Source organism: Nyctereutes procyonoides, unplaced genomic scaffold (genome assembly GCF_905146905.1).
Source record: "Nyctereutes procyonoides isolate TBG_1078 unplaced genomic scaffold, NYPRO_anot_genome, whole genome shotgun sequence".
Classification (NCBI taxonomy): domain Eukaryota; kingdom Metazoa; phylum Chordata; class Mammalia; order Carnivora; family Canidae; genus Nyctereutes; species Nyctereutes procyonoides.
The window spans coordinates 41,680,001-41,817,530 of NW_026575120.1; the positions used below are offsets into that span (position 1 = coordinate 41,680,001).

The following is a 137,530-nucleotide window of genomic DNA, read 5'->3' on the forward strand; positions in this document are numbered from 1 at the left end:
GGGAGGCGACACCACTAAGACAGGGTTTTTGTGGGTGCTCCTTATCAAGCTGATGGAGTCCGCCTCTGTCCTAGTCGGACGCGAGTTTGTGTCATGAACACGGTTGGGTTCTGTCCAACGCCTTCTCCGCTTCTATTGATATGTTCACGCGATTTTGTACTTAGCTTGTGACAGTGGTGGATTAGCTTCGCGGATTCTGAGTGGCAGTGGATTTTTAAGACATTTTGGCTGCAATCTGAAGACTGGAGAGGAGTGGGAGTGAGGAAACGAGAGTGGAGGTGGGGAGCTCAGCCTAAAATGCCTGGAGGAATTCTAGGGGGATGACGAAGGCCGTGGACACCAGGAACGCTGCAGGTGTTCTCACAGCCTTGCTGGGTTTCTGTGGGCAGGTTACGAGGGGAGAGAGAGGCAGGAGAGGAGGCACGGCGGTCCCACGTCAGGCTCTGCGCCCGGGCCGACAGCACCTCTGGGAGGGCACCGAGGGGCAGGTGCACATGGATCAATCTGCCCTGGGCCCGAGGACATGATGTCCTGGGACTCAGGAGCAGGTACTGAGGGCGCGGGTGTACGGCACGTGCTGCGGATGACAAAGTGGGTGCTGACACCCTCCTCGATTCTTTCATCTTTGGGTGTGAAGGACCTTAAGGATTTAGGGCGGCAGGAAAATCTGTGGTTTCTGGGAAGACTTGTGATAAAGCCACCAAGTCCAGGGTGGGCTTGAACTCTGGTGGGATGTTGTAGGAGAGAAGGAACGTTCACGACAGGCCTCACGAGGACGTTATTCCAGCAAGCAGCCCCTCCTTCTCCCGCACCAAAGTGTTTTAAAGAACTTGACTTCTTAGAGCACTTCCAGGTTCTCAGCAAAATGGAGGGGAAGGTGCAGAGACCTCACAAACACCGCCTGCCCCGCCAGGCCTCCATCGCCCACATGCCAGGTACCACAGGGTAGCTTTGCTACAACAGCAGCCCACGCTGACCCAGCGGCATCCCGAGTCCACAGGGAGCCCCGCCGGGGTTCACCCTTGGTGTCGCACCTTCTGGGGGTCCGGACGAGAGGCTGCTTGCCTGGACTGTCCAGCCCCCTGAGCTCTGAAGCCCTGCTCCGCTGTTTAGGGGATGCCTAGGAGGCCGGCGTGTCTGGCGAGCCTGTCCAAGGTCACGCGGGGTCCCCGGGAGGAGCCTCTGGGGGCCTCCCGCCTGCGCTCCGGGACTCCGGGACTCCGGGACTCCGGGACTCCGGGACTCCGGGACTCCGGGACTCCATCCCTCCGGACGCGCACTGCTCGCCCGTCTCCTCGAGGCACTTGGTCACGGAGGTGGGGGTTTTCGCTGGTCACTGGGTTGCCATGACCCGGGGCATCGCGCCCCTCGGCCTCCCTGGCCCTGCGGGCGCCCCAAGGGCCATCGCCTCCCCCGTGCCGAGCGCTCCCTGCCCGGCGTCTGCGCGGCCTCGGGCCCGGCCCGGGGGACCTCCCTGCGCACCCCTGACCCCCCCCCGCACCCCCTCCGGTCGCCCGTCCTCGGACTTCACGGCCCCGCCTGGTAGACAGACTCTGGGCCCCGCGAGGCAAAGACAGCTTCCCCGAGGCACCTCAAGAGAGGCACGGACGGGTAAGTCGAGGCCCACGGAGGGCGCGGTGGCGCTGGGCGGGGCGCGCGTAGGGGAGGCGGGCGGGGAGGGGAACAGGGCTGGTCGGCAGCTCTCGGTCCTTCGGGCACGGGGGCACGGCGGGCACGGCGGGCGCTGCACCTGCGGGGGGCCACGGGGCTCCCGCTGGTGCCAGGGCGGTCACCCAGCCGCACACCTGCGCAGTGCCCCCCGCCCCGTGCGGCTCCCTCCTCCGTCCCCCTCCCCGCGCCCCCCCCACCCCGCCCCGTGCGGCTCCCTGCCCTGCCCTGCCCTGCCCTCCCCTGCCCTGCCCTCCCCCCGTCCTGGGGCCGCCTCCTCAGACCCGGTCCGGAGGACGCAGTCACTGATTGGCCGCAGCCAGAGCGCGCCTGGCCCGGATTGGGCGCGCCGGCCCGGGGGGCGGGCCTCGGAAAGCGGAACCGGAAGTGCCGCCGCGGGCCGCCGCGGGCCGCCCGGGCGTCGGGGGTCGTGGCCGGGGAGGGACGCGGTCGTGGGCCCGCCCGGACGCCTCAGCAGGCCCGCGGCCGGGTCGCGCTCTCCTCCGCCGGGAGGACTCGGGCCCCGCCCTGCCCGCTGCGCTCGGGAGCCCGGACGCAGCCCGCCCGCCCCGGACCGCCGCCCGCGGGCTTCAGCTGGGGGGGCTGCTGGTCGCTCGCCCCGCCCCTGGGAGGGGGAGGGGGAGGGGGAGGGGGAAGGGGACGGGACCGGGGCGCCGGGGTGGGCACGAGCGCCCGCGGCGGGGCCAGCTCCTGCACGACTGAGGCCCCCGCCCGCTTCCCCGCCCCGCGCCCCTGAGCCGAGGAGGGACGGACGCGGGACCCTAGGCCTGAGGGCGACGTCACTTAAGATCGAGGCTGACGGGGACGCCCCCGGGTGCCGCTGCGGAGGGGAGCCGCGGTCAAGGCCTTGGGGCTCTGCCCGCCGGGAGGGAGGACGCGGGAATCCGAGAGCCCAGGGCAGGCCTCCGCCTCCGCCTCCGCCTCCGCCTCCGCCTCCGCCTCCGCCTCCGCCTCCGCCTCCGCGCCTCGGAACGCTCCAGGGTCCTGGGGCCCAACACCCGGGCCGCGACCTTGACGTGCCCTCTGCTGCTGCAGCCAGCGCCGTGCGCCTGCGCCAGCTCCCACGGCCCACGGCACCCGCGTCCCGGCCCGCGGCTTCCTTGCCTTCCCCGCGCCGCCCCAGGGCCGCCCCAGGGACCCACCAGCCCCCGCGGTCACCGGGGTCGCCGCCCCAGGGACCCACCAGCTCCCCCGGTCACCGGGGTCACCGCCCCAGGGACCCACCAGCTCCCCCGGTCTCGGGGTCGCCGCCCCAGGGACCCACCAGCTCCCCCGGTCTCGGGGTCACCGCCCCAGGGACCCACCAGCCCCCGCGGTCACCGGGGTCACCGCCCCAGGGACCCACCAGCCCCTGCGGTCACCAGGGTCGCCGCCCCAGGGACCCACCAGCCCCCGCGGTCACCGGGGTCGCCGCCCCAGGGACCCACCAGCTCCCCCGGTCACCGGGGTCGCCGCCCCAGGGACCCACCAGCCCCCGCGGTCACCGGGGTCACCGCCCCAGGGACCCACCAGCCCCTGCGGTCACCAGGGTCGCCGCCCCAGGGACCCACCAGCCCCCGCGGTCACCGGGGTCGCCGCCCCAGGGACCCACCAGCTCCCCCGGTCACCAGGGTCGCCGCCCCAGGGACCCACCAGCCCCCGCGGTCACCGGGGTCACCGCCCCAGGGACCCACCAGCTCCCGCGGTCACCGGGTCGCCGCCCCAGGGACCCACCAGCTCCCCCGGTCACCGGGGTCGCCGCCCCAGGGACCCACCAGCTCCCCCGGTCACCGGGGTCGCCGCCCCAGGGACCCACCAGCTCCCCCGGTCACGGGGTCGCCGCCCCAGGGACCCACCAGCCCCCCGGTCACCGGGGTCACCGCCCCAGGGACCCACCAGCCCCCGCGGTCACCGGGGTCACCGCCCCAGGGACCCACCAGCCCCCCGCCGGTCACCGAGGGTCACCGCCCCAGGGACCCACCAGCCCCCGCGGTCACCGGGGTCACCGCCCCAGGGACCCACCAGCTCCCCCGCGGTCACCGGGGTCGCACCGCCCCAGGGACCCACCAGCTCCCCCGGTCACCGGGGTCACCGCCCCAGGGACCCACCAGCTCCTCCGGTCACCGCCCCAGGGACCCACCAGCTCCCCCGGTCACGGGGTCACCGCCCCAGGGACCCACCAGCCCCCGCGGTCACCGGGGTCGCCGCCCCAGGGACCCACCAGCTCCCCCGGTCACCGGGGTCACCGCCCCAGGGACCCACCAGCCCCTGCGGTCACCAGGGTCGCCGCCCCAGGGACCCACCAGCTCCCCCGGTCACCGGGGTCGCCGCCCCAGGGACCCACCAGCTCCCCCGGTCACGGGGTCACCGCCCCAGGGACCCACCAGCTCCCCCGGTCACGGGGTCACCGCCCCAGGGACCCACCAGCCCCCGCGGTCACCGGGGTCACCGCCCCAGGGACCCACCAGCCCCCGCGGTCACCGGGGTCACCGCCCCAGGGACCCACCAGCTCCCTCGCGGTCCACCAGGGTCAGCCGCCCCAGGGACCCACCAGCCCCCGCGGTCACCGGGGTCACCGCCCCAGGGACCCACCAGCCCCCCGGTCACCGGGGTCACCGCCCCAGGGACCCACCAGCCCCCGCGGTCACCGGGGTCACCGCCCCAGGGACCCACCAGCTCCCCCGGTCACGGGGTCACCGCCCCAGGGACCCACCAGCTCCCCCGGTCACCAGGGTCACCGCCCCAGGGACCCACCAGCTCCCCCGGTCTCGGGGTCACCGCCCCAGGGACCCACCAGCCCCCGCGGTCACCAGGGTCGCCACCCCAGGGACCCACCAGCTCCCCCGGTCACGGGGTCACCGCCCCAGGGACCCACCAGCCCCCGCGGTCACCGGGGTCACCGCCCCAGGGACCCACCAGCTCCCCCGGTCACGGGGTCACCGCCCCAGGGACCCACCAGCCCCCGCGGTCACCGGGGTCACAGGTCACCGGGATCACCACCAGGCGCTGCTTCTGGGTCACGACCCCTGTCACTAGGAACGCACATTCCCATGTGTCTGACCCTTTTCAGTTGGCATAATGTTTGCAGATTTATCAGTATTTTCCATTTCTATTACTGAGTAGCAGCCCATTGTATGAACAGAACAGGATTCATGTGTCCACAGGCGGCTGTGTTGTCTCCAGCTGCGACTCCTCCAAAGAAAGCGGCCAAGCTAATTCTCCTACAAGACTTCAGTGGACACACATTTTTATTTAGTTGGGGTGAACGCCTGGGAGTGGAAACGCTGAGCCAGATGCTCAGTGTCGGCTCAAGGTATGAGACACTGCAGACTGTTCCAGATAAGACCCCCGTAGGGGCTTATCTGCTGAGGGCTCAGTAGTGAGCCTCTGCCTCTGGCTCGGGTCGTGATCCCGGGATCGAGTCCCACATCAGGCTCCCTGCGTGGAGCCTGCTTCCTTCTCCCTCTGCCTGCGTCTCTGCCTCTCTCTGGGTCTCTCATGAGTAAATAAAATCTTTGAGAAAAAACCAAACTCATAGGCACTCCCATAACCAAGGCATGAAGATTCTACTTTCTCCACAGACTTGTCAACTCCCGGTATTGCAGGCTTCAGTACATCTTCATTCTAGGGAGTAAACACCTCATCCTACAGTATTTTTTAATGATTTATTTATTTAAAGAATCTCTACACCTCATGTGGGGCTTGAACTCACAACCCGAGATCAACAGTTGCCTGCTTTACCGACTGAGCCGGGCAGGCGCCCCCACCTCATTTAACTAAGTTAACAGTAGGGCTGGAGGGTCCCAAACAGAAGGAAGAGAGCCATACAGGGACATACCGAGTCCTGGAAGTCACTGGGGGAAAGGAGGGCAAGTGCTCCTCGGGTGCAGAGGTCCCTCTGGTGGACACAGAAGTCCTGGGCATCCGCAGGGCCCGCTGCCCCGCAGGTGGAGGACGGGTCCAGGACCTGGAGCTCCCTGGAGCAGGAGGGATGAGGGGCACCAGGGGCGAGAGAACACCCTTTGGATGGCAGCTCAGGTGCAACATCTGTTGGGACTGTTTGGCCTCATTTCATCAACTGCTGGCCTTTCTGCTCTGTAATGATCCGCATCCTAGAAGTCTTTTACAGGCAAGCTTTAGGATTGCTCCAGTACTTAAACTGTAGTGTGATCGGCTGCCACAGCCAAGTTTGCCTTGGTCTCCACAGCCTGCAGATAAAAGCTGGAGACAGAGTAGCAGCCACAGGCTCGGCCCTGCTCCTCCCGTGACCTCGTACGCCCACGGGCAGAGCCCCGGCCTAGATTCCACGGCAGGCCGGCGGGAGACGCGTGGGGTTCTGAGGGTCGGGCCGGCCCACCCCCGCTCCTCACACGGCCTCACCACTGGCTACACCGGCCTGGAGCACACATTTAGGAAGGAAACCGCCCCGTGAGCCAGGGGGCTGGCACTCGAGGAAGCGTCGCACGATGCAGGAGAGGGCCTGGGTAGTGGAGGGCAGATCCCAGGAAGCATTCAGCAGAGCAGCACTCGGCCAAGGCCAAGGGGGAAGCAGTTTCAAGCAGAAAGGAGGAGACCAGTCCCACCCAGGCCCGTGGGCCAGAGCCCCGGCCTCCACGGGTCCTCTGCGGGATGCTGCCTCGGAGAGACGTACCAGGAGCAAACGCTTCCTACTCCCAGCACCTCTGACACCAACTGTGCAGATTCCCTGCACCGGCCAATCTCTGGGGGGCAGCTGGGAGTCCCACTGTGTGGGGGGCAAATGCCACAGCCCCACAGGCGCCGCCCACATGCCAGCCGCACATCCAGCCCCTGTGCTGCTGACCTGGTGGCTGTAAGTTGGGGCTCCCACCACCCCCTCCTAGGGTTCAGTGACTTGCTCTAGAGGCTCACGGGAAACCCTCACACATACCAGTTCATGCCATGATGCAGGTTATGAGACAGGATACAGATGAACAGCTGGATGAAGATGCACATGGGGTGAGGTCTGGGGGGACCCCGTGGAGTTGGAGCTCCCCGAGCCCCGACTGCTGGGAACTCTATAGGGGCTTCCTCACGTAGGCACGATGCATCACTAACTCCATCTCCAGCCCCTCCCGCCTCCCGGAGGATGTGGGGTAGGGCTGGAGGTTCCAAGCTTCTGCTGACCACCCCGCAGCCTGAAGCAATGCCCAGTCATCTCATTCCAACCAACATCCTCTTACCACTCTAGAGATTTCAAGGGATTTTGGGGTCCCGTGTTGGGAATTGGGAGCAGACAAATGAATGTTTTTTATTATATCACAAATGTGTGACAAAAACCATGCTTCAGTAGGTGGAGGAGTGGACAGGGCAGTTGGGAATTAGAAAACGTGAGCGCGCAGCATTCCCTGGGAGGGTCCCCAGGACAGAGGAGAAGCCCCACCTGCCCTCTCTGTGTGAGTGTCTGCCAGTTTGAGTCTGGGGGGTCAGCAGGATTGGCCTGTTTGATGCACCGAGATAAAGGTGTGTAAGAAGCCTGAATTCTGGGGAAGAAAGTTGCCAAGATGGGGTTGAGCAGCAGCAGGGGTGCCCTGTCCCGGATAAGAGCCGAGGCCTGCTGGTCCTTCTGCTTGCGGATAGGAAGGGGCCAGGGGTAGGTCACCCCCAGCCTCAGGATTTCTAGATAAGATGAGAGGGGAGGGGAGCTGTGTGTGGAGGTTGGAATCACCGTGGAGAGTGGGGTGGGGGGAGGTTGTGTGGTCCCTGCGGGAGCGTGCAGGCCTCCCAGGGGCCCTCAGGAGCCAGGCCCACCCTGCCCCTCCCCCTGCACTCATGCTGCCGCTGTTTGGTCGTGGAGCGGCTGGCTCCCCTGACAGCTCTCCCCCTCCGCGTCTCCTTCCACTGGACACACAGCAGAGCAAGAAAACAGCTTAGTCCTTGTTGCGAGGGCTCTGGGAACAAAAAAGCCCCTGTTGCCCGCCTGGAACAATGCTTCCTTCTCCCCAAAAGATTCTGGTGATCTGTCTGAAACAGAGGGGCAGTGTGAGCCCCTGATCGTCACCAGGCCCCCCCCTCTACTGGGCTCCGGACTTTCATCTCCCCCACCCTCGCTGCAGCGCTCATCCACTTGGCCTGCCAATCCGCCGAGGGGACGTGGGCGGGCGGGGTGGGGGGACGCAGTGACCAGGCCACGAGGGCACAGGGAGAGAGTGGCCTCTGCACTTAAGGTGCCCACGTGCTGGTTCCCCTCTCCCTGCCCTCCTGCATCACTTCCGGGCCCAACACGCCTTTCCAGTTCAGCGGGCAGGATCCTGGGCTGGGGTTGCGCCTCCATGGACACACTTCCGTGGTCAGTTATGTCCTGTTGTCCATCGGGGGCAGTTAGCAGGTCAGGGCCAGGGACGCTTGACGTCCTACGGCTCATGGGGTGGCTGCACCATCCTGGAGGCCAGTTTCGTCCACACCCCACACTGCCGACCAGAGCTCTGCTGGGCTGTCATAAATTTATATCTGACTCTGAAACCCAACTCTGCCCAACATGTGGGCACTGGAGTTCCCTGGAGTACAGCCCCGAGAATCAAGGCCGGATGGGCAGCCTCCGGTGAAGCCCGGGCAGCCGCGGTGCGGGACTGTCAGGAACTCTAGCAGCATCACAGCCCAGGCCGCTCCCGCTTTCCCCAATTCATTTCTCTCCCTTTTCTTTTTCTTTTCTTTTTTTTTTTTTTTTAAGATTTTATTTATTTATTCATGAGACACACACACACACACACACAGAGGCAGAGACCCAGGCAGAGGGAGAAGCAGGTTCCATGCAGGGAGCCCGATGTGGGACTCGATCCCAGGACCCCAGGGTCACGCCCTGGGCCGAAGGCAGACGCTCAACCCTGAGCTGCCCAGGCGTCCCTCCCTGATTCATTTCTAACAGCTCTGTGGCTGTATACCTGCCCTACGACACACGGGGTGTGATCAAAGTCGTGACTCAGTGGGGTTGGACGTCTGCGCACACATGTGAAGCCATCACCCAAGTCATCTCCACCCAGGACCCCCTGCCCAACCAGAGCCAGGCCTGATTGATTCTGGAATGGCGTCCGTGGTAACATAGTTGCTTTTGTTTTACTGTAGAACTTTATAGAGACACAAGCTGATGAGTTGATAGGACATGAGGTCACAGCAGGAAGTGAACCGCGCCCCACCTCAATGTGTGTCTTTGGCTCTGTCCTCAGGGAGCGGGACACACTTCCCCAGGAGTGGCGGCCCCAAGGCCATCTGCAGCCCCTTCTTATCAGCGGGTCTGTCCCCTGGTGGCCCATGGCAACTGGCCCGTCCCCTAGTAGGTCGTCTGTACCCACCGTGTGCCAGGCACATCAGCAAGGGTCTGAGGGTGTGTGGGGGCTGGCACAGAAACACAGTGGGGACTGTCCCTGGATCAGGGCTTCCAGGGTCAAGGCTGGCACAGGAGGAGCCGGGGTTATGGCGAACTTGCTGGAGGAGATGGGAAGAGATGGGACTGTGGTTGGGGCAGAACGTGAGACAGGCCATTGTTGTGGTAGTTCCACCACCTGAACTCGTGACGTGTGTCTGGCCCTATATTTGGTGTTGGGAGGCCCAGATGAAGCTTGAGGACCCTTGGCTCAGAGCCTGCTATGGAAGAGCCAGGCACACAAGAGCCCCGGTGGGCCAAGACCTCAGAGCAGTCTAAGCACAGCTGGAGGCATCGGAGGGACTTTCCTCGAGCCAACAGTGTGGCGTCCATGTCTGCTGTCCATCTGAGACCCTGGCACTGCCCCAGTGACCGCCCTCGCTTCACTGGGGTGCTTGATATGAGAGGCACCGGCTGTGATCCTCCCTGTTTGACTCCTCTCCCATCACACCATGTACGCTGTCCCTTGACCACTGACACCACCTTTAGCACACACTCAAATTTTCAGCTCTGGGCAGAGTGCCAGGCAGGTGCGTGCCCACGGCCACATTTAATCTCCTCCCCAAGGGCATTCTGAGCTGAGGGTTGTAGCTAAGCCTGTCTACATAGAAGAATAACAGGGCCTAGTGAAGGGTCATGGCGTGTCCAAGGTCACCCAGCGGGGAGGTAGCAGAGACCTGGCCCTGGGGAGTTTGGCTCAAAAGCCCGTTCTGTCCTCTTACCCAGAACAGTACTCGCCAACCTCAGTTGAGTTCCCACCCCCAGGAGCCAGTGCTCTATCCCTGTAGGCCGCTCACCTCTCTTCTAGTGACAAGTTTCTGTGAGTAGGTCTATTGGCAGGGTCAGCTGGTGAAACGGGGCTACTAGGGGAGATGTTAAGAGGCCCATTGCAGGTGGGATTTCAGGGACAGCTGGGGGTCAGATATCCCCAGGGTGGGCTGTGAGGCAGCTGACTGGGGCTCAGGCATGAGCTGAGCCTCTGCTTCTGCAGAGGTGTCTCTTGAGTTCTCTGTCTCCGGAGAACCTTGGCTGTATAATCGTTCCTGCTGCTCAACATCCTCATTAACGCTTCCTATGGTCAGTCTAATTTTAGCCATTCTTGTATGAGTGCGATGATATCTCCTTGTGGTTTTCGATATTCCTGAATATTATACTGCTGAGCACCATTGCCTGTTCTTATTGGCCATCAGTAAATCTTTTGTGAAGTATTTTTTTAAATACACTATCTTTTCTCATTGATCTGTAGTAATTCTTTGTTAGCAAGTCCTTTGTCAGTATGTGTATTGCATATCTTTACTCTCAGTGTGTGCCTTGCTTTTCATTTTCTTAATCATCACAAGATAAGCAGGAATGTCACATTTCATTGAAGTCCAATTCAATCCTTTTAAATCTTAGTGCATTTTGTGTCCTACCCCAAAACTGGTATTTTCTACATTTTTTTCCCAGAAACTTTATAGTTTAAGGCTATGATCTATCTCAAATTTCTAAATTCCATTTTTAATTCTAATTATTTGTAGATTATTTTAGATTTCTTATGTACACAATCCTAGTATCTGTGATTAGTCACATTTCCCCCCCCCCTCACTCCTCATGCTTTCTGTTTTTCTTATAACATTGGTTATATTTTCTAATATAATGTGAATAGAATAGTGATGTTTGAAGATTTTAACACAGCCCTCTCAGTATCCATTAGAAAAAGTAGACAAAACTGGTAATAAGTACGACTGAATTGACATATATAGAACATGACATAATAAGTGCAAATTCATTCTTTTCAAGTGCTCATAGAACATTTACCAAAGTAGACTATATGTTGGGCCACGAAGCAAGTCTATAAATTTGCAAAGCCTGAAATTATATAGATTATATTCTTAGAGCAAAGGAGAATTGAGCAAGTCATAATGGAAAGAAACCCAAAAAGTCTTTCAATGTTTAAAAATTAAACCTAACTTTACTAAATATTCTAAGGGTCAAAGGAGGAATCACAATGGAAATTCTCAACCTTTCCCATATCAGGGCTCACAGAAAACGGCACTGTATCTGTGAAAAGCAGTGTCATGAGTTGAGCCTGAAATCATATTTCCACCTGCCCTGGCTGCACGGGGCAGCCTTGGTCTGTGCCACCCCCCCAGCTACCCTGTCTGGTGGCCTTCAGTTACGGGGGTCAACATTGCCAGATGGGAAGGGAAATCTCCAATCTGTACTTCTAGTTCTGATGGTGCTCCTATATTGTCCTCATAGGTCTAAAACCACAATTTCTGAGTGAAACATGACATTATTTCTGTGTCCTATTTCACTTTGTGATTGTCCTTAAGTTTTTGAAAACAAGCTTGTGAGCCATCTATTAGAAGTGTTGATTCAACCTGTGTTCACACTTCTGGGAAAACAAATAGAGCCAAATATTTATTAGGATTTACTACTGAGCACCTGCTTTTGCTGGACATCACGCTGGCTCTTTGTGGAGTTCTCCGTTCTGTGATACGGATATTATTAGCCACATTTTTATATGGTTGGAGACTGTGTAAGTTACATGGGATTAGATCAGTGTCAGAAACCAAAGTGGGATCCCCAAATGGATTCCACATCCCTTGTTTATACACAGTACTACTCCCTTCTGAACTCTGGTCTACTTGATCTGGAAACATAACAAGTATTAGGATTTTCTTGTTATGTTGCAAACTAAAGGATATCAGCTGGCCTTTTTACCTTTGTGCACCATGACCATTTAATTATCTGGGTAGAAGACCGTTGAGGAAGGTACTCAGAAGCCTAGGAATAGAGACATAATATTTTTTTCTTTTTTAAAAAGATTTATTTATTTACTTATTTATTCATGAGAGAGAGAGAGAGAGAGAGAGAGAGAGAGAGAGAGAGAGAGAGAGAAGAGAGAGAGGCAGAGACACAGGCAGAGGGAGAAGCTGACTCCCTGCAGGGACCCTGATGTGGGACTAGATCTCAGAACTCTGGGATCGCACCCTGAGCCACCCAGGTGCCCCTGTTTTTCTGATATTGAAGTCACGAAAGGAAATATGCTTTGTCATTGATTCAGGCGCCAGTATCTTCACAGCCAGCAGCAATACAGGTCTGATAGAGTATGCTCAGCCTGTTCCACACAATGAGCAAATGCTAATAATAAAAATTGCTAAAATATTCCATTCCCTACTATTGCTTGCTTCCCAAACATGGTAGTGTTTGTGCGTTATGACTGTGGTTTACATCAGTCACAACTGGCAGGACTTAAATAGAGCATCAGAGCTTCAGGGACAGGTAAGGTAATGTTTAATTAATTGTGACAATCAGCTACTTGGCTTTATTCTAGAAGCCGAGTGAGTGGGGCCAGAGATCTCTAAGATGTCTGGCAGCTAGTCCGACAATTCTGACTTTAAATTACTTCTGTGAGTCAGAGCTTGGGTGGGAGAAGGGGAGGCCGGCTCTGGGAGCACCTCTGTTCCTGTAACCAGGTAACATTCTGTAGGTGTCATTGTGGTTTCTTTATACTCCTGTTATTAAAGCTTTTGTGCCACGTTCCTCCCTTCGGAAGTCATTATAACAAAAACCCGTCTTTTTATTTTTTTTTTAATTTTTTATTTATTTATGATAGTCACACAGAGAGAGAGAGAGAGAGAGGGGCAGAGACACAGGCAGAGGGAGAAGCAGGCTCCATGCACCGGGAGCCCGACGTGGGATTCGATCCCGGGTCTCCAGGATCGTGCCCTGGGCCAAAGGCAGGCGCCAAACCGCTGCGCCACCCAGGGATCCCAAAAACCCGTCTTTTTAAATTATAAATGCTGCCTGTTAACCCCGCCAACAGCACAGAGGGGCGTTGTCCACTGGACGCGGGTGGGGATCTGAGCCTGTGATGCGTCCTCGCCACAAACAGACCCGGAGGCCATGGTGCTTCGGGGCTCCCGGCGGCACCAGCCACTCGGGGTGAGCCCGCAGGTGAGGCTCTCGGTCCCAGAGCACTACTCTTTGGCTCCCCAAATTGCCTGGGAAATGTGTGAAATGACTGCATCTCCTAGAGGCCAAGCCTGGGCGCGTCTGGGAGCAGCTGACCTGCGGAGCCAGGACCGCCCTGCTGGCAGGACCGGTTCACCAGGGAGGGGCGGTGCTCTGGGGGTGGCCTGCAGCCCGCGGGGTCCTGACCCCGACCCCACCCGCCAGCGTGTCGGGGGTCCTGCCCACGACCCCCCACGCGTGCACAGCTCCAAGGTCGCGAGAAGGTCCCCCTGTCTGGGCGGGGGGGGGGGCGTCCTGCCCACGACCCCCCACGCGTGCAAGCCCGAGGGTCCGCGGGGACCGGCCTGGGGTCGGGGGGGGGGCGTCCTGCTCACTGCGCAGCCCACGCGGGCAAGCCCGAGGGTCCGCGGGGGGGCCGGGCGTGGGGAGGACTCTGCCCCGGGCCCCCCCACGCCTGCGCAGCCAGGCGGGGCGTTGGGCTCCGGAGGGGCCGCAGGCGGCCACGTGGCCCCGCAGGAATGCGCGGGCGTGGGGGCGGAGCGCGGCCGGGGACGGGCAGGCGCGCGGTCCAATGGGCTCGTGGCGGCGTCGGGCCCGGCCAATCAGCGCGCGGGGGCGGGCCGGCCGGCCTGTGGGCGGGGCCGGGGCGCATCCCTGGAAGGCGGCGGCGGCGGGGCAGGGCGCGGGGCGCTCGGAGGGACGGCGGGCGGGTCCCGGCGGGTGAGTGCGGGCCGCGGGCGGGGCGCCCAGGGGCTCCGGGGGGGCTCGGGCGGGAGCCGGGAGCCGGGAGCCGGGAGCCGGGAGCCGGGTGGGGGCGGGGGCGGGCGCGGGCGTACGCGGGGCCCCGACGAGTGCTGCTGCTCCTCCCAAAGTCCCTTCGCCCGTGACTCCCGAACTCGCTGAACCCCAGGGCCCGGTGGCTTCTGGGCTGCCCGCCCCGACGAGCGCGGGATGGGGCGCAGGCCGCCCGGGTGCCCCTGGTGCCCCAGGAGGAGCGCAGGGCACGGCCCCCGGCGGCCCCCCGCGGCAGCGGGTGCCCGTCCTCCCCGCAGCGGACTGGGCAGGCAGCAGGCCCGAGCGGCCGCGCAGGACCGCGCGGGTGAGGCCCGAGCGGCGCCCACCCCGGCACTGCGCGCCCCCGGTGATGAGCAGGGGCTGTGGGCTGTGCGGGAGGCCCCCCAGGTGGGGGTCTGGGCGCAGCCACACGGCCGGTCGCGAGCTGAGCTGCCGGTAGGAAGCCTGACTTCTCTCCTGCGAAGACAGGCTCGGGTCTGCTTCAGGAGGAAGGCAGTTACCGCTTACAAGCAAGTGTTTGCCCTTCTCCCAGAGCATCACTGCTCCAGAAACCGAAGCAGGCGTGCAGGCAGGCCACAGGTCAGGAGGTGGGTCACGCCACCCGAGGACACTCCCCTCTGGACCCTAAATTCTCGACATAAACACCCGATTCCGCTCGTCACAGGGAATCAACAATCAGAAAAAAACAGATGTATTTGGCTCAGTGTGCTATTCGTGTCCGTGACTCACTTTTGCTGGAGGTAAAACTTCTCATTAACCCAAGACCTCATGGGCTTTTTGTCTTTTCTCTAGTTGAGCCGCAGAGTAAAAAGTAGCTGCCGGTGTTCTGGGTTTGGTGCAAGGGTTACATAGTTTCCCTGCAGGTGGAACATGGCAGGGGATAACTTTTTCACCGTTCATTTATTGCTTACAAAATACATTCTGGAGGGATCCCCGGGTGGCGCAGCGGTTTGGCGCCTGCCTTTGGCCCAGGGCGCGATCCTGGAGACCCGGGATCGAATCCCGCGTCGGGCTCCCGGTGCATGGAGCCTGCTTCTCCCTCTGCCTGTGTCTCTGCCTCTCTCTCTCTCTCTCCCTGTGTGACTATCATAAATAAATAAAAATTAAAAAAACAAAAAAAAAAAAAAACAAAATACATTTTGGACATTGTTGCATAGGAAATAAGTATCAGAAAGCAAAGATGAGATTTACTGTTTCTGTTTTTAAAATCTAATTCGCAGCATTTCTCTGGCCCTCAGGTAGGATTTGGTGGCCAACATCTGGGGTCAGCTGTACGGTAACTTTCTGTCATCAGATACAGACTTTGGTGATGTCGTTTGAGATGCTTTTTCCTAATTCATTGGTCTTTCCATTAAACAAGTGACAACTAGGGAAGAGGGAAAATTCAAAATTATTCAAGATGGCTTCCTACCTTTTAAAAGTTGAACTTGGCTTTCTAGTTGGACTAAATGCATGCTCTTGATATTTTGAGGTGCCCTGTTTTCTCGGTAGTTTCTTTAGTGTTGAAGTCAGAAGGAGAGTCTTTGGGAATTCTGGATAGAGGTGTGCTGGTGGATCAAAGGGCTTGGGGTCAGGAGCCCTGGTTGAGTTCAGGAACTGCTTGCCTGACCCTGGGTGAGTCAGGGTATCCTACAGAGCTTCTGTTTACTCTTTATGAAATTGCTGGAAGGGAATGTCTGTGGAAAGGCTTTTTTTTTTTTTTTTTAAGATTTGCTTTATTTATCCATGAGAGACACAGAGAGAGAGGCAGAGACCCAGGCAGAGGGAGAAGCAGGCTCCATGCAGGGAACCTGACGTGGGACTCGATCCCGGGACCCTGGGGTTACACCCAGGGCGGAAAGCAGTGCTAAACCACTGAGCCACCCAGGGATCCCCTCCTGGTCGTCTTACAATCACCCAAGTGAATCTTACCTGCTGGTGGGAGGGGCTATCTCTGGGTTTTAATTTCCTATTTTAATTAAGCGATGGGAAAACGAGTTTTTGAGATATTATAAAAACCTTTTTGAGTGTTAATATTTTTCTCTCCCAGGGACCACCTTGTGATATTAGAAATTACTTTTTATTTATTTACTTTTATTTTTTTAAAGAATTATTTATTTATTTATTCATGAGAAACACAGAGAGAGAGGGAGAGGGAGAGGGAGAGGGAGAGGGAGAGGGAGAGGGAGAGAGAGAGAGAGAGAGGCAGAGACACAGGCAGAGGGAGAAGCAGGCTCCATGCAAGGAGCCCGATGTGGGACTCGATCCTGGGTCTCCAGGATCACACCCTGGGCTGCAGGCGGCGCTAAACCGCTGCGCCACTGGGGCTGCCCAGATATTACTTTTAAAGTAGAACACAGCCTCCGAGCTGCCATGGGGTGCGGTAGGTGTGTGTTGGAGCTCGAGGAGTAGCACATCGTGGTCGCCAAGGAAATCAGCCCCTTTAGCTTTCCTGAGAGGCTGCTGCCCTGCTGGCCCCTCCTAGGCTCTGGAAGCTTCACCCGGTGAGTCCCTTGCCGCTTGACTGAGCAAGTGATGAAGGGAAGAGAAGAAATGGTGAAGGGTGTCTGCGTCCCTGTACTCGGACAGCTGCACGTGGCAGGGGAACTCCGCCGCCGTGAGGCGAGTGGTGATCCCTGGGCTTTGCTTCGGGGGCTGAGGTCATGTCTTCATTCTCCTTGGCCGGAGCCTGACCCTTACCCGAGGGTGTTACTATTTTTAAGGAAGAACTAGGACACTTGCTCTGAGATGGGAATACCAAGTGGAAGGCTGCAGAGTCCGATGGAGGCGTGATGATTGACCTTCGGCCTCGCTGGCGTGGCTCCTGTAGCTGCCTGCGTGGGGAGGCCCCGGAGCCACTGTGGATCACAGCTTGCTGTGCGCAGGGAGCCTTTGCTTCTCTTCTTCGCCCTGTTTCTCGGAAGGGGAAGTGGCGGGGTGCTGTGAGCTTGCTTTCACGCGCGGAGAGCGTGGTGGTCACGCTGACGCCAAGGTTTGAGGCAGGTGTTGGGGACCACCTGGCCCGAGGCTCCGGCACGTCAGTCCCTCGCTGCTCTGCCGTCGAGCCGGGTTCTGCCTTTCTGAACAGCCGCTGGAGGGGCGAGGGGCCCAGAGGCTAAGGGCGTTGGCTGAGCTGTCCGTCCGAAGGGGTACGTGTGGGGCCGGTGGGACGAGCCCAGGGGATTCCAGGGCTACGAGGACAGCATTTCTGAGGCTGTAAGAACATGCACGGGCGGAAAGAACTCGCTGGCTCTTTTCCCTTCCTGGGTGAGCGGGTCTGGGCCTGGCGGGGCCAGTTGATCAGAGACCGGAGCTTGCGGGCTGTTGCTTGCTGCCTCCCATGGACGGGACCCCCCCCCCCCCCCCCACCTCGCTGCACAAGTGGTAAGAAGGTTGCTTCGTGTTTGGTTCTGGAGAGCCCGGCTCGGCAGGGTGGTGGGGAGTGGCCTCCTCCTCGGAGGCCTGCTCGCGGTGTACCCTGCGTGGGCCTGCGACTTCTGCCAGCACGCTGGCCGCTGCAGTTCCCTCTGCGCGGAGCAGGCCACGTTTCCCTTGGAGCTGAAATTTCCGCTCCTGCCCGTGGGTTCCGAGGATCACACAGGGCCGGGTCTCCAGGGTCTAGTTCAGGTCTCGTTCCGCGTGGGCCTGCCGTGGGAGGGTGGGTGAGCGGCCCGCTGGCACTGCTGCACGCTTCTTCCTGAATTATCTGCGGACAGAGCCTGACTTGCGGTGACTTAGCGGAAAAGGGGGACAGGTGCACCTCTCCGCGTGCCCCCAGGAGGATGCGGGGCAGCAATCCCCGTGGCTGGAGCGGGCGGGAGAGGAGTGCGCTTCCCGGGACCTTGGCTGGACGGAGATCTGGATGCTGGGATGCCTCTCAGCTCAGGTTTCTCGGGTGTGGACGGCAGGCAAGGAGAGGAAGTGTAATCGAGGCAGGTGTCTGGTTTCATGTGTAGGTGGATTCCTTGTATGGCTCATTTTCCTGGGGGGGTCAGGATACAGAGGGCCGACCTGCTTGTCCCGGGCAAGCCTGCTCTCAGGCATCCTGGCTGGGGCACCTTTCCCGCCAGGGCTCAAGTCCGTGCTTAAGCCATGCGTTTAGGCCTCAGTGTCTCCTCTGCCAAGATGGCATGGAGACCGATAACTGCTGTACAAATAGCAAGAGACAGGGCTGCTGAAGGTGAGGGGGTTGTAGTGCTTGTTCTTCACACAGGTCAGGTAGGACTTCATGGGAAGGTGATTCTTGAGTCGAGATCTAAAGAAGGTGAGTGATAGTGCAACAGGAGCATCCTAAACGGCAGGACAAGCATGTGCAAAGGCCCTGGGGCTGGAGCATACGAGATATGTCCAGGAGCAGCAAGAAGGAGACAGTGGTAGGACATGAGCTCAGGAATGTGACAGAGGATGATAGCCATTGCAGGGCTGAGACCACGTGGGCCCTGTTTAACTGGGCCATCTTGGCTGTAGTGTTGAGAAGAAATGACAGAGGGTTGAGGATGGGCGAAGCAGGTTGCTAATGGAGCTTTTACAGGAACTCAGGTAAGAGATGGGATGCAGTGTGGACCAGATGGGTGGTGGTAGGGCTCAGGAGAGGGGAGAGGAGGGATCGGGGACCCCCAGCTGTGGTTGCTTTGTCCTGAGCGAGGGGAAGGGGTTTCTGGTGGCAGGAGGTAGTGAGTGTGGGACATGCCGAGTAAAGTGGCTTTCACACTGGCTCTGCTGATGTTCTGTTTGGGAGAACATCGAACATCTGCTCCCGTAGTGGCTTTCACATACCCGTACCCCCACTGTTGGAAAGTCCATGGCGAGCCCCGTGGCTCCTGTGAAAGATCTATGCCGTCCCCTGGTTTCCCTAACTGGAAGGAATCCGAACAGGACTGCCCTCCTCAGAAACAGTGGCCAAGGGATCCCTGGGTGGCGCAGTGGTTTAGCGCCTGCCTTTGGCCCGGGGCGCGATCCTGGAGACCCGGGATCGAATCCCCACATCGGGCTCCCAGTGCATGGAGCCTGCTTCTCCCCCTGCCTGTGTCTCTGCCTCTCTCTCTCTCTCTCTCTCTCTCTCTCTCTCTCTGTGACTATCATAAATAAATAAATAAAAATTAAAAAAAAAAAAAAACAGTGGCCAAGTGGAAATCGCGTCGGGGTGTTCTGCAGTGCGCCAGCCCGGGGGGGGGGGTGGCACCCTCCAACTCCTCCCTGGGAGCCGTGCTCGGCCTCTGGCGCAGAGCTTTGCCGCGTGTCCCCAGCCTCCGCTGTGTTTTAGCTCCATTCGTTTTGGGCTCCTCTTAGCAAGTTGCATCCTGAGGCCTGAGGGAGGCCAACGAGAAGTGATCTTGGGGTCACTGATTCTCCCGCACGAATGAATGGGAATTCCTGTTCGGCTTACACCATTTCTGCTATGAAAGGTTTCCAAGGAACACGGCACTTTCGGATATTAGGGGAACCTGCTGTCATCCCACAGGGTTAGCTTGAGTCTTGTGCTGCACAGAACATTCCATGACTTGTGTCTCATACCCGTGGAATTTCGGCTCTCTCACACCCTTCCCTCCTTGCCCAGCCGCCACCCCGGCCCCTGGCACTGCCAATCTGTTCTTTATACGAATGAGCCCATTTTCATTCCACGTAAGATGAGATCGTATGGTACTTGCCTTTCTCTGTTTGTCGGTCACATTCAGGTCGCTGTCAGGTCTCTCCATGTTGCTGCAAATACCAGAATTGCTCTTTTTACAGCAGAATAATATTCCACTGCGCTTGTATTATACTGTATTGTCTTTTTCCATGGATCCATCAGCGGCCCCTTTGGTTGTTCGCCGCCGTTGGCTATCATGAATAATGCTGCAGCGACCATGGGGGTGCAGATTGTCTTTTTAAGGTAGTGTTTCGTGTTTTAAGATAAATACCCAAAAGGGGGATTGTTGAATCACGGTAGTTTTGGTTTTTGTTTTTTGAGGAACCTCCGTGGTGTTTTCCCCCAGTGGCTGCAGCAGTCTGCATTCCCCCCAACAGAGCAAGAGGGCTCCTCTTTCTCCGCATCCTTGCCGACACCTGTTACCCGTATCGTTTTGACACCCGCCATTTCAATAGGTGGGAGGTGATTTCTCACTGTGGTTTGGATTTGCCTTTCCCTGATGGCCAGTGATGCTGACCATCTTTTCATGTACCTGTTGGCCACCTGTATGTTTTCTTCAGAAAGATGTCTATTCAGATCCTCTGCCCATTTTTAAATTTGTGTTTTGGTTGCTGTGGTATGAATTCTCTATGTATTTTGCATATTAACCCTTTATGAGATACATGATTTGCAAATACTTTCTTCAATTTGGTATGTTGCCCTTTTGTTGATAGTTTCTTTAGCTCTGAGGACGCTTTTTAGTTTGAAATAGTCCTACTTGTTTTTTTATTTTATTTATTTATTTATTTTTTTTTGCTGTTGTTGCCTTTGCTTTTGGTGTCAGATTCAAAAAGTCATCACCAAGACTGACGTCAGGGAGCTTACTGTTTTCTTCTAGGTGTTTATAGTTTCAGAGCTTATGTTAATGTCTTTAATCCATTTCTTTTTTTTTTCTTCTTTAATCCATTTCAGGTTAATTTTTGTGTATGTTGTGATGTAATGGTTCACTTTGATTCTTCTGCACGTAACTGTTTAGTGTTCCCAGTACCATTCGTTGAGAGCACTGTCCTGTCTGCATCCTTTGTCGTAAGTGAAGTGAATGTGTGTGAGTTTATTTCTGAGCTCTTCGTTCTGTCCTGTGTCTGTCTTTGTGCTACCACCAAACCATCTTACTGATTTCCATAGCTTTGCAATGTAGTTTGATGTCAGGAAGTGTGAGCCTCTAGCTTTGTTCTTCTTTCTCAAGGTTGCTTCAGCTATTTGGGGTCTTTGTGGATTTATACAAATTTTAGGATTGTTCTATTGTTGTGAAAACGCCATTGGAATTTTGATGGGGATTGCGTTGAATCTGTACATTGCTCTGAAGTCAGTGGACATTTTAACAATGTTCTTTCAATCCATGAACATAGAATATCTTTTTCTTTATTCATATCTTTTTCAAGTTCTTTCATCTGTATCTTAGAGATTTCATTGTATAGGTTTTTAGTTACATTGGTTAAGTGATTCCTAGACTTTTTTTTTGGATGTGGTTATAAATAGAGTATTTTCTTAATTTTTCTGATAATTTATATAGAAATGCAACAGATTTTTGCACATTGATTTTGTGTCCTATAACTTTACTGAATTAGTTTTAACCTTTTTTTTTTTTTTTTGCTGGAGTCTTTAGGGTTTTCTTTTTTTTTTTTTTTTGTTTAAAGATTTTATTTATTTATTCATAGAGACACAGCTAGAGAGAGGCAGAGACACAGGCAGAGGGAGAAGCAGGCTCCATGCAGGGAGCCCGACGTGGGACTCGATCCCGGGTCTCCAGGATCACACCCTGGGCTGCAGGCGGTGCTAAACCGCTGCGCCACTGGGTCTGCCCTCTTTAGGGTTTTCTATATATATAGTGTCATATTGTCTGCATATAATGACGGTTTTGCTTCTTTCTTTTTTTTTAATTTTTATTTATTTATTTATGATAGTCACAGAGAGAGAGAGAGAGGCAGAGACACAGGCAGAGGGAGAAGCAGGCTCCATGCACCGGGAGCCCGATGTGGGATTCGATCCCGGGTCTCCAGGATCGCACCCTGGGCCAAAGGCAGGCGCCAAACCGCTGCGCCACCCAGGGATCCCCGGTTTTGCTTCTTTCTTACCAATTAGATGCCTTTTATATCTTTTCTTGCCTAATTGCTGAGGCTAGGGCTTCCAGTACTATGTTGAATAGAAGTGGCCAGAGGACATTTTTGTCTTGTTCCTCATCTTAGGGGAGAAGCTTTCAGCCTTTCATTGTGGGCTTATCATGTAGGGCCTTTATTATGTTGAAGTAAGTTTCCTCTAGATCCACTTGTTGAGAGCTTTTTTAAATCATAAATGGATATTGAATTTTGTCAAATGGTTTTCCTGCATTGATCATAATCCTATGATTTTTATCCTTTTTTTTTTTTTTTTTTAGTGTGGTGCATCTCATTGGCTGGTTTGCAGATGTCGAGCCATCCTTGCATCCCTGGAATAAATTTCATTTGCTCATGGTGTTTGATCCTTTTAATGTGCTCATTTTGGTTTGCTACTGTTTGGTTGAGGATTTTTAAATCTTTGATTATCAGGGCTGTTGGCCTGTGATTTTCCTTAATTGTATTGTCTTTGTCTTGTTTTAGTACCAGGGTAATGCTGGTCTCCTAAAATGCATTTGGAAGTGTTTCCTGTTCTTCTGTTTTTCTTGAAGAGTTTGAGGAGAATTGGTATTCTGATTTTAGTGTTTGGTAGACCTCATCAATGAAGCCATCTGACCTTGGATATTTGTTTGTTGGGAGGTTTTTGATTATCGATTCAGTCTTCTTACTAGTAATTGGTCTGTTTAGACTTTCTGTTTCTTCATGATTCACTCTTTGAAGGTTGTTTATAAGAATTCTCCATTTTTCCTAGTTTGTACAATTTATTGGCTTATAATTGTTCATGTTAGTTTCTTGTGATCCTTGGTATTTCTGTGGTGTCCTTGGTAATGGCTCATCTTTTACTTCTGGTTATTTGAGTCCTCTCTCTTTTTTCCTAGTAGGTCTAGTGAAAGGCTTTTCAGTTTCATCTTTTCAAAAAACTGGCTCTTCATTTTATTGATGTTTTCTATTGTCTTTATTTCTCCTACCTCATCTTTGTTAATTCTGTGCTTCTGCTAACTTTGGGCTTAGTTTGTTCTTTATTTTCTAGTTCTTCAAGTATAGAGTTGGATTGTTCATTTGATATTTTTCTTGTTTCTTAACATTTTTAGCATTTATTGCTACAGATTTCCTTTTCAGAGCTGATTTGCCTGCATCCCATAGGATTTGGAGTGTTGTGTTTCCATTTTCCTTTGTCTCAAAGTATTCTTTAAAATTTTCTTTTGATTTCTTCTTTGACTCATTGTTTAATCAGTAGGATATTGTTTAATCTCCACATATTTATGTTTTTCCTCATTTTTTGGGGGATTGATTTCTAGTTTCATACCATTGGGGTTGGAAGAGGTGCTTGACAGGATTTCAGTCTTCTTAAATTTATTGAAACTTGTTTTGTTACCTAACATGCACTCTCCTGGAGAATGTCCCATGTGTACTTGCGAAGAAGGTGTATTCTGCTTTTGAAATGAATGTCCTGTGTATGTTGAGCCCATCTTGTCTAATGTGCCTCTTCAGGCTGATGTTTCCTTGTTGATTTTCTGTCTGGACCATCTGTCACACCTACTCTACCTTAAGATTTGGTGGGGTTCAAGGAGAAGATGCCCACCACTTTGGAGGGCTGCAGGTTAAGGAGTCTTTAGTCTTCTAATCATCATCATCTTCATGGTCATGAGCCTCTGCTCTTGCCTTGTGGCCTCCCGAGTCTTGCCCTCCATCGCCTTGGCCCTCTGCCCCAGTGCCCCATCACCCTGATTCCAGAATAACCTTTTCAAAAGGCAGCTCTGATCTCATCAGTCCCCTGACCGAACCCCGCTGTGGATCCCCTCTGAGCCAAGGATGAAGCCCTGTCCTGAATGGGGGCTGCCGGTCCAATGGCAGGTGAGCTGTCTCTCCTTCTGTAATGGGGCCTTCCTCCCTTCCTGCTCCCCTGCTCTCAGTCTTCCTCTGGGAAGTACTCTCTTCTCCCCAGCTCTGGGCTCCTTCTGTCCTAGCAGAGTCTTAGCCAGCTCTATTTCTGCCTCCCTGCTACAGGACTGCTGTGTGGGCAAAGTGACAGTGCCATCTGGATACCCTCTTCTTCCTCTTCCCGGGGTCCACAGTGTGGCTTCAGCCAGTGTTGGGCGGGTGGGCAGCCCTGACATCTCGGGATGGGGGGGGGTCGTGTCTTGGAGGGAGGGAGCAGGTGGGGCTGAGCCACCCCCCAGCAGGCTCCCCTGCTGCCCCTTGGTGTGTGAGGAGAGAGGCTCACTGTGCTCTGGGGTGACGGTACTTATTCTGGATCTGACTGATGTAATAACACATTTGCACGGTGCCCATTCTTCTCTTTGGGAGCCTCATCAGGATGACGCTTCCTGTGGTAACACCCTCCCTGCAGGACTGGGAGTCTGGGGCCAGCCCCTCAGTGTTAGGCTTGCCCCCTGAGCTCAGTGGTTGCCCTGCGGGGAGAGCGGGCACAGACTTAGGCCCCGGGGGCTTCCCAGGGGACTACCATTGGAGGCCTGACATCCCTGTCAGAGAGGATGATTTTTTTTTTAAATTTTTATTTACTTAGGATAGTCACAGAGAGAGAGAGAGAGAGGCAGAGACACAGGCAGAGGGAGAAGCAGGCTCCATGCACCGGGAGCCCGATGTGGGATTCGCCCTGGGCCAAAGGCAGGCGCCAAACCGCTGCGTCACCCAGGGATCCCTAGGCATGTGGGTCTTAGTGGAGGGACTTGGGGTTTCCGTCTGGGTCACGTCCTGAGCTGACCCTTTCCTGGGATGCTCTGTAGCTGTGCTTGGAGCAGGCACAGGGTGATGTGGGGGATCACAGGGAGCCTGACGAGCTGAGGAGGGGGATCAGCCCCAGAATTAGAGAAAGGGACGCTTGTCGGACTGTGGGGGTTGGGGGGCACAGAATGTTTTCAGTAGAAGCAGAGACAAGTGTAGCGTTTCTTTCCTTGCAGGAGTAACTTTCTGTTCTTTTGTTTTATGAACGTAATATTAATGAAAACATTTCTCAAATACATTGTCTGTTAAAGACAAAAATATTCCTCCATGCATTTGTCCGGGTGACTTTGAGGTTTAGAGAAAACTGGATTGTTCCAACTCGGATGACCCACGTTTGTGCATTCACCGTGGGCAGGCCTCTAGGAGCTTTCCGGGGGATGTGCTCTCTGGTGGTGAAGCATTTGCCCTCTGTCAGTCTCCTCTTGGTAAATTGATCCTCGGAGGGTAGGAGGATCGCAGCCTTGCTGCTCCTGGCAGAGCCGTGTGGACCCCACGCAGGGCAGGCCCCCATCCATCCTGTATCCCAGACTCCGCCAGTCAGCAAGCAGCCCATCCAGTTCTGTGGTTTGGGTATTTAAGAGACAGAAGAAGAGGCCAGTGGGAGTGAGCGGCAGGGGGAGGAGGCATTGTGTACCCTGGAGAGGTGAGGGCAGGAGGGGCAGCAGAGCAAGGTACAGGTCCTCAGTGTTCACAGTCCTGCGACCTCCCCACCTGCGTCTCTCACTGCCCACACTGACCAGCCAGGAGCTCCTGCTGCACCCAGCTGCTGACCGCTGCCGCTTCCTCCCCTTCCCTCCTTCCTCCCCTCACCCCTTCTCTGCTTCTTCCTTCCTGGCTCCTCCGTCTTCATAGTTTTGTTGACAGTGAACTACATTCTGGATTTTGTTCCGGTAGTAGGCCCTAAATAATAACTAGGCGTATGTTTTTCCAACTCCATAAGTGTGCAGGGTATGGCTCGGGCATTAGCTAGAGGTTACGGGCTTTCCTTCTTTAGAAACCGGCGTGTAGCGGCTGGCAGCTTTTATAGTGAGCCCCTGTGGACAGGCTCCGTGGTGGTGTCTGTCCTGAGCCATACTCCCCTGGGTGGGCTCAGTGGGGGAGGGCTCCTTCACTTGCCTTTCTTTCTCTCTCTAGAAAAAAGTGATGGTGCTCTTATCCTGACTCTGGGTTAGGAGGAGTGTAGAGACTAGAACAATAAACAAGAAGGTGGACATAGAGAAGAATTCATCTCAGCAGGTGTGGAGGGGGAGGTGGGAGGCAGGGGTGCAGAGGTCCCGGGGGTGGGGGGGAGGAGGCAGGGGTGCAGAGGTCCTGGGGGTGGGGGGGGAGGAGGCAGGGGTGCGGAGGCCCCTGGGGGTGGGGGGAGGAGGCAGGGGTGAGGAGGCCCCTGGGGGTGGGGGGAGGAGGCAGGGGTGCAGAGGTCCTGGGGGTGGGGGGGGAGGAGGCAGGGGTGCGGAGGTCCCTGGGGGTGGGGGGAGGAGGCAGGGGTGAGGAGGCCCCTGGGGGTGGGGGGAGGAGGCAGGGGTGCAGAGGTCCTGGGGGTCGGGGGGAGGAGGCAGGGGTGCGGAGGTCCTGGGGGTAGGGGGGAGGAGGCAGGGGTGAGGAGGCCCCTGGGGGCGGGGGGAGGAGGCAGGGGTGCGGAGGTCCCTGGGGGTGGGGGGAGGAGGCAGGGGTGCAGAGGCCCTGGGGGTCAGGGGGAGGAGGCAGGGGTGCAGAGGCCCCTGGGGGCGGGGAGAGGAGGCAGGGGTGCGGAGGCCCCTGGGGGTGGGGGGAGGAGGCAGGGATGCAGAGGCCCTGGGGGTCGGGGGGAGGAGGCAGGGGTGCAGAGGTCCTGGGGGTCGGGGGGAGGAGGCAGGGGTGTGGAGGTCCTGGGGGTGGGGGGGAGGAGGCAGGGGTGAGGAGGCCCCTGGGGGCGGGGGGAGGAGGCAGGGGTGCAGAGGGTCCTGGGGGTGGGGGGGAGGAGGCAGGGGTGCAGAGGCCCCTGGAGGTGGGGAGAGGAGGCAGGGGTGAGGAGGCCCCTGGGGGTGGGGGGAGGAGGCAGGGGTGCAGAGGCCCTGGGGGTCAGGGGGAGGAGGCAGGGGTGTGGAGGCCCTGCAGGGGGACATGTGTGCTGAGCTACAGGGGCCAGGCAGCGGGGCGGGGCAGGAGGGCCTGGAGGATGGGCAGGGCCTGAGAGCGCAGGTGTGGGAAGCGCCTGGGCCAGGTGGTACCCGTGGCTTCCCTGTCCTGTGAGCTGGGCTCCATTTCTGAGGCTTTGAGGCAGGCCCGTCCCTGCTGGATGGCCTCTGCTCTACCCCGGCAGCCTAGGGGCCTCACCAGGTCATTGCCTGACGCCCCAGGGCTCTGTTCGGGGTGGTATTTTGTTTCCTGGAGGCTGGATATCGTCATGCTCCACAGCCACTTGCTTCCTGGGAAGAGATGTGTCCTTTCCCTGTGGCTGGGAGGAAGCAGGGCACTTGGGAGAGTGGGTTTATGCAGATCTGCAGCCAGCGTGGCAATGGCAGGACCACGAGCTGGGGACAGCCCATGGGATGCCCTGTCCCAGCTTCTGGCTGGAGGAGCACACCCTCTGGGTTGAGGGGCGGCGGGGGCGGGGGTGGGGGGTTCTCACACGGATTCCCTGGACCCTGGCTGTTTGGGAAAGAGCTGGTTGACAGCTGGTGGCCAGAGGTTTCCTAATGGCCCTTGACACAGAGTGAATGTGCTTCTCTTTTAATTTTTTTTTTTCTTCTCGGGCCTGGGTGAAGGAGAGGATGAGATCTGGGCATCGGCGTCGGTCTGACATGAGCACATTGCTTATAGTCAGACGTGGACACCAGACGCCCCCATGTAGCCCTAGTGACATGATGCCTCGCCACGGCACCGGCAGTAAAATCCGGTGACCACAGGGTAGAAGTCCCAGATGGCTAAGTTCCCTGCACGCATCCAGGAAGGTTCTCTTTCCTTCCTTCCTTGCTTTTGTGAGCACTGCCTAAATCTCTGAAAATGTTCAGTGCAGGGGGTCCGCCGTGGAACTGGATTAAACTTAGACGGTGCCGTCCCAGCAAGGTGTGAGCCCTGAGGCCTGGTGTGCTTTCCCTTTCATGGTCTCTGGATGGCGAGCCTTGCTGATGTGGTGTTGATCTAGAGGCTCTTGCTTTTAGGTAGGCCCAGACTCGTGCACCTGCTGTGGGTCCTCGGGAGCTCCTGGCTCACACTGACTGCTCAGCATCCAGCTCCCTGCCCCCTCGACCCCAGGCTCTGTCCTTGGCATCATCCCCCCTTAGGCATGACGACTGGGGCCCTGAGGCTCCTTGCTCTAGCAAGTGTCTGTGCTGATGCTCCAAGCCAGCCCCTTGGTCTAGGCCACAGGGTGCCGTGTGCCTCTGACATGTCTTTGCAGGTGCTCTGGTTCTGGTGCGATCCATGGTGGTGGGCTTGGGTGGATCTGGGCCGCGCACAGGCCCAGCCACCTGCCACCCAGATTGTGGGGAGTCTGGAGGGTGGATGTTAGGGAGCCATCCGGTGCATGACATGCTGTGTGCTCTGCAGAACTGAGCCTGATGTGCGGTGAGCATGTCCCCTTGGGGTGCTGGCCTGGCCTCAGGGACATGGGGTCCTCTCCCGCCCAGCAGCCCTGCAGGAGGGTTGCCAGCTGAGGACACAGAGACACGGACTGCAGGCAGAGGTTGGGAGAACAGGGTGTCCCCAGCGTCCAGGCCCCCGGCCCTTGTCAGTGGAAGGGACCTTGGTGGCGAGTGTCCTGCCTCCCTCAGAATCCAGAACTCAGAGTGCAGTGTGGTCCCAGAGAACGGGCTGTGAGAAGCACCAGTCCTCCTACGCCTCAGCAGCCGGCTGCACGCCTGCTCTGGATGTGCACCTTGCACATCTCCATGCGTGGTGCGAGAGGCAAGAAAAAAAGGCCATGAGAGTAAAGGTCAGGTCTCTCTCTGTGGTGTTGTGAAAAGCACAAAACGTGATCTGGGGTGTTCAGCGACTGCCCTGGCCTCGGAAACCGTCTTATAACAACCGGAGCCTCACAGCCTCCAGACGTGTCCCACGAAAGCGTCCTGCAGTCCTCAGCCTCTTGGCTGCTGCTCTGACTGTGTGCGTCATCTTTTTGTTTAAAACCACAATCTGGGTGCATAACGCAATCTTTCATTAGGATGCCTAAATTGGAAAGTGACAGCAGTGACACAGCGCAGACTGGAATTATGTCATGCAGCCTTGGTCGGAGGACAGTGTTGTATAAGCGAGTCTCGTCCTTTGTCCCTGGGTCATTCTCGGGCAGAGTGGGCTGCAGCCGCACGGCTCCCGGAACCCTGTGTGCTGACGCAGAGGGTACGCGGGGAGGGCGTCAGGCACCACCCGAAGATGGTGCAGAGCAGTGCGTTCTTAGCTGCGGGAAAGCGGGGTTTTTGGAGAGGCCTGAAGGGGCCAGGGGTGCAGAACACATCTGTGGTGCCCAGCGGGCTGTTGGTGGGGTGAGTCACGCCGGCCTCTGAAATCCAGGAGCGGAGTCGTGTGTGCGTGTCGGCTGCCCGGACAGGTCCCTTCTCAGGAGCACAGCTTCCTGCAGATGCCGATTTGGGGAGAAAAACGTTCACCGGGCACGCGGTCATCTGCTGGCCGCTCCTCAGGGATCCAGAGCACAGATGGTGACGCCGGGGCTGGGTTCCCCGCTCGGCCACGTGGCGAAGCAGGCCCTGGCTGGCTCGGAACCGGCCTGGCACACGCACCTGCCCCGCGGGGTCGGCCAGCAGAGTCGCAAAACCCTACACGGCTCCTTCCGTGTTGGGCCGGAGTCATCCGTGGGAAAGGGAGGCTCTGCTGGGCTGTGTTCTTATGTGTTTTAAGTCCAGACAATCAGCATTAATGAAATTTGTACCCCGTGGTCTTTAGAAAAAAGCATTGAAGGCGAGTGAACAGTGTGAGGAGAGAAGAGAAAATCGCGTCAAGGCAGGGAGAGCTGTGTGGCGGCCAGAGTCAGGCTGGTGCGCGCCCGGCTGGTCCCGGAGGAGCCCCAGGCAGAAGCGCCCCGCCTGGTCCCGACAGGAGGGACAGCGCTTCATGGCCGTGCCCCCAGCGGGCCTCACGCCCGAGCAGAAGCCGTGCTGAGACCGTACTGAGTAGAAAGCTCTGCTCTGCTCGAGAGCTGGGGACCCCGCTGGCCCTGGGCTCTGCTCTTGGGGGTGTCGTGCACGCAGCTGAGAAAATGCAGGGTGTCTGTTCCCCTGGCCTGCGGCAGGAATGTTAAGTGGCTGCAAACACTGGTCCTCACCTGTCCAATTGCTAAAAATACCAGTTTCCCTTCTTTCCTCACTTCCTCTCGCGACTGTGGTGTCCATTGTCCCGTCTTCCTGCGGATGTGTCGTGTCTTTCCTGTTCCCTGCGGTGCCTGCGGGGTCTTGACAGGCGCACCGGGAGGGGCCGGATCCGGCGTGGGGACCGGCCAGGCATTTCCCTGTGACACCGGCATCTGAGAGCAAACCCAGCATCCTCGATGTGCCCGTGTGCGTGCGACATGCCGTTGCCGGCCTGGCTCCATGTCATGTCTGCAAGCTCGTGGCCTAGGCGCATTAACGTTGGAGCCTCTTGGACTCCTGCCTTGGGAGATGACTTGGCGGCAGGAGGTGCCCCCCTCCGCTCGCCTCTGAGGCCCCGGTGATGCCCGCGGGCCTGGCGGGTGCCCTGGCCCTGGTGTCGGGCTCCGTCCCAGAAGAGGCGGACCGTCCTGCGTCCGTGCGGAGTGCAGTGTGTGCCTGCAGACTGCACGCTCGGTGCCTCCAACACGGTGGACGTGGCTGGACGTTAGCTGAACGTGTGGAGCGGTGGGCACGGTGTCGGGTGCTGAGGACCCTGCCTTGTGGCCCGGAGACGCCACGGCTGCGTCATTTCCTCCCACAGCTGCCGTTGTCCGTGTGTGTCCAGCTGTGTGCCTTGGGAATGGAACAGCGGTGTCTGGCCGTGCCCGCTGTTGACCCCACCGGGTACCATCCTGTCGAGTCTGGAGAGGGCAGGGGTGGCCCTGGTAGCACGGAGGACGGGGCGTGTGCCTGGACCAGTGCCCCCACCTTCAGGTGTGGCGCCGCTGCCGTCCCCGTGCTCCCGGTGAGGGACTTGTGCTCCGCGGCTCCTGGCGGCCTGCGGAGGGCGGGGAGCCGAGACGCAGCCCCAGTGTGGGCGCCCCTGTCTGTCCTGCGACCCTCCAGGGTGGGCTCCCGTAAGCCCTCCACGCCTCGGTCTCTATGCTGTGAAGCTAGGTGTGAGGTGACGGAGCCGGCAGGGGGGCAGCCGGGGCAGGGCTGCAGGGCAGCGCCCGTCTCCGTAGGTGGAGAGAGCTGGCAGGGCGGGTTGGCATGATGGGCTGCTGCCGGGGGACCCGGAGTGGCACCCCACCGGCTCCTGCCCGCCGTCCTGTGCACCGTGGGTGGGTGGGGGCCGGGGTGTCACCCCTGCCGCGCTGACCCTCATGGTGCCCTTGCTGCCTCGGAGCCTGGCCGTTTGAAGCCCGGCAGGGGGGTGGTGCTGCTCGCCTGGTGACTGGGATCCTCCCCCTCGGAGCCGGGGACCAACGTCCTCGCGACTGGGCCGATTTCACACCCATTCTCAGACCTTTCCTCTGAAAGCACATAGGGAAACAAAGTGCAAAGCAGAGACGAAAAGAAAAGAAAGCCAGGGGTGCAGAGACCTGGCCTGGACCCCGCAGTTCAGCACAGGAGGTGTCTGGGCCCGGGCAGGGGGTTCTCCGGCTGAAGCTGTGGCTGAGGGACGAGGCGAGGGCCGTCCTGCCGGGCGGGAGGGGTCGGCCCACGGGGACCCTGCTCCCTGTGCTCGCGGGTGTGATTTCAGGGGAGACGTAGAGGTCTTGGGGGTGGACCTCAGCCTTGCTGAGCGCCCCGTGGAGGTGAGGGCGCTGGCCTGCCCACAGTGACCGTGGTGTCTTTCCTTCCAGGGGTCCCGAGGACTGAGGCTCCCACCGCCGTGCCATGGACCAGCCAGAGCTGCCCGGCCCCGCTCCCGCAGGTAATGGGCGTCCTCGGGGAGGGCCGGGAGGGTCTGGGCAGCGCACGAGGGGTGGGGTCTGGGCCCTTTGCCTGCGCGGTGCCCCCCTCACTCTGGGGTGACCTGGCTGGGCCGCCTGCCAGGCCCAGGCGCCCTGTGAGCACTGCCCCCGCCCCCCGACCGTCGGAGGCCCGCCTGGTGACGGGCGGTTGACTCTCTCGGGACAGGCTGTGCGGGGCCCTCGGCTGCTCCCGACGCCTGCGGGGGCAGGAGGCAGTTTTCAGGTCTGCCTCCCGGCACCCTGGGCTCGTGTGCGGCAAGTGTGGACCCAGCGTCTGCCTGCCCCGTCCCCTCACCAGAGCGAAGCTGCTGCTGGGGCGACCGAGGCGGGGCATCGGGGGGCTTGGTGGGGTCACCCCCCGCTCGCAGGGCAGGGCCTTCCCACGGCCCCAGCCCAGGCTTCCTGGACAGACTGCCTGTGCCCCGCACACCTCGAGGCGTGGGGAAGCCACAGTCTGGAAGGAGCCTGTGTGGGCCAGAGACCGTCCCGTTCCTCTCTGCAGGCGTGCGCCCGGGAGACGTGGCCCCTGGCTTCACCCTGCCCGTTCGGCCCTGCACTGGTGGTGGCGCTCCGGGCCGCAGCCTTACCTCGGGACGGAGGAGGGCAGCCTGCGGGTAGGGCTGATCTAGGGCCGATCCCAAAAGGAATCTGGGCTCGGGCCAGGGGATGCATGTCCCGCCTGTGCTGGTCGCCAGGAGGGATGAGCTCCAGTGCAGAGCCGCCCGGTGACAGGGCTGTTCCCAAAAGCCGGCGAGCTGGCTCTGTGGTCACAGGCTCCCGCGTGCCTTCCCAGACGTGGCCCGAGCGGTGTGCCGGAGGGCGGCCCGGCTTCTGTGGGCACCTTGGTGTAGGCCGGCTCCCCTGCTTGGCCATGGCCGGGGGGCTGCTCGGGGGGCCTCGGCGGCTCCCTGCCACTGGCTTGGTCCGCGTGTAAGCCGGCGTTCGGGCTCTTCCAGGGCAGGCCTGACTCTGATCGTGTTGATCGAGGAGGCACTGCTGTCCCTGTTGTGCCTGCGCGCCCGGCGGGTCTGGCTCCGTGGCCTTCCCGTGGGTGGAGGCCGGCGGGGTGTGGGGCTGCCACCGTGGTGATGGCCCGGCTCCTGCCTCGGCCCCTGCTGTCTGTCCGGCTGTGCCGATGGCCTCTGTGGGGGGCAGGGCCCAGCGGTGCTCCAGGTGTGGGCGCCTGGCAGCTGTCAGAGAAAAGTCGGAAGCACACGGCCCCAGGGCCCTTTCTGCACCTCTGTTTGTAGGAACAAGGGTGACGCATGACCTACTCAAACCCTGCGGGCGACACCTGCTTTCTGCAGCCCAGGGAACCCAAACCTGTTCTTCCCCTGTTCCGTGGGTCCTGGCGTGCGGGCAGCGGGTGTCCAGAGCTGGCTGAGGCCCGTCTGGGCATGACCCGGCCTCGACAGTGACACCCTGTGGATCTGCACGCCCGCCGGATGCAGCTCTGCACTTGGTCGGGGATGGGGAGGGGCCCGGGCAAGCGGCTGGGGGTTGGGCAGGAGAGCTGGTGACCCCGGGGGAAGGCCTCGGGCCCGGGAGCCACAGCCTGAAGCCCAGGGCACCAGGGGCCGCCAGCCGGCCCTGCGAGCGTCCAGTCAGGAGGCCGTCCAGAAGGGGCGAGCAGGATGTGACGGGAAAGGGGTGGCTGTCCCCATGGAGCCTGCTGCAAGGGGAGGCCGGACGTGTCCCCAAAACAGGAGTAGAAGGGGAGGGGGATGGTGCTTCGGTGCGGGCTGCACAGCAGCAGGCCCGCCGGGGGCGGCCACATCTCAGGTCCCCCGGTGCAGTCCTCAAGGGGACACAGGACCAGGCCCGGAGCAGAGAGGCCCCAGGCAGAGCCGTGGGCACGAGCATCGCGCCTTCCCTGCATGCCCATGCCGTCCCCTCCACCCGCCTGTCCCCCTTGGCACCCCACGCGCGCCCGTTCAGAGCCGTGAGCAGGCCGACCGGCAGGCCTGGCGGTGTTGGGGCCCAGCTGTCCCTCCGGGGCATCGTCTACGGCCGGGCCCTCGCAGCTGGGAGCTGGCTCAGGGGCAGGGGCTGGACGGACCCTCCGTGGGTTCCTGGTTCCCCTGGGGGCGCGGCCTGTGCCTGCAGCGTGGACGGGGGTCCCCATTTCTGTGGGCTGATGTGTGGTGTGGCCTGTGACCGGGTGTGGATTCAGGCCAGCATAGAGAGGAGAACGGCGCGGTTCTTGCTGACACGGGCCACCGGGTCTAGGCAGTGCGCTCTCGGGTCGGGTTGGGCGCAGCGGCGGCAGCGCTTTCGGATGAGTCTGTGGTGGGTCACCTCTAACCACTGTGACGGAAGTGTCTGCTCCCAGATGCCCTGGGGCACAGGGGCGGCAAGAAGGACCAGGTCTGACCTTCCCGGCGCCACGGGGACGCGGATCCCGTCTCTCCTCTTGGCTTGTCTTGTCTGCGGGACCACAGACCCCAGATGGACGTTCCCTGCCGGGGCAGAGGCAGGCCGGTGCCGCGGGGCGAGGGGCTGACCCGCGGGTCGTGAGCAGGTGCGCGCCCCCGTCCTCGGAGCAGTTAGTGCGTGGCCTGGACCCGGCAGGTGGTGTCCATCGCGGGCACTCGGTGGACCCGGCGAGGGGCTGACGCTCCCGGGGGGCGGAGCACGGAGCCCCCAGTCCCACGCTGTCCACGTGGCCGCCACCCCGACGTCCAGAGCCGGGAGCAGGCCGGGAAGGCTGGTGGCCGTGATGGCCCCTCGGTGCCTGCTGCTTTGCAGAGCACGTTTGTTCTTCTTCTCTAGTAATGGCACAGATTACAGCGGGAGTACTCTTGTGCTCTGACACTTGTGGTCGTATCCGCCCCACGGACGGAATTGCAGCCTCCGTCTCTGAGCTTAAAAACGAGTATTCCCTGATTTCCTTTTCCTCAATGACTTCGTTTGTTCGCGGGGTGTCTGCCAACCCGGCGGTGGATGTTCAGCAGCCTCGCCAACCCCCGACCATGCTCCTCAGCCCCAGAGCCCCATCCCCCATCCCCCGAGAGGTGAGGGGCCCCAGCCTGAGCCCAGGCCGTGCGGCAGCGGTGTAGACCGATGTGTGTGTGGGGGTGGGGGTGGGGGCAGGGTGTCTCCCTCCCTCCTTCCCTCTCTCTGCTTTCCCAGCCGGGACCCCGTAGCCTGTACTGACCTAGGGTTTGTTGCAGTTCAGGGGAAACTCAGATCTTTTTCCCGAGATCCGTGGTGTGAATTCTCTTTCCTTGGAAGCGTGCCGGCCACGCGGTGTGACGCAGCCTGGCAGGCATGGCCCGCAGCTCCGCCTGCATCCCTGGGTTGTCGGGGGTGTAGACCACAGGGCCAGCCTGGCCCCTCTGCCTGGAGCGCCGGGGGGAGCCTGTGTGGTGCCGGGGGATGCGCCGATGCACAAGGGACGTCGTGTCCTCCCTCGTGGGAGACAGACCATGAGCAGGGTGCTCGGGGTCCCAGGGTCACCCAGGGCAGGCTCGGGGCTCCCCAGGGGAGTCGGAGGTGCGGCCCGAGGTCTGGAGGCGCCTGCAAAGACTGGGAGCAGGGGTACCTGGTGTGCTGTCCGTCCATGGACGCTGCAGGAGTCGGGGAAGAGAGGTCCCGGGTGCTTGAAGCAGAAGGACTTCGCTGCGGGTTGGTTGGTGGCTCTGCAGCAGGTCGGGGCCCGGGGCAATTGTCGGGTTCCTGCTGTGAGGACCTGGGCAGACCGAGTGTGCAGGGATGGGGAGGGATGGAGGCAGGGCTGAGTCGGGACGGGCCTCGTGGGAATCCACGCAGGGCTCCTCAGATGCGAGTCCAAAGCTCTGGCAGGGCGTCTGGTGTAGATGGTGGGTTTTGTGCCGATGAAAGCCCAGGCCCCGGGCAGGCCTCCTGTGTGGGGGCCGAGGCAGGGGGTCTGGCAGGGGAAGAGGAGTCGGCTCGGGCAGCCAGCCCAGTGCCAGGGACGGGGCCAGGCCTGCATGTGTCGCAGCTGGGGGGCAGGGAGCGGGGGTCCGGGTGTGGGCAGTGTGGGCTCCTCAAGGCCTCCCTCCTTGCCGTGTAGACGCCGGCTGTCCCTGCACAGACAAGCCCTCCTGGGGTCGTCCCTCTGCATGCGTGTCCTGACGCCCTCTCCTCACGAGGACACCGGTCATGCTGCATTAGGAGCTGCCCTGGGGACCACCTAACATGGCTGCATTCTGAGGGTCTGGGGCTTCGGCCTTCAGCTAGGATTTGGGGGGCACACAGTTCTGTCCCCAAGAGGGACTAGGAGCAGCAGCCAGCGAGGTAGGAGGAAGCCAGGATCGCGCAGTGTCGTTGATGCCAAGGAAGGTTGCGCTGAACGGGGTAAATGGGGCAGTGGAGGACAGCCCGGTCACTGGGGGACAGCCGGCAGTGACCCCCGGGCATTGGCTTTGGGGACATCACCCAGCATCCCGTGAAGCCGTTTGGCCGGCAGGTGGGGAGGCCCTGGCACTCCCGGGGTGCTGGGGGAGGGGCGCAAGCAGGTGGGGCTCCGAGGGTTCCCAGGGCCGTGAAGCTTCTCTGCGACCCCGTCACGGTGGACGTGCGTCATCGTACGTCCGTGCAAGCCCACAAAGTGCACGTACCTCTCGGCGCGGGTCGGTCAGGGGTCCGGAGACGAGCGTGAGCACCTCCTCCCCGTGGGGCCCCTGTGTGTGGGTCCCGCGGGGCCGGGCGTCATCAGGCCTTTTTTAAAAGCAGTGTCTGTGCCGTCACTTCCAGGGGCATCTTCCCTAATTTCAGCAATCTGCAGCGATAACGCATCACCTCCGGGAGAGGCCGGGGTCCCGGGTGCCCGCTGTGCCGAGGGGATGCGTGCCGGCGTGGTCCCCTCTGTGCCTGAGTCCGGATGGGAGCCTCCCCCTTTGTTCTCCGTCGTGTGCCTCCTTGGAGGGGGTTCTCCGTTGTCCGACTCGGGCCATCAGGAACCTGAAGCGCCGGGAAGAGTTGCGTCTGGACAACTGTGCGCCCGGGTTGGGTTTCCTGCCAGAGACCTTGCTGCCCTCGCCCACATGAATGCGTGGCTCCCGTGAGGAAGCTGCTGCCTCCACCGGCTTCCTGGCACTCGGCAGTGAGCGGCCGCCTGGCGCCCGGGGCTGGGGTTCCGTGCGCCCCAAGCCCGGCCCGTGTCTGGGGGCTTGTCCCGTGAATTCTGCTCACTTGTGGGAAACAGGAGTCGCACGTGCGTCTTTATCTAACACAAACCTTGGGAGTCGTACGCCCCACAAACGTGTGCCTACAGCAGAACGGCCGTGAAGTCGACAGGAGCGTCTGCAGACGGAGGACGGGCCGTCCCTCGGGGCAGCCCCGAGCGCCACGCGGCACGTCCGTCTCTGTGCGACGTTACTGCTACGACCGTCTCTCAGTGTCTGGTTCGGCAGCATGACGTTCGTTCACGACCTTGCTGTGCGCCCACCACACCACCCGTCTCCAGAACTTTCCATATCCCCCCGTGAGGCTCTGTCCTCCCTGAACACTCACCCCACGTGATGGGGCCACAGTGGGCCAGCCCCTTGGTGCCTGGCTCGTTGCACCGGGTGCAGTGTCTTCAGGGTCAGGCCTGGCGTAGCAGGTGCCAGGGTTTGTCCTTTTCCAGACTGGATACGTCCCGTTGTCTGTACAGAACACGTCTGATGTGTCCGTCGTCTCTCCGTGGACTCATGGGCTGTGTTGTGAATAATGCTGTTTGTAGGGTTGCACACATGTCCCCTCACACGCTTGTAGGGTTGCACACGTGCAATTGCACACTGGTAGGACTTCACACGTGTCCACTTGAACGCTTTTAGGGTTGCACGTGTCCACTTGCACGCTTGTAGGATGGCACACATGTCCACTCGCACCCTTGTAGGGTTGCACACATGTGGCTGCACACTTGTAGGGTTGCACACGTGCGGTTGCAGACTTGTGGGGTTGCATATGTACACTTGCACACTTCTACGGTTGCACACGTGCACGGGTGTGCAGGTGTCTGCTGGAGTGCCTTGGATGGCCGGGAGCTGTCTGGCATCTGGGAGCCTCCACAGCTTCCACGCTGGCTGCTCCGTGGAATGTTGCAGCAGCAGCGTGCCAGGGTTCCAGTCCCTCCCATCCTCGCCAGTATGTGTTAGTTTTTTATTTAATGAGTGTGAAAAGACCAATTAAAAACACTATTAATATGTCAGGAACCTCTTTCCAAATTATTGAATAAACTTCAACAAAATAATTTTAATGGTTTCTTTAGTATCTCATTGTATAAAACTATTATAATTTGGAAAATCTATATTCTAAGACATTTAAGTATTCTAATCTCAGATTATTTCTATAAGATAGATAATTTGTAATACAGACTCTGAGACCGAGGACATACAAAATGATAAGGCCTTGATAACTATCGGCAGCTCACCCTCCAGAAGGTCCCCAATGCACGCTCTTATCAGAACTAATGGTTTTAGAAACAGATCTTTCTGAAGCCTTTTCTTGATCCCGTTTTGGTATTTGGTAGTCTCCTACTGTGAGCAGACGTAAACTGGGGCGGAGCTGCCCAGAGTGCTGCTGGGGTCCCGCGGGTGCCGTGCACACGGGTGTGCCGGAGGCAGGGGTGTCCTGGCTGCCCCGGCAGGAGGCTCCAGCCTGACCTGTCACTCATCACCGCCAAGAACGTGCTTGCTTTGGAGGACCCGCTACGTATTCTAATTCCAAAGATTCAGGGAAAAAATAAACCCCCTGGTGTTTTGGAACCCATTTGTGTTTTTGGACCTTCAGAGGTTCGTGTGGACAGCGAGGCCCCAGCTGGACAGACGGTTTCCAGACTAACTCAGGCTGACACGTGTCTGTCCACTTCCCGCCCTAGAAGCGACCTCACCTCTAAACCCCTAATTCTGACTGTCCCACCTTCCCCCCCACCCCCGCTGCCCGCCACCACCCCGGCTCAAGAGCTGCCAGGTGCCCGCGTCCTTCGGCTGCCCTCTGCCCCTGAAGCTGGTTTGTGCTGCTTGGCTGTTGCTGACCTAACCCTTGACCCTGGATTGAGAGGCGCGGAGGGCTCTGAGCAGGGCTGGAAGGGCAGAGGTGCCCACCTGGCCTCCCCTCGCGCCTGCCCCCACCCAGGAGTGACTGTGGGCCATCCCAGGAACGCACCTGGACGCCAGCCCCCGCGGCCTCAGCAGAGTGGGTGGAGAGGGCGGGTTCCCTGCTGGCTCGGTCACCCCAGGGCGGGCCTCCCACTTGGCAGGCGCATCGGGTGGGGCCCCGGGAAGGGAGACAGCCTGGGGCCACGCGGCCTGTGTCAGCAGATCCCTCCCGGCCTCCCTAGACGGTGGTGCCAGGCCTCCCCAGAGCTGATGCCCCGAGCCCGGGAGGAGCTGCCCTGCAGGGAGGGGGGCACACTGTTTGCTTGCAAAGTGAGTGATTTTGGCTCGTGGAAACCTTCCATTCATGCCTCTCAGGAGATCATCTTGTCTTCTCCTTACTGCACATTTTTTCATAGCGAACCACCCTGGGGCCTGGGGCCCCTGTGTCCTGACAGAGGGTCCCCTGGAGTGTGGGGCACATTCTGTTCGCCGACCAGAGCTGCTCCCTGGAAGGTAGCTGGGTTTTGTCGTTTTTCTGAGCCCTGGACACCGGCTGATCTGGTGCCACTGGACAAACGTGTCCTACTGGGGAGAGTTCCATGTCCTGACTTGAGCCCCAGTGTTGGGCGCAGTGAGCAGAGGAAGCTCCTCCCTCCGGGCTGTCGCTGCACGTCCTACCCTGTCCCCTGCCCCACTCCGTAGCCTGGGTCTTGTGACCTGGGCGCTGTGACCTGTCACGGGATGACCGATGGCATCTATTCTCTGCCCCCCAGCATGTGGCGTCAGGCCTCGTCCCTGTGGACAAGTCCTAGACGGCCCTGCAGGTGTCACCCAGGGCCTCCCCGGGGGTATCCGTGAGTCCAGGCCCCCTCTGCCCTGCACGCATCCTCGCCCAGGGACGTGTGGCGGGACGGGCCTGGAGGGTGGGCCTGGCGTGGGCAGTGGCCGCGAGGTCCTGTACCCTGGTGGTGATGTCCCTGCAGGTGACGGCATGGGTGGAGCCCAGTGGTGACTGGGGATCCATGGGGCTTGAGCCACATCCGTTCGTGCTGAGGTTGAACTTCTCTGGTTTCCAGATCTTTCCTCTCCTCTCCGCCCTGTGACTCTGGCCACCCGGACGTCTGAGGCCCTGACCCTGAGCACCTCTGGGTGTTGGTCCCATGGTGTAACTTGCGTTCTCTTAACCTCTAGATGCGGAGGTGAAATGCGACCCCAACAACAACGAGGAGGACGAGGGCGAACAGTTTGACTTTGACAGCGGAGATGAGATCCCGGAAGCGGATCGAGCTGCTGTGGACGCCTCCGGGGACAGCTGGCCGGGCACAGATGCCGCCCCCGGCGCAGGTGGGTCCCCAGGGGCCCGGCACCCGCGGCCAGCTCGCTCTGCTGGGTGGGAGGAGTTGGCGTCCAGGAGCAGGACGCTGGCGACCTCCGTGACGAGAACCCAGGTGGCGACTTGGTGTTTGGCGGAGTTTCCTTGACTTGACCTTCCCTCCGTATCCTGGAGGGAGTGGCCATCGGCGCCTCAGGAGCACGGCCTCCCGCGTCACTGTGTCACGTGGTGCCTTGGCCTGTGGGTGACTTAAATCCGGGTCGGACCTTGAAGGGGGTCATCTGCTGTTCCCCGACCCTGGGGACTGGTCGGGACCAACCCTCCGTTTCTTCATCCCCAACAACCACCTCTCCCCGTAGCTACCGACCCCCCGCTTCGGGCAGCTTCTGTTGCTCGCCATGGGGGGAGGCGGCCCGGGAGTTGCGCGTGTCTCGGGTGCCCGGCGTCGCGCGGGCCCTGGGGGCACCCGGTTCCCTCTCGCCTGCAGCCGGAGGGGGGCAGGTCCGCGGGCTCCCCACCCATGCCCTGTGTGTTTGCCTCCAGGGGGTGACGTCGGGATGGGGACAGCCCCGGATGCCCTGGTGGAACCTGCGCCACCACCCCCCAGAGTCAACCCCTACTCGGTCATTGACATCACGCCCTTCCAGGAGGAGCAGCCCCCGCCCTCAGACGCCGAGGCCGAGGCCGAGAGCGCGAGCCCGCCCGTGCCCAGCGGGTACTCGGTGCCCGTGCCCTGCGGCTACGCCGTGCCCTGCAACCTGCCGCTGCTCCTGCCGGCCTACAGCAACCCCGTGGTCATCCGTGCCCCGTCCCTGGACGAGGAAGGTAGGGGTCCTCCCCGCCCCGCACCCCCGGGCGGTAAGGGCCGTTTAGCAGCTCTGTGGTCCTTGCTGCTGTCAGGGCCAGAGGACAGCGACGCGGGCGCCCGGTCACCATCCCCGGCCGAGGCCCGCGGGCACCCGCGCCCACCACTGCAGACCAGCAGCAGGGGCCCCGAGAGCAGTGTTCTCTTCGGGGTGGGCCCCGTAAAGGCTGTCCAGCTGAGTTCTCCCCCGGAAGTCGCATTCTGGACCCAGGACACGCCGGGGTCTGCCCCAGGCCCCAGGCGCAGAGGTTCTGAGGGACGGAGGCCCCTGAGGACGATGCTCTTTTATATGCAGATTTGTGATTTAGAGATTTCAGTGAACAAGTTATTTCACTTCCCAGTTAACAAGTGAGAAAAAGGATCTTAAAGAAAATCTTGAATTTATGTTTGGAAACCATATACGGTTTTCAGGGTTGGGGTTTCCCCATTTGTTTTCTTGGAATTGGCAATAATCTTGGAAATTCACCACAATCAACAATGCCGTTCATACTGTGTCGCCTAAAGAGTAAGAATTATCTAAAAATAAGGGAGTACATTATACAGTTAAAAGATTCAGGAACACATTCTTATATTAATTTGCTTATTTTCAGATAATTTGGTGATCTTTAATAATTGAACATTTACTTTTAGGTTCTGTAGCATACTTGCACAGCATTGGCTGATTTTTGTCTGTCACCCTAGAGCCATTAATAAAACACTATGATAAACGCTATTGTAAGTCCCCAAATCCGGGAACGCGTGTGGATGTTTGTCTCTTGAGTGTTTAAAGGCAAACAGGTGCACCTCCCTGTTTCCTGGGGTCACGAGGAAAGCCTGGATTTTGGTGTGAGGCTGGGCCCCGGGGCCTGGACCCACAGGGAGTGCCGGCTGCTTAACTGTTTGCAGAGTCTGGTTCTCCCGGGGTCGCGGGGTGGCCTCCTGGTCTGCGGGGCCCCCGGTCAGGGTGTGGGCCCAGCACGGGCTCCTGGCGCAGAGGCCGCCCCGCCTGGAACACGACTCTTAGAAATAGGGACAGCCGGGACCCACGCACCCTCCCACCGCCCAAAGCCAGTTCTGAGGTTCCCCTTCTGTTCATTCGTGGTCCTCCACGGGCCAGAAGCTCCTGGTGCTCTGCTTCTGGCTCAAGCTTCCAGATCTTTCCAGAACAGTAAGAGACGAGCAGATGCTCATCATCTCCTGACCTCTCCTTAGCAAAGGTCTCACGGGGGCACCTCTTTTCTTGAAACGGGGAGAGAAAGAAGGCGTTTCGGGTGGGTGGTGGAGACCAGGCCTGTGAGGCGTGCGTTCAGGGACGGGACGTGCTGCCCTTGACACAGACGCAGGGGGCTCATCACGGTGTGAAGCGTGTTTGCCGTCAGTCAGCGTCTTTGTTCACTGACTTTACTGAATGGCTTTGCCTTGTAAGAGGTTGTGTGGGTCGCCCTTTGGGACCGTGTGGTGTGGCGGGAGGAGCAGTCTGGAAGGCCTGCGGTTCAGTGGCCTTGAGCACACGGTGAGCGACTGCGGCTCCGGTCCCCGGCTGGCGAGTGCCCTCCACTGCGTGGGGCTGTGGTTGGTGTTTAGCGGGGTCGGGGCCGTGTTTGGGGGTACGACATTGGGCGCGGCTGAGCTGGACCAACTGTTGAGCTGCGTGAGTGTGTCAGACTGGTTGTGTAGCACACAGTCCGTTCCTTCTGGAAGGGTTTTGTGGACAGTGTGCCAGTGTAGCAGTTACCAGCCGGTCCTTGGTTGAGCACGTGGCCTTTTGTCCTGAGCTCATCAGCCTCTTGGTAAAGCAAACCCCAGAGGTGGAATAGCAGTCAGCTGGGACATGTGCGATGGACTCTGCGTGTGAGGGTGTGCACGTGTGTGTGTGTATGTGTGAGCGTGTTTGTGTGCACACGTGCATGAGCAAATGAAAGTCTCGTCAAATACCATGAACGTGACTCTTTCTCCTTTGAGAGTCTTTGGAGGCTGCTGTTAAGACACATTTTCAAATAAATCACAATTGTAAATTCCCATGACAAACTTTGAGAAATGAGAGAAAACAGGTTTGCTACTCTAGATTGATTTCTTTGGCTACCATTTTAATTCTATTTCAGAGGACCTTTGGATATTGCTTTTTACTGTGATCCCATGTCAAAAACATTTTATTTAAAACCCGAAGACACTATCAGTTTACCGATGTTTATGTTAAGATAAGCTTATCATTAAAAAACTGAAATCATTTTAAAGCTAAAAATGCATCTCCTAAACATTTTCTACTAAACCTAAAACTGTATTTTTTTCTTTCCTCACAGAAACACAGGAAGTAGCACAAGACAGCCAGTTTAATTCTTTAAGTTCTGAGGATCCAGCCAACAGGTATCTTTATTAATCTTGCACACGTGCTCTGAGTTCAGGACCGTCTCCTGAGAAGTGGAGTGCAGTGATCCGAGGTGCTGCCCTGGCGGCCCCCGGTGCTCGGGCCCTCCCCTCCCGGGTCCCGTGCCCTCTACGCTCTCACCCAGGGCTTCTGACGGGGGTTCTGCAGAACACAGGGAGGCCGCAAGGTGTTCTTGCTCTGCGGACAGACGGCAGGTAGACCAGGAGCACGCGGCCCTTCTCCCTTTCTGTGTAGATGAGGCTCTGTGTGCTCCAGCCCCATACAGGGTCTCAGAAACCTGTTGGGGTCCAGGGAAATTTTTCATTGTGTTCCACCCACCTTTCCTCCAGAATCCTCCAAACTGAGTTGACTGGAGATCTTTCTTTCGTGCCACTTGCCTTCAAAAATGCTGTGTCGTCTGTTTGAGAGCCCAGGGAATTCCATCCCCCGGGCAAACTCCTTCCACCTCAGAACCCTGCGCAAATGTCTCATTTTATAAACTCCCTCTTTCATTCTTCCAGAGCTGTGTGGGCACACCTGCTTTAAAACTGAGCGCTTTGTGCCCTCGCTGTTACTTCCTGTGTCCCCTTCTGCTGCTGGTCTAAGAATTCTCTAAAGACCAGGTTTTTCCAAGGCTCAGGATGGCAGTGTGCAGGGAGCATGCTGGGTGTGCCTGTGTTTTGTTACCAGGCAGTCGTGCTGATGCATCATGCACACACCTTGCCTGTTTAGAGCGTACTGTCCTGCGGGTTTCGGCACATGCACCATCCATTTAAAAATTGTGTTAGAATCTATACAACATAAATGCTGCCATTTTAACCACTTTAAGTGTAAGATGTAGTGGCAGCTCGTGCATTTACTGTGTTGTGCAACCATCACTGCCATCTCCTTTCAGAATTTTTCATCATCTCAGACAGAAACTCTCCCCGTTCCATGTAATCTATCTTTCCCTACCCCAGCCCTCGAGAACCTCTGTCCTGCGTTCCGTGTCTACGGCCTTGCCTACTCTAGGTAACTCTTACAGTCGGAATCACGGTAGTTCACTTTGCATCATGTTTGCGAGATTCCTGTGTGTTGTACGATGTATCGGGGCTGCCTTCCTTTTCGAGCCTGAACAATATTCCTTTGTGAGCACGCAGCACATTTTGTTTACCTGTTGACCTCTCGATGGACCCTTGGGTGGTTTCCTACCTCTGGCCTGTTGTGAATAGTGCTGCCGTGAGCACCCGTGAACGAGCGTCGGAGTCCTTGTGCTCACACTCACTCGACTTTTCCTTTCGGGCAGTAGTCGGTCCTCTGAAAGTACAAAAGTACGCTCCTCCAGGAATGCCTGGGATCTCTGGAGAAAGGTACACGCTCGTGAGGCCTTTCTACCTGGTTTTCGTTACATACGTTGCCAGGTAGATTCACCTAAGACCCTTCATTACAATCACGATCCGCGTAGAGTGGAAGATGGTGGGTGGCGCATTATCGCTGGTAACCTACACTTCACGATGGGAAATACATCTGCTGAAAGGATGATTTGTTAGAACAAAAAGAATGTGAAATGACATGAGAGGGTAGCCTGCGACCATTTCCCAAAGTGTGGCCTTGTTTAAACATATGGAAACACTCAGGAATAGTTTAAAATATCATCTATATACTTGCTTCAGATTTTCTCTTTTTTGCTTAACTTTTTTGTGATGTAATTTTAGACTTAAGTGTAAGAATATTTTTTTAATGTGAGAGTCCTTCAACTAAGTGCAGGGCTGATTCTGCTGATTTCCTCACGCTCATCCACGACACGGCACGTTGCATGTCCTCAGGGAGCTGATGTGTCTGTGATCTGGGTGCTTTCAAGACCTTGATCACCTGCCCTGGCCTCTAAATCTTGCAAATATTTAACTGTGCATTACAGCTTATGGCAAACAAACAAAAATGTTGATAAAAGAGACCATCTTGCAGCGACCAGTGCCATCTGTCACTTGCTGTGAAGTGTGGCATTAACTCTGTACTAAAGATTCTTTTTTCCATGCATATGGTTTCCAGAGCTTCCCATGTTGGTCTCTGGTGCTCACGTCCTCCCGGTCTCTCTCCCTTCCAGCGAGGTGCTTGGCACCGCGCTCACTTCCTTGCAGAGCGCTCCCGTAGACCTCATGCCCCTGAGATCCTAATCAGGGTTGTCCCTCTCCCTGAGGAGGCACTCCAGGTGTTGAAGGAATCTGATCTTGTTCTTCCAGATGAAGCATTCCAGTGGCTTGCCATTGCCTGCAAAATAACGTCCCCATCCCTCTGTGTGAGCGTACCAGCAGTTGTGTCATGAGCATTTTTTAAAAAATTTCTGGTGGTGCGATGTCCCTTTCCCATTAACCTGTTCCTAGAGGCCATGAAGGCCTGTCTGTCACTCTGGTGTGTCTTTACCACTGGCACAGTGTGTGAGACATGTAACAGACTCTCAAGAAGTTCTGGTGAAAAACCAGAGGATGATTCAGGTCTTCTGGAGCAGACACTTCACTTCCTCTTATTTCTATGGTGCCAGATCCTGTGCATGTGGTGGGCGTTCAAGAGCACTTCTAAATAGCTAGGAATGAAAGTTTGAACTTGGGCTCTATGTTGAGAAGCCACAGCTGGTGTATTGGATTATGAACGGGCAGACTCTGACCTGCTGAGTGCGGGGCTCCCTCCGCATCCCAGCGATGGGTCCAGGGAAGTGAAAACCCCAGGGTTGTTTTGATGGAAGGCACAGCCTGAGTCTGTGCCTTCCATCAAAACACGAAGGAAGCATGGTCACCGGCTTATTCCTTCTGCATCCCAGGCCCAGGGTGTGTGTAGAGAGAAGGGGAAGGGCGTCCCCGCACCAGTAGATACACAGCAAGGTCACCAGCACCCATGACTTACTTGATGATGGGAACAGAGGTCACTGACTTTGTGAGGACTTCACTCGAAACATTTTTTTTATAAGTAAAAAGAGCAAAGTGGGAAGGTATGGTGGGGGGGGAAGTCCTAAGCTTGAGTCCTCATATGTACGTCCAAACTGTGGGTGAGGGCAGGGTTGTCATAGTGTAAATAAAATGCGCAGATACTGTACAATGCATACTGTAAAATGTAAAAGCTCAGAGCACATTATTCTCAGCACAGAACAGCTGTAATAATATCTGGGGAAACAGAACTTACAGACATGTACCCTCTGCGGACATCCGGCCGTCTCTTGAAGGACTCACTGTTGTGGTCTTGTGGCTCCTTCCCTCTTAGTGAGGACCGCGTGCACAAGGAGGACAGCGCGCTCGCCCGGTGGGTCGCAGACCCGGCCAACACTGCGTGGATGGAGAGTAAGTACCACTGGCCGCCGGGGTCCTCGCCGGGCTCACGGAGGACGCCTCCCAGGGGGATGATGGGTTTTCGTCAGGTTCTGCTGATCATTCTCATGTCCTGGTCAGACCTAAAACTTCAGAAACGTATTCACTTGCCTAACGTACTAACTGGGGCTGTGACCGCTGTCCCTGGCCCTCTCTGAAGCCCTTCCTTTAAACCCTATCAGAACATCGCTGCTTACCCCATCCCAGCACATATTTCCTCCTGACTGCTTCTTCCTGGGACGGTTTTTGGGTTTTGTCATGACAGTCATGTACTTAGGGAACTGGTGCTTTGACCTGGGCCCACGGTCAGCAAATCCCCACTGAGACCTCAATCAGGTTATTTTTCTCGTGATTCTCACTAAGATGCTTTTTCATGCTACCATGTTGAAAAGGGGGTGGGTGGCTGGTTAAGCCAGCCCACCATCCAGATGGCATGCCAGATCTTCTGTTCCACGTGTGGAAAGCTTAGAAAGCTGAGCTATTTTTAACCAGATTTGATTTTTAATTTTCAAAGAAAAGTAAAGATGACTTTTCTAATTATCCCTTTATTATCCACAGTGGCTCGCTAATTTCTGTATAATTATGTTATTTGATTAACTTCCAAGAAAAAACCATCTTAATGGTTATCTAATTATTAAATTACCTCCTGGAATGTGTCATTCTGATTTTAATTATGACATTGTCAAACAAGGAACTTAGCATAAATAGATGATTCTGCTAGGGGGGGCTGTTAAATCGAGATCATTACAGGATGGAATCGTTATCTTATTTTCTAGCAAATTCCTTTCCAAAGTAAAATTTGTCTGACTTTCTCCTATTCCTTGTTTTATTACACAAGTGGCAGTCAATTAGAGTAACACAGAGGTTAAGGGTGATGACCCCTACCACAATAAAAGATTTGGGTGTAAGTTTTTTTAAGATTTACTTCTTAGCGCACAAGCAGTGGGAAGGGGCAGAGGGAGAAGCAGACTCCCCACTGAGCAGGGAGCCTGATGCAGGGCTCAGTCCTGGGACCCGAGATCATGACCTGAGCCAAAGGCAGCTGCTTTACTGATGGGGCCACCCAGGCTCCTTTGGGTATAACTTTTGACTCCCCCCAAGATGTAACTACTTAATAGCCTCCTGTTGACTGGAAGCCTTACTGATGACATATACAGTCAACTAACTCCTATTTTATGCACCTGTTATATATTGCATCCCTGTAATAAAGTAATCTAAAGAAAAGAAAATGTAATTAGAAAAATCATAAATCCATGAAAACACAGTTGTGGTATGTACTACAGACATCAAAAACAAATCTGCATGTCAGTGGACTCACGCAGCTCCCAGCTGTGTTTTTCAAAGGTCCACATATGAGTGTCCCTCACGTTATCTAACAGGAGTAGAAGTGCTTATCGTGAATGCAGTTAATTTTCTTGCAAGGAAACAAATGTGTCCCATATGGGGACTTGACAGCAGCAAGAGAACGAGGAGCATTCCTGAATTTGCTTCCCCCCGCCCCATGTAACAGTAGCTTGATATCAGAGGAGGAGTTTAGAGTATTCACCTCATTTTCTTGTTGTTGCTTAGTCACCAGTGAGCTCTGTGGCTTTCATTATGTAAGACTTTGTAGTGTGGATGATTTCCATGTAAGGCCCAAACTCTTACAAATGCATCTCTAGTTTCACTGCTGCTCTCGTACGTGACCCGCTCATACAGGATGCACTGAGTAGTTTGCCTGTGGAAGATCCCCACTTTTTCTTAGGAAAACTTGTTACAGCTTCAGAGGACATGAATATAGTTGGAGAGATTTTATCCTAACAGGTGTACCTTCTCACCCTCGCCTGTGCCTACTCCCCTATCCAGTGGTTCAGAATATCACAGAATGATGGGTTTATTTTAGCAGCGTCCTGTTAATATAGCCCCAGTTGAGCTGTCTCTTTACTTCTGAAACTGTGTACTGCACCTTTGTGTTTCTTTGCATACCAGAACACATTAACTTCATAAACTTAAAAATATTTATAAAGAGCCACGTAGAGATGTACAGATGAACACAAAATAATGGACTAAGTTGGCCTAGAAGCCACAAAACTCTCTGTTGGAGAGATTTCACAGCTGGTTCAGGCAGAGTGTCATCCTTCAATCCCAAGAAAACATCCTGTCCTAAAAGTAACACTTATGCTTCAGTAAGGTGTAATGCATTAGCCCTTACAAACTAACTTTTAGAATAATTTTAGCATCATAGGAGACTGTGGCCCTAAACAGTGTAAATTATACTTGGTTGGTCTTGGTCGGTTTTTAAACATTTCCCTCTTTTTATTCCAGATCCAGAAGAAGCCATTTATGATGATGTGCCAAGAGAAAATTCTGACTCTGAACCAGGTTTGAATTGCCTGTAATTGAGTTTTAGAGGATTCAGTTTTTCAGTGTCTCCATTTGTGTGTAAAAAAAAATAGCTGGTTTGTACACAGTCCCTAGATACACAGCTTAATATGTGTTTTATGTTTCGTATGTTTATAATATCAATGATATTATGGGTTAGAATATGGGTCCGTTCACATAGGTGTATGTGGTTATAGCACGTTACATAGAGTGATTGGTTAATGTAGAGAAGCAGAAAGAGTTAAAGATGTGAAAAATAGGAATGGGAAGGTAAGAAACATGAAAGCTGTTAAGTGCCAGCATATACCTAGTAAGTTATTTAAGTGAGAAAATTGAAGAAGGAAGTACTAATACTTTTGTACAATTAAAGACTGATATAAGTTCTCAGATTGTAGAAATACAAAATCAGAGTCAAGCACGAATCCATGCCTAGGCACATGCACTTAAAACTGCTGAGCACAAGTCGATGCTCTAATACCAAAACACGAGGGTTTAAAAAGAAGGAAACAAATGCAGTATTAGATAAATATTGGGGAAATTTACCACTCAGGCTCTAAAATCTATTTCACCTTGCATTTCAAGGAAAGGTGTACTGAACCCAATGAAAAAAGAATAGCGTGCAAATAATGACTTTATGAATGAATCTAAACAAGTATCGACTAAGACAGTACTAATAGTATTGTTTCATTTCACGAGTGTAGCTGCAGGATGGGACTACAAGCCCCTAGCAGTGGTACCTGTCACCTGATGGTGGCAGATCCTCAGCATCTAATATCTGCATTTTTCACAAAGAGGGTATAGATAATGCTTGTGGGTTTTTTGCTGTGATAGATTGGGTCTGCATTTAGGGGCAACCGCTAAAAGAACAGAAATAGATTATTTAACTTCCAAACCAGTAGAGAAAAACCCAATCTAGTAGAAAGCAAGAAAATGTAAAATAAGAAAGAATGGCAAATAATATGAAAAAAGATGGCAAAATTAGCCCAAATATATTGCTATTTATAGTAAATATAAATGGAGTCCAGTTGCCCATAAAAGAAATTCTCAGGTTGGATAAAATAACGAAGCTATATGAGATACAAAAGAGAGCTATATAAGGATACAAAACATTTGTAAGTAAGTGGATGGAAAAAGAAATATAAGTCCAATTCCAACCAAAATATAGCTAGTATTACTCTAATATATTGAATGCTAGGCTATAGAATCCTTCACAGGAGAGAACTATAACAGTTCTAAACTTATGTGCACCTAACAAGACCTCTCCAAATTTATCTAAAGCAAAATATGACTGAGATATAATCAGCAATAGTTAACTACATAATTGGAGTGGGAGATATTTACAAGCTCCTTCCACTGTCATGGATATTGGATGTAAGATTAGTAGATTGCAGAAGAACACAGCATACGATCAACCTGAAGAAGCTAATAGTTTCAGAATACACATTTTTTTCCCCAGACACATGGAATAATTATAAAAATTATATAGCATTTATCAAAGCAAATCTTTTTTTTTTTTTTTAAATTTTTATTTATTTATGATAGTCACACACAGAGAGAGAGAGAGGCAGAGACACAGGCAGAGGGACAAGCAGGCTCCATGCACCGGGAGCCCGACGTGGGATTCGATCCCAGGTCTCCAGGATCGCGCCCTGGGCCAAAGGCAGGCGCCAAACCGCTGCGCCACCCAGGGATCCCTATCAAAGCAAATCTTAATAAATGCCAAGGAATTGTTACTCAGGCCTCATTCCCTGATTTTAAAAAATCAATGAAAAGAAACATTTGAATATTAAGAATAACACTAGTTCTTAGCTCACAGAAAAGGCTGAAAACAGAGAAAATTAGAAACATTTTGACTTAATAGTGAAAACATTACATAAGTTCTTATGGGATGGATTTAAAATAATGAATTATAGTCACAATGGCATCTGTTAATAAAAGAAGATAGAAAAATAATGAACTCAGCATCCATCTCAGTCATTTAAAAGAATAGCAAAGGTGAGGACGGAGAAAATAGAAGGAAATGAAAATGGTGGCAGCGAAAGTGATAAACAGAAAACAAATAATAGAAAGTATTGACAGAACCAAAGAGTAGTTCTCTAAAAATAATGCAAAAATAGATGAGCCTTGGGTAGTGTTGAGAAGAAAGGATCTGATTGGGAGGAGAGAGAAGGAAGGAAAGATGGATCAGGAGCAACAAACTACAGTAGAAACTCACACCATAAAGGGACTCTAGAAACAACTTGATAGCATTCAGTTGAAACACTTGGACTGCTTTTGAAGTAGAAAATGTTAATGTACGATGATTCACGATGTAGAATTAATTGCTTAATAGTCTACCAGACTAAGATCACTAAGATCAGAGTCCTCATCTCAGAGTGGCTAACCCATCAGGGGACAGGCAGTTCCTCTGCTCTACACACAGTTCCAGTGGGCAGTAGAAGACAGGAGCAGGTAACTCACTCTAAGCTTAAACCCCCTTCACCCAAAGGGGTGATGCTGAACGTCCTAATGAAAATGTAAAGAAATAAAATCCAGCAGTATCCCAACAAGCAAAAGCCACCCTTAACCCTTTAGATTTGTCTCAGGAGCTTATGGATCAGGTAGGTGGACAGCTACAAGCCAGGCCTGATTCTTCCCAACCTGGGGGAGGGGACAGGGCTCTGGCTGTGTGCATGTTGCTTTGCGCTGTGGCCTTTATAGGGGCAGATGTTGCATCAGTTCAAACAAACAGGCCTGTTTGGTGTTTTTGATGCATTTAAAGTATCTGATAATTAAATATGTTCAGTGAAGTAGGTGCAACTAGATTTTTGAGGTTCCTTGTGAGTCTGATTGTAGAATTCGAGCTGTCTAGGATATCAGCTGCCTGGTAAACGATGGAGACACAGACACATCCGAGGGAGAGCAGAGGCCTGTGTGCTTTGTGCAACATACAGTCATTTAAGGTGAAGTTCTATCACAGTACTGGGTGGATACTGAAGAATTTCTCATGAGACATGATGGTGACCATCTGTATATTTTTAAAATTGTGGTAAAGTGCACACTGCATCAAACTGATGATTTTAACCAGTTTAGAGCGCACAGTTTAGTGGGACAAAGCACATTTGCGGGGTGATGTAGCCATCGCCACAGTAGCACTTCTTAGGCGCGTCCTGGCCTGGGGCTGGTAGCATGGTTACTGCCCAGAAGAATCTCAGCCAGGTAGACCAGCTCTCCTTCGCTGGCTTGTGGGAGAAACACCTGCCCTGTGGTGGGTTTACTTTCCAGTGTTGGAAGGCATCAATCTGTGCATCCAGGAGCTCTAGAGGGCCTCATAATTCACAAACCGTCAATCATCTGTAGTTCATGAGACACTGTAGAGAGGCCTTGAAAGTTTCAGGATGCAGGGGAGGCCCAAAGAGCCCTTTCCAGAGCACGGAGGAGCATTATTCTCACACATTCTGACCACTGAGTGGTAATGTACCTAAGTTAAAGGTCCGTTGGGCCTGCGCTTGTGATGGCTCTTACTTCCCCAAGATGGACAAGCCATCCAGCCCACCCTAGAGCAGGGTTCACCCGAGAGCAGGACCCTCCACTGTCTCCCCGGACCTGGGACCAGCTGGTGCACCTGCAGCTGGCTCCCGCAGTCTGGAGGTCTTGCTGTAGGCGTGAGCGACACCTGCAGTGCTGTGTGTGCAGACTGTTTCCTGCAGACACACTAGCCCGACGTCCAGAGGGTGAAGGGAGGAGGGCGTGCTAATCTGGCAGCTTCAAGATTTATGAACCGCACTGGGGGGACAGCGCACAGGCACATTTCTGCATGTTTGGGCACCTCATTGCTGACTGGTCCGTGGAAGGTCAGCGGGTGCCTCCACTCGTGGCCAAATGTTGCTGTCGGCATGGCTCTTGGCCCTGCCTCACACGTAGCCACTAAGCCGGAGTCTGGCCGCACCCCCACCTGCCCTGTTGCCCCAGTTGCGCAGCAGGTGGTCAGTTGCAGGTGTCCTTCAGGCACACTGAACCACACCACTGCGGCTTCTGGAAAGTGAATTCATTTTCAAATATTGGGCGGTTTTATCCAGATGACATTTACTCCATAGAGCTTTTAACCAGAAATTTGGATTTCTGTTTTATGTTGTGGAATTAATCTGAATCCAGTGGAGACATAATGCGAGGCCAGGGCAATCTGAAGTATTACAGGAATTTTCAAAGTGACAAATTCGTATCTACTTTTCATTTCCAGTGAAAACAGATGTTTTCCTTTAAATGTCCTTATATATACAAAGCTGGCTCTTGGCCCTAAAGGATCTATCCATCAGGGCTTAATTACTGAAGATTTTTAAGGCCAGGTTTTATTACAGAGGACAGTTGAGGATGCCTATGGGATAAATCTAATCAAGAAATGTGAATGTATTCTCGGGTGTGGAAATGCCGTCTTTTATCTAACTTTGTACTATCCTGCAGTGATAATTTAAGCAGAAATTACTCTTAACAAGACACTTGTACCTGAGAAACTGCAGCTGAAATAACCATTTATGCTCGTGTGTTTAATAAGTAATAGAAATCAAGACACTGATGCCTTAGAAGTTTGTAGACATTTTCCTTCCCGGAAAGTCGGCCACCAGCCACACGGCACTGCAAATAGCAGATCCATCCGTATTTTTTGTACCACTGTTTTTTTTTTTTTTTTTTGGCATTGGTCAAGGCATATCACAGTTACTTGCTGTGGATCTGTGGCCTTTGTATCTACTAGAAAGATTAATTATTTGGTGGTGAATGTCCTTGCCGTGGGAGTGCCCGTAAGGCGGCTCGGCTCGGTGAATTCACTTTTGCAGAATACAGATTACGAAGTAAACGATGGGGGAATCAAAGCCTTTGCAACTTTTCAACCCAAGCTCCCTTGTTCTTGTATTTGGTGGCATAGACATGTGTTCTTCACTGATTCTGGAATGACTGATGTGATTACGACATTTTAAAAGCAGTAATAGGTTATAAGACTTATTACACCATTATTAGCACAAAGGCAAAATTCAGTTGTTTCCCATGAGCTTCACGTGTGTTCATATTTGGTTATTTCTATCATTGATACGCCCGTCGCCTCCTTGTCTACTCTGCCTGTATTCCGTACATTTATCTTCATATGGCTGATAAGTTGTTTGGCATAATTCTGGTAGATTCTTATAGACCAGCGGCCCTCAGGAGATGCTGGGATGGGGGCTCCTGAGCACTTGGTCCAACCCTGCACATCGCCGCCCCCGACCCCCGACCCGGTGATATTTCATTTTGGCATTTTTGCCCTCAGATGAAATGATTTATGACGACGTGGAGAATGGAGAGGAAGGTGGAAACAGCTCCTTGGAATACGGATGGAGCTCGAGTGAATTCGAAAGTTACGAGGAGCAGAGTGACTCGGAGTGCAAGAATGGGGTCCCCAGGTCCTTCCTGCGCAGCAACCACAAAAAGCAAGTATGTGTTCAGTGTGTGTGAGAGACAGAGCATCTCACGTTAACACGCAAACCGGACAATAAAATTTGCGTTCCGTAATATCTAAGTGTTTTTAGGATGTCGCTGTGTGGTATGAGGAAGGCTAAGTGGTAGGGAAGGGTCCCTGATTTTACATTGTGTGTATAATCATCGCGGGGAGTTTTTATAAACAGACCCACTGAGAAGGCCCTAAGTAGCCGTCCTCTGCGTTGTGCTGCGTACACGTCCTGCTGTCTGTGCACCGTCACGGGGTCCGTGCGCCCTGAGCGGTCGGAGTCAGGCCTCTGAGACACGGATGATGGTGAAGGACAGAGCCCCGGGGGGTGTGTGCGCATGCGTGTGCCGGCCTCATGAGATGGAGGTCTGAGGAGGAACTTCAGACATCAGGAGCGTGACTCCTGGAGTTGGGCGGATGCGGGCCTGGGAGCACTTGCATTGAGGCAGATCCTCTGGCGGAGACTCGTGGTTTTCAGTGGTGAGTGGCTGTGCCTTTGCTCTCGGCTGCTGGGCTCTGGCTGTCGGTGAAAGGGGTGATCCGCACTCGTGTTCACAGATGTGTTTTCTGTGTGGGGCTGAGTGGCAGGCCACAGGCACGGAGGCTGCTGTGTGACCCTGTGGGTGCAGACTGTGACGGCATCGATGCCCGGCCTCTGTGACTGTGTGGGTGACGCCTGCACCCAGGAGGCAGCGCAGTGGGTGGGGCGGGGCCCCTGTGTGCACCCGGCTTGCATGTGGTTACAGGTCACCTAGTGTTCTCCTAGTCTGTGAAAGGGCTTCACGAGACTCAGGAAGAACCTACGGCTTTGTGTGGGTCACCCGAGCCCCTCACGTCATTGCACGCCCTCTGGCAGCGGGCAGCACAGCCCAGGCTAGTGAGGGAAGCCGCCCTGGGATTCACTCCCCGCCCCCCCCCTCCCGCCCCCCGGGAGAGCTGTGCACAGGCCCCTCGGAAGAGTGGGGAAAACACTCTTCAGTTTCCTTCCGGCGGTGGGTTGGGTGTTGGGTGTTGGGTGCCCCCTGACGAGCCAGTCACGCGCTTACTGGACAGACACTGCCCTCCTCACCCTCCGAAGGGACCCCCTTTCCTGGACAGCCCCCCTGAAATGCCGAGTGAGAGGCCGCCCCCCAGTGGGGAATGGCCCACAGGGTGGCTTGGGAGCCGGGTGATCACATGGGCATCCTCGTCGCTCCCTCGCCCCGGCCCGGCCGCCCCTGGGGCAGCTGAGAGCAGGGCCAGCAAGCCGGAAGGGCCATGGAGGGACCGGGCATGCTGGTGCAAGTCACAGTGTTGAGCCGGCTTACTGGTCGCCTGTTGACAGGTCAACTCAAGGAGAGTCCTTTTTATTTTTAATCGAAATTTGCTTAGAGTGTCTTTGCCTGGGTTGATGTGGGAAACACGCTAGAGAAGCATGAGGACTGGGTTCCCAGGTCCGAGCCGTGTGTGTCACATGGAAGGTGTTGGACCTGCATCTCCCCTCCCGTCAGTGTGACAGGTGACCGCCCGTTCCCTTGGCTTGGGGACTTGAGCCCCTGTTCCCATGGCGACTCCCTGTCTGGAGGGCGGCCTTGACCTCGGGTGTCTCCTGCCTTGGTGCCGCCACAAGAGGATACTTTCATACACATTTTATTTACCCGTTTGGTCCTTTTAACATCCTCAGAACGCGTGTGAATGACATCCCGGGTCGTTTCGTTTCTGCATTTGCCCGTCTGGCACGGAAAAGTCCCCCGTCTGGCTCATCCGAAGCTGCCTCCTTGCTCCACGTGTTTGACTTCCTCGTTTTTATCTCTCAGGAGTTGGGCCAGAACTGGGGGCTCCCCGTGATGCGCGGGGCCCCGCCGCCGCCACCGCCGCCGCGTCCTCTCAACGTCAGATTGTCGCAAAGTACTGAAAGGAGCGTCTTTGTGAAAAGATTGTGTCTCTTTATGCTGTAGCTTTCCCATGACCTAACCCGTTTCAAGGAGCACTATGAGAAAAAGATGAGAGCTTTGGTGGCAGACGTGGTGGGAGCCTCAGAGACTCAGCAGCTAAAGCAGAGGCATGAACCGAAGGTAGTGTGGTCCCTTTTCTGACCAGCACTGAAAACGCTCATTCAGACGTAGGCCGTGCTTTGGAGTGAAGCGCCAGGGCGACCAAGGCGGCCTTTACGTCTGAACGGTGGTTCTCAGTGTGCTCTTGGGCGTCCTGGTGGCACCACGGCCCACGTTGCGGGTTCCTGTGAAATCTGAGACACTGCTTCCCTGGCTCCTCCTCTTACCCGGGACGGGCCTGCTCCGGGGCCCCGCGGCGTGTGTGACGCCACAGCCCCCGGGGCGGGATCTGCTGTGTCTCGGCCCGAAGCACGTTCCACGCGTGCACGACGGCAGCACCCCTCTTGCTGTTTGGGAAACGCAGGAACTTTCCATGGATGTGCTACTTGGATAACATGGAATAGCTTCGTTATTATTTTTACATGAATATTCATAAAAGCTTGATTACCGTTTTCAGTTTTAACTCTTTATCCAGTAAATGTGGGCCAGCGAGAGCCAGATAAACAGAGCTCATGGGGCCCTTGGTATTTTTAGGAGCGTAAAGGGCTCCCGAGACCAGCACGTTCGAGAGCCGCTAGGTGTGCAGGTGGAGGCGGCCAGGCCTTGGGGGTGTGTTTTAAAAGGGCACTGTCAAGTAGTGTTCACGTCCACGAGGTTGTCTGTCCTTCCCACGTTTTGTGATTCTGTGTGTATGTGTTAAGTGGCGTCTAGCTGAAATAGATGTTCACTTAGAAAGGTCTTCGTCATAGTCACCTGCTCAAGTCCCGAGTGTTTGTGCCTCGGGCTCCCCCGGCAGGAGCGAAGCCCTGGGGTCCCGTCACTCAGGTCAGCCTCCGGCTGGTTCCTGTGCAGCGTCTAAGGCACAGGCCACACGGTCTGGGGCCTGGCGCGATTCTCCCGAGAAGCGTGAGCTCGGTCGTTGGTCATGGGGGACGTGTGACGGAGGCCAGCTCGGGGCAGGAGTTTGCAGGCAGCAGGGAGAGGCAGGGCGAGCCGCCCGCGTTGGGCCGCAGGGAGCAGCAAGATGGGGCAAGTAGCCAGGGCCAGGCCAAGCAGACCCCTCCATCCAGTAAGAAGCGGACGTTAGGAAGGGGCGGGGGCCTGGCTGTCTCCTGGCTGCGCGTGACCTGGGGTGGCACCATAGCTCCCCACACCCTGCGCCTCTGCCACTGCTCGAGGACGGGGCACGCTGCCACCCTGCAGGCTGCCTTCTGTTCACAGTCCTCTGCGTCTCACTCGAGGGACCCTGGCCGGGGCTTGGCTCAGCGGGCCGGCACGGGGTAAGGAAGGGTGGGATCTGGGAGGCTGTGTGGGTCAGGAGACGAAGCGGAGGCACCTTGCAGACGGACGAGCCCTGGGCGAGGGGACAGGGTGCAGGCCCAGCACGGCTGGGGAGATGGCGCGTCCTTGAGATGGGGAGGGAGGACACGGGGCTCGGGAGTGGGGCACGTGCAGCTGGCAGGGTCCCAGCTAGCGAGCGGGCACGGGGTTGGGGGGCAGCCGGTCGAGGCTCAGGGGAATAGAGGAGGAGCAGGAACAGCCGGGGCCGCAGTGCATGTCTGACCTCGACGCGTCCCTAGGGAGCCACTGGGCGGTGGCCCTGATGCCCCAGCCCCGAGACACAGCGGCAGGGAGGTGGAGATGAGACAGCCAGCAGGATCGAATCCGTCCTGTGTCGGGAGGACCGGGGCGGCAGGCAGCGTGGATGCCCTCTGGTGTGTCTGGAAGCCACTTGGGGTTTCTCAGAAAGAATCACTGGGGGCCTGACGGCCAGGACCTCAGACCGTAGAATTTTAAAGAACGAGGAAGGTAAGATGCCCAGGGGGTCGTTGGAGCTCTGGGCACCGACGGCCAGTGCGTGTCCCCGGGACTCTGGGCTCAGGGAGCCAGGGCCCGACGCTGCGCTCCCTCGGGAGGTGGGCTCCTTCCGTCTGTGGCCCTGGGATGGCCCCTGGCGGCGGCTCCACCTGCCCCTCCCTGCGCCCGCCCTGTGGCCTGGGCCGCCCTGTGCCCTGTGACGTGCACGTTCCCTTCCTCTGCCTCTGACGTCTACAGAGCTCTCTGTGTCTGAGCCGCCACAGCAAGATGGACACTGACGTTCACACGCAGCTGGGGACCGTCCCCCCAGGTCAAGGAAGGGATCTCGTTAAAGTTCGCTCTTCTTTCTTTCTTTATTCAACAAACAGAACGTGGCCCGAGCCACACACGTGTACACACAACAAGCGAGCAAGCTCCCCCAGACCACAGAGCCAATTTCCGGGGACGTTAAGACCAAGCTACTTGACAGTATTCTTTTAAAATAAAATAAATGCGGAAAGTGGGTTTTTATCGACGGTGCAACTTCTCACGTTTCCCTGTCTTTGTGCAGATGCAGAAGCTCATGAAGGCCGCCAAGGAGGGCACCAAGGACGGGCTAGAGAAGACCAAGGCTGCCGTCAAGAGAGGCCGCTCTCTCATTCGGACCAGGTCCTTCATGGCTGCAGGTGTGTGGCCCGGCTTGCACCCGAGCTCCCCTCTGCCTTGCAGCGTGTGGGCGGTGCCGAGTGTGGCCGCGGGTACCTCGCACGCCCCCAGCACCGTGCTTGTCGCCAGGCCGCCTGGGTCTCCCCTGCCACGTGGGGCGCGGTGTGCTCTCAGCTGAGGGCGCGCACGGGTCTGTGCAGGGGCTCGGGGCACACGCACACCAGGCACTGGAAAGTGACGGGTTCTTGTGGGTGGGAGACGTCACTCCTCTTCTGATGTCTCCCCTCGGCACGTGGGCCCTGGCGGCTGCGCTCTCTGTGCTCCCTCCCGAAATCCCATTGCGTATCCCGGGACCCCAGTCACTCTGGATTCTCAGCAAGTCTAGTCCTTAAAAAAAAAAAAAAAAAAAAAAAAGATTTTATTTATTCATTTGAGAAAGAAAGAGCACGAGCAAGGGGGGCAGGGAGACGGAGACTCCCCGACATGGGGCTTGCTCCCATGACTCCGGGATCCAGACCTGAGCTGAAGGCAGACGTGTACCCGACTGAGCCACCCAGGCGCCCTGCAAATTTATTCTTATGATGCATAACTGGTGATCCATTCAGAGTGTCCATCCTCGTATGAGTATTTCCCACAAGGACACGAGCTCAGGAGGTCTTGTTCTAAGCAGGGGGTTTAGGAACCCTTGTGCTAGTGAGGAAGGATCTGGGATGATTCCGAGAGTTTCAGGCTTTCCAAGACCCTGGCCGGGGTGCCGGGGCCCGCGCCTTCTGTCCGTCTGAGAGAGCGGTGGAGTCTGGTGTGCTCCACGTGGACAGCACGCTGCGGGCCAAGGACTGGCCGACGTCTGAGAAAATGCTGGTTACTCACATGGTGGCTGAGCCCCCTCTCCCGGGGTGGCACCCAGATGCTGCTGGATCCCCTTAAACACGACTTTATTGTTTGCATGTGTGCCTGGAAAGCACCGTGAAACGTGCCTCCCCGAGGAGCAGCCTCGTGAGACTGTGCTGTTGGCGTTAAAATGAACTAGATTCTGGTATGAATTTGCGTCCCAGTGAAGTCTTAGCGTCTCAAAACAGGACGCAGGAAGGGTGGGTGCAGCCCCAGCGGGTCACTTGGAGAGGAGACGGCTGGGCTGGGGGTTCTGACGGGGTGTGTGCCTGACGAGGTACAGAGCGCCTGCCGGGTGCCCCCAGGATCAACACCTGCAGAGCACAGGCAGGGTCCGAGAGGTGCCGAGCTTGGGATTTGGGCCGTGGTGGTCCAGGTGGTCCCGGTGGTCAGAAGGGCTGGCTGAGGCCCCGCCCCAGACAGACCCTGAACCAGGATCGGTGGGTCCGTGCCGGGCAGGATGGGCTGAGTTAGTGGTTCTGCACCTTGGCTGTCCTCGTGCATCAAGTGGGAGCTTTTAAGAAATCCCACGTGCCGAGGTCCCGCAGCCCTGGGACCAGTGAAGCCCGAGGTGGCTCTGCTTACTAGAAGGTCTGTTTCTATTTCTTTTTAAGACTTTATTATTTGAGATCAATTTTAAATTCACAGCAAAACTGCAAAAACAGTGCAGAGATTTTCCATGTATACCCTGTCCGCTGCTGTCACAACCTCCCCCCAATGCCAGCTCCCTCTCGCTGCAGCTCCCCCACCAGCCCCTGCACCATCCTCCACCAGCCTCCCCCCAGCACCCCCCCCAGCTGCCCCCCCCGCCCAACCAGTTGGTACCTTTGTTAGAACTGATGAAGCGGCATAGACGCGTCCTCATCACCCAGATTCCTGGTGTACGCGGACCCCTTAGGTGTCAGGGTGGTGCGGGCTGCAGGCTTGGGGACAAGCCCAGGGACAGGCAGTAGAGCTGCCCCCAGCGTGGCTTTATGCCCTGTGCCCCCGCCGCCGCCTGCACGGCCCACCCGCCACCACAGCCCGGCGGCCTCTCATCTCTGTGCCGTCTCTGCGGGCGTCGCCGGCCCGGACTGGTCGGGGTGGGCATCATCAGGAGCGCACACTCGTCACGCTGGCCTCTTCCCCTAGGGACGTGTGGTCCAGGCTCCCCCGTCCATTCACGGCTTGAAGGCTCTATGTCCAGCGTCTGTCCCGCGTGTGCACAGACTGTGGCTTGTGCCCATCGCCTACCGAGGGGCGCGTTGGTCACCTCAGGCTTTGGCCGCGATGGATGAATGTGGTCGCATCTGTTCAGCTTTCACGGGGCAGAAGGCAGCAGCTGATTTGGGTAAACACGAAGGAGCGTGGTCGCTGGGTCTTAGGGCAAGAGGACGTGTAGCTCTGTGCGAAAGCAGGGACCATCCTCCACGGGGCTGCCCCTTCTGCCTCGTGGGTGCCAAGCGGGGCTCCCATGGTCCCGGCCCCCGGCAGGAGGTGTGCTGGGCGCTCGGGGCCTGGGCCCGTCTCAGGGCCGTGTAGACACTGGCCGGGTTTTCAATGCTCCTCAGGGACTTTTTTGTGCAGCCGGGTTCTGGGTATTTGGATTTGGTCATCTCTGGCTCTTACTACCTAAGAATTCCTCTGCTTTCCAGTTTTCCAGCCATTTTGTGAATTCTCTATTTAGCTACAGCCCAGTTTTTGAAAGTGATTTTAGTTTGGGTCTAAATGTTTTGATTTGATGGAGGCTGTGCTTTCCCAGTGAGAAAGGCCAACGGAAAGTCAGGAAATCCACCGAGTATTTGGTGGATTACTGAGGGTGGGTCTTAGCTTCCCTTCTTTGCTTCTGAACGCAGTATTTTGGAGATTTATTTATCTGTTCTTCTAGGTTAAAAACTTAACCTTGTTTGATAGCAATCTATTTTTTTTAAAGTAACTTAGACTTCTTGTAATAGAAGAGTTCAAGCCAATAGTGAAAACTCAAAGGTAAAAAACCCACATGACCCCATGCTCGCAAGTATCGAGCCGTTCGACGTTAAGCATTGAAGTGTTTATTTCTGAACACCAGCCAGCTCTTCAGGTGGCACCTCTGCTGTACGAAATTTGACTTCAAAGTATTGAAAATTCCAAATCTAGGTGGACCCCGTGTTCCCCTAGTGGAAAGGATATTTTCTTGTGTTTGCTAAAATGGCAGTTTCATCACTGCCAGGTGGAAAGCACACGCAGAAGATTGAAGTGTCTGCCCGGAGCATTGATTTGACTGCTCTTTTTCTTTTTTTATTATCACACTGTACCATTAGGACTATATCGCGTCAAAAAAAAATGAATATATCACGTCAATGTGAAATTCATGCCTTCTGACTCTTTTTAAGACCACAGATCCTGTCTTGAAGAGGAGCAGAATTTGTTCATTGACGTTGAGTGCAAGCATCCGGAAGCCATCCTGACGCCGATGCCTGAGGGCCTGTCTCAGCAGCAGGTAGGAGGCGGCGTCTCCGGGCTCAGCCCCTGCCCCTCAGCCCAGCAGCCGCCTGAGCTCAGGGCAGGGTGGTGGCCTGCGAGGAGGGGGTCCTAGAGGCAGCCTGACCGGGATCCTGCGCTCGTGTCCGCGTCCTGGCGGCCGTCACGGCCCAGACTCCGCAGGCCCGACGGCGGTGCCCAGCGCCATGCCCGGCGCGTCCCAGGGATGCACATGCGTGTCTGTGGCCTGAGCAGCCTCACTTTGCCCACTGGCCTCTGCCTCCTGCCTGGGTCTTTGGCTAAAAGCTCTGGGCCAAAATAAATAATCAACTCTCCCACCTTTCGAGGGTGTTTTCTTGTGCGACGTCAGAATCCTGTCCTCGTCATACATGTCGCTGCTAGCGCGGAGTCGGCTGGAGCCGCATCCTTACCCTTCACCCAAACGCGAGCTGCCCCACACCTCCGCACGCTGCTGTCCTCACGGCTTTCCCTGTGAGGTTTATGGTGTTCGTCGCTGCGGCAGCGGGCTTGTACAAGCCTTGCATCTGTCACCTTAGCTAATAGGCCACTTGAAGTACCTTGGAGGCCTGCGGAGGTTCCCCCACCTGTGGTTTTGGAGACAAAGCACCAAAAGAGCCAGTTTATCAGCAGCGAGCACCGTCCCCCCGTCCCCTGCCCAGTGGCTGCAGTGTGTTTTCCGATCAACAGGTCGTGAGAAGATACATCCTGGGCTCGGTGGTCGACAGCGAGAAGAACTACGTGGATGCTCTTAAGCGGATTCTGGAGGTACGCGTGTCGCGGGGCGGACCCAGGTCGCCCTGGCCTTTCGCCTACGTGCGTGTTCCCGCACAGACCGACCGCGGACAGCCTCCCCGGAGACGCTGAGCGCCGGGTCTGTGTGTTTTCACGCGTGTCTTTATCAGCAATACGAGAAGCCGCTGTCGGAGATGGAGCCAAAGATCCTGAGCGAGAGGAAGCTAAAGATGGTGTTCTTCCGAGTGAAGGAGCTGCTGCAGTGCCACGGCATGTTCCAGATCGCGCTGGCCAGCCGCGTGGCCGAGTGGGACTCGGTGGAGACCATCGGGGACGTCTTTGTGGCTTCGGTGATTGCCGGCGCGCCCCCGCCCTGCGGAGCTTGCCTGTGCCCTGTGCCGTTTGCTGTCCTTGTGGGTGGGCGGAGGAGGTCTCCCGCCAGGCGTCCCGGTCAGCGGGCCGGGTCCGTCCGGGGCCCTCGGAGGCCACGGTGCCCTGCTCAGGGGCACGTGCTCTAGAGCACCGGAGGCACCGCCCGAGGCCGGCGGCAGGGCTGCCAGTGTCCCCGGAGCGTCCCCAGGCAGTGGAGCGGGCCTTCTGTGGCCAAGCCGGGGCCCTGCAAGCAGTGTGCCGCCCTGGCCCGTGTGCCCCCGGGGTCAGGTCTCTGCCCACGCGCGTGGGAGGGAAGCACGACTGTGTTAACCTTTCCTGGCGGGGGAGCCTCCGGCGTGCGTGGACGTGACAGGCCGCCCTGCACGGGAACGAGAACGGGAGTTCTTACTAAAGTACTTGCGTGATCCCGTTCGGGGTCCTTATGAAAAACAGAGGAGGAAGCCGTGGATGTTTCCTCTGCTGTGATGTTTCCTGGCTATTGTTATGCATTTGGTGTCTACATTTACTTTGTCTTGAAATATTTACCCTGGGGACGTTTCTTTTAAAGGAAAAAATTTTAAAAACATCAAGTTTAGGTAAAAGCATTTTTTCCGTGACAGTCACATGAGGCACCTGCTTACAGATAGGACTGTTTATCTTGAGAATGTGTGGGGTCTTAGGAGAGTGTCAGAGGGAGGCCCTTGGTGTTAGGAACCCCGGGCAGCAGGCTGACGTGGCGGGAGAGGATCGGTCTCTGGATGCCCTGGGGCCCCAGGGGAGGCTCCGTGCCCGCGGGTCAGGGTCCTGGGACACCCTCCTCTCCTCCTCAGGGTCAGGGTCCCTCTCCTGGGACACCCTCCTCTCTGGTCGTCTGTGGTCAGGGCCACTGCTTAGCTGAGGGCCAGACCGCCAGCGGCCTGAATGGCAATGCCGGCAGCGCGTCCGCGTCGAGGCCGCAGAGTTAGGTCGTGCAGCTGCGTAAACAGTGCCTAACCCATGGGCTGAAAAAAGAAAAAAAAAATCACACACGTTTGTAACGAAGTGGGTCCTGTGGAAACCTCCCAGGGGCCGAGGGGTGGTCTTTGGGGCAGTTTTCAGATCTTCTGTCGCAGCCGGGTGCAGGGAGCCCCGGGGCTCAGGCGCTGCTGATAGTTCTCCATTTGCTCCGACGTTCCAGTTTTCCAAATCCATGGTGCTGGACGCCTACAGCGAGTACGTGAATAACTTCAGCACCGCCGTGGCCATCCTCAAGAAGACGTGTGCTACCAAGCCTGCTTTTCTCGAGTTCTTAAAGGTAAGCACTTGTGTTTTCCTTCTGGGTTCCCACACCCTCCGGTGACAGGTTCCACGTCAAAACGCTTCTCAGTGAAATTCTCACCACACTCTGTCTCTAGACATGTAACGTTATTTATCATAAAGATTTTGACCAATGTTGGGTCAGTGCTAGAAATAGAGATGAGTCTGCAGCGGTGGCGTCATTTTTTGGAAATAAGCTATGTTTTGTGCATCCTTGGAAGAGTGTAGGTGGATGGACAGATGGAAAGGTAAGGTCTGGCCCCAAAGGAAGCTGCTTTGGCTTCCTGTCTGTCAGCATGACGTTAGGGGCAGCAGACAGAGTTTGGGATTGGGGTGGAGTCTTCGCCCCCTACGAGTCAGAGCAGTAAATGGGCCTCTCCCTGGGCCGGGGGCTTGGTCCCTGGGCTGGTGTCAGGTGCACAGCAAGGGGAGGTGTGTCGGACTTGGGCGATGGGGAGCGTCTGCCGAGGGCTGTTGCTGAGCTGGGGTCTTCAGCCCACGGCCCCTCACCGTGACCAGCCACCTACCTGGACCTCGTTTGCACGAGACCTCAGCTCCAATCGTGAACCTTGAGCCAAGGTTCATGCGTGTTACCTGAGCTGAATTCCCAAAGCTCCTGCTCCCTGCAGCGAGCGGACTCGGGCGGGAGTCTCGCCGGCTGTCCCTCCCCCGTTAGTCGGCCCCCGGCGGTGGGGGCCTCGGTGCTCCGCGGCCGTTCCGTGCCGCAGCAGCACGGCTCCTGGAGGAAGGCAGTGCAGGCGACTCACACGTTCACCTCTGTGGAGGAGGCTGTAACGGTCCTGTGGACGCTGACCGAACCCGAGATGTCAGCCGGGGAGCCGGCCACAGCCCCCGCTGGCAGGCGACCTCCTTCCTACCAGGAGGCCTGGGGACGGGCAAGTGTGTCGTCAGGGCCCAGCCCGGGATCGCGTCGGGAGGCTGGGCTGCCCTCGTGGTGCTGGGGCCGGTCCCTCACTCTGCCATCCGACAGCACAGCTCCCTTGGCTGGAGAGACCCGACCCTGGGTGTGCAGGTGGTCCAGCCAGGTGGGGGTCCCCGGCTCAGGGACGCGGGCCAGGGGATGAGGCTGCCCCTGGCACATGAGAGAGGGGCCCTCGGGCCGGATGTTCTCGGCCACAGCCGCTCCTGGGCCAGCTCAGACAGGCTCAGACCCAGGGACACCCCACTGCTCACCCCAAGACCCCACAGCAGAGCCGGGTGAGGTTGGCAGCGGCTGCTGCAGAGAACTTGGCGTGGGGCGTGGGGCAGGCTTCCTCTAGGGGCCCTGGCTGCTCTTGTTTGGGAGTCCGTGATCCTCTTCCTGTTTTAGTAAGTGCACTTTTCAGTCCCTAGAGGATTGCAATGGCTTCATAAAGGGCCGAACGAACCCTGCCTGGCAGTCAGAGGTGGCTCTGAAAGCCTCCAGCGAAAAACCCGGAAGATTCTGGTGCAGAGCCTGCCACGACGGGCTGCAGGCCTGGCGACTCGGGCGGGCATGTCCCGCGGTGCGGGGTGCAGGACGGGGCGGGGCTGCGGGCGGGGGTGACCCCGGCCCCGGCGGCGGAGCTGGGGCCAGCACGGGCCAAGTGCGAGTAAGCGAGCTTCTCTCCACAGCAGTGCCAGGAGTCCAGCCCCGACCGCGTCACGCTCTACAGCCTGATGATGAAGCCCATCCAGAGGTTCCCGCAGTTCATTCTGCTGCTGCAGGTAAGGACACGCCCCTGCCCGTGACTGTGGACAGCGGTGTCCCTTCTGCTTCTGTCTCCGACTTCCTGTTCTCCCCCAGCAGTTCCAGGAGGGCAGGGGGAGGGCGCCGGACCTCCACTAGCCTGTCTCCCACTAGCCAGGACCCCCCCCCACTAGCTCAGACCCCCACTAGCCTGGACCCCCACTAGTCTGTCCCCCACTAGCCGGGACCCCCCCCCAGCTGGAACCCCCCCCTGCTGGGACCCCCTCTAGCTGGACCCCTTCTAGCCGGACCCCTTCTAGCCTGGGTCCCTTCTAGCCTCGACCCCCAGTAGCCGGCACCCCCACTAGCCTGGATCCCCTCCAACCCGGCTCCCCTCTAGCAAGGATCCTCAGTAGCCGGGACCACCCCCACTAGCCGGGACCCCCTCTAGCCAGCTCGTGAGCCACCAGGTGGGGCGGGGCTTGGCTCCCCAGGGCCAGAGCGGTATCCGCCCCCTTCTGCCATGGTCAGGGCCTGGTTCTAGGATCAGGTGGAAAATGACCCACGCCCTGTGCTGCACGGGTCGGTGGGTCGGTGGGCTCGGGAGCCCGAGTTAGGACTCAGACAAAGTGTGCCCGTCGTGAGGGGGCTGCACAGACGGTGCAGGGGGCGGGGACGCCGTGGCAGGAGGCTCAATGGCCGCCCCAGCGTCGTCAAAAACTAAAGATGCGCAGAGTGGTGGGTGTTTGGCTCCCAGCGACAGCGGCTCTGAGTGCGGATGATGCGCCGTCTGCGCCCACCTGGTCCCCCTGGAGCCTGGGTCCCTGCCCATGCCTGGGACAGGTCTCCTGCGATGTCCAGCCTGCTGCTCCCGCGGCCCCAGTGTGGAGTCGCAGCGCAGATCGCGGTGCCCTCCCTGCAGACGAGGGGCGTCTCCCTCGGCATTGAGCCGCTGCTGCCAGCAGCCGAGTCTGTGGGGAACGTACCTCGTGACCCACAAAGCTCTGAGACCCTGAGAGGAAGGCGCCCACGGTTACCCGTTGGTCTCGGCTGTTTCCGAGCCGAGGCGCACAGGCTGTTTCTGGTGCCGGTTGCCTGTGTACGTGTCCCATTGGGTCCTGGTTCCCAGCGTAGGCGTTAGAGTCTCAGTAACAGAAGCTGGGTTTGTTCTGCTTTGTTTTTTTACCCCTAGAATCAAAATATCCAGAAAATGTGTTTTGCTCCAGTTGTTGGGTATTTACTGAACTCTCTGAATGTAGGAGGCTCCAGGCAGGCGGTTTGGTGAGGAAGACGGTGGGGGAGGCGATTAGACACTCTTTTCTTCGGCTACGTGGGGACGCAGGGACCAGGGGCAAAGGCCTAACCGCCTCCCGGTCCGTGCGCTGCGCGTGCAGACCCTCGCGCAGACCGTGCTTGGCGACGTGCCCGTAGGTGCCTGGCAACCCCTGGCTGCCCACGTCGCACCTAGACGCCTCGCTCCTGGTGGTTTTCTGTTCTCACTTAGCTGTAGTTGGGTGTGATTTTCAGTGTAGCTCGTCAGCTTTCGGTTAATCGTCCGTAAGTCGCAGCAAACCCTTGACCCAGGTGTTCACCGAGGTATATTCCTTAGGGCAGGAGGGCCGTGGGAAGCGGAAGGAGCCATCAGAGGTCGGGCTCTGCGCCTCGTACCTGTCGACCGCAGGGGCCTGGGCCTGGCGGCGTTTCTCGGATTTAGGCCTGAGGATGCTCCATGAGCGTTGTGGTCGCCGCCCTGCCTAGTTCCCTCAGGCTCTGTGAGGCCAGTCACTCCGTGGGTCTCCCTCCTCCTCCTGCCCCGTCCGTCTGGGCCCAGCAGACTCACCTGAGAACTCTGGGATTTGGGCGAGCGGTTCCCTGGCCAGTGAGGGGGCGGCAGAGGGTTGAGCACGTGGGGAAACGCACGGTTGGGCGCAGGGAGTAGGGAGTCCGCGGTGTGTACGTCTGAGAGGAGGGCAAGGGCCCCGCAGGGTCCCGGGCTCCCCGGAGAGGTGCTCCGAGGAGAGGTGGTCCCGGGAGCTGTCCCTGAGGTGGGGCGGGGCCCGGGGCTTGGCTGGCCCAGGGCGGGCGTCCTGCTCCGCGCATGCGGGTCGGGTGGCCGGGCACCGCCTGCTGCCTCCTCCTGTCCCGGGCCCGTCGGGTGCCCCGCTGCCCTTCTCTGCCCTGATGCCCAGCTCTCTGGGCCCCGCTGGGGCTCGGACCCCTGCAGCCCTCCCTGAGCCCCGGCGAAGCTGAGCCCCGCCTCTCGGACACGTGGTCCTCCAGGAATCTTTGTCTCACTTCCCGTGACCGTTTCCTGTCCCGTGTTGGACGCACGTGGGTCGGTGCCTGGATGCAGCAGCAGCAGACTTCCCGTCTTGCTCCGGGGTGCTCTCCCGGCATGCGGCGGCCCCAGCCCGCGGCTCCGCAGCTGCGGTGCGTGTCCTGATGGTGCCAACGGCGGCAGCCGCCAGCTGTGACCTCGGAGCCGGAATGCGCTGTCGGGTGCTTTACTCGCCTCAATAGGACTTGAAGGGACTCCGAGGGAATGCGCGTGTAGCACGGTGCACGCAACTCGCTCAGACCAGAAACGCTGCCTCGTTTCGCAGGGTTTTGTTTTCTCAGATAAGAAGCAGGTTACAAGACGAGGGTGCTGTTGGATTGCAGGCTGCTGGGGCCGGCGTAGCCGCGGGGGGATGGCGGTGGGCTGGGCTAGGTCTGAGCGGGCATGCCCCCGACCGTGTGCCCCCTTGAGCAGACGAGTGGCCGAAGGCCAGCGAGCGTCCTCTGTACGAGCGAGGGGACAGCGCTGTGACTGTCGCTTCACTGTTGCTCTTTTTTTTTTTTTCTAAACATTTTATTAGAAATGGGAGGGGGAGCGGCGGAGAGAGAGGGAGAAGCTGAGCAGGGAGCCCGATGCAGGACTCGGTCCCAGGACCCCAGCATCGTGACCTGAGCTCCCCGCCGAGCCACCAGGTGCCCCTGGATATTGCTCTGGGAAGCCTGCACCCGAGTGACGCACATGGCTCCGTTGTCTGGGTGACTGTGTTGCCGCTGCCTGCCGTGCGTCCTCCCTGCAGCCTCCTCATGCCTTTGCGCCCCTCGGTCATAGGAGGGGGAGGGGTGCACCCGGGAGCGTGGCGAAGCTGGGGTGCGGGCTCCGTGTCGGTGGGAGCAACAGGCTGGTCGTTAGGCTGGACAGAGTGCGGAGGGCAGGGCCCCTGTGAGACCTGGGGTGCAGCCCGTTCCCATTCACGGAGCCCTTTATCGGGAAGTGCTAGTTTTTTCCATTAGCAAAGCCATTTAGTGAGTTCACTTTGTTTTTGCAAAAGGAGCTGCTCCGTGTTTAGCCGAATCCTGAGTCACTTGGCTTCTTCTCTCCCCGGGGCTGGTCCATCTTCCCCCAGAAGCGGGGGCGCGGCGGCCGGCTGGGAGCGCGTGTGTGCCGCCGCCTGCACCCCCACACCGGCGGTCACATGTCCCCTCCTACTGTGTTTCTCCCAAGGACATGCTGAAGAACACCTCCAAAGGCCATCCTGACCGGCTGCCGCTTCAGATGGCGCTGACGGAGCTGGAAACGTTAGCAGAGAAGCTGAACGAGAGGAAGAGAGATGCCGACCAGCGCTGCGAAATCAAGCACGTCGCCAAAGCCATCAACGAGAGATACCTGAACAAGGTTGACCGAGGTTTCTCTGTGCTGCGATTCCGCTTGCTTCGCACTAATAAGCCGCCGTTCTTTGCGCCGCTTGCTACTAATCTTCTGGAAGCTGCAGCGAGGCCGCGGCTCAGGGCCCTGCCTCGGAAGCTGATGGAGACGTCTGGCGGGTCGGGGCGCGCGTCCCTGGGGAAGGGGCCGGGTTCACGAGACCCTTGCCCGGGCCGGGACCCCCACGGAGGTTCAGACTGGCTCCTGTCGCAGAGTCTTACGGCCACCACGCGGTGTCTCGTGTTAGATGGTCAGAATGGCACCGGAGGAGGTCACGTGCGGCTTAAGTGGTGGTTGTCACGGAAACTGAGGGAATCCCCGCAGGAAAGCAGCTCCTAGGCAGAGCCGTGTTTCCACTTTCTATCACAGGTCTTTCTTGCGACAGCGAGTGGATTTTATGTAGACCTCCCCGTATTTATTTACGGCCCTGGTCCACAGGAGGAGGGTAATCGATAGAAGTTGTTTTAGATAATCACAAATCCTATTTATCGTCGCTAAAACCATTTTCTGTCTGTAGGGTAGTCTCCTATCAGATGGTGACCCTCAGTGACCTCGCCACAAGAACTTTACCATAATACAGGCTCTCCCTGATTTCCTGAGTGATTGATGTGGGGTCTCTATGAGCTGAATCGCAGCCAGTGATGGTCATGCTGTTTAGAATCGTGCTTGCCTGTGGTCGCGGTGTTTGCACGCCCGTGAGGCACAGAGCAATGCAGGCCGACGGGGAAGTGGTGTGCGTCGCTCGCTCCCGGTTCCGTGCCCGTGCGCGCAGCCTCGTCACCCCCGTGAGCACGTCAGGAGTAGGTTGGCCAGGAGCTTGGCCGCTGCAGATTTAAAGTCAGAACGCCCCCTGAGTTTCGGATTCCCCCATGTTCTTTTGGGCCAAATAGTCACAATCAGTCTAGCTTCTCTATGATTGGTCTTGTCTTATTAACACAAAGCATCTCTGCAAAGGTTTATAAACCAAGTGTTGTGTTCAGCCCCATGAGGAGAATTATGACGTACCCCAAAAAACTAAGACGTTTTCTTAATTGGGAAAACAAAACCCCCCGAGTCGCTATCGTGCTCACGAACGTTCTCGGCTGACGTAGCGTCACACGTAAGAGAACGACTGTGCGGCCGGGCGAGGCAGTGTAAGGATGGAGTCTGTGCTCAGGCAAGTCATCCGAGGGGAGGAGGGAGAGTGACAGGTGCAAACAGAGGAGCCCCCCTTTGCTGGATCAGCGTCTCAGTTGGAGAAGGCAAGTTTACAAACAGAGGGTTAGTCTCCCTTCACTGTTGAGGATGATTCCAAACACCGTCTGTACAACGACTTACTTAAAAAAAGCCACTTTCGGGATTCTTCGTAGTGTGCACGTGGAGTGTGATGGGAAGTATGCAAATCCTCCGTAAAGGGAAAAGTCTGCCGAACCGTGACGCGTTCTGCTCCTGTGTTGTGCAAGACTTTGGCTCACGCTTTCTCTTCTTTCGGGGAACTCGGTTGCGGGAACTGTGTCAAGCGTGACTTTGAATGTTCAGCTTCTCAGCAGCGGGAACCGGTACCTCGTGCGGTCCGACGATATGATAGAAACTGTTTACAACGACAGAGGAGAAATCATTAAGACCAAGGAGCGCCGGGTCTTCATGCTCAGTGATGTGTTGATGTGCGCCACGGTCAGTGCACGGTGAGCGTGCGTGCCGCACCCCACATGAGCGGTGGTCCCCTTAGTACCCCCCGTTCAGGGTGCACCGATCTGTGTGCAGAGCTTGGTCGCCTCATCCTGTGACCAAGGGAACAGACAGTCTGGTTCCCCCTGATGCGCTCTCAGCGACGCTCCCGGAAGGTGGTGAAGGGAGGACCCGCTTTGGTCGGGCTGAAATGTGAAAAGAGCCCCTTGGTAGCCTCAGAACATCAGGAGTGGAGATTTGAGATTCAAGCAGGTTCAGTAGAAATTTGGGGCCAAGTTCCTGGGTTTCTGTTGCTAGGTGTAAAGCCCGCCTCATGCATCAAATACACAGTCTTGCACTTGTTACTCAGCATCTGAGCGTGCCTCCTGCCCCTCCCCACACGGGCTGGAAGTTGAAACGTGAGGGGCACGTCGGGTAGCTTGGGTACCAGCTGGCTCCCAACACGTCAAGTATTTCAGTTTCTTTTTTCTTTTTTTTTAAGTATTTCAGTTTCAAGTACAGTGCCCAGCATTTTGGCTATTGCTTTCTACATTTTGATTGGGGAAAAAGAAAAAAAAAACTATATCTTAAAGAAAGCAAACTGTGATGATCACTTGTAGTAAGGAGGGGTGAGGTCCCTGGGCACGCCGAGGACCTCGAGGCGCTGGGAGCCCTGATGCACTGGCCTGGTGGTGGTCTCACATGTGTCTGCTCTAGCATTTCCACGTAACCAGTTAGGTGCATGCGTGTGTGCTCCATTTTATGGGGAAAGGAGATCAATTACCTGGGATTTTTTTTTCATTGTTACGTAATAAGTATTTTGATCATGGAGCATAATGTCATGATTTAATTTTTTTTAAAGACTTTATTTATCCATGAGAAACACAGAGAGAGGCAGAGACACAGGCAGAGGGAGAAGCAGGCTCCATGCAGGGGGCCTGATGCAGGACTCGATCCCGGGTCTCCAGGATCACGCCCTGGGCTGAAGGTGGCGCTAAACTGCTGAGCTACCTGGGCTGCCCACATGATTTAATTTTATTGAAATAGTTTTACTATATCCAAGAGTAAAGAAGGAACTTTGGTAAGAAATGGTCAGAGACTGCACAGGAGGTTGTCCCTGCTAACAGTATTTGCCAGGACGCAGGAGCAGCTTTGCCCAGGGAGCCATCAGGGAGCATCGGCCTGTTCCCTTCCGCCTCTGTGGGACCCTGAGCGCTTTCTGGGACCTCGCAGTCCACGCTCTCCCGTCGCCCTGGGTCAGGCAGTGAAGTGCCTGCCCTCACCTAGTGGGAGGCCTCTTTATGGGACCAAACGGCAACTTTGCAAGCAAGTCCGAAGCATTTCGAAGCTTCCTCACTTGAATTATCTAAGGGATAGACAGTACTGTGACTCACGCAGGTGATGAATCCTAAGGAACGGTTTCTCCCTGTTTCAGCACCTCCGACAGCAGCACCATAATGTTATCGAGCCAGAGGTATTTGTTGAAGTGGAGTGTTCCTCTTGGACACGTAGAAGTGATCGAGTACGGCAGTAACGACGGTGCTGGAGAAAGCAGGTGTCCCCCCGTGCACCCGCCCGAGAGCCTGGCAGTGGTCGCCAACGCTAAGCCGAGTAAGTGACATTGCTCTGAGGTGCCTGTTCGGCTCGGGGCCGGCTCCTTGGCTGCAGCGGTGCCCGAGGGCCAGGGAGGTGGCCGGGCTGTGGGAGGCCACCTCTTGGGAGCCTGTGTTGTGTCGGCTGTGAGCCCGCTCACCCTCCTCTTGCAGCTTTCCCCTGCTGCTGTGCGTCCTCTGGGTTTAGGGGGAAGCCCTGCCGTGTGGGGATGCCTCAGTGTCCGGGTGTGGTTTCTGGTTCAGCACTTGGGGCTCTGGCCCCTGTGTCCCGACCCCGCAGGGGTCTCGGGCCTGTGGACCTGCTGTAGGCTTGGCTCTGCTGCACAGCCCCCTTGTCTCTCCCTGTGCAGGGGGGGAGCTGGGCCGTGCTCCTGTCCAGGGAGATGAGCCGGGGCTGCCCTGATACTTTGCCAGCGCGTCAACAGCTGTGTGGCACTTAGGGTTTCTGTTACCAGCAGGGCCTCTGCACTGCAGATTTTGAACTTGGCCGGTATTCAGTATTCAGGACTTCCTTCTTCCCTCTGCCTTTTTTAATGCAAATAAAGCCCCGCTGAGCTTCGCTCACTCGCTGGCCTCTGCCTCTGTTTGGAGCACACAAAACACAGTGAATGGGGACTTTCAGGGAGGGAACCTTTTCATACATGAAACGAGCCTTTGTGTTAAATATATAAATGCTATAAACATATCGGACAACCTTCCAGATTATTTTGTCTCTGACGTGCTCAGAAAAAGGTGCCTTTAAACCCTGTAACTTTTCTGGCTGCGTAGGCACGTCTGTTCGGAATCACAGGAACGTGGCCTGATGTGAGCATCAGGTCTGATTTGCTGTGGGGTCTCCTGTTGATGCCGTTTGTGTAACGTTAACGGTCGGTCATTCCGTTGGGTAACTGGCCTGGTAAGCTACGTCCCCGGGCATGTGGTGTCACAGTTCCCACACCCCCGGATCACTGAGCGCTAAGTCCTTCTTGCAGGAACTGCACAGTCTCAGCTAATAAGGAAAATAGACCGTGTCACGGGTTTTCCATGGCTGGGGGTGTCCTGAGGAGTGGTGCGGGGAGGGGAGGCGCGGGTGCTTGCTGGGCGGACGTAGGTCGGCGAGATTTCACTCAGGTTCAACTTGTGCATCTCATTTGTTAAAAGTTCTTAAAAACTGAGCTAAATCGCTAATATTGATTGCAAATCCTGCCTGGGACTTGGTTTTGTGAACAATATGACGCCTTTGCATGTTTGCAGTGGTAGCCGTGTTAAAAGGCGCCTTCCTGTGCTCAGGTCAACCAGGGCCGGCTTTGACCCACAGAATGGACGCTGTATTAAGGCCCCAGTACGTTTTCTTACTCATCTTTATATTTTACAACTTGTATTGAGCTGACGTAGAGGGAGATGTGAATGAATCAGTAATACTTAAGAGGCACATAGCAGGAAGAGTTAATTTTTAGAACACGACTGACCCTTAAACAACGTGGGGGTCGGGGCGCCGACCCTCATATGTCGAAAATCCACATATATCGTTCGACTCCAAAAATCTTAACTGCCAAAAGCTTGCCGTTGCCCCGAAGCCCTACCGGGAACGTAAAGGGTCGGCTAGCACGCGTTTTGTAGCCGAATCCCGTGCTGTGTTCTTACGATAAAGACGCGGAACAGGAAGCCTCGGTGAGGAGATCCCGGGGACACGTCTGTGGCACTGCCGTGTGTTTACCAAGGGAACGTGTGTGGAAGCCGGGCCCACGCAGTTCAAAGCCCTGTCGCTCAGGGGTTGGCCGTGCACGGAAGAAAGGACGTTGGGGCCGTGACTGAGCCCACGAGCTCCCGTCCGTGGCACAGGGGGGCACGGTTCTCATTGGCGGCGAAAAGAAGATGTGTCACTTGGGAGAGTAGTTGCTTTTTCTTCATTTTTCAATTTCAGGGGAAGTCTGTTGTTGTACCTTCAGTTCGAGAGCCTGGAAAATACTTGGAAACGGGGGTGTGGGTGTGTTTTGCAGACTTGCCTTGAGCTTTTCACTCTTGCCAGCAAAGCCCGCCCATAACCTTGGGGAGAGCACTTGTTCAGGGAGCGCGTTTTCCGCGTTGAGGTGACGCTTGCTCCGCCTCCCCAGATGCCCGCTGCCCGTCTTGGGGGCGGAACGCTCGCCCCAGGGTGACTGTGTCATCTTCACGTGCTGTTTGGTACCTGTTAGGTTTTTTGGTAACTAAATGGAAATGAGACCGCCAAGGCAAGCGAGGGTCCAAGAACAGATTTTATTGCAGGCACCCTCGGGCGAGGTTCCACGACTCACGGAGGGGAAGAGTGAGTCGGGGAAGTCGCGCCAAGACAAGGTGGCAGGGGGTTTACGTAACGTTGTAAGGCAGAACGGTTTCCTATTGGTCGGCTCATATGCAAAGGAAGGATTGCAATCCAACCAGTCAGAGTGACCCTCCCTATGCAAAGGAAGGATTGCAGTTCGGTCAGTCAAAGGTGACTTCCTCCTCTGGGGTTTGAAGGGCATTGGGTACGGTTGGGTAAGTCCAAAGGAGAGGTCTAAGGGTCTGCATCAAGCTGTCAGCAGGTCATTGGTCCATTGGCGTCCCAGGTGGAGGTGGTGACAGGAACCTCAGCCATTTGGGGTATCCGCCATCTTGAGGAGTTTCTCTTCCCGCCTGGCCCCAACAGTACCTTTCAGGGTGGTCTGTGGGGACGGTGCGGTGCCTCAGTCTGAGGAACCAGGGTGCTGCTAGCTGACGAGCGTGAGGGACCTTACGTGAGGGTAACCACTCATCGTTTCCCTCCCGGCGTCCTGACCGGGCACGCAGCAGGCGCTCAACAAGTATCTGTGGAGCAAGCGGAAAGAAAGATGGAACCGCCGACCACTGTCAAATTTTTAGCTAAACTGTGTCCTTCCACCGACCTGTTTATCGAAGGCCTTTTCTTTTTTTTTTTTTTTTTTTTTTTTTTTTTTTAATTTTTATTTATTTATGATAGTCACAGAGAGAGTGAGAGAGGCAGAGACACAGGCAGAGGGAGAAGCAGGCTCCATGCACCGGGAGCCCGACGTGGGATTCGATCCCGGGTCTCCAGGATCGTGCCCTGGGCCAAAGGCAGGCGCCAAACCGCTGCGCCACCCAGGGATCCCTCGAAGGCCTTTTCTAACCGAGCGCCACGTTCTGATAACCCCCAGATGACTGCGGTGTAGATGCTGCCTCCCGAAGCCCTGGGGCTCGGATCTGAGAACACACGTGCGGCACCATATCACACAGTCCTCAGCACAAACAAGGGCAAGACACTTTGAGAGATCAAGGGCGATAGTTTTCCCAGGGAAGATGCTTCCTAAGCTAGGTTTCAACGAGGGAGCAGGATTTTAGCAGAGAGCGAGCGAGCGAGCAGTCCTCGATCTATTGGTTCATTCATTCGTTCAGCTGGTGTTGGTCCGACATGTCGCCTGGGCACACGGGGGGAGGAGTGCGTGTGCACAGGGAGTGGCGAGTGCTTTTGTGACTAGAACCTTCCCAGCCTGTGGCGGTTGGGAAGCGTGTGTCCCTCCAGGTGCCGGGGACCCACGGCGGTCTGCTCTGGGGTCCAGCTCCGTCTGCAGGAGTACGAACGTTCTGCAAGAGGCTTCCAAGTTATGGTGGAGTCCTGGTGCTCGTCAGCCGGCCGGACTGCTGCGTCTGAGGGCAGGGCCGTCCCACCGTCCGTGGTGCCAGTGAGAGCCCGGGAGCTGCTCCAGCCTGGGGACCCTCGTTCCACCTGTGTCTGACGGTCCCTGTACCCTCGTGGCTCCAGTCATATGCGTGGTGACACACGAGGAGAGCAAAGCGTAGCATCAAGGCAGGGAAGCAAGAGCCGCTACTCAGCTGTTTCTTGGGTAGCAGAGCAGGATGGAGGTGCCTGGTCACGTGTAGGTCATGCTCGCTCCTCCAGGAGAGAGAACCGACGTGCTGTCCATCCAGGGAGGGACCCTCCATCCTCGACAGATTGTGGCCGAGAAGTGCACCAATTCTGCGTGTGTCAGAAGACTGAACTCAAGCCAGACCCCAGGGGCGTGTCAGGCTTCGGGTCAGGGAGTCGGGGGCTGCCCGGCGTCCCCGGGGTGCTGGCAGGGAACAGCGCATTTGCCACCCAGGCCAGATGCCTCAGGAGTGAGGGTCCTGCTGCTGTCGGGGCCAGACAGCGAGCCACTCTCTGCGTCAAATCCACGCTGTGCATCCTCCCAGCAGCCAGCGGCCATCGTGGCCGTCGCTCATGCAGAGGAAAGAAACTGGTCCCGTCCGCGAGCCTCGGTGTGGCCAGTGTGGCCAGTGTGGCCGGCTGCCTCCTGTGTCTCAGAGCTTTTAGGGAAGGGCTTCTCATTCACCGACAGCGGTTTTGTTCTTTCCAACTCTCCTGCATTTGTCATCCCTTAATTGTTTTGAGAAGCCGAGTAGAGACTCCTGTGCTCCGCCTGTGACTTTCCTGCCTTTGGAACGACTGAGCTCTGGAATCCAGCACTGGAGCCTCGGTCTGTTGTTCAGCCTGAAGACAGCGTGGGCTTTGGCGCTGCCTGGCAACTGAGGCCTGCAGAGCTGTCTGTGCAGGGAGGAGGGGAAGGAGGCAGCGGCCTTGCAGGGGAGGGGGCCGTGCAGGGGAGGGAGCTGCCCACTGAGGGAGTGCAGGGAGAGGGGCTGTGCCCAAGGCCAGGAAGGACCCTGGACGCACCCCCCAGCAGGGCCCCTGAGGATGGCACCGCTCCCAGCGCCTCCTTGAGCTGTGACATTTCTCTGGCATTAAAGCTCGCTCTCCGGGGCCTGCAGGCTGGCATCTGTGGGTTTGCTCAGGGGTCCCGGGTCCCGCGGGCTGGTGTCCGCTCCCAGATCTTCTAAAGTTACTTTGCCAAATTCTCTGCCTTTTTTGGGGGGTGACGGAAGGTTTTCACCAATTTTGCACGCTGGGGGCAAGGAAGCCCCAGAGCCCTGGGGCCATGGCTGCCCTACCCCTGCCGTGGCTGCGTCCCATGCACCCCCAGGGCCGTCGCTGCCCTCCCCTGCCGTGGGTACACCCCATGCAACCCCAGAACTGTCACTGCCCTGCCTCTGCTGTGGGTACACCCCATGCAACCCCAGGGCCGTCTCTGCCCTCCCTTGCGGGGCTGCGCCCCATGCACCGCCAGGGCCGTCGCTGCCCCCACCTTCACTGTGCCTCCCCCTCTGTGGGGAGCGGGTTTACCAGAAACTAAACTCGCCTGTGGCCAGAGATGAGCGGACTCGAGCAAGTCTGCACAGCCTCAACTCTGTCCCACAGTGGACTCAAGCACCCCCTGCACTCAGGGAACTGTGCTGCACCGAGCTGGGGAGGGGACGGGGGTCTCAGTGGGCAGGAGCCTTCCCTGGGAGAGGCCTGTCACCGCCTCTCTTCACCATGTCCCGAGGAGTCGTCTTTGGGCGTCTGGAGGACGGGGTGTGCGGGCCAGTGTGTCCGAGGGGGGCACACGGTGTGCACGCAGGTGCCGATACCTGAGGTCACCTAGGGTTTTCGTTCCGGGGTCCTTGCGGATGATGGCGGGGCCAGCCTGGCTGTACTTCTCTGTGGTGGGTGCGCCGCGAGTTAGGAGCGCAGGGCAGGCCTCCGCCTGTGGGACCAGCGTCTGTGTGGGAGTTTCCCGCGGGGCACCAGCAGGCCCTACACCCGGAAACCTCGCTGCTGCCCTGGGGAGCAAAGCCGGCACCCCTGCTTGCCGCCAGCAGCCTGAACAGAGGCGGAGGGCCAGTGTCCCCCCCCATTCCCAGAGCGTCCGCGGAGCGCGTGCAGAGTGCCCAGACCTCCTCCTGCAGCGAAGGGGGGCCAGGGGAGCGAGGGCCACGTCATCTTACAGATGAGCAGGCAGAGACCTGAGCATCTTCAAATTCTGAGCATGAGAGTCCTGGAGGCAGAGGCTGGGCCGACGGAGAGGTGGGTCCTGGGCAGAAACAGGGCAGGTGCTGCACTGGGGGGGGGCTGGTTTGTGGGTCTCCCCCCACCCCCAGAAGGGACTGCGCAGCAGGGCAGCAAGGTGGGAGAGGCTTCTGGGTCTCCTCAGGCCCAGGTGCTGAGGTCCAACCAAAATACAGCCTGCCCGAGACACCTGGAGACTGGCAGCAGTGTGTCTGCACCTGACCCTCGGCCCTGGCATCCCCGTGCCCTGGCCTCACCCCACCCCGGCTTCCCTGTGCCCTGCTGTGGTTCAGGTGTGACATCCTGCCGCAGCTCGGGCCCTGTGCTCCCAGAAGGTGCACTGTTGACGCGTCTGGAAGACTGCAGCAGGGGAGCATGTGCTGCTCTACGACCTGCTTGAGAAGATGACGCAGAGACGGGGAGGCCGTGGCTGCTATGCGAGGCTGGGGCGGTGAGGCGGTCGGGCCGGGGCCTCCGGGGTGACTCCGCTGCTCCCCTCCCGGGCCATGCCTGCCCCTGTTAAGGTTCAAGGGCCGTGTGCACAGGGTAAAAGGGTCTCTTGGCTGTAGGACAATTTGAAGGATTAAACTAAAAGCCAGACGCGGCCAGGTTGGTAGGCTCTTGTCGCCGAGTGACTTTATCACCGAGGCACGCCCGAGGAGTGTGTCAGGGTCAGCACGTGAAGGCAGACGCGTGGGGTCGCCACAGGGGTGTTAGGCGAGGTGAACGTGCTGTCGAGGGAAAATAAACGTGATGAATGTATAGTCGTGGGACAGTTCGTGCCCTTTCTTTGTAAGATTTTATGAGAATACTTGGTTAGGGGATCGAGTGTATAGTTTGCCTGGATCAATCCCCAGAATCCGGCCTGGGGCGGGCGTACAGATCTGAGCGAGAGCGTCTCGAGCGCCGTTTCTGCAGAATCACCGACGGTTGCCGTGCTCTGCAGCGAGGTGCCCAGCACGGCTCGAGGAGCAGCACCCGAGGCTCCGACGTTGGAGCCGCACATTCGCTGACAGCACCGAAGCGCATGGTCATGGGCGGGGTGCAGAGCTGTCCCGTGATGGGCCGCGCCCCATGCCCGCCGGGAACGCAGGGCGCCTTGGTTGCCTTGGTCCTGCTTGTGACGCCGGCAGCACAGCCTGAGACCCGCGAGGGGATGTGCTTCCTTCTGGCGGCCCTGCGGAGCCGAGCGGTCCCAGCCGCCACGCTTGCCAACTGCACTTTTTATTTTTCCCTTAACCATACGTTTGTCCCTTAAAAGAGTCGTAGCCGGTGACACACACGCGTGCTCCTGCTCTGCACGCTGTTGGTAAGGCGCCCGGCAGGGCCTTGGCTGCGTCCTGCGGGCAGCGTCCGCCTTACCCCCAGCCGGATGTCGCCTGTGGGGCCGACCCCAGGACACTCGCTGCACCCAACCCAGGTTTGCCGGCCGCTGGCCGGGGGACCTGGGGCAGCCCGTGTGCACAGACGTGGGAGAGGAGTCGGCTGTCACCGCGTGTCCCTAACGCCGAGCTCCGGTGGGATCGTGCGTCGGGATCCGGCCTGTGCATCAGCTGCATCCTCGCCGGGAGGTGGGGGACGGGGCACCTCGTGTGGCAGGCGGGTGGCCCCGAGTGGGGGCTCTTCCCCGCCCGTGGCCGACCTCCTCTGTCCCTGTCCTTCGGCGTTGGAGGAAGGGCGCTGTGGGTGACTCCAGTTGGGCACTTGCTTTACGTTAGTGGCATTTCCAGCTACCTCTTAGCAACCGCAGTTACATCGACGAGGCTTAGAGAACGCCCCAGCGGCGGAAAGAGCGAGAAGCTCTAGGGGAGGACTCGCGGGCCATGGTCCATGCGCTCAGCTCACGGGCGACAGGCCCTCTGGGAGGGGACGGCAGCCAAGGGCGTGTGGGGCGGCGGGGCCCAGGGCAGCGACGAGCTCGGTGGGCGAGCTGGCGACACCTATAGGGCGTGTGCGTGAGCCGGCAGCGTCGTGTCCACGAGACTCCGCCGCTCTGACAGGGGGCCGCAGGGCCGTGAGACGTTAACGTCCCGGGCGCTGCGCGAGGGCCCCACGCCGTGGGCTTTTGGCCTTTTCTCTAAGTCTAACGTCATCCCGGATTTAAAGGTTAGAAGAGGAGAGAGACCCCTAAATGCTGCAAAGGATCCACTTTTTAAAAATCCTAAGTCAGCCAGAATTTTAACCCTGGTGTTTTCAGCCTCTGGCGCCGGCGCACGCGTGGCTTCAGGTTTCCGCTCTCGCTTCTTCCGCAGACCAGGTGTACGTGGGGCCGGGGCAGCTGTACCAGGACCTGCAGAACCTGCTGCACGACTTGAACATCGTCGGTCAGATCTCGCAGCTGATCGGGAACCTCCGAGGAAACTACCAGGTAACGTCTGGAGCCTCGGCTTCCAACTCTGTTTCCCGTCCCGCGTCGCCGCCGGCGTGTCCCGCGGGGCGTGACAGCGAGGCTGCTCCTGAGAACCGGCCTGATGGTGTGTTTCCTCCCGTTTCCCGTGGGGTGAGACTGTGCGGGGGTCATTTCGTTTGGGGCGGACTTGAGGAGCAGTCTGGTCCTAGGCTGTCCCGCCCCGTGTGACCCGGGCCGTGGGGGCCTCTCGTCTGCACCCTGCTCCCCAAGGGCCCGGGGGCAGGGCCCAGGCTGCAGCACCGCCTGCTTGGGCCCTCCCCCCCTGACGCCGACACGGGCGTGCGTTCCCCCCCAGAACCTGAACCAGGCGGTGGCCCACGATTGGACGGCAGGCCTGCAGAGGCTCATCCTGAAGAAGGAGGAGGAAATCCGGGCGGCCGACTGCTGCCGCATCCAGCTGCAGCTCCCGGGGAAGCAGGACAAGTGAGTGGTGACCCGACAGGGCTGCTGGGCCGGGCCCGAGGGGGCGGCGTGTGGTTCGGTGGCCTGTGGGACCCGGCGGAGCGGTGGAGTCCCGGGGTGCAGCGTGCTGTCCCCGTGCTCCTGGCAGGTCCGGGCGGCCCACGTTCTTCACGGCTGTGTTCAACACCTTCACCCCAGCCATCAAGGAGTCGTGGATCAGCAACCTGCAGATGGCCAAGCTCGCCCTGGGTAAGAGCGGGTGCTGTGGGCCGCGCGGGGCTCAGCTGCGGGCCCTGGTCCCCGGGTTTCCTGCCTGGTGGGGGGGCCCGTGCCTGAGCTGAGAATGACCTGAGAACGCCCTTGACCATAGACTCATCCTTTAATGCAAAAGAACGTGTACATTTTATTTATTTGAGAGCGAGCAAGCGAGAGACTCGCTGTTGAGTGGGGAGCCCGATGTGGAGCTCAGGCCCATGGCCCTGAGACTGTAACCCAAGCAGCCCAAATCGGGTGGGACGCTTCCCCCACCGAGCCACCCACCTGCCGCCCCTGCCCCCGCACGAGTGATTTTTAAGACGTCGCTGTGACGATCTAGGGGTCGCACATGGGAACAGGCCCTTGCTTTTACTGTGAGAACACGTTGACGCCAGCTGAGCCCGCGAACAGCAGCCAAGAAGCCCCGTGAGCTGGGGCCTGGGGGCCCGTGACCCGGGGCGGGTCGGTCTGTTTCCGGCTGCGGCTCCAGCGCCACAGGTGGGAGGAAGTCCTGCTTCCCCTCCGTCACCCGCGGGAGGTCCAGGGCGGCTCAGAGTTGTCAGCGGAGGCCCTGCCAGCGTGGAAGGAGGTCCTGTGGTTCGGCCGGGGACCGGGGGACTGGGTGAGGTCTCCTCGCTCCTGTGTCGGCCCCTGAATCAAGCCCCTCTGCAGTGTAGACGTGTACCTGTAGCTCATTCCCACGTGGATCTGCTACTCAGAAGGCGCAGGGCGTCGCGCATGCGTGTGCTCTGGTCCCCGAGCTGCACGGGGTCCGTAGGCCTGCGATGCTCTCAGCCTGCAGGACACCGTGGCCCCCCGCTTGCCGAGTGCAGTGCCCTCCTGCCCCTGCCCTTTTCTCTGTCCTGAGGGGCTCCCTGGGTTGTGATGAGCATGACAGGAATGGCCCAGCCCATCTCCGAGGACAGCGGGCTGACCCAGAAGGCAGCGCCTTTGCCGTCACGGGCCGGACACCTGTGGAGTCGGGGTGCCCAGCTCGCTTGGTGCACATTTTTCTCCTGTAATGACGACACCTGTCACTGAACGGCCCTAGGTGTCTACGTGCGACTCTCGGTGGTTACGCAGGGGCCCCGGGGGGGGGGGGTGGCACGCGGGCAATCAGGTGCTCTTCCAGAACACAGCGCTCAGCGGGCGGCCTTTCCATGAGGAACAGACAGTCGCGTTTTACAGAAACAGTATTTGGCCCTGAGCCTCGTGCAGGAGGTCCTGTCCAAGGCCGCGGTCCGCACGGTCCCGTCCAAGCCGGAGGCGGCTCAGGTGCCCTTCCCCTTTCTCTTTGATGTGACCGCAGAGGAGGAGAACCACATGGGTTGGTTCTGCGTGGAGGATGACGGGAACCAGATTAAGAAGGAGAGACACCCTCTTCTTGTGGGACACATGCCAGTGACGGTGGCCAAGCAGCAGGAGTTCAAGGTGATGGGCGGTGGCCTGGGGGTGGAGGCACCATTCACGGACACGGTGCTGCCTGCGGGGGGAGCAGAGTCCCACGTTGCCCCAAGGCACCCGTTGTGACACTTCTCTGGGAAAAATGTTAAGGACTTAGATTGTTAGAACATGAAACAGAAAGCCTGATTTTCTGCCCAGTGGTCGCCCCACTGATAGGGGTCCTTGCCGCCCCTGCTGCATTCCACCCAGGGGTCATCCGGGTGCTGGGGGGGTCCTCACCGCCCCTGCTGCATTCTGCCCTGTGGTCACTGAGACCTGGGGGTCCTCGCTGTACCCAGTGCACTCCAGGAATTGTTAGTTCAGAGAGGACACAGGTCTCATGTCTGTCTGCCGGGCTGCCCTGCGCTGGGCATATTCCGTCTCCTTAGTGGGTCCCAGTTAAAGGCCCGTGTTTACCTGGAATGCCTCGCCCTCTTTTGCTAACGCTTGTGCCGATGTGGCCGTTTATTCATGCCCGTGCTCTCTGTTCGGGGACCACAGCAGGTGCCTTCAGGTGCGGATGTGTCTTTGTGTAAGAAGCAAGTAAAGACCTTTGTAGCTCTGCTTTCTGGTCTCTGGCGACACTCAGACCTGGAGCCAGGCTCCCTGGAGCTTCCGGGAGAGGAGGGCGGGCGGGAGGGAAAGGAGGACGTCCATCCCCCTCCCGCCACTCCTGGGGAGCTGCCCCACCTGCGTGCTGCGCTCCGTGACGCAGGTTTCTGGCAAGAGCTGGGATCTGGATACCGGAGTAAAGACCGATGTCGCTCATTAGTGTTCGCCTCTCAGGAGCAGATTTCCGAGGCTCGTACCTCCTCTCCTGCTTTAATCTGCAGCAAGTAACAACCTGCGGCTTCTGTGATCCGCTCAAGGGACTGTGTCATTCAGACGCCTCCGGGTCTTGTTCTAAACGAGGGCATCCGATTTTCTTCCCCGATAGATTGAATGTGCCGCCTACAACCCTGAACCTTGCGTGACCAGTGAGGCCCAGCCAGACTCGCTGTCCACGGTGCACGGCTTCCTGTGGGTAAGACAGGGCGGCGCCTGCGGGTCCGTGTCCACGGCCAGCGTGGGTTTGACAGGTTCCAACGTGCAATCTGCTATCGATGTCCTGGGTGTCCTGGGCTGTTTATAAGCATGCGAGTCACGAGCCGTGATGGGACTGAGCACTTTTGGGAAAGTTGTGCAATTCTCAGGAATTGAAATGTTTCTATCTTGTATTTTGCTTTTTTTTTTTTTTTTTTTTCTGTTTTAAAGCTTTACCGGATTAGAATCAGCACAGGGACAACCCAGTTAAGTAATAGGATAATTTAAATATTTCTGCAGTTTGGGTGGTTAAGTTGCATGGGATCTTTTTTTTTTTTTCCCCTTCCAAGACATTACTGGCTTTTTACCCTGGAAACTTGGCAATCCAAATTAATTTGCTCCAAATCAAGTATTGCATTTCGCATGCTGCAGTTGCAATGGGCAGTTCCGGTCCTTGCAGACGGGGTGAGGCTCCCATGCACCGTGAGGGCTCCCGTGGGCCCTCCTGGGCTCCCAGCCCTGCTCCGCGGGGCACCCTGCTGTCTGTCCTCCAGTGCCGTGCCCAGACCACCCGACCACCTCTCCAGGCTCCCTGCTCTCGGTGACACCTCCACGTCCCACAGCGGAGCCTCTCCCTGGCCGGCACTCCTCCCTGCGTGCACCCGGCAGGAAGGACGGGATGGGCTCACTTCCCTGAGCAGAGAATTGGGGCAGAGAAGGTTTTCTGTCACGTGCACCGTGTCAGTGCCTCCTTGTTACCCCGGTCGCCGGCGGCTGGCGTGGGCCTGGCGATCCCGCAGCCATCACCGAATGGCCATCTGAGCAGGACGCTTCTCTGTAGCACAAGAGGCCGGGGCATGACGGCGCTCCCAAAGCTGGCGCGGCGGCGATGGCACCTGGGGCCCCACACCTGGGGCTCCACGCCAGCGCTGACGCCCCGGCTGGCTTTGCAGACCTCGCAGGCTCTGTCCCGGGCATTCTTCCTGTTGGCAGCATCTGACCCTTTCCCGCGTGAGACGGCCTGCACTGCGCGTTGGGACGGAGCTTGCGGGGTGTCCGTGGGTGTCCCGGTGGCACGCCGGCGGCCCAGGGCGACCCCAGCGCCTCGTGCTTACACGCTGCAGGCCATGCAGGGGGAGGTGCCCGGTGCTCGGGTTCCTTGGGCCTTGCTTTCCTAGCTGAGCCCGTCGCACATCAGCGTTTACTTGTTGGGAACCGATGCTCACCCGGTTGTTAGCCTCTCAATCATGCCCGAGCGGGCCGCCACCGCGGCGGAGTGCCGGGCAGCTGGTTCCTCAGGGATAGCAATGGGAACTAGGAAGAAAACCTCGAAACCGTACTCTCGTTATGAAAATTAAAAGGGAAAGTCACCCTGTAAGTTGAAAAGGAAGCGTGGGCTCCGGTAGCAGATGGTTTAAACCCCGTGGATTCTGTGAAGTGTTGGTTTCCGTGGCAACAGTGGTTCCCGTCCCGCCCTCCCGCCCGTGGCCTCGGAGGTCGGGGTCAGTGTGCCCTGGAAGCTGCAGGTGCTCCTAACCCCCCCACCCCCCATTCAGATCGGCAGCTGCACCAGCCAAATGGGCCAGGTTGCCATCGTCTCGTTTCAAAACTGCAACCCCAAAGTCATCGAGTGCTTCAACGTGGAGTCTCGCATCCTGTGCATGGTGTTCATCCCCGCGGAGGAGCGGCCCGTGGAGCCCGAGGCCACTGCGGGAGGGCTTCAGGCGTGCCCACCGTCTGCCTGGGCACCGAGGAGGGGAGGTGAGCCCACTGCCAGGGGCGGCCACCGCCCCACCTGCTAGGCTGTGCCCTAAGGCTGGGTCACCGCCCTTAGAACCAGTCCCCTTGGGGTTGCTGCAGCCCCCCCGCCCCCCGGAGGCACAGCAGCTACACGAGGTGGGTGTTCACTTGTGTCCCTCACCTGCCCCGACTCCCCATGCCTCGGAGTATAGCAGGGCCGCGATCTGTGCCCCGACCTCCTGGACACTGCACCTCGTAAAGGAACCACGGTGGTTCCCTGATGTGAAGCTGCTTACGGAGGGAGAAGTCCTGTTTCTCCTTTACCGTGCGAGGAAGAGATGCGGTGGGGGTGGCGGGGAGGGGCGGAGGTGGCCGGGGCAGGCCGGAGCTGGGGGGGCGGTGTGCTGGCGAGGCCCCGTCACTGAGCAGGGGCGCTCACTGGCCCGCGTCCTTCTCCCGCAGCATTTCCATCTATAAGAGCAGTCAGGGCTGCAAGAAGGTGCGCCTGCAGCAGTTCTTCGCCCCCGACAAGTCCACGGTCCTGAGCCTGGCCTGCACGCCCCAGAGCCTGTACGCCGGCCTGGTCAACGGGGCCGTGGCCGTCTACGGGAAGGCAGAAGGTAGTGGTGTCTGCACGTCCCTTCTCCCGGGGCTTCCAGGGACTCTCTCAGCCTCGGGAGGAGGAGGGCGGTGAGCGAGGGCAGGAGGATGTTGGGAGGATGTTGAGAGGACAGGACGGGAGGATGGGGCAGGACAGGATGGGGGGACGGGGCGGGAGGACGGTGCCCAGTGTGAACATGCAGCCGCACAGGCAGGAAGTGGTTTTGGACCATCGCTGTCCCGCTGACGCCTCCCCGTCCACGAGGTGGGAAGTCCATGCACATCCGTCCCCCACAGCACGGTCCCGTCCCCCGTGGCCCCTACGCTTCCTCGGGGCTGGAGGCTCCCTCGGGTGGTGGGGATGCAGGCCGCCTGCGGGAGTGGCTGGACTCCGTCTGCCCAGACGCTCCACGGGCTCCACCAGGACCTCGGCGGGTTCCGGGGACCCAGAGGGCGCAGCGGGGCTCTGCAGCCTCTTAGGGACGGGGTGTCCCAGCTCTGTCCACCTGCTCGGCCCCCGTCCCGCCCCTGCAGCGTAGCTCCACTTGGACGAGCTGTCCCGCTGCTGCCGGGGGTCGCCCTCGCTCGCAGGGCGCACTGCCTGCGTTCTGGGGTCGACAGGGTTGGGGGCTTCCTCACCCGCTCCCCGCGGCCGGCCTTCCTTCCTCTGAGCCCCTCTCAGGGGGCGGCTTCCGTCTTCAGCTGTAGGATCGAGCGTCTCCTTGGCTTGGGCACCACGGCAGATACCCCAAACCGGCCCGGCCAGCTGTGTGCACCCTTCCCGGGGCCTGGGGGCCGCAGCTGAGGTGGGGTCAGCAGGGCGGGTCCCCGGTGCTCCCCTCCCCTGCCTCCCCGGGGGTGCCGCCTCGCATCCCTCCTGGTTGTGGGGTTTCGGCAGCCCCTGGGCGGCCCCACCAAGATGGGGTGCATGGAAGTCAGGGGCTGAATCCCCTTGGGGCAGACGGTCCCCTTGGGGGGGGAGCCTGTCCGCCCCCGACGCCTGCCCGCCTGCAGCCCCCCCGCGACCTCCCGGGCACCATGCCACCGTCACTCACTGTCTCGGGGACAAGCTGAGCGTTGGCTTGGTGCAGGGGACCCGAGGCTAGTGCCAGAGGCTGCCAATGGGGGCAAGTCCTAGCTCTCCCACAGGGCTGGGGGTCGGAAGGGGGGGGCGGGGGGATGAACACGTCACGGGGTAAACATGCTCACGATGCCCAGAGGGCACTGGGGGGCGCCCGGTCAGAGCCCTCTGGGGGACCATCGTCGGGGGGACGTCAGGGCAGCTGCAGGTCCCTGGCGGGGGGTGGCGGCAAGGGCAGGAAGCAGGACCTGTGGGCGGCCCGGACGGTGGGGTAGGGCCGGGGCAGTGGGTGTGCCCCGTAGGGTGAGTCGGGCTCAGAGGTGTGGCTTCCGCGTGAGCTTGCCATATGTGGAACAAGGTCCGTGTGTACTTAGACCCACGTGGTCGCTCTGTTTCCTTCTCCCGCATCTGTGTGGCTGGGGTCGGCTTGCCTGGGGTCGAGCTGTGCTGCTGCGGCAGGGGCTGAGGTCGGGCATCATGCACAGCGTGCGGGTCTGAAGTTTCCGTGATTCCGTCCCGTCTGCCGAGCTTCCCACACGGAGTCGGGGTGTTGACGTCTGTTTCTCCCAGTGCTGTGGACTTCTTCAGGGCTTATTTATATTTGTCTAACTTGGGGCTGGTGACTCCTCCTTTCCCGGCTTTACTGGCACATCACCTGGCCCGAGGGCGGCGGGGTGTCCTTCGCACCCACGGTGCTTTGCAGAGCTGCCACCTGCGTCCCCGTCACGTACAAACCGTCGCTGTGTTGGTGCTGAGGACACTCGGAATCTGCTCTTAGCGCTTGGGCGCTCACATGCGGGACGTGGACTGTCCTCTGGGCAGGCGTCAGGCCCCAGGCCTTCCTCTCTCTGGTTGCGAGGCTCCCCCACCCCTCCCCACCCCACCCCACCCGGGACCCCCGTCCGTTCTGTTCCCGTGACGTAGAGATCTTAGCTTCCACACGTGCATGAGGACGCATCTCACTTAGCATGGCGCCCTCGAGGTTCACCCCGTCCTGACGGCGGTGGGACGTCCTCGTCTCTGTGGCATACGGGGCTCCCTTGTGCGTGCGTGCACACCGCATCTCTATCCCTCCAGCCGTCGATGGACTGGCAGCTGCGATGCTGCTGCAGGGCTGCATGGAGGTTCTCGAATTGATGTTTCCATGTCCTTTGGGTCAGTACCCAGAAGTGGGCGTCCTGGACAGTACGGTCGCTCTGTTTTAATGTCTCGAGGGACCTCCATGCTGTTTGTGGAGCGGCCTTCCCACCAACAGCGCACACGGCCCCCTTTCTCCCCCTCTGTCACCAGCGCTGGTGACCTCGCGTCTTGGCGATGACGGCCATCCTCACGGCTGTGACGTGATCTCTCGCCGTGGTTTCCGTTTCTCTGATGCCAACGGATGCGGAGCACGTGTTCGCGTATCCGTTGGCGTCTGAATGTCTTCCCCAGAGGGAGGTCCCTTCACCGCAGTTTTGTTCTCCGAGGTGGGAGGACTGGCCTGGCTGGAGGCCACTGCCCTTCCCTTCCGCCACAGCTCAGCATGCATCATCCTTGCAAGTCTTTGACCTTTGACCTTTGGCCTTTGAAATCAGGAAGTCTGGGAGAAATTTCCAGATTTCCTGGTGCTGGCTCAGAATGTAGGGAGCATGTGCTGGGGTCCAGCCGCGGGGGCAGCCTGGGAGGGAACTCAGGCCTGGATGAAGCCTCCAGGGAGAGGCTGTCTGCAGTCGGCTGGAGCCGAGGCCCGCATCCTGGTTGGACCCCTGCCCCCACGGAGGACTCGGGGCCCTGAGCGCAGACTCTGCAGGAGTAACTAGGTGCTCAGAACTAAGTTCAATCGCTAGAAGTTGATCCTTCCAAACAAAACGTGTGCAGCAGTTTCTTGCTGCACAGGGACGAGCACAGTCAGGGTGGTGGCCATGCTGGGGCGCAGACGCCGGGGGTGTAGGTGCCACGGGCATCCTCAGCCCTGTGCTCTCAGCCCCTGCGCGTGTGGGGTAGAATCGCATCTCCACTCCGAACCCCTGTGATCCCGTCGGATGTGGAGGTGCAGAGCCTCTAGGACTGTGAGTCCCTGATGCAGAGGCCTGTGTGCTTGTGTGTGCACATGGGTGTGCACGTGTGACTGCACCTGTGACTGCATGCATGTATGCACCTGTGACGGCTTGTGCACATGATTGCTTGTGAATGTGTGCACGTGACAGTGCATGTGTGACTGCTTGCCTGTGTGCACGTGACTGCACGTGTGACTGCGTGTGTGCACCTGCTTATGCACGTGTGACTGCATGTGTGCACCTGTGATGGCTTGTGCACATGTGATTGCGTGCATGTGTGCACCTGTGACTGTGTACCTGTGACTGTGTGTGCAGTGTGACTGCACGTGTGGACTTGTGCACGTGTGCTGTTTTGCATGTGACTGCTTGTGCACATGTGACAGCGTGCACGCATGCACGTGTGACTGTGCATGCACCCGTGACCGCTTGTGCACTTGTTACTGTGCGTGTGTGCACGTGTGACCGCTTGTATGTGTTCACATGACTGCACACATGTGTGGCTGCTTGTGCTTATACATTGTGCACATATGACTACTTGTGTGTACACATCTGTATGCACACGTGCCCGTGCCACTGCATGTGTGCCTGCACATGTATGCACGTGTGGCTGTGCATGTGTGCGCATGTGACTGTATGTGGCCGCCTGTGAGCATGTTCTCGTGTGCACTTGTGACCACACCACGATACCGGGTCCAGTGCAGGTCTACAAGTGGATGGCGGGTCGGTGTCTGCGGGAACCGGTGATTGTCCTGCAGCTGCAGCTAGAAGCCCTCCACCTACAGCTGAGCCCTAACTTCAATGCACCTTGAACCCCAGACCTTACCTGGTTGCCTCTTGGCATCCGCGCGCCTCAGCCTAAGACGGTTCGTCATAAACAGGGTTTGGATGAAAAGGTCCAGATACGGAGCGTGGAAGCGGCACTGGGTTCCAGCCGAGGAGGCATCGGCCGACTCAGAGTTCACTGTTTTTAGGTGTGGTGGCTTAATTAACGGTCACCTTGAAAATCGAAGAGTGTGTTTTTACACAGGGTAATCACACAGTCACCTTGAAAACGTATGTTAAGTCTTCCTCTAAGTATCGTTTATTGCCATCCCGGCGCTGGTTGACTCACACATCGTCTAAAGTGTGACGACCCTCGTCCGTAGGTCTCTGAAGATAGTTTCAAACTGAAGTATTTCCTCACCGCATGAGCTTCAGGAACGGAGCGAGCTCCTGAGACGGGAGGAAAGCCTCCTGCCTCAGTTCTGACTTTAATCCAGGGGTGATGTGGTCGGTCCCGATGGGACAGTAGCTAGAAGGCATCTCAGAGGTGGACGCAGGCGCTGGGTCGGACGCAGACCCTTGGCTACGGCTGTCATGTCACGTGGGGTGGCCGTAGATGGCGGGACTTCTGGGCCCCGCGGACCAGGCGCTGTGCTGAGCAGCCCGACCGCCTCATCACCCCTCGTGCTCCCACGGCAGCCTCGGGGGCACGGGGCGGCATCGCCCCCAGCTCACAGAGGAGAGAGCTGAGGCTTGGCCTGGGCCGCGTGGGCCACCCATGCGCTGGGTGGGACGGGAACGCGGCTCTGTCTCCATCACTGGGCTAGATCCTTCGTGGAGATGGCGCCCGGGACCAGGCGTGCGCATCAGACTAACAGCGTGCTTGTTAGAATGGTTGTGGGGCGCCTGGTTGGTTTGTGAATCTTGACCCTGGGCGGGAGTTCCAGCCCACGTTGGGTGTAGACCTACCCTCCCCCCCCCAAAGGACCTGGATGAAATGACATCTGGTCCTTTCCCCCGATCCGTGTGCGTGGATAACTGAAACTAAAATATATATATTTTTAAGATGGATCCTGGAATTCCGAACCTCAGAAAGTGATAAAATTAGGCGTCTTGCCGGTTCGCAGCCTGGTGATGGCGGAGGACATGTTATGGGCGGCTTCCGGAGGCCAGGTGTTCACCGTCAACACCGAGACCCACGCGATAGAGGTGAGTCGCCTTAATGAGCGCGGCGCTGCCCCACTTGCCCCCCGAGGCTGGCGGTCGGGAGCGCCCGGCCTGTAGGGGATGCAGGTGCCTGTGCCCCACCTGCCCTGAGGAGGCTGCCCCGGCTTGTCTGCAGATGACAAGACGCCCTGGATGAGTCCGCTGACCATGCGGCCACGTCCCTCGGGGTATTGCTGGTGCTTTCCTGCCAGTCCCACAGACGTGCTCCTTTGAACACGTGCCCAGTATGAACGAGGGCATCTTCGGGGCCCGGGGTCCAGCGGCCCTCGGTCAGTGCAGGAAGGGTCGGGAGACGGCCGGCCGTGGGGGCCGCAGGGCTGCCTCGGGCTCCGCGTCCTCACCCTTCCAGACCTCCCGGGTGGAGGTGATCCTTAAAGCTTACGCAGAATCACAAACTTCGAAAGCCATAGGATGTTCTCTTTACTTTCCGGGGGCGGATCTCTTGCCGGGACGCAGGCTTAGAAGTTGCCGTAACAAAGGGAACAATGAATTTCGTAAAGTCTTAGAACTTTCCTGTTTGTGTTCGGTGAGCGTGCGTGTGCTTGTACAGAAAGGTTTGTAAGTGACAGGTGGAGGCGTTTCGTCCGCCTGCGACCCAGAGTCATGTCCTCGCGGAGCCCCGCCGCCCGCGACCCTCTGTCCCTGGCCCTCTGAGCAAGCTCAGGTGATAGAGCTGTTTCCTGAGCTGGGGCGGTGAGTCGCAGCCCGGGTTCCCTTGATCTCCACCCGCGCAGTAAAGTGGTCTCTGTGGGCTCTGAGGCTCCGTCCTGGGGACTCCCCGGAGGAGCAGCGGCGGGTCAGCGGGTAGGGCCCTGGGGCCGTTGGCAGCACACGCAGGGAGACGCGCGTGAAAGCTGTTGGGACACACTTGGCCTGGTCTGTGCTCGCAGAAGGTGGAACGTCAGCCTCGCGCCCGGGAGCACCGTCACGGGGTAGCGGGTGGCTGACCGCGGGGGAGGCTGAGGGGCGTCACCAGGTGCCTCCCCTGCACGTGCGGGGCCTGCGCTTCCTGTCGGACTGACGAGCGCGTCCGCACCTGGCCCTGGAAGTGCCTCTCCGCATCCGGCCGGGCCCTGCCTCCTAAAGCCTACGAGAGCCAGCTGCGGCCCTGCCTCAGGGCAGGTGACAGGACCAGGAGAGTCGCGGCCTTGATGCCACGAGCACGGAGGGCAGAGCCGCAGGAGGCCGGCCGGGCGGAGCAGGCATCCCGAGAAGGCGGGTGTGGTGCCTCGCCGGGGAAGGGTGTGCGCCAGGCCCACGGCGAGGCGGGAGGTGAGGTTGGTGCAGGTGCACCCAGAGGGCACCTCACACTCGGTACCAATAGCTTGGAGTAATGTCCCCGGGGTCACCCGCTCGCAGCGGCCTGCTGGAGGCGTCCGTGGAGGGCCGTGTGTGTCCTTTCCTGCCAGGACCCCCGCCTCGCCAAGTGCGATGCTGAGCCCCTGAGGGATCTTACTGTGCGGCGAGTGTCATGGGGCCGCGTTCCCCAGGGTCATGACCGGCCGTCCAGGGGGAGCTGCCGGAGACCACCCACGAGGAGGAGGAGGAGTGAGGCGGCCGCGCGGACACGCACCACCCGCCACGAGGTGCAGGAGGCACAGCCCCCACGGTCCTGGGCAGTGACCCCGCGTGGAGCGCTCCTGTGGCCTTCAGGGCGCTCGTCACGGAGGCAAATGATGGGACTGGAGAACCAACAGGGAAATAAGAAGCAGCGGAAGGTGGGCGTGCCCAGCAGCAGCTCCTGAGAACGTTCTAGAAAGCCGGCTCTGGGCCCCACCCCCACCTGCTGGATTCATCGAGGGCTGAAAACCTGTTGGGGAGGAGACACCGCAGCTGTGCTGCCTGATGCTCGGGGAGCACCGGGAGGTCCTTCCCACGCTCCCCACGGCACTGCCCTGCCTCCCCAAGGCCGTTTTCCAGGGAGCAGTGACCGCGTGGCCGTGAGCCCGTGGGGAGCGGCTGTGGCACGGGCGGCGGTCTCGGTGGGCAGTGGTCACGGCAGGCAGTGTCGACCTGTTCTCACGAGGTGAGGGGGCACATGCAGGGCTGCGCATCGGGCGCCCCGTCCTCCCCCAGCCCCATCTGTCGGCCCTGCGGGTGGACACGCGGCCGTGGGCGGTTGTCCATCCGCTTCCTGCAGGCCTCGTCTCGGGAAGCCTGTGCCTGGAAGAGAAAAACAGAACTTCTTCCCCGAGAAGCCTGATCGGAGGGTAGAGCCTCGCATGTCCCGGTGGCGGCCGTGGGGGGCGGTCCAGGCCCGCGCTGACTCTGGGGCCCACGCTCCCTGCTCCCTGTGTGCACGAGGACTGTGCCGCCCTCCGCTGATGGACATGCTCACCGTCGGCTCAGCTCGTGGCGTGTCACACGGGCTGCGGGTGCGGGGTTTAGCCCGGCGCCCCCCTCTGTGGGCGTAGGCATGGCGTGTCCTCGGCTCTGCAGAGCCCCGAGCTCAGAGGAGGAAACCCTCTGCGTAGAGGACGTTGCGGGGCTTGGGCCGTGGACCCAGGCAGCTCTGGGGATGGCCGTCTTGCAGCTGATCCTCCGGGCGTCCCCCCGCGCCCCTTCTCCACAGCTGTCAGGTGGGGCCTCAGAGCTGCTCACCAGGGTGAGACACGGGGCAGAGTCGACCAGAAGCTCCGGAAGGAAAGGCCTGGTCCCACAAGGAGTAGCAGGAGCCTTCGGGACTTGGCCAGGGTGGGCGGAGACCCAGAGACCTGCGGGCGGCCAGGGAGCGCTCGGAGCGGTGGGGACAGGCACAGCGGGCTTCGGGGAACCCGAGTCCCAGGCTCTGCTGGCCTCCCGCCTGCGGAGCTTTGCCTTCCCGGACCTTCCCCCGCGCGCCCCAGAGGCCCTCCCTTGCCTTCCTGCTCTGGCCAGCCTGCCAGGCCCATGGGCCTTCCGGTGGGCTCTCGGGGGCTGCGTGTGTGCCCATGCGGGTCCCACAGATGCCGTCAGGCTCCGGAAGCACTTGCACCTGCTGGGGAGCCGTAACGGGCGGGCTGACTACTCGTGTGTCTGTGGTTTCCGTGTGCAGCGCCCTTACTGTGGGTCCCTGGGTCACGGCGAGCCCCTCTGGGGTGCCCGCTGGACACCCGTGGCCGGTTCAGCTGTGTGACCCGGCAGCTGAGTCGCGGCTTGGGGCCGGGGGCAGCTGCTCCAACGCCGGGTCAAGGCTCCGGTGCCCCCAGACCCCATTGACCGTGTCCCTTGACTTCCGCAGAGCCAGCTGGAGGCCCACCAGGAGGAAGGCATGGTCGTGTCTCACATGGTCATCGCTGGCGTGGGGATCTGGCTCGCCTTCACCTCTGGGTCCACGCTTCGCCTCTTCCACACCGAGACACTCAAGCATCTTCAGGACATCAACGTAGCCACCCCCGTCCACCACATGCTCCCAGGTGATCAGACCCGGACGGGGAGGGTCCCGGGGAGGAGGGGGGGGGCATGGAGCGCAGGCGTGGCCCCCTCGGGGAGATGGCACGGAAGTGCGTTGTGCGTTAGCTCAGGCCCGGGTAAGACCCTGTTCTTAGAGTCAGAAGCCCTTGACCGTGGACGTTTCTCGTACTTAAAGCTGATGAGACCGGGCCCTGGGAGCGGGGCCTTGAGCTGAAGAGCAGAGAGAAGGAAGTGCAGCGGGGCAGAGCGGGCTCCCGGGAGCCAGAGGGGCAGCCTCGCGGCCGAGCCCGCCAGGCCCAGAGCAGGAAGGAGGCCCCGGCAGGGGGGAGAAGACGAGCAGAGAAGCGGGACTGCGGGAGCGGCAGGTGGCTGCTGCGTGTGTGGGTAGCTCGTGTGTGTGCACGTAGCTGCTGTGTTGCTTGTAGCTGGTGTGTGTGTAGCTGGTGTGTGTGCATGAGCTAGTGCAGGTGGACGCATGTGAATGTGCGTGGCTATCGCGTGTGAGCACGTAGCCGGTGTGCACCTACGCACGCGTGTGGCACGTGTGCCACGTATGCATAAGCATGTGGTTACCTTGTGCGTAAGTGGGCAGCCAGTGGGTATCAGCAAGCGCCCAGTATTTACAAGTGTGTTGGTGACGTGTATATGCGCATAGGTAGCGTGCGGTCCCGCGGCCGGTACCTCATGTAGCTCGTGCGTGTGATCTTGTAGTTCGAATGTACTCATGTGTCCGGTGTGCATAAGCGTGTAGTTAGCACACGTACGTCATGTGTAGGCATGTGGCTGCCGCATGTGTGTGGCACGTGGCTGGTGTGTGCGTGCCCAGAGGGGTACGTGTGTGCATGTCACAGATGGTTGTGGGCACACGGCTGGACGTGTGTAAGCAGGTGGCTGCTATGCAGGAGCTGAGGGGCAGAGGAGGGAAGAGGCCAGCGAGGTTGTGGCTGAGAGTGTGCAAGGAGCAGCCTGCAGGGGACAGAGGGAGGGGCCGTGGGGACCCTCCTGTGTCGGGAGGGACCCGCTCTGGCCCAGAGAAGCAGTGGCCCGGGGCACAACTGATTAGGGGGAAGGAGGGCCGGGAAGTCAGCCTCAGGGCCTGGGTTGTGGGGCCACAAAAGCCCCGTACGTTGCATGTGGTGCTGCGGAGCAGAGCGGCCCTGTAGGAAGTTGGGAGGAGCGTGTGGCACGTGGCCAAGGAGTCAGGAAAGGGGTGTAGTCGGGGAGATCATCACCCGGTGGGCAGCGAGGGACGGGGACGGGGCAGAGAGTGACCGGTCAGAATCAGGCCCCACCCTGAGGAGGTGAGAGGAGGCTGCAGAGTCAGAGGGAGCCCTGCAGTGCACGGATATCCACGGGGCTGGGATGGGGTGGGGGTGGGGGCGCAGGCGGGGGGGGGGCCAGGTGGGAGATGGCCAGGGAGGGGGGCAGGGGGGGGGCAGGCAGGGGGGGCCCAGGGGAGGAAGGGCCAGGCACGGGGGGCAGGAGGGGGGGCCAGGCAGTGGGGGCAGGTAGGAGAAGGGTGGCCAGGTGGTGGGGGGCTAGGTGGGGGGGCCAGGGGAGGGGGGCCAGGTGGGAGGGCCAGGTGGGGGGGCTAGGCAGGGAGGGCCCAGGGGAGGAGGGGCAGGTGGCCTGAGGACCAAGCACGTGGCCTGAGAGCGGGTGCGTGCCTGTGTGCACACGTGTGTATGCACCTGCAGGGTGCAGCTGTGTGCGTGGGGGTATGTGGGCGTGTGAGAGCTTGTGCACGTGCGTGTGGGTGTGCGCATGTGAGGTGTGACTGTGCAGATGAGAGCGTGTGGGTTTAGCGTGGGGCGTGTGTGCCCGTGTGAGGGAGGAGCTTTGCGGCAGAGATTGAGTCTGGACTTCGGCTTGGCGGAGCCCGTAGCCAATGGCAGAGCGGCGCCAGGCGCCCCGGTCAGGTTGCCTCGTAATCGACCGCACGTGTTCGGCAGCGTCTGCATCCTGTAAGCGCGTGAGCGAGCGTGGAGAAAACCTCTTAGAACGGTCGGGGCCCCTGCCCCGCGGGCGGTGGAGCGAGAGGTCAGTCTCACACGTGCATGCATCACGAGTTCTGTTCCGACCGGGTAGCCTGTGTGAACCCGTGTGTGTTTAAAAGTGGCGAGACTGTTGGTGTCAGCGGGAGGTCCTGCGCTGGTGTTGGTGTCGATCGGTTGTGCTTGTTGGGCAGCTGGTGGCTGGCAGGTTGGTGGCTGGTGGCTGGAACATGGTGAAGGTGCCGTGGCTTAGGCAGAAGGTGCTAGAGGAATAGTCACCGTGGATGCAGGAGAAGCAGGGTGGTTTGGGGTCAGGTCTAGAGAGCCTGGATGAGGGGAGGACCGTGGAGTTGGGGACGGGGGAGAGGGGGACCTGGCAGCAGGAAACAGGCCGACGTCGGGGCTGGGTGAGGCTGAGAGCTGTTCCTCTGCTTTTTGACACACAAACTGCTGCAGGTGTGCGGCTCACGTGAAGGCGCACACTCTCCACCTTGTGGCCGTGTGTGCACGCGTGTGCATGTGGCGAGGAGACAGCACAGGCGTGACTCTGACAAGTGTCTCCTTGGAGAACGCAGGTGCTTCTGTGCTGTGAGGAGACCCGGTTGCATAAGGTCCGGGTTGGCAGCCAAGTGGCCCACAGCCGCACTGGGCCTGTGAGCACACGGGAGCTGCGCTGGGGCTGCGGCGGCCTTTCTCTTGCACACGCGTGCTGGTAGGGCAGGTGCTGGCGCCGGGCTCTGCCGTCATGGAGGGCATGATACCAGGCCCATCCCGGGGGCGGTGCTGGGAGCCCTGACCCGCTGTCACCTCACGCTTGCTCCCCGAGGTCGCGGCGGGTCGAGGCGGGTCTGGACCTCCAGAGGCCAGCACCCCCAGGGCCGCCATCCGCCCGGCCCTGCCCCCTCGTCCACACTGCTCTCCTTCCGTTCTCACACCTTCTTCGTGGTGGTTTCAGCCTCCAGCCCACGGCTCCCGTGTTTGTGCAGCCGCATGGCTCTGCGAGTGCCGGTCCCGGCCACGTGGGCCCTGGCGGGGCCTAGCGGGTATGCAGCGAGCTCCCTGAGCGCGGCCTCCCGGTCACAGCGCTGCCCCCGCTGCCGGGTCCCCCTGCCCGGTCTTCACGCCAGTCTCTCTCCGAGGCCGACGCGCCTGTCGCTGACCCCATCCCCCCGAATCCCTCACCTCCGTGCTCCAGCGCATGGGGGTGTTTTACGCTGGACCCGCGTCTCCTGCTCCCCTTGGAGGTCGTCGCCCCCGCAGCCGAGCGGCCTGGGGGGAAGGTGGGTGTACAAGTGGGATTTAGCTCCGCTCAGGGCCGGGTGGTGTCTGTCATGCCTCCCACGGCGGCCACTGGACTTGACCCTCGGGAGGGCAGGACGTGGAACTGGTCTGATTTCTATGGCACTTTGTGATTCAAGAGCAGGACGGCCGAGCAGCCGCGCCTCCCCTTCCGTCGTAGCAGCCGTCTCAGCCTCGGGCCGGGTCCCCAGAGACGGGCCCTTGTGCGTCCCACTTCACGCCGTCTGGCAGGCGACGGGGAGCTGCTGGTCAGGAGCACGCGGACCCCGTGGAGCAGACTCCGGGTTAGAAGGCGCAGGGTTCCCCGCAAAGACGTTGGACGGACCTGCTGCCTGTGGGTCGCGAGCAGTGGCAGCTGCTTCCCCTGTGACATGGGCTTTCCTGCTTTGTCCGGAAGGTCCAAGGGAGAATATTTTGGCGGAAAAGTTGTAAGAGGTCGTGGTAAGCGAGCCCCTCCGTGTCCCCACCGCGTGGGTGCCTTGCCTCCCAGGAGGGACCTCGCCGCATAGAAAAGCCAAATGAGGTTTTTTAAAAAAAATCAGTGTAACTTTAGAAAGGATGTGCGTGGACCACATCAAGAGGAAGTTGAGCGGATTGGAGCAGAGTCGGGACCAGATGTGAATTAGGAGCAAAGCCGAGGGAAGGGCCTGGCGTCATCCTGGCTCGGGCCGGCCTGGGCCCACCAGCTGCAGCCCTGCCGGGTGCCGACCATGCTCTGAGGCTCGGGGCCGCGTCCGTCGCCCGTCGGGGTGTCCAGCATGAGCACGGAGGCGAACCTCCCGGCAGCTCCCATCCCACTCGGTAGTCGGGGTGGGAGTTGGTTTCATCTGCTTCAGAAACTGCCTGCACACGTGTCCCTGTAGCTTTACACATATTTGACCCTGAACAGAGTCGCATGCAGCGCCTGCCCGGCTCCAAACCCAGTCCCCCGAGCAGGCTTCTGGGGAACAGAAACCCCGTTAGCTTTCAACCAGCACGTGAGTCTACACTGACAGACAAAACTGAATCTTTTTGTTGTAGGTTTAGTTTGGGGTTTTGGAGGGTTTCTGGGTGTTTTTGTTTGTTTGTTTGTTTTTTGCCATCGCAAGGGAAGTCGTAAGAGCGGCCGTGTCGCTCTCCCTGTGGCCTCGGTGTTGGCCCGTCTGCCTGTGTTTTCAGCAAGGTGAGCTGCAGGTGGGCCGCAGACACGCAGAGTAGCCGTCAGGCCTGCGGGGAGGAGAGCACACTGACCCTCGGGGCCGCGGGCAGGCTGGACCGTTCTCGCGTGTTCCTGGCCTGAGAGCCCGCAGGGAAGGCTGGGAGCCCCTGAGCATCCTGGAGGCGGGGATCCCGCCCGGGAACCCCCCGCGGGGCAGCACCGTGGGGCCTTGGCCGTCAGACCAAAGCGCAGGAGCAGCCAGAGCTGGGAAGGCCTTTCCGGCTGCGCTGTGTCCTGTGAGCGTTGCCCGGGGCCGCAGGAAGCCACCTGCTGGGGCGCGGGGTCCAGGGGTGCAGGGGCCGCTCTCCCAGAGGGCGTGGCCACCACCGGGGTGCCCAGGATGGAAGTGGCGCCCGGCCCTCCTCTCTCCCTGCCGCGGTCGTGGGCACAGCGCGTGGTTGAGGCCCAGGGGCCTGGCGTGCGCCCCATCTGCAGGTGGTGGCATTTCCAGGCCGGGCACCCAGTGTCTGCCCCCGTGCGGCACCGCTGCCGAGACCAGAGCCCGCTCCCCTCCCCTCTCTCCCCAGGGCACCAGCGCCTGTCCGTGACCAGTCTGCTCGTCTGCCACGGCTTGCTGATGGTGGGCACCAGCGTGGGCATCGTGGTGGCCTTGCCTGTGCCCCGGCTGCAGGGCATCCCCAAAGTGACTGGTGAGTGGTCGTGGCTGCGCGCCTGTGCCTCCCGGCCCCGTCCCGCCCTCCGGCCTCCGGAAGCCCCGCAGTCTCCGTCGCGCTTTCGTGTCCCGGGAGCTGCTTAAACGGCGTCAGTTATTTGGGCTTTTTTCCCTTTTTGCATACTCTGTAGCCTGTGTCTGTTCATTTGCATCCTCAGTTCTTTCTTTTATTTTTCTGCTTCTTGGGGCCCGGGGAAAATTTTACCCCAGGAACGTGTTTTCATGTCACCTGAGTTGCCACGTATTACCCTCTGTCATTTACATACGGTCTTGCTCAATGGCGTGGATGCTTTTTATGCTTTACACCGCAAAGAAGGAAGCTCAGCATCCTAACAAGCTGTGGTGCCCTTTTTCTGCACTGTTGGTAGGAGTTCAAATGGGCGCAGTCTCTTCAGGACACAACTTGGCATTTTGGATCCTAAGCCTGAAAACGCTCTTGTGTCTGGATTCAGGATTTTTCGGTTGAGAAATCTGCCCGGCAAAGCAGCCAAGTCCATGAACAAAGCAAGATGCAAATAGAGATACTTGACACGGCATTCGGTTTTCCGTAGCACAAAATAGGACACGACTTCAAAATCAGGGGTGAAGAGATGTGTAAGAAAAGGCTGTAGTGGGTTTTAGAACATAATGAGCCGGTGCAGGTGATGTTTGAGTGATCACAGAGGAGTGTCAAGTCCATAAGGAAAACTAGGATCTCAAATTTTATTTTTTTTTAAGATTTTATTTATTTATTCATGAGAGATCCACAGAGAGAGGCAAGAGACACAGGCAGAGGGAGAAGCAGGCTCCCTGCGGGGAGCCGGATGTGGGACTTGATCCCAGGACCCCGGGGTCACGCCCTGGGCCGAAGGCAGGTGCTCAACCGCCGAGCCACCCGGGCTGCCCAGGATCTTAAATTTTATATTGATTACATGGTATCAGCCACGTGGGAAAAAAAAATCTCAGAGAAAAAAATTTATGGGAAACTCACCAGGATGTTCATGAGGTTCTGTTTCTGCAGTTTCTTCCTAATGACAACTCTAGGACGTTTCATGGGACTCCTGTCGTGAACAGGTCTGTGCTTCACAGAAATGACCCACCTGTAGGGCTAAGGATCCCAGTTTTGTTCATTCATCTCCTGTTTTCTGTTTTTCTTATGATCTATATTTCGCACACACACAACATTGTGTAGAATGGATGTGCGCAGGCTCCGTGGTGGTGAAGGGGTCACGCCCACCTGCGATTGGTGCGGGACTGGGGTGTCGCCCCGACCCAAGGTGCCCCTTCCCCCCACGACCGTGCTTAACTCTCCTCCGCGGCTCACGCGTGCCCTCGTCATCATGTGTCTTACCTGCATGTTTACGAGCTGTTTGCAGCTCTTCATGTTGCATGAGATGTCTCTGCTCGAACCGGCCTGATGGCGTCTGAGGTGCACGTCAGGCGTGGAGCCGGGTGTATAGGTACGCACATGCTCTCCTTCCCTAGGTGGCAGGGAGAGGTGTCCCTGGGTTGTCAGGTCGGTGACACCTCCTGCACTGGTGTCTGAGCCTTCCCACCCCTGGGGTTCCCACTGGCACCTGCTGTTTGCAGCCCTGCCCAGGGGAACTGCGGCTCGCCCTGTGCCCCGGCTAAAGAATCCTGTAATTTGATCTGCTTTGGCCAAGGTGGGATGAAGGGGAGGGCTCAGGCCCGTGTCAGCCCTAAAGCATCTGGTTAGAAGGGCACATGCTTCCCATGTCCCTGTTGCCTCACCTGTGAAGCAGTTGAAAGCCTGGACACTGTGCTCCCCCGACAACATGGGGCCAGGGCACTCAGGGAGGGGGAGTAATGGATGTTTCAGAAGAGACCTCTGGGTGGTTTCTGACGTGCTCTTCAGGTTAGGTAAGGATTTTAAGATTAAATTCACATCGCTCTTAAATCCCCCCTAGATAGCTGGAGGGATGGATAGATGGATAGGTGGATAGATGGATGGGTGGATGGGTGGATGGGTGGATGGATGGGTGGGTGGGTGGGTGGGTGGATGGATGGATGGGTGGGTGGATGGATGGATGGGTGGGTGGATGGATGAGTGGATAGATGGATAGATGGGTGGATGGATGGATGGGTGGGTGGGTGAGATGGGTGGGTGGATGGATGGATGGATGGGTGGGTGGATGGATAGATGGATGGATGGATGGATGGATGGATGGATGGATGGATGGTAGGTAGATGATAGTCAATGATAGATGACAGATGATAAATGATAAAAGGTAGATGGATGGATGGATGGATGAGTCATTGATCAATCCTCAGGTGAATTAAAACCATGGAGGGAGCTCATTTTAAGCCATGGAACCCTCTGGTACTGGGACATGGCAGGAAGCTACTGGCCCTTTAGACCTCTTGTACCTAAAACCAACCCATTTCCAGCACTTAATTTTTCGGTCAAGACTAGGTCCCTGTCGGCAGGGAGTGGGCAGGGAGGCCCCTTATGGGGCGCAGGGCGGCGGTGCTCTGTGGGGCCCCTGTGGGCGTCAGGATCTTAGACCCTCTCTGTGGATGCTTCCGTGGATCCACTGCAAGTCCATGAGAGTGTGCAGCCGGGCGGCTCTCCCCACTTGACGCTGTGCCTGGTATCGGAGTTCCACAAGGGTTGGGGTGGCTTGGACGAGAGAGGGGTGCCTGTTGATTTCTCTGTGATTCCGTCTGTTGCATGCGGCCGTTGCCGACTGATCCCCACTCAGGAAGAGGCATGGTCTCCTACCATGCGCACAATGGGCCCGTCAAGTTCCTGGTCATGGCCACCGCCGCCCTCAAGACGGACAAGGACAAGCCCACGGACAGCCCGCCAGCCTGCATGGACCCCCAGGAGGAAGAGCAGAAGGACGTGCCCCCCGGCGAGGGCCTGAGTCAGGGCAGCCCGGACGCCGTCTGGCTGGGCGCCTCGCTGGGTGCCGGGACGCACAGGAGCGAGGTCTCGTCGTCGTCCGGGTCCCTGACGCCGTCGCAGGGCTCGGGCTCCCTGGAGCCCAGGTCGGAGGAGAGCGTCGTCTATGATCTCCTGCGGCTGCCCAGCGTCCTGCCGGGCAGAGGGCGGCGGGCCAGGAGGGCGAAGGCCAGCTCGGTGCTGGTGGTGTGCGGGGGCCAGGGCCACCGCAGGGTGAGCCGGAGGGCCCGGCAGCAGCGGCCCGAGGAGCTGGCCGCCTCTGTCATGGTGTGGCAGGTGCCGCTGCTGACCGCGTGAGCCCAGGCAAAGCCGTCGGGCCACCTGGCGTCCTGGTACCTGTGGGCTCGCGGAGAGTCCGGCGCACTTGGTAGCACGGAGATGCCTTGACCATTCTTAGGACGTCTCCCTCGGCTCAGAGCCGCCGCCTTTACTTCTCCCGCGTGTCTTCAGATTCCCAAGTAGAGCTCGTGGCGGCGAAGGGGGCCGGTCCGCACACGGCGGGCTCCACTTTCTGTGGTGAGCTGGGATGTCCGACGTGCGGGGTGTGCTGTGTGTATATTTTAACAAAGTAGTGTTTTTATATATTTTTTTCTATTAAAAATTAACAGTTAATGTTTTAGGGAACCAAACGATCTGTAACGTTTCACAAATAACATTTGCTTCGAACCAAAATGCTCACCCCTTCACCTGCGTGTAGACTCCAGCGTCCACACCAAAATCCTTCCTCCTCACGTCAAGTGGTATGGGTGCCTGTGCTGGAAAGCCCACGTCTCCCAGGTGCGCCGGGCGGCCCCTCCGTGGTGCTCGCTGGGGCTGCGGGCGGCTGGCCGTGGGACTCAGGCTGCACAGCTGTCTGCGCGCTGGGTGTCCCGCAGGTGCCCCGGGGCCCACGGGCGTCTTGGGGTGTGCGGGTGAGCGTGAGTCCCCGACGCTCCACGTGGGTTTATGTATCGCGTTGTACTTACCGAGTGGTTTACAAACGTTAATGCGGGCGTCACCGGAAGTAAACTCCTCAGCACTTTACAGATAAGAATGCTAACTTTATGACTTGGCCAAATATTCTCCAAGGTGCACATGTACCCCCACGTGAAAGTAATATCTCCTGAAGCTTTCTTAAATTGTTAGCTGCTACCTTAAGTCATAAATAAAGTTTTTATTTAAAAATACAGTACCCGGATTGCCTTTTTTTTTTTTCTTTTTGCCCACAAAACACGAAGGAGGGCCTTAGGTTCTGGTGAGTTCGGGGCTGGTCCGCTGCCCCCCACCCCCACCTGCTGGCTTGGGAGTTGTGAATCCCAGAGACCGTCCGAGTGCGTGGAAAAGCACACGTGATTGGAGGTAGGTGCGGAGAAACTGAGACTCACGTACTTGGCAGTTTTTGAGTGACGTCCTGAGTTGAATGAATTTAACGTCAGATATGAAGAGAAGTGCCTGTTGTAGACCAAACCTCCTGATTTTTGTGCCGAGTAAACAGTGGCGTTTCTTGGACTTTTCGTGGGCCAAATAAAACAGAAGTGTCCTGATGTGTGTTCTATTTAAACCTTGATACTCAAAAAAAATAAATAAATAAAAAAATAAACCTTGGTACTCAGAGATTTTTGGTCTTGATCGATATCTCCAAAAACTCAAAAATAGCAAGTTTTCTTGTGTCAATAAAAAAAAAGTAACGGTTGAGGTTTGCATGTGTAATACTGATGTATTTAGGAAAACCTCCCGCGATGCCACGTATCATACTCATGTGCCCGAAGCCTTGCAGGGCCTGTTGGGCTCCACGCAGCAAGGGCCTTCCCTTTGGGGCTATAATTGTCTCCTGTCCCCACCGCCCGGGAGCCCCGTGCACCACCTGCTGCGCCCTGAGAGCTGGTGAGCGCACAGTGCCTGGGACTCGCCGGCCTGCCTTGGGGACGCTGCGGCCCCTCTGGCCCCTCACACGCCCTGGGGCAGCAGCCACCCCCGCTCCGGGGCCCAGGAGGCCTGAGCTGGGGTCCATGTGCCTCCACGTGGGGTTGGCCCCTGGCACCCCAGTGGCATTCTGGGACCCGCGGTGTCGACCCACAGGTGAGTGTGGACCAGATCTGTGCACGGGAAGTGTGCCCCAGGGGAGGCCACAGATGCCAGCCCAAGTGATGCCAGGGGTGCCGTCCCGACTCCTGGGGCCTCCAGCCACTTGCTCTGATCAGCCACCCCCGCCCCCTGCCCCCCTGGCCTAGGGCCCAAGCTGATGAGGGACCCGCTCCAGCAGGTGTCCAGGAGTGCTGGCCCAGCTCTGAAGCTCAGCAGATAAGGGGCTGCTGGGGAAAGTTGGGGCGAGAAGCCGGGTGGGCAGACAAACTGCCTTGCCCCTGGCCTGTGCTCCCTGGGAGCCCACAAGTCCTCCCCGCCCCAGGCCTGCGCTGCCCTCCATCACACCTGCCTGTAAACCTGTGAACGAGACATCGGTCCAGCAGGAGCCTCCCCCAACCTATCTATGGGGAGTGGGGCCCCCCTGGGCCGACTTGGCACAGAGAGGGGTGACCGGAAGCGAGAGGAGCCCTGGCGGAGTCAGGGAGCAGCTGGGCCACATGCACACTGGCAGGACCGCGAGCCTGGAGAACTGTGGGGTCCTGGGGAGTCTGCAGACCATGTCCTGACGGTCCCTCAGCGGGACCCTCCAGGAGCTTGCCCTGGGCCCTGACACCAGGTCCCCAGTGAGGTGGGGGGCTGCCCTGGAGGCCCACAGGCACACAGTGGGGGGCACCCTGACAGGGCTCTGCTCTGCTGGGGTGATCCTTGCACCACCTCCCACTCTGTCCTGGCTGGGGATGCCCCACCTCCTCCTGTCTCCACCCCCTGACCCCCTGACCTCCAGGTCAGGGCTAGCTGGACCAGGTCCCCCTCCCTCTCTGAGCTGACAGGTGTTGCAGAGCCCCCCTACCCCCACCCCCACCCCCTCCCCAGGACCTAGTTCTCACTTGATGCACTCGGACTCCTGCAGGGCCTCCTGGGTCCGGGCACAGTCCTTTCTGCAGTCTGAGCCTCTGGGAGGCATTTTCCTGAGCTCACGGTTTCTTCTGCAGCCCTGCTTTGGGCGGGGCGGGGCGGGGCGGGGGTCGGGGTTCCCGCAGGGAGGCAACTTTCCAAGGCCGGGCGAGGCCCCCAGGCCCCTACACCGGCAGAGGGTCCTTTGAGGCCCTTTGGGGACTCGAGGCCTCTTCTGGTTCAGGGCACCCAGGCCTGTGGGTTTGCTGGGCGTGGTGGGGGGGGTCCTCCTTAGTGCTTGGCCGCAGCACAGCCCGTGGTCAGCGGTCAGGTCGGCCGAGCCTTCCCTGCGTCGGGGCGGTCACATGCTGGGCTGTTTCTGACAAGCTGCAGAAAAGTGGGATTCCGGCAAATGGAGTCCTCTTTTATTTATTATTATTATTATTATTATTATTATTATTATATTTTATTTTATATTTATTATATTATTACACTTATTATATTATTATTATTTATTTTTTTTATCGGAGTTCCATTTGCCAACATACAGCATAATACCCAGTGCCCATCCCAAGTGTCCCACTCAGTGCCTCTTATTTGATTTTCTGAATCGTGCCCTCAAGCATCCCGTGTCCATCAGTATTTTCTAAATTCAATCGGATAAGCGTGTCCTAGATCCTGAGGGAAGTGGGATGATTTCTAGCCAGTTTTCTGACCCGTAAATGGACATGGAAGAACTTGCAGATTTTTGGCAACTTTTGGATTTTATGTGCACGAAAGTGCTTCATAAAATTCAATATTTTTATGGATAAAGGGCTCGGGAGTATGGGCATCACTAGTGACCTACGACTCCATTACCCGGGACACCGGGCTGTCCGAGGGAGGACAGTGCAGGCTGCCGTCCTGGCCCTGAGCCGGCAATGGCCCAGCGGGTGTCGGGACCCTTCGGCCTCCTCCCTCTGCTGACAGTGGAACGTCACCGCCCTCCCCGCCCGTGTGGGCTGACTCGGGGCAGAGGCGCTCCTGCACGGCACCCCGCACCCCGCACCCCGCACCCCGCACCGCGCCTGCACTGCCTCCTCCGTGCTGGCTGCGCTCGCCGGCGAGGGGCCGAGTGGACAATGTTCGCTCGGGCGGAAAACGAGGGCGAGAGACCAAGAGCGAGCGACAGCCGGCGGGGCCGCCCCTCTGCTGGGCCCTGGCTTCAGCTCCCGCGGCCTCGAGCTCGGGATTAACCCTTGCAGGGTGCCTCGCAGAACCCTCAGCCTCCCACCGCCCTGGCTGAGCACAGCCCCGGGGCCTTGCGGGGTTCCCTGTGCGTCCCTTGCCCCGGGGGCCTGCAGTGGGGCCACGTCCCCTGTTCCTCCTCCGAAGGCGGCCAGCCCTGGGTCCCCGTGAGAAGGTGCAGGCGGGGGCAGGAGGCGGCGACCTGGGGAGCTCAGCTGACCCGACCTGTCACCTGCCACCTGTCCAGTGAGGACTGTGACCTCAGCCTGCTCCACACGGGGACCCATGGTCCGGTTGTGCATCTCGGAGCTGTCCGGCTGTCGGCGGACGCCCTGCGGACACAGCTCCGGGAGGACGTCCAGGCACCCCTGTGCGGTGAGGCCACCGTGGTGGCCTGAGGGGACCTGATGGGAAGTGGGGGACGGTGTGGGGGGTACGGGGTAGGGCGGGTGGGGGCTGGCTGGGGCTTCTGGGCGGCTGGGGTCGGCGGGTCTGGGGCCTGGCCGCACGGTGGGGCCAACACACGAAGGGCCAGAGCCTGAGCTTCTCTGCGACAGGGCAGCTTTCCCCACGGTGCCGCTGCCCGCCCGTGACCGCGACGCCCTGGGGGCCTCGCGGAGCGCGTGGGCTGTGGGCCGTGGGCGATCTGGAGCGGCCTCGTGCCAGGCGGTGCTCGGGGCAAGGGCACACGTGCTGGTCCCCGTGGTCCTGCTTCCCTTGGGTCGCTCACGGGGCTGGGGACACAAGAGGGTGACGAGCAGCGGCGAGGTGTGTGGGTCGCACTGCTGGCAGGTGACCCCTCGAGCTTCTGCGGGGCGCGGTGCGGTGTGGGGTGCAGAGCGGGGCGCAGAGCGGGGTGCAAGTGGAGGTTGGTGTGGGGCACAGAGTGGGCTGCAGAGTGGGGCGCGGTGCGGGGTGCGGTACCCGGCGTGGAGGGACAGCTCCGGGCACCCTGTTCTGGGTACATAATGGAGGAGTTACTTTTATTTTTTTCTGCTAATCAAAAAAAAAGATCATTGCGGACTTACTTTTTCCTCCTGCCTGACTGTGGGATTCTTGTCCACGTGGGGCCCGGGTTCTCAGGCGGGGGCGCTGTGCCCTTCCCCGGGGCCGCGGCAGCGTCTGGGCTGTGCCAGGGAGTGGGGGGGGAGTGGCAGGGGAGGGGGAGCAGGTGGGCAGGGAGGGAGGAACTGCGGGCAGGGGTGAGGCCTTGCTGGTCGAGGAGAGGAGACCACTGGAAAGCAGACCCAAAGAGTGGGTCTTAGGGCCGCGGGCTTGAGCGCAGCCCCTGGGAACTCGTCCCCTCACAGACTTGTCCAATGTCATCGCGTGTATTTTCTCTTTTCGGTTTTAAGAGTAAACGATACACTTTCCAAGGGGAATAAACGGCACCGCTGAGCCCGCTGTTCCCTGTCCCCTCCTCTGTGGGGCCTGCTCTGCACTGAAGGTCTGGCCCCCAAATCCTCCGGGTGAAGCCCTAACCCCAGACAGGTGGCACTTGGAGAGGGGGCTTTGGGGGGCGAATAGGGGCAGATGAGGTCAGGAAGGTGGGGCTGGCCTGGGATTCGTGTCCTTATTGAGGAGGGGACCCCCGGGCTCGCTCTCTGCCGTGTGAGGACACAGCCGGGACCCCCCCCCAGCACCCACCTGCTGCCTCCCTTCCAGCCCCGGAGGGAGAAGGAGCAGGGGTTGCACCCCGTGCCTGTGGTGGGGTGACTGAGGCGGCCGCAGAGGTGCCAGGCCTGCTGGGAGCTGGTCCCTGCGGGAGACCCTGCAGGTGGGGTGGGGTGGCCCCCCAGCAGAGTCTGGCAGGGGTGCTGGGGGGTAGAGGCGGCTCCAGAGGGGCGCCACACACGGGTGGGAGAGCTCTCGGGACCTGGGGGGGTAGAAGGACTGGCGACTCAGGTGTGGGGAGGCCCCCGGTCATGCTGCCTCCTGGGTGAAGGGACATTTCACCCCGAGACCCCACGTGGCGGCTGCAGGAGGCTCCGGGATGGGGGGGTCCACTGGCACCCACGGGTGGTCTCCAGGAAGGACTGGCCCAATATGGTGGCGCTGCAGGGAAAGGGAGGAGCGCAACCCCGGGGTCCCCACCCACTGACTCGAGGCGTGCCCCCAGGATGCCTGGGGTGGGGAGATGCCACAGGAAGCAGAGACCCCTCAGGGCGCGGCGGGGATGGGTGGAGGCCAGCCCCAGCTCCTGCCCTTCCCCTGCCCCCGGCTGCCTGCACCTGCCGCGTGGAACAGAGCAAGGGGCATGGAGGGTGGGAGCCAAGAGGAAGGGGGAGGCGGCCTCCCCCCCCCCCCCCGGGAGGTTCACAGCGGCCGGTCAGGTTTGAGGCTCGTGGTGTTCCGGAGAGGGTTCCTGGCACCTGCGGGACCCTGGAGAGCCGCGGGAGGGCCCCGTCTGGTGCAAGCTGGGGCGCCTGCCTGGCGGGCTGCTTATTGGAAATACTTTAGAGCCCATTTTCAAGCATTCCGCCCCCAAAACTAATAATTGCCTAATTCCACAGTAAGACATTGTCTGGGAGAGGGCCGGGCGGTCGTTGCCGTGCCCTCCCGGTGCTGGGGTCCTGGGCTGGTGCGTCGGCAGTCGGGGACCTGGAGCCGCAGGCTTGGTGCCCGGTGGCAGGGGGGGTCCAGCTGGGGCCGCGGCCGCCCCCCCAGACCCGGAGCGCGGGGCTTGGTGCACAAACGGGGGGCGTTTTGACTGCATGGATGTTGGCACATTTAACTCCCTACTGAGGAAATGGCTTTGTATTTTGCGTGTCGTTTCTAAATTCACTTTTTTTTTTTTACCAATTCATTTTTATTGTATTTTTTTAAAAGGCCAGTCCCTAAGCAATGAAAAATAAGAAAAGACAACAGCCCTGATTCATCACAGCAGACAGTCTGAAAGGCTCCGTTTTCACAGAGAAGACACAAAACCCTTGTGTTAGTTCCCCGGGGCCACCAGATTTAGGCACCACGTGGGGCTGCAGACCACAGGGACTTGGCCCCCCGCGGCCTGGAGGCCAGCCTGAGGTCCCGGTGTCACGGGGCCTCGCCACCTGAGGCCCGCAGAGCCTCCGGCCTCCGCCCGCATCCCTGGCACCCTCGCTGGCACGTCCACCATCCCAACCAGGGCCTGCCCACGGCTTCCCTCAGCCTGGCCGTACCCGTGACGAGCCTCCGTGGGGACACAGCACGCCGCCCCGGGGCCCGCACGGCCTCGTTGCAAGTGGGCCGCCTTCAGAAAGGCCCTGTCTCCGCATCAGGTCCCGTCCTCGGGGGCCGGGGGCTTAGGACTCCAACATATCTCTGGCGGGGGGGGGGGCACAATTTAGCCTTTAAGTTGCGGTTAACTGGGTAAAGTGCCCTTTATTTTTTCAAGATTTTTTTTTACAAGATTTATTTATTCATGAGAGACACAGAGAGAGGCAGAGACACAGGCAGAGGGAGGAGCAGGCTCCATGAAGGGAGCCTGATGTGGGACTGATCCTGAGACCAGGAATCACGCCCTGAGCAGAGGGCAGATGCTTAACCTCTGAGCCACCAGGTGCCCCAAGTGGCCTTTTTTAAAATAAAACAGTTTTTATTTGACAGAAAGAGAGAGAGAGAGAGAGAGAGAGAGAGCAAGCATGAGCACAGGGAGGAGCAGAAGGAGCAGCAGACACAGGGAGAGGACACGGGACTCGATCCCAGGACCCGAGATCATGACCCGAGCCGAAGGCAGATGCTTCACCGACCAAGCCGCCCAGATGCTCTGGATGAAGTGTCCTTGGTTTACACTTTTGAGGATTTACTAATTAGACCTTTACTGTGTTAAAAAAAACAAAAAAACAAAACTTGAAAACCTGCTATTTTTGCCACCGGTGGTGAGGGCCGTAAGTGATGCATTTAGATTGGGGTTTGGTTTTACGTGGCACTTCGGGTACGCCGTTGCTGGCGTTCTTGTGCGGTGACAGCGGCGTGACGGAGAAGGACGAGGCCCGGCTCCCCCTGCCGTCCCCGGAGCTGCGGGTGTGGGGCCTGGGGGCGAGGCTCGGCCAGGCTGACGCAGGACGTGCCAGGAGGCACAGGGCTGGGAGGTGAAGCTCTGAGGGTGGACTTTGGCTTCCAGCACAGAGCATTTGGGGGGTTGGGGTGGAAACCAGGGGGGAGGATGAGGCCAGCTGGACACGGTGACTCCTGTTCCGCGTAGTGTGGTTCTCGCGCTCGCAAAGCCCCTTGAGGTTTACTGCGCAGATCGGGCTCGTTCATTTGAAAGGACAGGGCTGCAGTCTGGGGCCTCACGTGAAATGAGAGCGTCACGTTCAGCTGAGAGCTGAGATTCCTCAAGTGCGGAGGAGCATTCCCTGCCCCTGCGGTGCCTGCGTGCATCCGCCCCGAGGCGTTCTGCACAAGCGTACGTCCATATGCATGGAGGGCATGGATTTCCGTGAAATCATATTTAATTGCAAGCAGCTTGCTCGGACGTGACGGACATACCTTGAAAATATCTAAAAATGACTATTAAACTTGTGTATCTTTTCCGAAAGAAGGCTTACCGGAACCAGCACGAACGACCTCGAATGGCCTTTCAGTGGTTGCCGTGTTTATTGCCTCCCGGTGGCCTGTGGCCTCGTGAGGGCCAGGCCACCAGCCCCGGCAGAACCGGGGTGGAGGAGGGCGGGAGGTTCCCTACCACGAGGCCTCATCGTCCGGTGGGCTCAACAATCACTGGTCCTAACTGGGTCTGGGAGGCTCGAAAGACAGGTCCCCGTCGTCCATTCACATCAGGGACTGGCCGTGACATCACGAGCACACGGTCAGTGTCCGTGCACGGTCCACACTCCACCGTCCACGCTGTTTCAGGGTACGTGGGAACCTACCCTGAGTGGAAAACTCTCAGGCACTGGCGAGCCAGATACTTGAGAACACTCGGGAATGAGGGAAAGAGCCTCACCTTAGTAAGAAGCAGCGAAAGTGGACCCAGAGTCCATCCGAGCCAGGGCGGGGGCGAGTTGGGGAAAGGCGGATCTCAGGGAGCCGGCCCTACGGGGACGGTGGCTTCGCGCTCGTACCATGTGGGCAGAACTTTTAAACGAAGCAGGGAATATTGTTTCCACACCAGCACGCAGATATTCTAATTAATTTTTCATGCTAAGAGACTCAAAGTACTTTGTAGCACTTGGATCAATTCCTGACAGCTACTGGAGCTTAATTGCTGTTTTTTTGGAAGGTGGGAGTGTGTAAACTCTTTGGGGCTATTAAAAGCTTTGGGGAAAAGATACAAACCCAGTGATCCGAAGGGGCACCTGCATCCCAGTGTCCACAGCGGCAACGTCTGCAACGGCCACACTGTGGAGGGGCCTCGGTGTCCGTCGGCACATGATGGACAAGGAAGATGCAATCATCATATGGTCCCACTCCTACGGGGAATATAAGAAACAGTGAAAGGGATTAAAGGGGAAAGGAGAGAAAATGAGTGGGAAATACCAGAGAGGGAGACACAACATGAGAGAGTCTAAGACTCTAACTCTGGGAAACGAACAAGGGGCCGTGGAAGGGGCGGTGGGTGAGGGGACGGGGTCACTGGGTGACAGGCATTAAGGAGGGTGTGGGATGGGAGGGGCGCTGGGCGTTACACGCACTGAATTACTGAAGTCTCCATCGGAAACTAGGTGTGTATAGGTGTTGGCTAATTGAATTAAAAAAAAAAGTTTTGGGGAAAGATCTGCTTTCTGGTAATAGCACCTCAAACAGTATCTCGCAATCTCGCATCCGAACAGGGCGCAGCGCTAGTGGCTGGCTGGCAGCCGCGTGTCCTGCATCCGTACGACGCACGACCCGGGGCAGCACAGAACTGGAGACTGGAGACGGTCGACAGTCACCCTGGGGGCCGGAGTGATGGGTGGAGCCAGCCAGGGCATGCAGGCATCACCAGGCCGTCCCGTGGGAGGGTGCCGGTAACCCCCCCCCCCCCACTCACCGAACGAAGAGGACAGCGGAGCACCAGCGGCCACCGTTCCTGTTCAAAATTGTCGCTTGCAGAGGGCGGAAGTGCTGTTTGACACCTCAGCTGCTCAACCCTGGAGCTGGGTGCTCTCCGTTTCCTCTTGCAGCTTCCAAGTGGGGTTCCCAGTGCCCCAAGCGCGGAGCCCAGGCCCCTTGCCCCGGTGTTCACGGTGCCGTAGACCGTCCTCCCCAGCACAGTTTGGAGGCTCAGGTCATGCTTTCCACAGCCCCGCGCCGTGATGTTGGCCCGCTTCTTCGGGGTTGCCGAAAATCCAAATACTAAATGACGTTATTGTTGAAGTTCTCTTGAAATAGACGTTAATTAATGTTTAAGACAAAGCTTTCTTCTTCTCGGTATCATCATGTCCCATGTTCTATTTCAGGAACCCTGGAGGTCCCCGTAGTTTGAATGAATGAACTAATTAGATGTGTGGACTGTTCCTCTGCAATTTCCATTCACTATATTGGGACCATAGCACATGCTTTTTGAATAAAACATGTAAAGTCTGAAAATGGATAGGGTCCACCACACACCTTATCTACCAGATGGTGTAGGGGTTGGATCAATATTTCAAGTTAATTCATTTATTTTACGGCAAGCAGTGTATAGTGGAAAGAAAAGTTAAGTATGACACCACCTGACCTCTGGAAGTCTGCAGAATGATAGAAAAGATGGGCCAGTATTTCTTTTTTTTTTAATTTTTTTTTATTCCTTTATGATAGTCACAGAGAGAGAGAGAGAGAGAGGCAGAGACACAGGCAGAGGGAGAAGCAGGCTCCATGCACCGGGAGCCCAACGTGGGATTCGATCCCGGGTCTCCAGGATCGCGCCCTGGGCCAAAGGCAGGCGCCAAACCGCTGCGCCACCCAGGGATCCCTGGGCCAGTATTTCGTTGGCAGTAGCACACGTGGTTGGGGGAAGCTTCGTGGCCACTGGACACTAATTCACGGAGGTGGGAGGGGAGCCAGAGGAAGCCACGAATATGTGGCTCAGCCTAAAGTTCCTCTTGAGAAGAATGGGAGTGAGGCCTGGAGGCCCCGCTGGCGAAATAAATTTAAACTCTACTCCAAGCAACCTTGAGTCAGTGGTGGTGAGCTAGTGACCCGGTTTCCATGTAAAGGAAACAGACATCCACTAATAGGATCCCAGTAGATTTTGGAATATTTTTGGAGTAAATAGAACATAATGAAAGGGGAGCATGACGGGAATGCTTCAGCCTCCAGAAGATCTGTTTCTGCGAGAGTTAACTGATAACTTAAGAATATATCTCCCAATAGTTTGCTTGGTTTCTGCTTCCTCTGATGCAAACCCCGATGTAAAGTATTCTACTTGGCAAGTGAATGAAATAAGATTTTTTATTTTTTATTTATTCATGAGAGACACACACACACACACAGAGAGAGAGAGAGAGAGAGAGAGAGAGGGGCAGAGACACAGGCAGAGGGAGAAGCAGGCTCCATGCAGGGAGCCCGACGCGAGACTCGATCCCGGGTCTCCAGAATTGGGCCCTGGGCCAAGGGCAGGTGCTAAACTGCCGAGCCACCCCGGGATCCCGGAGAACTGTTAAGGATGTTCTCAGAGCCTGAGCTATGGTCCTGAAATCCGAAAGGCCCAGGGCACAGGAGCCAGGCAAAGACTGTCAAGTGCAAAATTTGAGCCAAGTCAAGTGTGAGGCTCTCTGTGCCTATGGAAATCGAATCAACCTTATTTTGCACAAAATCTTTAAAAATAGCACGTACCGTGGGGGGTCCAGTGTTAATCAGCGCTGAAGGGGGCAGGAGGCAGCTGGAGGTAGGGAGAGCATGTTCCGTTCCTTCCTGGGAGCCCAGGGGTCCCTGCAGGGCCTGCGCCCCCACCCCCGGGCCACCCCGCGGTCGGAGGACGAGGTGCCGCGTCTCCTCCAGCGCAGGAACCTCTTGCTTTTCTCACTGGGAATCTGTAAGGAGGAGAGCAGGGCTGTCGCCCCCAATGTGTCAGCAGGGCACCGGGTCCCAGCGCAGAATCGCCCGCGGGTCCCCGGAGGACAAGGGGGCAGGGAAGTTGGACACAAAGAGTGTGGCCTTCGGCAGAGGCCCGAGCGGGGGGCGGGGGGCGCAATGTTCGCGGGCGCAGCGGGGCCTCCGCCGGGGCCGTCCGGGTGCGGGTGGCCCCTGGCGCCCCGAGCTCCGCGCCTGCGGGCCTCGCGCGGTCCCGGCGACGGTGGGCGAGCGGCTGGGGGGCCGGGCCCGGGGCCCCGCGGGGCCGAGCCTGGCGGCGGCGCGCGCTCCCTCACCCGAGCTGCGCGCCCCAGTGCACGCGCGCCCGGCGGAGGCGGAGGCCGCTCCCGCCCCCGCGGCGCGCTCCTCCGAGCGGCTGGGCCTCCGCGGACCGGGTGAGTGCCGGGCCCCGCGCCCGCTCCGCCGCCTCCCGGGGCAGGGCGCGGCGTGGGGATTCGCCGGCCCGGGCCTGGCGGCGCCGGAGGGACCCTGGGCGCTCGCGGGGGCGCGGGGAGGGGGACCCCTGGGCGCTCGCGGGGGCGCGGGGAGCGGCGGGGGACCCCCCAGGCGCTCGCCGCCCCCAGCGCCCCCGCCCCCGCGCGCGCGGGAAGAAGCCTGCGAACCCGCCCGGCGCTCGCACAGGTGCGCGGGAGGCGGCCGCCCCGCCCCGGGCGCTCCCACAGGTGCGCGGGAAGAGGCCCGCGCGCATGCGCGGCGGAGACCACCGGCTGGGGCGCGGCGTCCGGGCGCGGGTGGGCGCCGGGTGGGGCGAGTCGCCGGCGGCGAGGTAGGGGCGCCGCGGACCGAGGGCAGCGGCCGGTGGGCCCCGGAGGCGCAGGCCGCGGGAGCTGGGGCGGGGAGGGGGCGGCTGCCGGGTGGCCCTGCCGGCGGGGGCGACGTGGGCAGCTCGGTGGGCGGACCTCTGCCTGGTGCCCGGGCGCCCGCGTGGAGGGGGAGCCGCTGGGCTGCGGGGCCTCGGCCGCTCCCCGGAGCCCGGGCCTCCCCGCGTGTGCGCGGCCGCCGGGCCCCCGCCTCCGCCTCCGCGCAGGGCCGTGGGGGAGGCGCCCTGGCCACGTCTGCGGCTGGCGAGCCTGGGGTCCCCGCGCTCCGAGGGCCGGGCCTGCGCGCGCACCTCCGAAGCGGGGAGCGGCCGGGCGGGGGGGGGGGGGGCGCTCCTGGGGCGTCGGGCAGCGAACGTGCCCCGCATCGCGATGGGCCCGGCGCCTGGAGCGCGTGGAGGGGACTCCACGGCTTCCCGCCTGCGCCCCCGGGCTGGGGACCTCGCCTCCTGCGGCGCTCGGCGGCCCTTGGGGAGGGCCCCCCCGGGAGGGCCCCCCCCCGTGCCCTGTGCGCCCCCGTGCCCTGTGCGTCCCCCGCCCCCTCCCCTGTGCGCCCCCTCCCCGCCCCCTGTGCGCCCCCGCCCCGCCGGTGTGCCCTCCTGTGTCCGTGCCCTGTGCGCCCCCCTCCCCTGTGCGCCCCCGTGCCCTGTGCGTCCCCCGCCCCCTCCCCTGTGCGCCCCCTCCCCGCCCCCTGTGCGCCCCCGCCCCGCCGGTGTCCCCCCATGTGCCCGTGCCCTGTGCGCCCCCCTCCCCTGTGCGCCCCCGTGCCCTGTGCGTCCCCCGCCTCCTCCCCTGTGCGCTCCCCGCACCTTCCCCTGTGCACCCCCGCCCCGCCCGTGTGCGCTCCGGGGGAACAGAGAACCAGCTAGTGGGAGAAGCTGCCGCAGGTCTTCTCCCAGCACTAGCGGCACGTGACCAGCAGGTCTCAGGTGGATTCGCCAGTCCCCTGGGCCCTGAGGGAACGGAGAGGTCACCGTGTCCGGCCTGCCCCCCCCCTGCCCCGCCACCTCCCTCCATCTCGTTAGCAGCCCTTCCTCCCGCTAATTAGAGCGCCTAATGGATGCCAGCCCTGCCCTGGGGCCTGCTACCCCCAGCTAATGGCGTCCTATTACTGGAACACCCCTCCACACCCCAAAACCCCCGAGGACAGCCGCCTGGCCAGCAGATTGGCCCGGGGTAATTGGCATCCGGCCCTCTCTCCTGGGGATAAGTAAGCAAAAATTTTAATGGGATAAAAAGTCTTTTGAGCTTCTAGTGTCAACTGCACAGGCGTTGTGGATAATGTAATTAAAACACAATGGAAATACTTAGAAGATTTTGCCCGTTTTTAAGGCAATCTCAGTTTGGGGTTAAACAGTAAAAAACGTTAGCCGGGTGGCTCTTAGCCTGAGGCTAAATGCAAGCAGGGCGACTTCCCCAACTTTCCCGGAATCAGCGTTGGTTCAGGGAAGGCCCTGCCTTGACCCTCGGAGCAATTTGCCAGGTACTGGGAGGGTGGAAGGATCTGGAACACGGGGATCACCTCTGAACATCCTCCAGGCGGCTCCTGGCTTCTGACCTCAGGTGGGAGGTCCCAGGCGGGCGGCAGCTCTGGCAGCGGGAAGGCCGAGGTCTCCATGGGTTAAGGACGCCTCTGCAGCCTGTGCTCCTGTACTGGAGCCCGGCTCTCCGCGCCTCCATCTGGAATCATCTTCCTGTTCTCTAAATGCCAATGGGCACAGTGTGCGGCGACACTGGCTTTGCGGGGAGCCTGCGGTCACGTAGGCACCGTGATCCTCTCAGCCTCCCTGCCCCTGAGCGGGGACCACAGGGGGCAGTTGCTCCGTGGGCCTCCGAGGGCCAGGGGGTGGGGGGTGTCTGCTGGCGGATGGGAACCGCGACCTGCCATCCTGCGCAGCTTCCCCGGTGACTCGGGGAAACATCTGCCCTGCTCTGGAGTCGGAGGGGTTGCCGTCTCCACTGCGGCCCGAGTGGGGTTTTTCTCTTGCAGTTATTGTAATTATGCTCAGATCACAGCGTTGGTATTCAGCGCATATTTGCAAAATAGTTCAAACAGAGCAGCAATAACTTTTGGAGTAAAATGAAAACTTCTAGGAGTTTATCTTTTGCCAAGAACCCGGCGCCGGCTAGAAAGGATATTAAAACAAACAGTGCCTTGGAAGCTGCAGCCAGTCCACATCTTGTGCAACGTTTCACCAATTAAAAATGAATTTCTTTCTTTCGCAAATATTTATTGAGTGCCTTCTGTGGGTCAGGCGTGCTTCTAGGTGCTGGCGTGGCGGAAGTCGACCCAGTCTCCCTCCTTTCGCGGCCTGGACTCTGTAGGGCGGAAGGCAGCAAACGTGTGGCCACAACGCCCACGAGCATCTGGAGGAGGCGGACAGCTGGCGGAAGCCTGTGACACGTGTTGAGCTGAGATTGAAGGCTGAGGTTCTGTGAGGTTCTGGGGAAATCGTGTGCAAAGGGCCTGTGGTGAGGAGCAGGGCCCCTGCAAGCGCTGAGGAAGGCCGGGAGGAGCACGAAGGGCAGAGAGTGGAACATGATGTCATCACAAGTTCCCTGGGGTCTTTCCTTTAGGGCAGTTCATGGGCTTCCTACCTTAGGGCTCCACGGAGTAGGATGTGGATTCATCTTCAGAGCTGAGCGCTCCCGAGTCCTGAAGGGAAATCACTAAAGAAGACGGTGTGGACGGTGCTCCCCCAGCTGGCCGCAGCGGCCGCATCAATGCTGTCCTTACTGCTCTGTGATCCGTGTGAGGCGGTCCCGTGGGGTGACAATCTGACCCGCCGCCTTTGGGCCACCGCCGGCCGCTGCTTCCTGTGGTGCCGGGGTCCCCGGTGTGGGCCCCGCAGGCCTGGGCCCCTGGTCACTGTACCCTGGGCGGCAGGTGGCCATGTGTGACACAGGCCTGCTCGCGGCGCCCAGACGTCCTCACCGGGGCTCGGTTGGCACCTGCTGCACAGACGTCCCCCCAAACCCGGGCTGCCGGGGAGACCCGCCCACGGCATGACGCTGGGAAGGGGCCTTGCTCCTGCGGGTGCAGCCCGGTGCCGTGGCGGGTCCTCGGGAGAGGCGGCTGTGTGTGGGCGGCCTTGCTGTGGTCCCCTGCACCACGCTGGCCCTGACCCTGGGCTTCCTGACCTGCCCCCTGTACTGTGCTGGCCCTGACCCTGGACTCCCCGGCCTCCCTCCCCGCTGCACCATGCTGGCCCTGACCCTGCACTCCCTGGCCTCCCTGCACCGTGCTGGCTCTGACCCTGCACTCCCCGGCCTCCCTCCACCCTGCACCGCGCTGGCCCTGACCCTGGGCCCCCTGACCTGCCCCCTGTACTTGCTGGCCCCTGACCCTGGACTCCCCAGCCTCCCCGCTGCACTGTGCTGGCCCCTGACCCTGGACTCCCCAGCCTCCCCCTGCACTGTGCTGGCCCCTGACCCTGGACTCCCGGCCCCCAGAACTGTGAGAAGCAGGTGTGTGTCGCGTACAGGCTGCCGGGTCCAGGTGTTGGTGACAGTGACTTGAGCTCGTGGCTGCACACTGACACCTGTCCCACATGTGGCTCTGTGGTCTGCGTCGGGCTCAGTGGGGCTGACTCAGCTGTGCTCAGCGTGACATGGGGGGAACCTCTGCTGTCAGGCTGGGAGGCCCCCCCAGGTGGGGCCTGTCTCTCTGTGGCCCCGGGGCCCCCGCCATGGGCAGCTTCCGCGTCGCTGGGCTTCTTCCCTGCGGCCCAGTGGCCCCGAACTGTGTCCCAAGGGGAGAGAGCCGGGAGGGTGCTTGCCAGCCTTCCTGCCTGCGCGGGTCGCTCCAGGTCGCCTGGCCTGCCCGGAGCAGCGTCAGCGCACGTAAGGGGACCATGCTGGACGGGACCCGTCCGTGGGGCCGTCTTCGGAGAGGCGACACCTGCCACAGCCCACCCTCCGGCCACTAGGTTCATATCGCCCCGTGTGCGGCGACAGGACCCCACGTCCCCTCCCAGCTGTCATGCTGCAGGGCTATCGGCTCGGCCGTGAAACCCAGTCCAGGAACGAAGAGGCCGCGGAGGTCTGGTTCCCGTGAGGGCCCTCGCGGCGGGGGGAGCCCGTGTGCGCGGAGCCTCGGCTCGGAGGCAGGGGGTGGGTGCCTGAGCCACTCCTGGCGCCACCTTGGCTGGCGCGACGTGGCCGTGGGGCTGGCAGGTGTGCCGCCCGCAGGCCCTGTGGGCCCCAGCGGTGGCTGCCCTGGAGCCCCGGGGCCGTGGGAGGCAGATCCTCTGTTTGGGGGCCCCCCACCCCCCGCCTTCCTTCCTGCCTCAGGGCACGGCCTTGGCTGGGCCTCCGAGTGGAGGTGACTGCCTGGAGCCAGCAGCCCCACGGCAGTGTGGCCCGGTGCTTGTGGGGTGCCCGGCGCCGAGCAGGGACGAGCCACGACCCCGCTGGGCCCGAGGCAGGAGTCGCCGCTGCCCCGGGGGATCCAGGCCCCCCCCCCCAGCCGTCCTTCCTTGTCCCTGAGAGATGCCCGGTGCCTGCCGCCCATGGGCTCGTCTTGGCCATGTCTGTCCCGCGGCGACCTCACAGGTCCAGCTCCTCCCGCACGGCGGTCCTGCGGGCGCCCTGGGGTCCCTGGGCTGTTGGCTCGGACTGGGCGCGGCCGCGGGAAGAGCTGGTTTTATTTTGGACCTCGCTTTGTGCCTCCGGCCCGTTCCCACCCTGACCCCCCGCAGGCTGTTCCCGCTGGCGATGGGGGTGTCTGTGCATCCCCCTCCCTGCGGGCACCCCAGGGGCTTGGCTGCTGACTGGGCGGGGCTCCCTGCCGGGTGGCCGGGCCCTGGGGTCCCGTTCGCCGCGTGTGCCTGGCATTCGGTTGGCATTGACGGTCTGTGTTTGCGGAGTGACGGCGTGAGGTGATGACGGCAGGCCTGCCCCGTGAGCCCTGGGCAGCTCAGTGGTAGGACCGTCTGCAGGGGGGTGCAGGCATGGCCCGGGGCGCGGAGGTCGAGGTGCAGCCCACAGCTGAGCTCCCGCGGCCCTGGCCCTGCAGGCGGACGCCTGGTGTGCGGCCTTCCTCGGGCGGGACGGCAGGTGTGCAGTGTGGCTGCGGCCCCAAGCGTGTGCCTCGGGTCACGTCACGGGGGAGCCCGCCGCGGCGTCCTGGGGCTTGTGGGCATCTTTACAAATAGTCGGGTCTTGGCGTTCCTGTTCCAGCGCCGTGGAGTTGAGCCCGCCTCACGGGGAGAGCCGGGCACTGGGGTCCTGGGTCCCGGCACCCCGCTCCTTGGCTGTGTGGCCCGAGCACTCCCTCCCGCCCGCTGGTCTCGGTTTCTCCTATTTCTGCGAAAGGCAGGGACGGTGCTCCGGGGCCCCTGAGGTCCGGGGTTTGGAGCAGCTTCTGGCGCTAGGATTCAGGCACTCAGGCCTCCGTCCACATGTTTCCCCTGTAAATCTACAGCCTAAGTCAGGCCCAGGATTTAGCAAAATTTGACCTTGAAAAGTGATGCCTCACCTTCGGACTCTGCAGGGAGCCTGGGGCTCACAGGATCCTTCACCAAGCGCCCTTCCTCCTGGGGGCCCCACGGGAGCTGGCGTCGTTTTATTCTGTACACAGATGTGCTCACGTGAACACTCGCGCACCCAGAGGCTGCTGTGGTTCTTCCGATACGTGCTGAGAACGGACAGTTTGAAGACACCAAAAATCATGAAAATTCACCCAGCAGCTCACCATCACCAGCCTTTTAGCCTTTGTGGCAGTTTCTCGATGCCTTTCTGTGTCCCCTGTGTTCTCGCTGTCTGTCACGTGCTACCCTTTGATCCTGGTCTGTAAGTCAGCATCGTGATGGAGGCCCTTTTCACGAATGCCTGGAAACCTTGAGAACGTAGTTTTCAGTGATGGCATGTAAATATAATGTGATTTATCAATCATTTATCGATAAAACTTGTTTATTATTTCCATGCTTTGCAAACAGGAATGCTCTGGAAATTCAGTGTCCTCAAATATCTGGTTTTCCAGGGTGGAGTTTGCATCCCAGGCACTGAGCACCCCAGATGTGCTGGACGAGGGCTCAGTGAGGTGATCGCCGTCACCCGGGCCCCGAGCCTGAGCCCGTCACCCGGAGGCCCTCACCCCAGGCTCCGGGTGACAGGTTCCAGGTGATGTGGTCCGGGTGACAGGCTCTGAGGTGAGGGGCCTCGTGCGGCTGCCGGTGCCGCACCCCCAGCCCGTCCCTGGGCCCCAAGGGGTCCGCGCTCCTTGTGGACAGCCGCTCGGCCCAAGGAGGAAGCACGGGCTGGTGGCATCCCCCGCGGAGGGTGGTGCGGCCGTGCAGGGGCGCTCGGGGGGGAGGCGGGCTCTGCGGCATCTGGGCCCAAGCGGGTCGGGGCAGCGGGGACAGAAGGGCCTGTACCTTCCCTTCCGTGTGCACCACTGGCAGCTAATAAGCGAGCGGAGAAGGTGGGGGAGGGGCTTCCAGAGCTGTTTTTTCTCAAGATCTTGTCTGAGAGAGAGAGCGCGGCTGAGCGGGGTGGGGCAGAGGGAGACGCAGACCACGCTGGGCGGGGAGCCCGGCCTGGGCCTCGACCCTGGCACCCCGAGATCATGACCTGAGCTGAACGCAGGCCGTCGCTGCCACAGCACCTGGGCGGCCCGGGACTTTCATGGGTTTTAATCAAACCACGTAAGCGGCGCGTGATCTTGGACGAGGCTCTGCTGGGAAGCCAAGAGCTTAAGACGTTGAGAATGACACGATGGGAGTTTTTGTGTGACTTTGCCATGTCCCAAAGCCCCTGGAACTTTGAGCGTCCTGAATCAGGTGTCGAAGCCTCCAGCAGCAGGAGCGAGGACCTCGGGGGCCCCGAGATGTGTGCGGCGACCTTGGCGGACCTGAATCGGTCCGAAGCAGCTGAGTGAGTCCCTGATGTGCAGGAGGACGAAGCCGTCGTTCTCACACTCAAGACGGATCACGTGACTGCCAGGTCGCCTTCCCCTCGCTTCTCTACCGGCGTCCAGGGATTTGCCCTGCGCGCGAGACGGAGTAGCTCCGGGGCCCGGCCAGGCCCTGACCCGCTGACCCGCGGACCCGGGGACCTGCATCCAGGACTGGCCTCGCCGGTTCGCTCTGAGGATGTGCCCCTGGCTGGCCGCCCTGGCGATCCCTGCCTAACCGCCCTCCCTGCGGGGCTCGGCGTGCACTCCCCGTTCTCAGAGGAGACTTCCCTGCCCTCTGGTCCACGGGTCACCAGCCAAGCTGTGGGGGTTCCCCGGGTGGCACTCCGCGGGTTGCTGTTCCCTCGGAACTCGTAGAGCGGCGGCGGTTGGCCTTCCTCAGCAGGCCGTGGACTCGGGGGGCTGAGACCACGCCTGCTGGGTCCGAGGAGCTTTCTGGCACCCGCGACGTCGTGGGTGTTTAGGGCATATCTGGCCAATAGACGAGCACGTGGAGGGGGCATCCGGGGAGTTTGGCCGATGGAACGGTCGAGAAAAACTGGGGTTTGCTTGGCTCGGGTGGTCTCTCACCTCTGACCGTAGCCGTATTTCTGTGGATGTGCAAACGCGCATCCCGACTTTGGTGGAGGCACCCGACGGCTGGAAACGGCAGCATGGCCTGGATTCACGGGCCTCGGTGCTCCTGTCTGTGACCTTCGTGTCCACACCGAGCATTCGCTAAGCCCGTAAGTCTTGAATCATGACCCCCAGGGAGGGACAAATGCGTCCCCATATTCTGAGTTTGTGTCTGAAGGCCCTTCTGGAGCGCCCCCCGCCCCCCAGGCTGGGGTGGGTCCTCAGGACGAGGGCCCAGGCGTGTGCTTTCTGTGTGCGCTGCTCTTAGTGCCGTGACTCGAGCATGGGCCCACGGGGGGCAGCGAGCGGGCGCCGTGGCCATGGGATCCCATGGCAGGTGCGGCGGCGGACGCAGGCCCGAGCACGCCCACCACGGCTCCTGTGTCCCCTGTCCACTCCCCGGTGTGGTGGCTCCGTCCCCCAGAAGAGGCTGACGCGTGGCACACGAGGGGTGGTCGTCTGTGGAGCCGAGCCCCGTCTCCTCTGTGCACAGACAGGGGGCCGCGAGGTGGGCGGCACCTGCCAGACGAGGCTGGGCCGCTGGAGCTCAGGGTGGGCGCAGCAGGACCCCGGGGGCACAGGGGCTGGGACGCGCGCACGACAGGCGGGCACAGGTGTCTCTTTGCCCCTGCCGCCCCCGGGCCTGGACTCCAAGGGAAGCTGTTGTGTAAGGTCCGACTCCTCCTCGGCGACTCCACGCGGTGCCTCCTTCGGGCGGCGTCTCGAGAAGAAGAGGCCTTTGGTGAGGGAGGCTCCCGTGGCTGGCTCTGGCCTCCTCCGAGGCTGGCTTCGCACCGCTAGGGTGCTAGGGGCTGAGGGGCACAGGCGTGGGCATCGGCCAGCCTAGCCGGGCGGCCTCCCCGGAGCTGCCAGCCTGCCCTGACCGGGGCCCAGGGGCGAAACCACCTTGAAAAGCGACGTCTGTGTGAACAGCCGGGGCAGGCCATCGCTCTGTGGCCGCGGGGGGCCGGGGCACCCCGGCACGCTTCGAGGGCACGGCTCTCAGTTCATGGCCTTAACAAATGTTTTTTTTTATATATATTTATTTGAAATAGGTTTTTCAAAAAGCGTGATTATGTAAAAGGAAGATTCTTTAAAGCAGTATTCCAGAGCCACATTTAATTATAAATAAACCAGTATCCACATCAGATACATAAATAATGTCCACGTTAGGAGATCATAAAATCATTTTAAAGAATCGGTATTAATAGTGAAGAAGTTGATGGGGAGAACCTGAAAGTTCTGTTGAGGTATTTATCAGGCCAAGCAGAAACTCCTGTCCTTCAGAGGGACATGCTGCGCGAGTCATCTTCAGGTAATGGATCCTCCGTGGAACATCCTCTGACTGCAGCTGGGAAGCCCGGTGGCCTCCGTCGCCCACGTCTGCAGGACGCCGTCTGCGGAGACGCCGCGGCCCCCAGAGCCGTGCTCAGGGCAACCCTCGGGGAAGCCAGCCTGCCCGACGCCGCGACTGGCGACCTGCAGGGACCGGCCCGGGCGCCCTGCAGGAACCCCTCAGGAGCCTCCCCGTGGAATTCTGGTTCTAGAGCCACCCACAAAATGGGGGGAAGCCCTGACTGCCCGTCCAGAGACACTTGGCATGGAGCATCTTTTTTTTTTTTTTTTTTTTTTTTTGGTACGAAGCGTCTTAGCAGGCGAGCTGGGGTCTCCCGTTGGTGCAGAATACCCCCGCCCCCCCTCCCCCCATCAAGGGGGCACCGCGGCACTGGCCGCCCAGGGTGGGGAGGGGGCAGGGCTGCCTCGAGCTACTTTGACACCGCCTCGGAAGGGAAACAGCTCCTCCGCCTAATGTCTTCATCTGTCTGCTCCGAGAGGTGGCGGACGACATGCGCAAGAGGCCGGACGCTCGCAGAGCTGGGGACCGTCCTCCAGACGCGCTGCGTGGTGGCCTCCCCGCCCCGGGGAGCATCTCCAAGCCTGGCAGCAGGGTGGCAGGGGCCTCCTGGGGCACCTGACGGCGGCGTGGTCACCCCGGGGGGGCTGGCTGGGTCGCTGGGGGCAGGGCTGGGGCGGGGCGGGGTAGGGAGCCTGCTGAGGGTGTCCGTGGACGTGCAGGCCGTTTCCAGCAGCGGGACACAACCTCCGACGCTCGCGTGCACTGGCAAGCGCACGTGGTTTCACTGCGGGAACCCGAGAGGCGATAATGGGGTTCCTCTTTGGCTGGGCGGGAACCAGTCGAGTCCTCAGGCCACCAGGTGGCTCCACCCTCTGCCTCGGACCCTGGGGGTTTCCTTGTGGAGCTGTGGCTGCTGCTGGGTTGTAGGGACAGCGGGGTCCGTATGCACCAGCCTGGGGCTCTGGGGCTCACCCTGGTGCCGCGGGGATTGAAAACACGGTTTCAAACTTAGGCTTCAACACCGTGTCCTGCTCTAGGCCTTTTCTTCCAGTCCATGATATTTACGAGGACAACCCTTCGGGCTTAGGGTTTTGCTCATTCTCAGGGGTCAGGCTGGAGACAGAAGCAGGAAGTCCTAGGACGACTCCTCAGGCCACAGCGACACGAGCTCAGTGTTTGAGGCCTGCGGTCCCGTGGGGTAGAGAAGTGCTAGTGCCCAGACACGTGCCGGGCTCTGTTTGGCGTTAAGGTTCGCGTGTGTGGGTTTGCCCTTCAACGCTCTTCACCCTTTCCTCCCACCCCAACCCTTCAGCCTCTGTTCTCTGTTTTGATGACCTTTTTTTTTTTAAAAAAAAGATTTTATTTATCCATGAGAGACACAGAGAGAGGCAGAGACCCAGGCAGAGGGAGAAGCAGGCTCCCTGCAGGGAGCCCAACGTGGGACTCGATCCCGGGGTCACGCCCTGGGCTGAAGGCGGCTGCTCAACCGCTGTCCTGTATCTGTGATATTTTGCGTAAGATATGTTAGTGCATCTCAGTTTCATCAGTTTCCCCTAACGGCCTCGATGGCTGAGAAGGCACCGCTGCATCCTTGGGAAGACGCCGTGAGCCTTGCCTTGCCCATACACTGCTTCCAGCTCTCCAGCGCGTTGCCACTCCCTCTCACCAGGGGTGGGGGAGGCGGGCGCTCACGGCCACCTCGCTGGGGACAGGATGCACAGCCCTGAGACCGCACCGCAGCGGGGCTGGGTGCCAGCTGAGTAAACACCGGGGCCGTGTGTCCTGCTGCCTCCTCCCTGACCACACGCCCCGGCAGCCCAGGGTTTCAGCTCACTCAGCGTTTCATAGCCCGGCATTTCCATGCGTCCCGGGATGCACCCTCGCACACAGCGAGTGTGCTGTGGACGTTGCTGTTAAAGATTTCTGGAAAACAGACGGTGGGGGGGGGGGGGTCGGAGAGAGAATCGAATGTTTTGAATGTTTTGAGTTTCCAACCAGAGGACGCTTACTGCTAAAATAGCGGGAAAGCTCTTTAGTGACTCCAGGGAGGGAGGGCAGGGAAGCAGGGGTACGTGCTCGACCCCGAGCAGGGAGGTCGGGGAACCGTCTCAGGCAGCAGAGGCAGAAAGCAGGGGTGCTGGGGGGCTGCTTAGGTCTCCACTCACCGGAGAGGCTCGCACATCCTACCCAATAAGCTGTATTTGGCGTCTTTCTTGCCCGTACGCTCTGTTTTAGAAGCTAGAACACACCTGAACTCCCTCCCCTCACGGTCGCGGTGAGACTGCTAAGGCCCCCCTCGGGCTGGGGCGTCTGGGAAGGTTTTGCCAATTTAGGAAAGATCGTACTTTATCCTTCATCCGCAGGTGCTCATGTCTGCTCCCATCTCACGTGTATCCGTGTGTGTTGTTTTGTGTTTGTTTGGCTCCGGCTTCTCTTCGGCCACACACGGGCCATGTGGAGAGTCGCTTCCCTGAGGTTTCTCGGAGGTACGGTTCCAAGAACGAGCGGCTCACACAGATTTCAGGGTTGAGCCTCTGAGGCCAACCCCACAGAAGAGTCCTCAGCTCCTTCCTCCTAATATTTGTTGTAACTTAATTTGAAATCGACTGGAAAAGACTGTAGGGAAATGTCACATGTTAATACAGTGAATGATGTTAATTAGGCTTTCTCACCGGACGTTCTTCACATACACATCTCATTCTGTTGAAAATAGGAATTTGTTGGTATTTGACTGCTTTTTTTTACCCGCAGAATGAGCTGTTTTGTTTTGTTTGGAGGAACCCAATGTTTCTAAAGCCCTTGGCTGGGGGCACCTGGGGGCTCAGCGGTTGAGTGTCTGCCTTCAGCTCAGAGCGTGACCCCGGGGTCCTGGGATCGAGTCCTACATCGGGCTCCCTGCAGGGAGCCTGCTCCTCCCTCTGCCTGTGTCTCTGCCCCCACCCCCTGTGTCTCTCATGAATAAATAAAATCTTTAAAACCAATAATAAAGCCCTGGGCTGAACTGGGGTCTCCGTCATGGGCCCACAAACAGGGCAGGAACAGGGAGAGGGCATTTCTAAGACCCCTGAGTTGTTCTGTTTGTCTCACTCATCCAACTCTCCGGCAGTGAATAGTCACGATCCCCTTTCCTGCCCATGTTAGTCCCTAACCTGGAAGTGGGGGGCAGGGGGGGGCAGACCCCCGTGAGCGACAGAGAATGACCCCACTGAAAAATGCACATTCAAACACCCTGTCTCTCTCCCACAAACAGGAACAAGAAGAGTGTGGTGACACCATATGGAAACACCTGATGTTCCAGCAAAGGAAGAGGCCCCTGCCCCTAAGTGAGGAAGGCCAGTTCTCCGGCAGTCATGGTGTTTTCCTAGCACCCAGCCCCCCTCCGCAAGCGAATCACCGACAGCCCCTCCCACGGGGGTGAAGAGTGTGGATGCCCAGACACAGACTACCTACACCCTAGTCGCCCATGGGAGTCTTACAAATAAAAGGGAGCTCTGTGGGGTGTGCTGCACGGGGCGCGGAGTTAAAATCCCAGTGCTGAGGTTTAGAGGCAGCCTGCCCTGGACCTAACTGAAGGGTGTGCCCTGGCTCCTCTTAGCCCTGCTGGTAGCTCAGCGCCGGAGACCGACCTGCGCGGGGCCGAGAGGCCAAGGCTCCGACGGAGGGAGCATCGCGGCCTGGAGGGAGCATCGGGGGAGCATCGGGCCTGGAGGGAGCATCGGGGAGCATCGGGCCTGGAGGGAGCATCGGGGGAGCCTCGGGGACCCCCGGGACGCGGCCTGGACGCCTGGAGGCGAGGCCCACGGACCCCGAGTCCGAGGCTGGCGGGGGTGCGCGCCCGGCGCACAGGCCCCTCGTCGCGGGAGCCTCGGGACTGTGCACCCAGAAGCGGAGCCCGGGAGCCTGGCCCAGGGCCCGCGGGGCCTTGAGGCGCGCGGGGCAGGGCCGGTGATGCTGGGCTGCTGAGCGGGCGGGGCGGCGGCGGCCAGAGCGAGGCGCCCATGGAGCCCCCGCTCCCGGGGCGCGGGCCCGAGGCCGGGGGCGCGGGGGCGCAGGGGGCGCGCGGCCAGCCCGGGGTCCGGGGCGGCGTCCCCGCGGCTCCCGGAGAGGACGCGCAGACACCCTGCAGCCTCGGCGCGTCGCTGTGCTTCAGCTCCGGGGACGGCTCCCCGCCGCAGTGTCGCGCCGCCGCCGCGGGGGGCGCAGCGTCCTCCCCGCCCTCGCGTCGTAGCGGCCCGCGGGTGGTGGAGCGGCAGGGCGAGGTCGGCGGCGCGGGCGCCGCGGCGCCCGGGGACCCCGAGGAGTGCGTGTCCCCGGCGGAGCGCGCGTCCCCGGAGGAGCGCCTGTCGCCCGGGGAGCCCGCGTCCCTGGAGGAGCCCGCGTCCACCGAGGAGCGCGCATCCCCGGAGGAGCTCCTGTCGCCCGCGGGCACCGAGGAGCTGCTGTCGCCCGCGGGGCCCGCGGGCCCGCGGCCCGGAGGAGGCGGAGGAGCCCGGGGACCTGGCGCCCGTGGCCCCCGGCGTCGGGCCCGTGCACGGGGAGCCCGACCTGGTCATCGAGGTGTCGGGCCGCCGGCTGCGGGCGCACAAGGCGGTGCTGGCGGCGCGCAGCGACTACTTCCGCGCGCGGGCGTCGCGGGACGTGCTGCGGGTGCAGGGCGTGGGCTGGGCGGCGCTGCGGCTGCTGCTGGCCTACGCGTACAGCGGGCGCCTGGCGGGCGTGCGGCCCGACAACGTGGCCGAGGTGGCGGCGGGCGCGCGCCGCCTGCAGCTGCCGTGCGCCGCGCAGCGCGCCGCCGAGGCCGTGGCGCCGCAGCTGAGCCTGGCCAACTGCTACGAGGTGCTGAGCGCGGCCAAGCGGCAGCGGCTGGCCGAGCTGCGCGACGCCGCCTACCGCTTCATGAGCGACCACTACCTGGACGTGCTGCGCGAGCCCGGCGTGTTCGGGCGCCTGTCGGGGGCCGAGCGCGACCTGCTGCTGCGCCGCCGCCTGCGCGCGGGCCGGGCCCAGCTGCTGGCCGCGGCGCTGGCGCTCGGGCCGGCGGGGGCCGCGGGGGCCGCGGGGGGCGCGGGGGCCGCGGGGGGCGCGGGCGCGCGCGCCGTGTTCTGGCTGCACGAGGCGGCGGGCGAGTGGCGCGAGCTGACGCGGCTGCCCGAGGGCGCGGCGGCGCGGGGCTGCGGGCTGTGCGTGCTGCACAACTACCTCTTCGTGGCGGGCGGCGTGGGCGCGGCGGGGCCGGACGGGCGCGCGCGGGCCTCGGACCGCGTCTTCTGCTACAACCCGGCCACGGGGCTCTGGAGCGCCGTGCGCCCGCTGCGCCAGGCGCGCTCGCAGCTGCAGCTGCTGGCCCTGGACGGACACCTGTACGCCGTGGGCGGCGAGTGCCTGCGCAGCGTGGAGCGCTACGACCCGCGCGCCGACCGCTGGGCCGCCGTGGCCCCGCTGCCGCGCGGAGCCTTCGCCGTGGCGCACGAGGCGGCCGCGTGCAACGGCGACATCTACGTGTCCGGGGGCTCGCTGTCCGGCCGCCTGCTCAAGTACGACCCGCGGCGCGACGAGTGGCAGGAGTGCCCGAGCAGCAGCAGCCGCGAGCGCGCGCTGGGCATGGTGGCCCTGGGCGGCTCCGTCTACCGCTTCGACCAGGGCGCGGCGCGCGGAGACCCGCAGGCGGCCGGGGCGGTGACCGTGCTGCGCTACCACTGCCTGGCCAAGCGCTGGAGCCGCTGCGCCGCGCACCCGCCGGGCCTGCCGCCCTTCCGCTGCGCCGCGCTCGGCCGCGCCATCTACTGCGTGGGCCGCGGGGGCACCTGGCGCTTCGTGCCCCCGCAGGACGGCGAGGGCGAGGGCGAGGGCCAGGGCGCGGGCCGGGGCGCCACCTTCGAGCCCGCGCCGCTCCGCGCCCCCCTGGACGCCCGGGGCGCGCTCGTCCCCTTCGTGCTGCACCTGCCGGAGGAGAGGCCAGACAGGGGCGAGGATGGCGCGGCCTAGGGGGGCGGCGGGGGGAGCCCTGGGCACCTCCCCGGGGGCGCCCCGGGCCGGGACGGAGGCCTGCGGTGGGCGCTGTCCACCGGGCCACCTGGAGCTGGAAGCTCGTGCGCGCGCGCGGGGATTGTTGCAACGCCCTCGTGCCGAAGGTCAGCTGCCCTAACCTGCCCTCCCTGCAGCCCCGCTTTGCTTAGCCCGGTCCGCGGCGTCCAATGTCAACGTCTGTGCAAATAGGTGAGCTGCAAAGAGGACACGAGGCGGGCATCTGGCGCAGCAGGAGAAGCAATTGGAGCATCAAGCCTCAGGACACAGGGAAGGGGTGGGTTCCAGAGTGTGCCCACGGGGAGTCCGCAGCCCGCCCGACGTGTCAGTAGTTGTCCAGAGTGTGTCCCCGCCCGGACAGGGCCCCTTGCACCCAGCTCGCGGCCACCAGCACCGGGAGACCCCGAAGCAGGCCACGCACTGTGCGCTGGGGGTCTAGACTCCTAACCCGTAACCAGAGCTCCTCAGATGTTCCTAACATAGTCATTTTGCACTCAAGTGTGGGTTGGGTGAGTCCCGGATAGCCCAGCACAGTGCTGCAGAGTGGGCCTCCCACTCCTGAGGTGGGCCTCAGGAGCGGAGCCACCTCACCTGTCAACCCGCTCGGGTCACACGTCGTTAGGGAAGGGTGTTAGTGATTATGTCGGATGTCGTGGGGATGATTTACTCCGGGGAGCCGAGCTTGAGTAGGAAACCCATAGGTGCTCAGCTACCTTCATGGTCTATAACGAGCTCAAAGACACGATTACCACCCCCCCACCACACCGCGGAAGAAGGTTAAAACCACTCCTGACGCTTCTAAAGACGAAGGTGTGGGCACATTGGGAACCCACTGCGCACGACGTTCTTTCTTTTTTCTTTTTTTTTTTTTTTTTTGCTTACAACATTCTGAGTACATATTAGGTGACCCTGACCAGGGAAATGGATTTTTACAAACGCGACTCCAAGAGGATGTGGCGAAGGGACAAGGAGCATATTGACATAAGGGGAAGTAACTATTATAACACAATTGGCAAGGAAAGTACGTTTTTCTAATTGAATTCCAAAGCAGCCTAATAGAAATTAGCAGGAAACTCGCTACTTCGAGAGGACAAAGCACTAACAACAAATCAAATGATTCTTCCTCATCTGTTATTAACATTTTACTTTCCAAGTAGATGTAGGCAGAGCTTACTATCTACTACACATTTCTGGCTAAAACACATGCTCACAAATAGAGGTGAACTGATTTGGATTCTGAATCCAGTCGTTTTTTTTATTAAAATAGGAAAAGCGCGCGCTCAACGTCTGTGGTGCAGGGAGACGGAGTCCGGCACCCTTAGTGCTGTTCACTTCCTAACCCGGCGAGGGGGTGCTGACGTCCTGTAGTGTCGTGGGTTTTGGGAAATACGCCCTGCTTTTTTGAGAGTCTGCGATTATGAAAGTCACCGGTTGAGTGTGTTTAGAAACGGCCAGCTCGCATCTTCACGCGTGTGCCAGAGGAACGGAGTTCCCGATTCCCGTTGGAGCACATCCTGGCGACCGGCGTGTTGGGACGGCTCGCGAGCCGCGAAGAGACCCCGGCAGCCTGGCTCACCTCATCGTCTTAGGAAAGAGGGACACACTTCCCACCGCCTGCCTTGGTCGGCCTTCTGCGGGAGTAGAAAGCAGAAATGGCAGGAGAAAGAGGAATTTACAGCAAAAGGGGACAATGTCGTTTTAAGGAAAACGTACGCCTTGTATTGCAGCACGTCTTCCTCTGGAATATTGTTATATTTGTGGCAAAGCTTTTATATGAGATAGAACCAGGCTAATATTTTCATCCCGTAAACCTCGAATTCATAAAATACTATCACTGTGATTTTGCTTAAGAAATCGTCCCTGTGATGTTTGCCGTTTGAAAGCGAAGCGCGGTGCGGGTGGGCCTGCAGGGTAGAGCCGCCCGCCCGAGCTCAGGGAAGCGCCGGGGGGGCAGGTGCGCACAGCCTCGTGGCCCCGTGCCCAGCTGCACTGCCGTGTGCGGCGCGGGGTTTCATGGAAAGAGGCCCGTCCTGGACATGGCCTCACTGCCTGTGGGGCTGGCCTTGGGGTGCCGGGGGTCGCCCCAGCGAACACCCAGGGAGGCCGGGGAAAGCCAAAGGGTGAGTGGAAGGACAGGGAACAGTGTCTTATTTCTAAATAGGGGCACCTCATGAAGACAAATGCCAGGGGGCCTGCCATGCCCTGGGGACCAACCCCTTTGGCGTTGGGGGCCATTATTTGGAGTTGTAGGCACAAGGTTTGCACCAGTTCCACGAGCAGAAAAGCCACCCCTCTGGGCTCGTGATGTGGGGCGCAGCTTGGTGGCAGGCGGGGGGGGGGGTGAGGGGCAGGCCGTCCCGGCTGAGACTGGCCCCTGACGGCTGGCGTGCCAGGGACAGGCCTCTTCCTGCACGGGGTTCCGGGGGTGCGCCCAGCACTGCGAGGGATGCCTTACTGTTGTTACTCACTTGTTACGTGTTTGCTGTAGACGTGTTCCCGATGAGCGATCTGTCAGAGGCAAATGAGCCTACGGGGTGTAGGACGACCGTCCGTAATTCTGGTGACATTAACCCCGGCACGCGGACGCTTGCACTGACCTGAAGAGCAGCGGTGTTGTCCGGAGACCGCCTCTGTCAGCGGGGGGCCCACTCCGCTCCGCCCTCCGGGATGTGCTGGAAACCCGGAGACGCTGCTCGGGGCACGTGTGTCTGAGGCTGTGCCCGAGCTCCCCGACTGTGTCCCACAGCCAAGGCGGTTTCAGGCCACAGCGCGCTGCACCCCTGCTCGGGCCGCGTGGACGCACAAGTGCTGTGTCGTGTTCGCGCTCGTTTTACTTGCTTTCCTAGCTTCGAAGGCGTCCGTTCTTGGGCATTAAAAACACTCGCTGTTCTCGGTTTCCCGCCCCTCTGAGATGGTGTCTGTGGGAAGGTGAGGGACCGCAAGCAGGGTGCCCGGGCTCCCGCGGCGCCCGCTTTCCTGTGGCTGCTCCCTGCCCCTGCCAGCGGGGCCCAGCCTCGCCCCCCCTGCACCCTGGGCTCAGGGCGGCCCGTGGGGAGCTGCGCTGCGGGCGGGTGCTCACTCTCCGGAGACCACAGCCCGCCAGGCGCTTGCAAGCTGTCAGTGGGCCGCAGCACCACGTCCAGGACAGACGTCGCCGCGCATGCAGGGAGCGTGTTAGCGCTTCGGGTTTTCACACCCAGGCCCGGTTGCTGTGAACCCCTGTCCATGTCCGCTTATGCCGAGACGAAATAAACCATCGGAAATGCAGTGCTCCTGAGTGTGCGTGGTTGCTGGCTGCCCCCGGCCCCCGCGGGCGAGCAGCGGTGGGGCGCCCCTTCCCCCGTCCCGTAGGAAACGTGCTCCCCGCAGCGAGGCCCGCCAGCTGGCTCCCCCCTGTGAGCGAGGAGCGTGGGGACTCCCGAGGGTACTCCGGGCTCCCACGTCTAAGCTCGAGGCTCTCGTCTCCCGTCGCCGGTCCCCTGGGCCCACAGGTTCCGTGCCAGCCACGCCTCCCAGGCCTCGGGGCTCCCTTGGCCCCGACCAGTGGGAAGTCCTAGAGCCAAACATTCCCCTTCACAGTCTGCTCTCCCCATGAGCACGGACCTGTGTCACTGTTAATTTGTAGGGTTCTTTAAGAAATTATTTCTTTTCCTCTCGAAAATATTGTTTCATAGGGTGGGGGGTGGGGAGGATGCTGCTCAGAGAATTTCCTTAGGCGGAAATTAGGGTGGAGGCTCCCTGGCCCCAGCCTGCATCTGCAGTTTCCTTAGGGCTTTTTCCTCTGCGAAAATAGAATTAAATCTTTAAAAAAAAATTTTTTTTTTATTAAAAAAATTTTTTTTAAATAGAATTAAATCTGAACGTTTTCACAGCTGCAGCTTTCCCCTGGGTTTTGGGATTTTGATACTAGATCGGAATGATTTTCTTGGCCTTTCACGTCTTTTAAATTAGACCTAAGGCCGCAAAACACATGGGCTTTGCCGGCTGAGGCGATGGACTTCGTAAAGGAGCTTGGGGCCGGCGAGGTCATGGGAACAGTTTACGTCGCGAGCCGAAGATTCTCGGCCCGTGAGAAAGGAGGATTTCTTAGAGCCATTTCCGACAGGACATGAGATGTATTTTTGCAAAGGACAGTGTGCGGGGCTCAATCCCTCAGAGACCGCAGGGGCCCCGAGGACCCTCCTGGGGGACCCGGTGGCCACGGCCCCGCCCTCCGGCGCCAGCACGATGGGGAGCCGGGTGCTGCAGGCCCCCGGCTGGTCCGCTCGCTCCAAGCAGACGCTTCCAAGCATCCCAGCGGCCAGGAGCCAGCAGCTGGGTGCCCCCCACCCCAGGAAGCCGCGCGATGGGCATGGTGTGGGGACGGCGTCAGAGGGTGGGAGGCCATCACCGACAAAACGTCCCCAACAGCTGTCATTAACCTCCATGGAGCTGTCCCCTGCGCGGCCGGAACCCTGTCCCTGGCTGACGGGTCTTGTGGACCCAGGGCTCCAGGACATGTCACATTGCCTTGGTTGCAAACCCAGGATTGAAGCACCTATGGGGCCAGGCATAGGCAGCACCTGCGCAGGCCCCCGGGGCAGGGCGTCGCACTCCTCCAAGGCGGGACAGCCCCTTCCGGAGCTCCCCGACCTGTAGGAATTCCTGGGCCCCACGTGACACGCCCAGCCAGGATGTCCGGGACGGGGCTGGAGTTTGGGGCAACAAGGGACACAGCTCGGTCAGGTGCTCGTGGGGGGCGTGTGCCACGGCCCGGACGGTGGGATGGTCCCTGCAGAGCCCAGGTCCCCGGAGAGCGGGGCCCCTGCCGAGCGTCCCCCGCAGGTGCCCATCCCGCACCTGTCCTGGCCTCACCTGTGCTGTTACATTTGGTCCCCGGAGCCGCTGCTCCTCACAAGCCCTGGGTGGGCTGGGGGGGGCTAAGGAGGCACCCACTTGTGTCCTAGCAGGGAGTCCCCGGAGTTAGCAAGGCTCCAACCTGGGGGCACTGGGCAGGGGGGTCTGGGGGACCTCCTGCACCCGAGGACACCGTGACCCTTCCTGGCATGTACGGTATGTCTGCTTCTGGCCCTGGGGGAGGGGGCAGGGAAGCAGGCAGCTCCTTATGCCTCCCCCCACATGCTCCCCCCACCAGCACCCCCACCAAGTCACCCCACCACCTACCCCCCACAAGCACCCCCACTGGCTCCCCCCTCACCCTTTTACCAGCTCCCCTACGAGCTCCCCCACCACGAGCTCCCACCAGATCCCCCCCAGCTCCCCTCACTAGCTCCCCCCACCTGCTCCCCCCACCTGCTCCCCTACCAGCTGCCCCCCACTCCTCCCACTTACCCCCCACTCCCCCCACGCCCCCACTCCCTACCCACTCTCCCCACTCGCTCCCCCCACCAGTCCCCCACCGGCTTCCCACAGGTTCCCCCATGAGCTACCCTCGACAGGCACCCCCACTGGCTCCCCCTCACCCCCCACCAGCACCCCCACGAGGTGCCCCCCACCAGCACCCCCACTGGCTCCCCCACACCAGCTCCCCCCTACCGGGCTCCCAACACCGGGTCTCCCCCCACCCGCTCCCCCAGCAGCTCCCCCACCCACTCCCCTACCCGCTCCCCCACCCGCTCCCCCACCAGCTCCCCCAGCAGCTCCCCCAGCAGCTCCCCCAGCAGCTCCCCCCACCAACTCCCCCCACCAGCTCCCCCACCAGCTCCCCCACCAGCTCCCCCCACCAGCTCCCCCAGCAGCTCCCCCCACCAAATCCCCCACCCGCTCCCCCACCAGCTCTCCCCAGCAGCTCCCCCCACCATGGACCCCCATGGACACGTCCTTATCGCCCAGAGCCCACAGCCTCCATCGGGTCACGGGTGTCACACGCTCTGTGGCCTGCACACGTGTGTGACCTGTACCCCCAGGACTGGGTCCCTCAGAGCCGTCTCACTGCCCCAAGTACCCTGTGTGCCCAGCTGCTCGGCCCCCTGCCCCAACCCCTGGCAGCTCCTTATCTCGTTACTGTGTGGGTATCTGCCTTTTCCAGAAGGTCCCAGAGTGGGAGTCCCAGGGTCAGTGGCTCCAGCGCGGTGCTCCGCCCCGTGAGGTGCATCAGGTCGGGGAGCTCACTGCTGCGCGGCCCTAAAGCCTCCCCGTCCCGGCATGAGGCACCTGCGCAAGGGCCCTTTGGCCGCTTCCAGGCTTTGGCAACGATGGATGAGGTGCAGGGGCCGTGTGGACAGGAGTTTGCGATTTGTTTTATTTTAACAGCTGTTTTATTACGATACAGTTTACGACAACCAGATCCGCTAGCTTCCAGCGCCCGGTCCCCGGCCTCTGAGGGAATGTGCACGGAGGGTCGCGGTGAGGGTGATGGTCCTCCCCGCAG

The 137,530-nt window shown here is 59.5% G+C and overlaps 4 protein-coding genes across 4 annotated transcripts; 3 read left to right on the plus strand and 1 right to left on the minus strand.

Moving 5' to 3' along the window:
• The first annotated feature begins 1,346 nt into the window (after window positions 1–1,346).
• Window positions 1,347–4,704, plus strand: LOC129515781 (basic proline-rich protein-like). The gene is made up of 3 exons (XM_055334795.1): window positions 1,347–1,826; window positions 1,988–2,277; window positions 2,670–4,704. The coding sequence occupies exons 1-3, from the start codon at window positions 1,347–1,349 to the stop codon at window positions 4,702–4,704; spliced, it is 2,805 nt and encodes a 934-aa protein (XP_055190770.1).
• A 20,798-nt stretch (window positions 4,705–25,502) lies between these two features.
• On the plus strand, window positions 25,503–104,436 carry ARHGEF10 (Rho guanine nucleotide exchange factor 10). Its single transcript, XM_055335438.1, is given in 30 exon segments — window positions 25,503–25,522; window positions 31,221–31,291; window positions 39,569–39,721; window positions 40,254–40,535; window positions 42,855–42,918; window positions 46,151–46,227; window positions 48,559–48,615; window positions 53,894–54,057; window positions 56,008–56,124; window positions 58,472–58,586; window positions 61,809–61,915; window positions 62,605–62,682; window positions 62,820–62,999; window positions 64,199–64,315; window positions 65,932–66,024; window positions 69,486–69,656; window positions 71,205–71,350; window positions 72,769–72,944; window positions 81,080–81,195; window positions 81,533–81,660; window positions 81,788–81,888; window positions 83,204–83,325; window positions 84,275–84,361; window positions 85,917–86,070; window positions 86,073–86,121; window positions 86,563–86,720; window positions 91,646–91,788; window positions 95,027–95,201; window positions 100,218–100,340; window positions 103,066–104,436. Coding segments are annotated over 29 exon segments (3,990 nt in total). The 5' UTR covers window positions 25,503–25,522; window positions 31,221–31,254; the 3' UTR covers window positions 103,566–104,436.
• A 6,404-nt stretch (window positions 104,437–110,840) lies between these two features.
• On the minus strand, window positions 110,841–113,913 carry LOC129515782 (uncharacterized). The gene is made up of 5 exons (XM_055334796.1): window positions 113,893–113,913; window positions 113,407–113,685; window positions 113,172–113,309; window positions 112,713–112,846; window positions 110,841–112,511 (listed from the first exon to the last, which is right to left on the minus strand). Exons 1-5 carry the CDS (start codon window positions 113,911–113,913, stop codon window positions 112,382–112,384), a joined length of 702 nt encoding a protein of 233 aa, XP_055190771.1. The 3' UTR covers window positions 110,841–112,381.
• A 14,960-nt stretch (window positions 113,914–128,873) lies between these two features.
• Window positions 128,874–134,422, plus strand: KBTBD11 (kelch repeat and BTB domain containing 11). The gene is made up of 2 exons (XM_055335532.1): window positions 128,874–129,547; window positions 129,609–134,422. The coding sequence occupies exons 1-2, from the start codon at window positions 129,135–129,137 to the stop codon at window positions 131,119–131,121; spliced, it is 1,926 nt and encodes a 641-aa protein (XP_055191507.1). The 5' UTR covers window positions 128,874–129,134; the 3' UTR covers window positions 131,122–134,422.
• Window positions 134,423–137,530: the final 3,108 nt, after the last annotated feature.

What these genes read in the sequence shown, in the direction of transcription:
- LOC129515782 (XM_055334796.1), bottom strand. Translation starts at nt 113,913, where the DNA reads ATGTGCTATGGTCCCAATATA. An exon ending in TGTGCTATGGTCCCAATATA is followed by an intron (nt 113,686 to 113,892) that starts GTGAATGGAAAT and finishes GCAACCCCGAAG; the next exon opens with AAGCGGGCCAACATCACGGC. An exon ending in TCCGCTGTCCTCTTCGTTCG is followed by an intron (nt 113,310 to 113,406) that starts GTGAGTGGGGGG and finishes TCCGGCCCCCAG; the next exon opens with GGTGACTGTCGACCGTCTCC.
- KBTBD11 (XM_055335532.1), top strand. Translation starts at nt 129,135, where the DNA reads ATGGAGCCCCCGCTCCCGGGGCGCGGGCCCGAGGCCGGGGGCGCGGGG. An exon ending in CGCGCATCCCCGGAGGAGCT is followed by an intron (nt 129,548 to 129,608) that starts CCTGTCGCCCGC and finishes GGCCCGCGGCCC; the next exon opens with GGAGGAGGCGGAGGAGCCCG.
- LOC129515781 (XM_055334795.1), top strand. Translation starts at nt 1,347, where the DNA reads ATGACCCGGGGCATCGCGCCCCTCGGCCTCCCTGGCCCTGCGGGCGCC. An exon ending in TGCGCAGTGCCCCCCGCCCC is followed by an intron (nt 1,827 to 1,987) that starts GTGCGGCTCCCT and finishes GATTGGCCGCAG; the next exon opens with CCAGAGCGCGCCTGGCCCGG. An exon ending in TTCAGCTGGGGGGGCTGCTG is followed by an intron (nt 2,278 to 2,669) that starts GTCGCTCGCCCC and finishes GGAACGCTCCAG; the next exon opens with GGTCCTGGGGCCCAACACCC.